The following is a 144,179-nucleotide window of genomic DNA, read 5'->3' on the forward strand; positions in this document are numbered from 1 at the left end:
ATATTCATCAATATTCATAAAATATTTTCTTTTTTTCTCATTGTATGTAGCCCTCACATATTTACAGAGACTGTTAGAAGGGCTTTTACCCTGTGGGCAGAATTTCAGTCTTGCAATCAGTCATATGTTGAAATTTTTCTTTCAGAAAACAGGAATTATTTACCTGCAGTTGTGGGGCAAAGCATTTTAAATACAGGGATAAATATTTATGTAAAAAAAATAAAAACCAACAGCTGGCTTAAAAATAGACCTCCCAAATGTATTACAGAGGTGTTTTCCTTGTCATGTCTTTGAAACATGCTTTATAACTATCCACACAGAAATAGCTCCAGGCCCAGGCTAATGGTTATAAGGCTGTGAAGAATATGACATTAATTTTCTCAAGATAATTTAAACCAAGTGCAATTCATATCAAACAACAACATACTTTCCTAGCTAGCACAAACACCTAACGTCAATGGTCTCATTTTCTCACCACAAACCGCTAATTAAAAAAAAAAATAAAAAAAATAATGTAAACCTCCCTTGTTAAGAACAAACAGTTCATTTAAATAGGATTCATAGCTTTCAGGCCCAGTTTTAGATCCTGAAAATTTAATTTCTGTGCGGGAGGAAGAAGTGTGCTTTCTTTCCTTGCCTAAATACAACTTTCCTCGTTTTAAAAAAGCGGCCTCCAAAGTGCAGTGGAACTTCTTCCTGTGGTGTCCCAGGTGACCTACTGTGGTGACAGCGGTAACACGTGCCATGTGTTCCCTTTCCAGGTATTACTGTGGCTGCAGAGCACCAGTGCACAGCTACCTTCTGCAGAGAGCTTCTCTTTCTCCTGTACAGATTGTTTCTGCCACTGAGGGTTACGCGTCTCCTTCCACCGTTGCGTACCTCAGTTGCACCAGTTGAGATGAGCCATGGTGTTCCAGGACACAGCAAACGCTGAGTGGTTTGTTTTGACCCCTGGGTGTGCAATTCTGTGTCAGCCTAATACAGGTGTCAGCGTCCCTCAGCAGCGCCTGTGGTCCTAACTCCGTGTCTCGTACAGGGGGGTGGTCTAGAGCGCTTTCCCAGCTGATTGCAGGAAAACTATTCTGCCCTTTGTGGGCACAGGATTGGAAAGTGAACTGTTGGGAGAAGGCTGCGGATGTCCTTCTGCACTCATACAGGTTGGTCTGTCCCCTCAGAGCAAGGAGAAAGGATGTCAGCCCAAACTCAAGCATATCCCAGGGTATGACCGCCAGGCAGAGAAATCCACTAATCCAGGTCAGAGGCTGCCCTATAGAGGACCCTGCTTTAACTGTGCAGAGAAGATTCAGGCTATGACACAACCACAAGCTAAATAAAACACGTTTTTCCTTTCACTGTCACAATGGTGAAAACTGTTTTTAAAAGCATGTGCTCATTATGAGCCTGAAAAAGAGCCCATTGGGCGTCTTCCTAATTGCTTCAATCGCCTTGGGTGGGGTCTTGGACACTTTGGTTACCTTTTCCTGCCAATGGGGTCAGCCGCTTCCTCTGTGGTGACGTGCGTGCGTGTGGGAGACAGAGACAGCATTGGGAAGGCATTGGCATGTACGTCTTCTCTGCCTCTCCTGGAATTCAGCGATGCCTCAGCAGGCTATTTAGCAAGCCACAGGGAACCACAGAGAGTAGGCACTTGCGGGTACTATAATTAGGAGTAAACTAATGAGAGCATTTGGACAAAGAGGGAGGCAGAGTAAACAAACACAGGTAGACGGTCCAAAGCCACAAACTTGGCACACAGGGCTCGGCTCCCAACACTCTTCTGCTCCTGCCATTCCCCTTACCCCAGGGGCTGATACCAGGGGGAAGCAAGACACTGGGTCACTATAAGAGGAGACTGTGGGACAAGGAGGTAAGGAGAGGTAAGAACAACAGGCAGAGCAACCGTGGCTGCTGGAGAGAATGCAGATCCTCCCCACTTTGCGGCTGCTAGTGGGTCAACACACCAGGGGAAGCAGTCTCTGCTTCAGCATCTGCATGTCCTATCTCCTTTCTGGCAGTCAAACACCAAACATAAAGTTCTTCCCTATTCAGCTATCCATAAAGGCCTAACGGCTCTGTTGCAAATATTATTCTGTGTTTAAAATGGGACTCCTAAAATATGTGCGGGCCCCTTGCCTGAGAGGGTGTTTCAGGACTGAGCCCTAGTTTACTAGGAGCAAATTAGAATAACGTCAGAGCTATTATCTCCCTGGGACACATGCTTGAACCCATTTATCTGCTAAGTTTCTTTCGGCTTTCCAACTAAAGACAGCAGGACATGCACATCCCCAGAGGGAGGGGGTGGAGGGAATAAAAGAGGTTATTGTCACAGAGGCATTAACCTGCAAAATCTGCAAAGCTCCCTTCATCTTTTCCCTTTGCTGTCCAATGTTTTAGAAACTTAGCTCAGCTGTTGGTGTTTTCCATTAGGCTTACTGTCAAAATAAAAATAAAAAAGGAAGATAGTAGCTGGAAGAGAGAGACGGGGAGAAGAGAAGGGATCAGCCATCTTTATTTTATAATTTCAAAAAGGATTATGTTAAATTCCTTTTTTTCTGCTTCCCCAGTTTGCTAACGTTCACATTTAATCTCACTTTGATACTAATCAGCATCTGCTTCAACATAATCTATCTCCTTCCCTTATTCTCCCTTTTGACTAAAATGAGGCATAACTGTTAGATCCAGCTCTTAAAGGTACAGGGTCACATCTTACTTTTTCCTCAGTTATGCTTGCAATGGCCAGAATTATGTGAGGAGGCTGAAGAATGTTTTAGAAGGGAAACGTGCATAATTTTGGAACAGTCCATGCATCTGGTCCTGTTACTTTCCTTTAATGATCAAGAGGTTATACAGGTCACAAAAAGAGGATACCTACTAATGACCTTAATAGTGCTATAGACTCTACATTCAGAGATTACTGGGATGTAGAAGTGCTCTGAAGAGGATTGTGTCTGGACAATTTTCCTACTGTTTTTTTCAAGTGCTGTTTGGTTCCTAAAGAACCTGCTAGCACACATTATGCACAACACTGTTCTTATCACTGTAGTTGTGCCCACCACTGTTTTCAGATAAAATTTGTCGCGCGTGCTTTCCGTATCCAACCAGTCCTGCACCTTTTTGTTAGCACGAGGCATGAGACCTATCCTGAATGGAAACCAGGAGTGGCCAGGAAGACAGACCAGTTAGGGGCCCAGAGTTGTAAGGAGGCTACAGGATTGAATGAAGCCATGTTGGCTGGAGCGGGGGAGCCTGTCCTCATCCCCCAACATGGACCACAGGCTTTCCTTGGTGTCTAGGAGGGATGGGAATGTTCATGGCCCAATAAGCCCTTCCATAAATCAGCTCTTGTGATATTCAGTGGAAACAGCAGGCTGGGAATGTCCAGTATCCTGAGGCTATAAAGCTCCTGAGTCATGTTGTGACTAAGTCCTCAAAACATCGTGCTAAAAGGGATTTTCTGTATTTTTTTCTCATCTCCACCCATGCTCTGCAGTTTGGCTCAAACCTTTGCTTCCATGCTACAACTGCACATGCATTTGTCAGGGTGTTACCTCTTCCACATTTCTTCTTCTGTGCTCTCTTCCTTATACTATCTGCCCTGCAGCACTGCACCAGTGGCGTTGTTCCTTATCTCCCATTACACCTCTGCATGCTCTCCTGACCACCTTATTTCTGCAGGAGAGCACTGTAAGAACATTTCCAGCCTTTGTGGCATTGGTTAATCCCACCATGCCAGTAGTGTTGCATAGCTGTCCTACTGTGGGCTTTTACAAACTGGGGACATAGTACAAACAATGGGATGGGTCCGGAATGGTTTTGCCCAGCTCCCATCACACCTTCCTCTCACCCTGTTGATGGCACCTAGCCTCTGCAGCCTGTAGGCCAGAGGCATTTGTCTTTCCTGCACTCTGGAGAGCAATACTGATGCACCCTCTTGATGCTGAGCTCTTCCAGGCAGATCCACATTATTAGAGACATAAATTCTGCTTGATGAAACCTAATATCTGAAGCCTGGATTAAAGACAGGATGTCACAGCTGTGTGAACACAGATGTATGAAAGAGAGACAGACAGATAGGCATCTTGCTTTGCATTAGGCATTTGCATGTTTCTCCAAAGAGAATATTCATAAAACCTATATCAGTAGATAAAACCTACTGCTGCTTTCTGCGGAGACTGACATAATGTTTTGGCTCCAAGAGAAGCCAAACTGGAAGCATTTCTTCAACTGTTTGCATAATCCTTGAGCTTTGTGAGCTCAACTAAAAGAAGTACTAAATCCAAGCCATTCTTGGTTTAGATTTTAGTACCCAAACCTCACTTAATGAGGTTTATTAAGCCTAGTTCTGTTTATCGTATCTCCTGTTACAGGGGCACAATTAATGCTGAGTGGAAACCGGGCTCCATGCCCTGCAAGTTTTTTCCATTGTCAAAAATGTTCTGTCTATGATAAGACAAATCCAATACCTTTCAGAGAAGGACAAAGAGGTTCGACCTCACTCTCCTTTTTTTCAAAGGGGTTTTACTTTGTGTAAGTAATTAGTTGTTAAGAAGAAGAGTGAGGATGGAGTTAACTAGGGTTATAACATTCTCAAGGGATATGGAGGAGCCAAGTTGGAACCCCTGCCTCAGTTCATATTGGTTTGCTTGATGGAAATGGAGTGCTTACAATGGAGGAGCCTGAAGGACTGTCTCCTCATGTAGTCAATAGACAGATAAGGCTCTTGTCTCAGATGTGGGAGTTACAAGGGCTTGAATCCAAGTTTTCCATACCTTGTAGAAATGCACTGTAAGATTTCATTCATCCATTGAGGACTGGGTGCTCTCTCAAGTTTCACCAACATTTCCCTTTGGGGTTTAGAAAGGTTTCCTCCCAGAATTGGTATACACATTTTCCCCTACCTCAGAAAATTTCAGTTTCCTTTAACTGATGTTTTCCAAGAAGAAGCATACTCATCATACAGTTCCCTACCCCTCTAGATTATATGAATCTCATTTATTTTACTGTTTAGAAAAGGGAGCCAGTACTTTCTCCTTCTCTTCTGCAGTATGGCTGCCAGTACGTGTACATCACTTCTCTCGTTTTAGCCACAGGTGATGTACAAGAAACGGGGTTGGTGTGGCCCCCATTACAGTTTTTGCTGTTGTGTATTACAGAAACAGTTGGGAACAACGGTAATGGTTCAAACTCCACTGAACTGAAGCAACTTAGCAATAGGAAGTTGTTTAGCTTACAGACACAAGCTTGGTCTCTCTCACTGTGGCCAGTACCTATAGTTCAGTGCAGGTTTGGTACAAGTCTGGAACTAATTAGACTGTTCTCTTGGTCTCTTGGCACTTGATAGCACAGCCCAGAATGCGAGGAGCAGCTGATACAGCTCCTGATGAATGACAAGTGCAAACGTCAGAGAGGTAAAGGTCACTGCAGTGCAAACGATTCCACACTGCCGTGCTACACCGGTGTGAATGACAGCTTTCCCTCTTGCTGAGGGAGCTGCTGTAAGCAGTACGCTCTCTCCCTCCATATGCATACACACACAGATGCATATACGCTTATATGTATTTTTCTTCAAGGAAAAAAAGGGAGGCGAGAATTTGCTGGTTTTTCCATTACATTTGCTTTCAAGTTTTTGTGCCAAGCTGAGGAAGGAAGAAAGTGAGAGCGCTTCAGAGAGAAACGAGCCCACACCCTTCTCGGCAATGAGAAAGGTAACGTGGTTGTGTTGTCACCCATGCGCTGTGCCACGCACAATCAAGAAATCTTGGCAGATAACAAGAACACTAAGCTATTAATTTTGGTGGTTTGTGGGTGCTAGGCACAAGAGAGGCAGCCTGCTCTGGAAGGAATCGGAGAAATGTAGCAGGCAGCAGCACCACAAGCTAGATCCCCCCCCCCCCCCCCCCCCGGGGCAACATGCCTGACACAACTGGCGGCTCATTTCTCCTGCCCTCGGATGTGAGCTGCTTCTGAATGCCTCCCTTGTGCTAGGGCTGGTACTGAGCTAAATGTGGGCCTGGTGCCAATGATTACAATTCCCATTAGCTGGAATATACATTAGCTTGAGAGGCTGTGGACCTCTCCAGCGAGGGAATAGCCTGTTGTATGCATCCATTATTTTTCTGGAGGAGAAGGAACTCTGTTGTGCGCCTGTTATCCACCTTCGCAATCTGTATTTGTTTGGTTTGGTTTGGTTTCTTTTTTAGGAAACTGGCACTTTTGAAAACAGTTTTATAAAGGCCCTGGGCCAGTTTCGTCACCACGCTGTAGCGTGTTAGGTTGTCAAGCAACGTGGCACTGGGCGGCTGCAGCCTGCTGGGGATGAGGACATACCCCAGCAACAGGCGGCTCCTCCAGCCTGGCACGATGGCCGAGAAGTTTGCATCCACCTCTGCCCCGCCACGTATGTACGCACAAGGCGAGAGGACACGCTGTGAGCCTGAGCAGAGAGAGAGAGAGGGATCACAGCTGGGAAGAAAGTCTCTTGAAAGCTGTAATGGTTTAAAGCGGCTGTGAGAGGTTCTTTGAACCCAGGGCATGACCCATGGTTTGCGCTCACCTTTACTCCTTTATCCTTGAATGCATCTGCCATCCCGGACAAATTTTAGCTGTAAGCATGAGTTGTTAAATCAACAAGTTGTCTCTCCTCCTGAAGCCTAAGACACAGTCTAGGGCTTTAAGATGCTGTTAACTTTACAGCTGTTTATCAAGAAAAAATCCTGGTTCACAAGTGGGAAGAGTGTGTCTTGAACAATCATCCAACACCTCATGTGTTCAAGGTATTGATTGCTACTTGACTCTGTGCAGCCTAGGAGATTTAATTGCTTCTGACCTCCTTTTCCTCTCCAACCTGTGTGTTATTTTCTGTGCTGTCTGTAAAACTGTGTGTCTCAGCTCTTATCATTATGATCAAGTTGCTGTTTCACAAAAGGGAGACGAGAAAAGGCCTGGAGAAATGAGGAGCTAGTATCTGCTGCCTCTCTTGGGTGTCCTCACAGCCTCCCACCACTTAAACAGGTGTCTTGATTTTTAACTTGGAGAAGCTGGTTATTTTTTCATCCCCTAAGGCTGCTAAACAAATCTGTGTGCTAAATATCTCTGTTGGTTAGGTCATTCGGGGATGAATCAGGATGTGACCTGTTCGAATCAAATAAAGGCAAAATTCCTTTCTCTCATCCTTTGTCTTTGTGGGTCACTACAATCAGAGGCAGAGTATGGTGGATTGATTGGACCAGGGCCTCAACCAAGGTGAAGGCTCTGGTGTGCTTGGTATGGCACAAAGTCTCTGGCCAAAAGATTTTACAATCTAAAGAAATAAGCAGATGAGGAACAAAGGCAGCATTGTCTTCCCTTTTCTGCAGACAGGGAACCAAGGCAGAGAAAAGTCAATGGTTTACTCACAGTTAGCCTTTTGCCTGAAGCCTGCATCGCACAGTCTAAGAAATGGAAGGGTCCCTGAATTCCTCTTAAAGACCTTTGCCACAAAGTTGTTCTCATATTTGAAAATTTTGCCGCTTCAGAAAATGATTAGTTGCTGCTCTGGAGGTCTGACAGCCAAGCATACCGGTAGCATGGAAAAGTAACTCTTGCATCTGTGAAGATCTGCACATTCTCCATTGATCTGAGGTTTCAGGCACACATCGGGCCTCTCATTTTTTGAGGAAGTTTTGACTCCCTGCATCCTGCTTACCCGCAGACTGGTTTAAGAGGCTTCTTTGGGCAACTGGAAAATAGCAATATTTAATTTTCCAGCAAAAAAGCAATTGCTTTGTGATTTCTCAATGTAAAAAAGCTTGATGGGGTGGGGAATGCTCATTTTGCAGAGGATAACGTTCAGTCTGCAAAGGAGGGTGTCTTAAGATTCAGACTTTGCTTTGCAGGTCACCTGTTGCACCTCTCATTGCTTTGCCCACATGGCTGCTCGCTGAGAAAGGAAGAGCTGGACCACTCTTCTGCTGCCATCTGGAGGGAACGTGCTGAGTAGTCCTCTCATCTCACTCCTGTTTTAAATCACCCACACACCCCTGAAGAGCCCGTCAGTGCTACACTGAAATAAACACGTGCAAACGTCAGTGTGCTAACCAGCAGAAGCAGGAGGCAGAAGAAGTTTTCAGAGCAGGAGCAACTGGGATCTAAGTTTCACATTGTGTTTCCCATTGACTCAAGTTTTATCTCAGGCCTTTTAAAAAAGAGCCCAGCTCTGTTCAGTTCCTGTGCCTGGATGCTGGTGCCATAACTTCATCTGCAACTGGCGCTCATTCTTAATCCCACCCCTCTTCTGTCATCCTCTTTGTACGATCCAGCCTCATCCCACTCCTGTCTGACTCTTTACGTAATGCCACTGCATTACACCCCACCTCTAATGCTATCACCACATAATCCATCTTTACTGTGTCTCTAATCTCTTAGTTTTATAATTATCAGCCGCAGCCTTTGCCTCCCTCTTCACCCCAGGGCAATTTCCTTCCACAGTTTCAACAAACTGATGAATCTAGGGTTACACTCTAAACTAAAACATAAAATCTGTAGAAAGCTATGATCTGGCTGTTCTAGGTAACAATTTGTGATAATGAGCTTATGTTTATTATTTGGTCTTTCTCTCTGCTCCAGAGATGGCATCAGTTATTCTTGGGTTTGCATTGTCAAGCTCTGGTTTTGTTTTGTTTTGGATTTAACATTTCATGGCTGTATTTACTGGAGATTTTTTTTCTGCTGTCCTGAGGATTTAATCATAAAAATCCCCCCGTGATTGTTCACTGCTGTCATTGTTGACTTTCTAGACTGAAAGGCAGGAAATTCTCAGCATAGCTGACCTTCCTTTATGATATTAGCAGTGATTTGTGGCAGAAAATTCTTGCCTGCTTCATTTCAGACCTCATCCTACAGTAGCACTGTTAACAGCATTTTCTGTTGCTTAACTGCAAGTCATGGCCTTGGTGTTTGCATTGGCTTCGTGCCACTGGAGCTTACACTGGCGGCCAACAGGTTGCAAAAACGCCGAACTGATGGAACCTTTGAAAAGTTTAATTTTCCAAAAGGGTTATGCTGCCTTACCGGGCAAGGACTGCATGTTGTAAGCTGGTATAAATCAGCACAGATTCTCTAAGGTAGGTGTAGCTTTAGTGATTTACATCAGCAACTGCCCTAGAAGCCACAAGGACAATTAACAGCCTGTATTTTATAAAGTGCAGCAAGAGAAGAAGTCAGACTCCCACCTGACTGCTGACTACTGTATCTCCACGCTCTTTCCTCTGTGGGCTGGTGTGAGCAGCACCGCCCTGACTGATGCTTGAGGAACCGAACAAAAAAAACCAAACCCTTGCATATTGTCTTGAAAATCTGGGGAAAAAAAGGTGACAGCCTTCGTGTATCCTTATGTAGTGCAACACGCATTCGACCTACGCAGCCTTACTAGCACATTAGTTTTATGAAGTCTTGATTTAAGAGACACCCTGGCTCAATATTGCTGGGCCGAGCTGTGAGCGTGCTTTACTTCTCTCTGAGCTGTATTCACGGCCCCGGTTTCGGTATCTAGGCTCTCTGTACAGTGCCTGGGGAGAAAGCCTGATGTCTGAGAATGATTCACATAATCCAGGCTGAAACACGGAGACTATCTGAACTAGGCAAGAGGAAATACCAAGGAGAAAGGGGCACATTAAATTTTGTGTCTCTTTGGAGCTTAAAACTAGTGGGAGTTATTCGTCTCTGCTCAGGTTTTCATTATAAACATGAATCCTCTCCTGATTTTTTATATTTATTATAGGAGCGGGATCACTTCTTAGTTAATTAGTTAGTGTACTCGACTAAGATCCAAGAACCTGGATTTAACTACCTCTTCTTCCTTAGGTGACTTGAATTTTCTTTTTTTATTTGAGCCTGGTGACTAATGAAGTATCAATGGAATGTATCCTGCTTCCAAATAAAAAAGATGGGTAGGGAGTAAGACCTGCATCTCATGTGTGAGTGCTGTGATCATGGCAAAAGAGTAATCCTCATTTTCCTTCTCTCTGCCACAACAAATATTTAATTACCTCCTGCAGATAGTAACCAATTCAGCAACAGAGTTGAAAAACTCCATCACAGAAGATCCTGTAATTCAGGTCTTAGAGTCGTCTTTTATGGTGTGTATTCACATCTCCTCAGGTAGAGAAAGGATCTGAGCCCCGACCCTCCATAAAGCAGGAGAATTCTCAAAAAATCAAGTCACAGAGTAAAATATGTGCTCCATCTGCTTCCTGATTATGTGGAAAAAAACTGAAATGTGCAACAGGGGACTTGAGAAGGGGCATTTGCAGTCATATGTTTTTGTAAGCATTAAAGCAAGTCTCAATATTTTGTTTGAAATATGAAATCGGATGTGAGTGGCTCAATGTTTTCAAGGTAGATACTGTGATAGAAGCATTTAAGGAACCTCACAGGAGAAGCTTAGGCACACAAGGAATTCGGATATCTGCAAAGCTGCATGCGCAGAATTTAAATTTTGGTTATTTAAATGTAGATCTGTAAAGTATCAGCTCAGCATCTAAGTGCTTTTGTAATGTGAACTCTGGCAGCTAGATCGAGGTAACAAGGGAGCTCTGAGGCAGAAGGACGACTAAAAGATGCCTCAAAGTCCCTTGCAACTTCCAACTCCATTACACTGTGTGGCTATGAAAGGCTCATCCTGTCTGCTGTTGCTTCGAGGCTTGGTGAGATTCTGTCATCCCAACTGCTGCTGCAGGAAGCTGCAACCTCAGCTGAGGGGGCAGCAAGAGTCATTATGGATAATAAGGTTCAAATGCCAGTAGTCCAGTTTCGAAATAACTTCTTTTCTTCTTCTAGGAGCTTGTGTAGAGCTATTTTTTTTTCTCTCTTTGTGCTCCTAGTTGTGAGTGTATTGCTTGGCCTCTCGTGGAAGCTACTTTCTCTTTTTTGGTGATGGGACTGGTGCTGTATAAGCTGCTGCAGCGCCAGATTGGGGCCTTATATTTTGGGCAGAGGAATGGATCAGCTCTGGGTTTCTAGCCCCGGCTGTACCATCAGTTCATTTGCTGAGTGAGTCACTTGGTGTCTATGTCTCCATTTATCCATCTCTATGGTGGGAAGGAGACCAATTACTGTGTCATGCATCAATGTCGTTCCACTGTGCTGGCATAGTAGCAGGCAGATGCTGCGTGGCCTACGGAGCAGGGCAGAGCTCTGGCTGCAGAACCGAGTTTCTGGTTCAGAGGAATTTCCTCCCCACACACACTTTGCTTTCAAATTGAACCAGGGCAAATCTAAAAAAACATCTGTCTTTTTGATAGAAGATTTGCAAGGGACTCTCACAGCGACTGAGGCGTCAGGGCAGACTGAAACCCCGCCTTGGGTTTGGCAGAAGGTCATCAATGCCAAAGCTGAACTGACATCATGAGCTGGTATTCTCCAGTGAAAAAGAGATTGTTTTTCTTGGAAGACCCACAGACTGCTGATCTAGAATCACCCGTTGCCTCGTTTCCCCTTCTATTCCCTTTTTAGATTATGAGTTATTTCCCACAATGAGCTACTTAAAAGGACATAGAGGCACCTCACCTGAAGCACCGGTCGCTCCACAGCATCCCCTGGGCAATACAGGGTTTCTACACTCCCAGCCTGCTGCAGTTGTCCTTTCACCATGACAGCATCTGTGGTGGGAAGGAAGGACAGCTTTGGAGTACCACTACCAGCTCTCTGCTCTCACCGTGCACGGGCTGCAGAAAGGCAGCTGGCAGCTTCCCTGTTTGATCTTCACCCACTTCTTTCCTCCCTGTCCTGTTTCCAGGTTTCTTAAAAAGACTGTGTGGGAGTAGCAGCGTGTACAGACGCTCACTGGCAGCATCAGGATGGAGGAATCAAGTGGAAAAGCTGCTTCCTTGGTATCTAATCACATCGCCGAGAGTTGCATAAATGTCCATTTTCAGCTCGAACAGCCTGCCAGGGGCAGCAGTCAGTCACACCTTTCCTGTGCCTGAAAGGTCTTGCAGATACTGGGAGCGCTGGAGGAGCTGCAGCTCCAACACCTAAATTTATGAGAATTGGCAAAACATAACCGTGACAGTGTCTAGCGCTACACCGATTTAGGACCTGAATATCAACCAGCCGGCAGACCAGCCCTCAGCCTCCCGGCTTCAGCAGCATGATACCCTCTCCTACCAGACGCCTCTTCAGGATGAATTCTTCACCATAAAGCTCCTCTGCTTGATACTTCCAAAGCAATCCAGGAGCATTTAATATTTATAAATAGTGAGAATTTCTATCCTGCTTCAGCATTCATTATAGCTGCAGTGATTCAAACCTCCAGCACAGGCAGAAACTGCCTTGAGCTGAAACTGAGCAACTATCTAATAAAATATAGTCATGAGATGAATAGAAGCTGTATAGTTGAAGTGCCCTGAGCATGTTTGAAAGATTTATTTCCTGGCTTCATCTGGAGGGCTTTTTAATAAGGAGGATATGACTTTCTGTGTATATGCATCCATATGGGAGAGAAATAGATCTCCATTTTTAAGGGGGAAAAGGGGTATTCACACTTCTTGAGGAGATGCCAGAGGGAAAGCATTATTTATATTGCACGGACCTGTTATATTTACAGCTGCATTTCCTGTAAGAAAACAGATGTGAGTGCATCATTCACAGCCTTAAAGTCAAATATGCCCTACAGTTGTGGTACACATAGAGAGGCAGTCAAAACTGGAACTTCTGAAGACTGCACTGGGGGGCCTTCAACTGCAGATGGGGAGAGTTTGTATTTGAGCTCAGATAAGGAAAAGGCTGATAGAGAGGATTCTGTAGCCAGACTCAGATCAAGGAGAAATAAATAATAAAAAAAAATCACATATAATGTAGCTTCGAAGCAACATCTCCAGGGTCTGGAAAAGGAGAGATCAGTAATCATTTCATGCTCTCCTACCCCTTTGACCTGTATGCCAGCCTTACCACGCATCTCTTGGGCCTCTCTCAGCTGCTGCTCCTCTGTTGTTTGCTCCAGAGGCTGGAGGTGGAGAGGAAGATTAGGAAAGGAAGTTGCTGGCAGTCTTCTCCTTTCCCTTTCTAGGCTGGATATATAAAGCAGTGACAATGAACGAGCAGATGAAGTGTCCTGTTGTGGCAGCCAGGAGGCAGAGCCACCCTGCAGGGAACTTTCTGCAAAATGGTTCCAATTCTGGTTTAAAGGGAGATGGAGCCTGTCTGGCATCCTTCATCCTCTCTTATCAGCTGCCATTTCTTTAGATGTAAACAATGAAATGATACAGCAGCTCAGAAGAGCTTCCACCACTGAAAATGTGTTCCGTTGTTACAGGATTTTGAGTTTTCTCATAATTTTCTTTCATTTCTCAAGCCTGGAAATGCACATCCTAAGTGCTGCTTCTCCCTTGTCTACCTCACTTTGAAACATCTTGTTCACAGGCCCTGCTGACATTAAGATTGTTGTGCCAGGGTAGCTAGGCTGATGTAATTAAGTTAATGAAGCCATCTCTACCCACTGTGTTTGCTTGCTAGAGGGCTTTCACTAAGGTGGTTTACTAAATTAAAGTGTACTTCCTCAAGCCATACCTACTGGTTGAAGTCTCTCCAGTAGGACTTATACCACAATGTTTTTTCATCAGCGGTTGACAGATCGTTACTCCCTTACTATGGTGCAACTTACATCTTGTTGATGCAAATCATCTTGATGCACAATGTCTCAGAATTGGCCATGCTGTTGACTGGATCCACCTCCTCCAGAGAGCAACTCATCCTGTCCTAAGTGACTTAATCTGAGCTAAGTAGGAATAATCATCCTCTTGTGGCATCTCTTTCTCTCCCCCTCTCTAGGGAATGTAAAACTAGTTTACTCCAGCTCCATAATTTCCAGAGAGATACATATGAGTGAGCTCACTCCTAGTTTTAACTTTGCATTCAGACCCATCCCATATATGTTATGGTAACAAGAAGAATATATAGTTAGCCACCCTCTGCTTGAATTATATCTTTTATTATCTTCTTGGCATGTAAAATAATGTCTTACATTCATGCGTTGCTCATATGGGAGTAACCTGAGGCAGCCTGAGCATAGGAAAATCTGTACATGTAGGAAAAGAAGTGGAGTTGCCTTAAGCAAGACAACCTTATTTGACCCTCCTCCTTCCTTTACAGCTGGTATTACTTGAAGCTGGGACAGAAAAGAATGAGGGGACTGTGGCTAAGGCCAGACTTTGGCACGAGGCAGGCAGGAGCTGAACAGGTTTTCTCCATGCCTTCCTGCCAGTGCCCATTAATCCTGAGTCACAGTGCCCTCTGTCATTCAAGCTCTTGGTCCTTTCCCTTAATTATTCTATTTATACCATCTGAGCTGGAGTCTCCTTTCTTATACGCCAGTTTTACACCAGTGTGAATTCATGGGTGTCTGTGGATTTGTTCCTGGCTATGAAAGAAGAAAATCAGAAAGATCATTTCTAGGCACCAGATGGAGTATGTCTTATCCCTTGATTCTGCTAAACATTCCTTGTGTTCCTATTTTTCATCAGTCTGTTCCAACACACAACAACCTGCTGCTATTCCAGTGCTGTATTCCCACAAAGCACGCCCCAGTGGTCCCCAGCCCTGTCCTGATGCTGCTGTTGAAGCTGTGCCCGGGACAGTACATACCTGCAGCTTCCTCCGTTCTAGCTTGATCTGGGATAAACGCTTCCAGTGTTGTCTTCCCTGGGGCCAATGTCAGTAAGGAGATGCCTATCCGTAGCCTTTTTGTACAGCATCACCTCTCCACTCTCAGCCTGGCTATTGTAGATTGTCCTTAGGATTGCTTAGTGTTCCCCGTAGTACCGTTGAGGAGAGCCAGTTAAGGATTTGGACCTTCCTGTTCTCCGCACTGGCCAAATGGAGGAAAAGGCAGGACTTGCCTTGCAGAACTGAAGCCTGAGCGCGGCATTATATGTTCTTAATAAAGGAGTGATTATATGAATCACAGTAGCAAAATGTTCTTGCAGAGCACATGCTCCACTCCCTGACTTAAGCATCCAAGGGCAGCTGTACATCATTCCAGAGGAGGCTTTCGCCTTAGACATGGGTTAGCGTATAGCCCACCGCATTTCAGAGGAGTAGCAACAGAGCTAGGATTCAAGAGTGTCCTTTAATGAAGTTGCTTGTGGCTGTCTATTGGACAAAAATAAATTCCAATTGGCCCATATAACAAATGAAACTCAACTACAAAAATGTAATGATATTTATTCGCACAGCTGCCAGCAAACTCACATGCACCATGAGTCATTCCAGATGTGGATAAAAACAAAGTCTGTCTGTGAAAGTAAGTTTCCTGATCCCGAGGAGACTTGGTTTGGGAGAGGAGCTGCACACTGACTTCAGCTGTACTCAGAAGAACAGACAGGTTCTCCTTCTAAGGGGGAGGGGGAGAGGAAAAGCCATTTATTTATTCCTGAAAAGAAAGGAGGTAGGAAATTGAAAAGCTAATATACCAGCTAGACATATTCTAAAGAGAAGGATGCTTTGGAAGACTTTGCTGCTGCTGCTGTTCTATTACAGTGCTCATGCCACTGTGACCCACAGATGGAGCAGAGGTAAGATTTAAACATGAAAAACTTTTTAAGAGAAAACTTTGAGTTTGTAGATTTGGTGTGAAATTATGTTCCATTATACATATATGTACATATATATACAATTTGTCCCTCCCAACTCTGGAATCCTTTTTCTGCATTAAACAGGAGTTCAGCTAAATAATTATATAGACTAATAGAAAAATACACAAATTACATGAAGGTAAAATTATATATGTATTCTATTATAATACAAATAGATATTAAAAATATCCCGAGAAACAAAACTACATTCTTTTCTCACTTTTTCCTTTCTCCCTCCTTCTCTTTTTTCTCCCACATTAACAAAAATTACAGACCATGAAACCTTAAAGCAAAATCCTTTGCGGTCACAGGTGGCGTATCCTTCTGCTCCACCAAGCAGATACCCGGTAATAGTAAACACAACGAAGCCTGGGTTTTGTAAGGTGCCTAGGAAATGCCTACGGAGCCTACCCTGACAGCCTCGCACGTACAGCATAGAGAAAGCTACCTGCGACGTTATCAGGCTTCAGCTGCCAATATAACAATATATAGTTGTGACATATTTGCAATCAAGTGTGCGACGGTAACATATGAAATGGTTCGGGACTATTGGATTGCATAGGAGATGCTTGCTTAAAAGCTAGTGATGATGTCCTTTCCCTTTTTCGTTCTATTCTCTCCTCCGGTATTTGGCACGAGTTCGGTAGCTGCTGGAAGTGGAGAAAGGAAACACCTCCCAAAAGATTGCTTTGGTTCTGATATTGAAATTCACAGATACTTAAAGGAACCGGAGCCTGTTAAAAAATCAAGCATTCAGCTGCCCCCCTCCCCACCCCAATCTTCCGTGTCTTCCTCATTACAGCTGGATCCTCTCTAGTCTGTTATTTGGGTTTTGTTTTGGTTTTGTAAGGGAGGCAATAGCTGAATGAAGCAATGAAGAGCTATGCAATTCTGCTAAGGCTGTATGAATGCTTAATTGTTCCTTACAGTTAATGGGGGCTCACGTACAAGGCATTGACCTGGGACTCAGAGTGGCAGGTTCTTTCCCCAGCTTTTCCTTCAGCCTCTTGGATAATACTGGATGAGTCATTATGCCTGCCTGACCTTACTTTTCTCTTACTGTATAACAGAGGTAGTGACACCAATTGTATCATAAAATACCTTAATTCTGTAAGTAAGTGTTTGTCTTTCCAGGGATGACACATAAAAAGGTGAGGAAGTCAGTACTATAGCTGCATATATGAAAAAAAACCAACCCTACTTTTTGGAAGAGTGAGGCCACCTTACCTACGAAATGGGAAAAAGCAAAAAGAAAGGGGTTCATTTCCATGGAATAATCACTGTGTAATTTAAGGATGCTCTTCACTTTTGCTAACACACTAATTTTAATAAAACAACAACAACACAACCTTAAAAAGAATCTGTGTAACTATTAAAGCCCAATTTTAATCACCATGAATATTTAAGGGAAAACAACACAACTCTATTGTGAGTTTTGGGAAAAGTAGATTGTTTTCAAGCTGGAAGCTCTAGAGCTTGTTTTGTTGAGACTTCAGAGGGAAGAGAAGATTCACTTTCATTTGTGATAAGGAGTTCAGTTCTCACAAATATTGTATACAGGCATCTGCTGAGGAGGAAACCAGATTTCTTCTCCACAGCTCCAGTTTTAGAGACATGACTCCTTCAACAATAGCTACATCAGAGAAACCCTGCTCCCCTAAACTATCTATGTGTCAGCCCAACCAGTCCCATCCTAATCTGCAGTATCTAGAGGGCCAAAGCACTGTCCTAATTTTTTAATTGCCTAGAAACCTAAGAGGAAATTTGAGTACTGAGGCACGACACACCCTTCTGCAGACTCAGAGCTCTTCCCTCCCTCCACAAATGACAACTGACTCTTGTCTGGGCTAAAGATCATTTAAGTCTTATCCAAATCCTCATCTGAATTTTGCAATGGAAAAGCAAAGCATCTGGTCTGATGGAAATGAAAGACAGATCTGCATATCATCTCCATGTTGACTAGTAGACCAGATTGTTTACAAAACAGTAGGAAAGAGGGTCGTGTTTTAATTACCAGCAGTTGTTGTTTGCAATAGAAATGACCAATCAATACTGGATAAAAAAAAGGTATAGCTTTTACCGTTTTTTCACTAGGGGGCACTGGGACAGCCTGGGATGCCCGGCCCTTGTAACCACGTATTTAAGCTTTGGCTCAAGAAAAAAATTAGACATGAGGAAAGATGAACATACTTGTGCTGACTGGTGAGTGGGAACTCCAGACTGCCACATCCTTTTTCCCTTTGCTTTTACAAGCATCAATGAATGGGAAACAAAGCAATTCTGGCAGGAAAACTAAGCACTTTTTTTTTTTTTTTTTTTTTTTTTAACTCCCTCAGCCATTTGCATTAAAAATCTCACACACTCCTCAGCCTGCTTAGATCCAGCTGTGGACATTGGTCCAGAAGTCACAGGCAAATCTTGGTCCCTAGGATGGACATCTTCAGAGTAACAACGAAAAGGTCCTGACTGGTGATGAAACAATTTACTTGTCATCATCTCAGGCTTCCATTAGCCTCTCATAGGCTCAGCTGAATGGTATTTCTCTCTCAGATTTTGTGAAGCACCTGTCTAGGGAGAAAAGGTAATGTTAAGTCTTGCCTGAGTGATATTCCCTATGCGATGGTAGAGGTGAGGTCATAATAATTTCTGAAGGTCCCAAATAAGAATTCCAGATCTTAAAAGATGTTTTTGCTGGAGAAACCAAGGAACAAACCCTGTTTTTGACAGAAAAAATAAAAAAAATACCAAACATGCAGCTGTGGTAACCAGAGACGGTGTCACTGCTTGCCATTCAGTTGCTTTCATCAAACCGCCCTAACAAGTGCCAATACATTGGAGATCAGAAGTTAGCTTCAGATCTGCATTATAAGAATTGCCTGTTCCCTGAGGAGAAATCTTATTAGCATGTTTCATCTCAGGTGGCTGTAGTTTATTTGCTGTAAGGGCTTCCTGATTCAAATGTATGGCACACAAACAGTAGCATCTTTGCTACGCGGTTGCTCAGGGAGTGAAGATGCAGTACGATTTCTTGTGGTTGTGGCTTCTTGGACAATGGGGAAGCAGCTGCAGTGGTAAGTTCGCCCCTCAGTGGAGGCTGGAAAAGATGTTGAAAGACACAAAATAAGAAGGTAAAACTCTTTCACCCATCAGTGAGAAAAGGATGTGTTAGCTATGTTAGCATCACTGAGGTTTCATGCTTTTGGGGAATGGCTGTGCTGTGCCTTCCAGACGTCAAAAGCAGTGTTACAGTCGCATCTGGATCTGTCTGGTCCATATGCATTATTTTGTACCCAGTCTCTAGTGCTCGATGAAAGTCAAATGGTTGTTCCATAACAGCAGGGGAACAGTTTGTTCTCCTTAGAGGCTTTCTGCAGAAGGAATCACTTGGAAGAACAGCAGGCCCATCCTCCTTGATTTCCCCACGACAGTGCAAACTCATACTATTTGCCCTAGTGTTGCGGCAACTGAGTTGGTGAGTTTGATGGAGCAGCTGCTACACGAACAGCTTTTGCAGCCTGCTTCTGCTTGTGGGCTTAGCTGCAGCAGGCTGGCAGCTCTCCAGTGCCAGGAGAGGGAGAACTACCTAGAAGAGGAAGAGAGACTGCCTATTGCTAGAAAGCCAGCCAGTCCTTTTATAAGGAAGCAGCTTTAACTTATTCTATACCCTGCGATCATTTGCTGCATATCAGGTTGCTGGAGATCTTGCCGTGTGGGCAAAGGGTGAGTGCCTTGGAGATTAGGACGTGCACTGCATCCCAACACCTTTCAACCTTATTTGCCTCTCTTCCCCCCATCTCATATTGCACCCTTACAGCCAGATGCTACCTTCTCGAGCAACTTGTGGGATTCCACCGCTGACAGTAACATTTGTTTGACCTTCCTGGCTTAGACAGCACAAGCAAAGGGAATGTGGCCTGAACACAGCATGTCATTACAACACAAATGGTCAAACACATATACACATATACGCCCAGCAGGCCTTGAGTATACCAGGTTATGGTCTTGGCTTATTTAGAGGGTAGATTTAGAATAGATATTAGGAAGACTTTTTTCACTCTGAGGGTGGTGAGGCACTGGAACAGGTTGCCCAGAGAAGCTGTGGATGCCCCATCCCTGCAGGGGTTCAAGGCCAGGCTGGATGGGGCTTTGGGCAACATGATCTAGTGGGAGGTGTCCCTGCCCATGGCAGGGGGGTGGAGCTAGGTGATCTTTACGGTCCCTTCCAACCTAAACCATTCTATGATTCTATGATTTAGGACGCGCTAAGGATTCCAAAGGTCTGGTCCAAGGGTAGAAAGAAATTACACCAGCTGGACCAGCTACAAGAATTTTTTAAAATGCAACATCTATTTAACTTCCTTTAATTTCCTTAAAGCCATTGTTATCCAGTTCTTAAAATATGTAGTACACATAAAACAATGAAAGATATGAAATGTTATGAAACAGAGCCAAGTCTGTCTAAGCAGGGCTGTGTGAAGAATGTTTCTTCTTATGGAGAAAATGCAGTATTTCCCTTTTCTCTGGCTCCCGTGTGACCACTTGGAAAATTGCCTCAACTGTCCCAATTTACCTGCTTGTTGGACCCTTTCCAGTGACCTCACTGGAGCTGCAGAAGGCTTGATCGATCTGCTGCAGAGTTTTTTCCCAACTAGCCTGAGTCTCTTCCATAAGTCTGTACCATTTCTTGGGAAAGCATGTTTGTAGGCTGGAGTCTCCTGGTCTGGGGGTTTATTTGCCTCATGCAAATTATTGCTGCAGCAAATATTGCAACTGTACCTGTAAAGAGAGGGAGACACTGTCTGAACGGCAGTCTGGGATTGAATCAGAGGAATTAGCTTTGCAGCTGGATGACCTGAAGAAGAAAATTCATGTATCTATGTTTTTACTTCCTGAATTCCTTAGCAAAAAGCTGTATAAGAGATAAATATAAATGTACGTCATAGATCTAAAAATAGATCCTTATAAAACAAATTGTCCTACACTGTAAGTAGTAAGAAGAAGGCATTAGGAGAATATTTTCTGCCCTTTAAGAAATTAGAAGAAAGCAAAGACAAAAACATGTTTTCAAGCAGGTCTGGAAAATATTTGAGAATTAATGAACTAAGGAGGCAACTAGGATATCTGCATGGTGCAATGGTGTGTGGAGCAGAGATCACAGACCCAGGGCAGAGGCAAGCTGCCTGCCTTGCACGTCACAGGACAGTGCAGGGACTCTATCTGGTGTCCCAGCAGGGTGATAGCCACGGGCATGGCGTGCGCCCGAGGGAATGAGCTCTGCCTTTCAACGGGGATCACCTGGTTGGACCCAGTGCCACACTAATATGGTCATACTGCTTCTGGCTCTGACATCTCCACCCTACGCTTTGCTGCGCAGCACAGACATGGCCCTCCCGTTCCTTGTGGCACATCCCTCGGGCATCAGCTGTGGTGGCAGTCTGAAACTATTAAACAAAGTTCCATTGCAGGAAGAGCAGGGAGAGGACTGGAGAAGGGGCTGGAAAGGGATTAGTTATTAGTACCCAGGAAAGCTGCTCAGTGTTCCAAAAGGTGTCTAGAATATAATAGTCTCTGAATGGATTTAACCTGCAGAGAATAAATAACCAATAGGGTAGGGCTGCAACTGTAATCAAAATCCTTTCTAACATGTCCTGATTCCCCAAATGCTCCTTTAGGGGAAGACTTAATTAATTTAACCTGCATGGAGGATGATCCCTGAATCAGAATTCACAGTGGATACCTGAAACTGAAAGACATACAAAGGATCCTTAAAAAAATCGAAGTTTATAATCTCTTCTAGGGTGATGATGCTAACCTGTGACGAGATCGGAGGGAGGATAAATTATAGAAGCTTCCACATTTTAGTTTGGATCACAGATAGATATTGTACCATGTAAAAGCAGTCATGCTGTTAGCAAGGAAGGATCTAAGTCATTCCGAGGCTCTTTTCACCACGGGAAGCAGCCAAAAAGTGGCTAAAGCTTGCAGCTCATACAGTCATAAACTGGTTCACAGATTCAAAAGCTAAAAAGGGAAAGGAGCTAGACAACTTTGAGGAAATCTGGGTAAGCAACAAGAGGAAGACACATGAGGTAAAGCTGTTTTCTCTTTGACATGTGTTAGACTAAGCGACAACTATGAGCTGAAAGTGGCGCCAGTGGAATCTTCTCAGTGATCCCAGTTCCATCCCAGTACTGAGGACTGACAAGTCAGTAAGATATTTTCTGCCACTTTGGTCACTTTTTTAGGATTCCTGCATGCCGTAGTGTCCCATCGGTTTGCCTCAGTCCCAGGCATAGAACTGTCATGGGATCCGGATCAGCACAAGGGTCCTCATGCCCCAACCAAAGTCCTGCTCAGAAGCACGTCCTGCTGTTCAAATCCCTCCTTACACTTTCACATGGAAATAGCTCCCTTCACCTTACCATTAACAATCGCCTCACTTCTCGTAATGCATGCTGTTGAGCCCAAGTTCCCTTCCATAGTTGAACCAGCTCTGTTACAAATGAAATATCTCCTGTACACATGCAAAGGCTGCAGAGCATTCTGTGAGTCCCCTCCTGACTATTTTGTGCTCAGCAGCTGGGCCCAGAGACCGTGCTGGTACCTGGCATTATGCAAACACACAGGGTAAAAAAAAAATCTTTCCTTCTCCAAAGAACTTTCAGTTTAATTAAGGAGAGGAAACATTAGCATCCCTTTTCATTGTGACGCATGGAGTAATTAAATCACTTGCCCCAGATCTCTTCAGGATGACTGTGTGCATCTAGTCCTGTATGTTGTTAATAGTAGTGATTTTTTTTTAATTCTGTTTCTGAGGCATAAAGCGCTTTTCTTGTTTTCTTGGGGTAGATCATGGCAAATTCTGCAGGAGCGTAACGACTTCTCACGCGGAAAGAAATCCTGTCAGAAGCACTGAATAGTACAATGTCATTGAAAGGAAAGTCAGGAGGTCTTAATGAATATCATCAGGCTGCAGAGGTTCTGATTGCTCAACGAGTGACAGGCAAGATGTAAATTGCTGAGGTAAAGCACTGAGTGGTGGAGCAATTAACTTTGCACGCAGTGCCTGTGCTCGGGTTCAAGGCAGGGCAGGACCCGTAGAGCTGGCCTGGGGCGCCGGAGAGGAACACTGGTGCTTGCCCGCATGCACAGCCTGCACCCACCTTGAACCGGGGCTCTGGAAAATCACTTGCTCTCCCTCCGCACCCCGGTGGCTCTGCTGAAGGGAGCAGAGTCCATCCAAGATGCAGAGAAGCCAGCTGAGTACGTGGACCCGGCTGCAGCAAAACAGGGAGGTGCACGATTGTCTTGGTTTGAAGTGGGCAAACCAGTCGCCTCCTTGCCTTAACTGTAAAAGCACCAAAATACGCAAACCAGCACCGCTGAAGTCAACGGGAGTTTTGCTACTCTCAGGAGTGTGGCCACAATCTCGTTCATTATGTGGAATTTGGTTTCCTGTAGTAACCCTGACTGTTAAAATCTTCCACCCCAAATGCGTTATTGTGGTATTTGTCGGTTAAAGTGTTTTCAGCAAAATGGCACTGGTATGGGTGAAGCTCATGCAGGCCAGCTGCATGGATAGCTGATGGTGGGATGCAGAGGAGGAAACGTACCAAAGCATCACAAAAATGAAAGAAAGCAACTTGAGGATAAGCTGCAAATAACACTTGTAGGGAAACACATAGACAAAAGTCCCCAAGGGGACAGTCATCTATGAAGTTTTCTCTCCCACTGGAAGGAAAGAAAGCAGAGGAAGGCATCCTGTATGCCTCTGTTGTCCCTGTGTCTCTCATTACCCTGAAATCCTGTTTTATTTGGCTATTGCTATGGCAGCTTTATGATATATCTCCCACAGCATACTCGCTAACATAGAGACATTAAACTAGCCTGAGTCTGCACCACAATTCAGAGGGCTCCTTTGCCTACTCGGTGGCTAACTCTTAGCATGTAACTCTTTTTATCCCCCTCCGAGGTGCTCCAGGCTGCAGCAATAACCTGGCTCCTCTTGTCTCGCTATCGCAGCGCTTGTGGCAAGGCGAGCTCAGTGCTGGGCTTGAGACTAAGAAGAACGCGAGGAGGAGGGGAGCAGAATTAAATAAGTTCCACTATTCCCAGTTTCCACAAACATTCCTTTCCTCTGGTGAAAGCATATGTGGGGCCTTTCCTGGCCCAGTTTGCCGGTTAGATTTGGCAGCTCCCCAGTTCCCCTGAGATCGGCACGCATACCACTCGTCCTCTGGAAATTCCTCCCCAGCCACAGGGAAACAGGTCACCAGCCAGGAGCCGGGCTCCAAACTCTCTGAGTCTCTCGCCGCTCAGGAGGAGCCAGGTGGGTAGCTGAAAAAAAGTCGCTGAGAAAGGGAAAAATAAGTTGTTCAAAGCTCAGAGGTTATTTTGGAGGAAATGGGACATTGGAAGGGCAATGCTGTGCTGTAGTCTTGTGTTGGACTCCCAAATGCCTAAGGTCTTCTGCAGTGCCTGGATCACCCCCCACCCCTTGGCAAGGCACCTAACATTTTGGTTAGGTCTTGCCTAATTCTGAAGAGAGTAAACTGCACCAGGCTGGATGTGGATATCTGCTGCGAGCCAGAACACCAGGATTTCATCATCTCCATCTATTTGGCATGTGGTGGCATGCCCCAAAGAGATCCAATGCTTCTAATATCTTCTCTGTCTTGGAAAGAGGACAGACTTTCCAGTCTGGCCGGCCTTATTTGAACCAGAGAGAGGGAGATAAGACAGGCAAAGGCAAAGGCAAAAGGCAGAGATGCTGAGAAAGAATACAGAAAAAAATGGAGGTAAAAATGTCAAATGGAAGGAAGTAGTATGAATGAGAGGAAAAGAGGAAGAGAAAAGAAAAGCATGGAGAAAATGTGATAAATGTGGATAGGAAAGTTTAAAGCACCCATACACTTAAGATTAGGGTAGCATTCACCCCCTTGTCAGCGTGGTATGCATCTCCATTCGGACCCGCCCTTCAGAAGTTGTCCATCTCTCACAGCTGGTCTTCATCTTATCCGTCTGCTTCTCAGGCTTATGGCATGGTTGCATTTCTCTGGAGCTGGCACTGCCTTTTTCTCATGTAAGCAGGATTCATGCTTGCTTCTGGTCCTCACCAGCCTCTCCGCACACCAGGATATTGAGATACATTAGTCTGGGCAGTTCACCACCAGTCACAGTATAAAAGTTAAAGTTACTGCTACTGAATCAGCAATATGTCAAAGTCTCTGCACATCTCTGGGTTTTTTGTTTTTTTTTTTTTGTCTCCCTTTGAGCTTTCTAAATAATGTAGGTATGAAAAAAAAAAACTCTTTGCCCAAGAAACAGCCTGTTTCATTCCATGAAAGCTGCAAGAAATTTGCCATTTTACAGGACTACGGAGCTACAGCATTTCCCATTAACACCAGTCAAGCTTTCCGTTAACACCAGTCATAGTAATGGTGCCACAGCTGCACAAGTCCCTGTTTCCCCCTATCAGTCCCTGGAAGAATGGCTCAAGTTCTGCATGCTCTCAGTTTCCTCCCGGGTTTTCATAATACTTACAGCCATGACATTACTTTTTTTTTGTGTATGCCTTGCTCTGAAGAAACCCAAAGTAATTGTTTATTGAATTTATTTATTAAACACAGATTTTATGTCTGAGGTAACTGTTTGTGTCTGAAGCCCCCTCCTGAAATACAAGACATTTAAGGCTTGCCTCATCTTTATTTACTGCAATTGTTCATGGCTTGGCATTGAACAAACTCCATTTCCAGTTAAACGCTACTTGTAGACATCCTAATATAGTACAGCATGTGTTAAGTGAAACCATTCATTTGTCATAGTCGCAGCAACTTCTGGTTTTCTGGATTGCCAAGCCAATTTGGCAGAGAGTTGTGGAAGGTAATATGTCTAATGATAAAAATTTATATACTGCTTGTTCTGTTGCTTTCTACCACCAGGCTTTTTAATAAACAGAGCTCAAAGGGGCTGACCTAGCTTGACTTGTACTTAGCAAATCTAAACCTCGGTTGGGTCCTCGCAATGATACAAGGATAGAAAAGCGTCCAAAGATTTTTTCACACTGGGGTGTCCCATAACAGGAATCAGATACAATCAACAAAAATCAGATACAGTCAGACCCAGTTAGGCTCAAGTGGCAAAGGGCAGCACGTGACTGCCATGTTGGGCTCTCCAGCGGAAGAATAATGAAGATGTGGCCCTGTTTCCACACAGCATGCCTGGGAGAAGGCAGGGTGAAACGAAGGAGCAGCAGGGCGTCTGAGCTTAGCTTGGAGGATCCCAGTTTTGATGAATGGACTACAAATACCAGGTGTCCTCTGTCAACCAGCAAGAACAGCCAAAACCAGCTTTCTGGCCTAGGCTTAGGGTTTTTGCTGCGTTATCTAACTGTCCTGCCTTCCCGTATCAAGTCCCTTTCTCTCACGGTGCCCCATCTCTCCCTAAAACCAGCCCTGCGGCACAGAGGGAAGACAGCAGCCACTTGGCTGAGGTCTGCGCAATGCTGCATGCTGTGGATGGAGGGAATCCTCCAGGAACGCAGAGAGCTGAGAGGGGGATTTAGATGTTTAGCAATGGGACTGAGAAAGATGAAGCAGTCACAATCTGGCAATCACACAGATCGGGGACTTGTCTTGCCATGGCGCTGTATTTCTCATGTTCACAGCAGGAAAATACCGTGGGCTCCAGCTGATGAAGAGCTCTGACTTTAAAGAGTCTGCCTGGTAAATAGCTAAGTGTTAGGGATACCATAAGAAATTGTATTTCCCTAGAAAGACACTCTTTTTCTAGCCAGAAACTGTATTTAGGGAGCAGGCTGTTGGACACTTGCTGGGAATTTCTGGATACCCTTCAAACCCTGAATGACTAACTGCATGTGCCACAGACCATCAATCCAGCACGCGTCTGGTTATGTCAGCCCTAATCTCTGTGCATGCTGCTCACAGCCAGCGTGGTCCAGCTGAGGTGAACTCCAAAGCTGAACAACATGTGATATATATCCTCCAAAGGAACACATGGGGACTCTTAGGCAAAATATCACCATTGAGGCAGAGAGCTCAGTTTCTACTTGCACAATTTTGTCAGTGAGGTAAACGTAACCAACTCATCACGTCTTAAATACTCTATACTATTCCCTCCTTTCTATTTACGTGATCAAAGGTGGAAGTGTGTATCATGTCCGGCTGGATTTTTAGACCCATCTGTGGTGTCCCCCAGGAGCTTTTCACTCCTGGTTGAATTCATGCTGCCAAACAAGACTTAAACTGTCAAAGTAGCAAATGTATCTCCCCTGACGCCTCTGTATACGAATACTGCTGAACCCTCAGCATCCCCTGAATGTCTGCCTGCTGAGGTGGAAAAAAGTTTTAGTCCTTCTCACTGCAATTCAGCTGGGAGCAGCTACTTCAACGTATTGAGGTTTACTTACCTGTTTTCAAAACCCAGTGCATTTCCTTCTGGGTGTTTTTGTCGACAAAGTAGTGCATGCATTATTTAAACAAAGTTATAAATCACCTTCTACTTGTCTCTGGAGCGCTCAGGCCAGTCGTTTTCTGTAACCCAGTCCAATGGGTAACAGCTGCTGATCCAGTGTGTCTGAGGAGCTAAGCCATGACAAGCTAGTTTGCATTCTGCCTCAACTTTAATATCTGCACACTGCTCAGAGGTGAAAACAGAACTTAAAGATTACTGGTGTTAGCATTTAAAAGTATAAATAGGGGGGCAAGTAGTCCCTGCCTTATTTTTTGGCCATGCTAAATGTCAATCTACCCCTATAAATGATTATTTTGTAGAATTAGTGGGCTCCAGCGTCTCAGACAATGATTACCTCTGACCAGTAATAAAATTCCCCTAATATGACAACAGGCAGTCATAGGAAAATGACGTAAGATGAATGTCAATCACACATTCATGATCAGATGAACTCTATAAGCTTACTTGGGACATCATCATCACCACCAAGCTGAGGAAGAACTGTCATGCAGAATTATCATATAATGAAGCCTAGTTTTTGCAAGGAGTGCTTCTCCAGGCACAAGACAACAGATGTCAGTTTGACCAAAATATTTTTCATTAGTAGCCTGTAATGACAACCCAAGCAGTGTATACATGCTGGCAAAAAACTTTTCTAAGTAAGCACATTTTGTTATGCAAGCTTCAGAGTGTTCAAATTAGTAAGAAGAAAGCCCAAATCCAGGAAGACAGGTTGAAGTTTACAATGTGAGTATCACGGCAGCTTATCTAAATTGCTTCTCCACAGTAATAATGTCTTCTGTACCAGTCCCCACGCACAGACGAGTTAAATCAAAGAATAAACTCCCAGCTGGTTTCAGTCAGCAACACACTAGAGATTTTTACTGGAAACCAAGTCTTCCTCCCTTTCTCCAAATTTATTCTTCCTAAGTTTAGATCATGAGGTCATTAACATTTTTTCCTTAAACATTTACTTAGACTATTTTCCTGTAAGCCAAAATCTGTTTTACAAGTTCAGCTTAAATGATTCCAGGAGAAAAGAATGTATGGTAAGGAAGAATAGCACTGAATCAGATACACGGGAGAAACTGGCAGGGTCCTCTTGGGCTGGGAGCCATGGAGAGATGGCATCCACAGGGGCAGGAACTGCAGCAGTGAAAGACATTGAGTTTTGAATTTCCATCAATTTCAGGAGCAACTGTCAGCATTTTGTGCCTCAGAAAACAAGACATTTGGGTTATTTTGTTGGCTGTAAGATTTCCGTAAGCCTGAATCTAACGTTCTCTTCTCTCCAATCCCAAGTGTGCCTTTCACAGCACAGGGCTCTCTGTGACCTGGCTGCCCGCAGAGCAGCATCACAGGGCTGGTGGTGCCAGCTCAGGTCATCTGAGGACCTTGTCCATGGTGCCCAGCTGCCTTCAGCAATTTGCAATGCTCACGGTTCTGGCAGGGCTTTCTGTTTTTAATGGTGAATCCAGTTGTACGTCAATCTCAGCTTTATTTCAGCAGATTGTGAAACCTGAAAGATCTAGGAATAGTCAGATTTTGAGAGAGCAATGAAATAACAAGGAACGGTGGAAAAATGACAGCTTTGTAAAATGGAAATTCCATATGTGTGCTTGTGAAGTGGTGAAGGCAGCTATAAAAATAACCCATTTTGCATTCATCCTTCAGATTTCTTTGCTTTGTTTCTGGCAATTTCACAAAGATTGTCTTAGCCCACCATTGCATCTGCACACGTTGAAATCCACCGATTAGATTTTGTGGATGATCACATTTGAGTTCCATCATTTTTTTTTTATATTCTTTTAATGCAGATGCAGAAATTAACATAATGGGGCCCAGACATTCATACAGGTGTGAACTTGGCAGGACGGATTCCTTCTCATAGTGACCCTCACTCACCACTGCAGGAGAGACATGCGGTTCCCCTGCCTCTTTCCCAGGGATACAGCACAGCTTTTCACCCTTCGCGTTCTGCTCAGGTGGCAAAACAGCTGTACCAGTTAAGTTCAGAAACATACCTGAATCCATCATCAGCTTGAGTTATCTTTATCATCATTACTAGAAAACATACAATAATTTGAAAAGGCATTGTCTCCGGAAACAACTAATTTCCTCAGAAAAAGGACCAGTATCCCCCTACTTCTTGTTTATTGTGCAAGGCTGATTTATACACTTTATCCATCCAGCACATATTCATGTCATTAAGAAAACCAGTAGCAGGTGCACTGACATTTGGAGCTCAATGAACAGCTGGACAGGCAGCTGGGGTTTTCCTGGTTTTGAAGAACAAGTGAAATCCCAGAGCAGAGGAAGCAGAAAATAGAGATTTATGTATTCTCCTCCTAAGAATTTATTTCAGCTCAGATGGGTATTTGAAGGAAAGGGGAAGACAATTCTGGTTATTTCTAATCCGAGGGAGAAGAAATGGTCAATATAATGTTTATTGCTCCTTAGTTTTAAGCTGCAATATTGATACTGAGTTTGAGGAATAGCTTGTTTCGTATGTGTGCTATTATATGTGGGTGAGCAGTTCATACACAAATAATATAATAAATAACTTGTTATCAGTTCAATAACAGTTTCTAGATCCACCATCAAACATTCAAATTTACTTGCTAGTTGAAACTGTTCACATATCATTTAAGTGAATAATTCCGGGGTTCAGGGTGTTTTTCTCCACCTCAACTAACAGCTCCATGATTTCAGTGGAAGAGTTCCCATAGGATAATTCAGCACAGGACAATTCAATCAGCAATAGCAAGAAACTTTCATTATTTTTCTTAATCTGCAGGTCATATGGCTATAGATTTTAAAGTCAGAATGCCCATGTATTTTTTCAGTTTGGCCACCTCCACAGAAATTCACGTAGTGTCCCTTTCAACAGATCCAATGCATTGTGTTTCATTAATGCTTATTTTCTGAAAAGGAAGTCAGTTTGAACTGGAAGACATCATGAGATGGAAATCTGCTGATTCTTTTGGTAGCATGTAGTAGGGCATTGCCATTCTCCCAGATAAAACAGCAAGGTAATTTCAAAGAGAGCTCCTAAATCTACATAGTATTGGTTGTGTAGACAAAGCACATGATATTGTTCCTACTCTCTGAATAGACATTTTATGGAACTAGTCAGTGACAACCATTAATACCTGGACTGAAGAATCCGAGCTGTCAATTGTGATAACGAAATAAAATTCATACTGCTCCCTGCCAGGTCTGTGGTTCAAACTGGAACTTTGATTCCTTTCTCACCATCCAGTGATTTTAGATATTCTTTGTGCCAGTTGAATTTACCCTGTTAAAAGTTCTGAGGGAAGTAAGCATAGAAGGGAAAGAAGTGTTTGGCAGCTAGTGGTCCTGCACCTGATCCTCACCTCTAGCAGGAGCAGTGACTACGCTAGTTGGGGTGGCCATCCACAGAAAAGGGCCCATGAGCTTGGTGGTTAGATCAAGGATGTGTAGGCATGAGGAAGGGCTTCTGCTTTTCCTAACTAGGGCTGACATCCATCCTTATGTCATCTGAAAACTGGAATCATCACCAAATCTCCTAAGAGCAGTTGGACCACACTTGCACTGGGAGTTTCTCACATGTAGGAGGGCTGATGGCATAGCAACTGTGATGGGGAGTGAGATAGCTAAAATCTACCACTCCTATTTTGCTTTGCTTTTTCCCTTCATTCATGACCGGACAGATCCCCAGCTTGGCTCACTGGTTGGCCACACAAAGTGGTGTCATCACAAAGGGAGGGAGGGAGAGCCTGACTCGGGGGCAGTTGCACCGGACTGCCCCTTGCAGCTGCAGCTGTGATTAGGTCAGCCTCAGCAAAACCCTAGCTACTCAGTCGCCTTTGCCTGCCAGGAAACCAAGGAAGCCCGAGTGAAAAAGAAAGTACAACAAAATGCATAAAGGCCATTCTTAAGTACTGGACACCTCTCCTCTGTGCTCACTCTCAGCTCTGTGTAAATACGTACCAGGGATGTGGTGCAGGGCTTGAGCCCACGGCTTTGGGCTCTGTGATCCTAATATAAAAAGGGCAGCGAACTGAAGAGAGAGATTTAGTTTTGAAGGGCTTTGCTTTCAGAGCAGCAATAGCATGATGCATAGAGCTCTTGGAGCTGCCGCAGCAACGTTTTTTCCAGTGATGCAGAGCTCTGATTTCCATTGCTCTCACTCCATTCTTCAAAAGGAGAGTCATCCACTTCACGCTGCTCCTAGGGTCCTTCCCCATGGCTCAGCACACCAAAACACCAATAGCCAGCTGCATTTCTCCCCTCCCTCATTCCTTCCCTTTTCTGCTTCTTCCTGGGAGAAATGGAAGTGGATCGGATCATCATTATATCCCTTCACTTGTTCATTTGAAAAAAAATATTTTCAAATGTGTTTAATTGAGATTGTTTTGTGTTTTCCCCTTGCATAAGTGCTGCAACACAGGTAGGGAAGGAGAGATGACCTTGCAATGAAGACAGGGATATAAAGCACTGGTTCATTTCCCAACTCTGCCTGAAATTTCCTGTGTTACCAAAATTGCTTATTGTCTCTGTGTTAAACCTGTGGAACAGGGTTGCATTTCCTTTCTTTATTGCTGCCCTTCACTCATATAGTGTTCACCATAGCCTATCCCCAGTTCTTGGTAATACGGAAGCAAACTGAAGGATAACAATATATTTCACTCACTTCTTCTTTCCTTCAGTTTCTCTGCACGCCTTTTTCTCTCTCCACACCTTCTGTAGAGACTTTACTCCAGCAAGTCAAAGGTCTCTCTTAGCTGACTGAATCTTTTTTTGTGTGCATAAATAATTCCAGATGGGGACCCTCTCCTTATGACCAAGGGAAGAGTAAATAACAGCATACATTGCTCCAGGCTGGGAACAGGTGTAAATGTGGCATAATAGAAATTCCATCTAAGGGAATAAATTTTCAGACCATTTTAGTTGGTTGATGCTAGTCACATCTTTGAAAGCATTTTACTTAAATCATAAAAGAAAAAAAAAATCCTCTGCCTCTCACAAACACAGACTCAGATGCACCATTTCCTTCTCCAGCAATATCCATTTCTGTAAACATAAGGGTTTTTTGGTCCTTCTAATACACCTTTACGTTTCTTACTCATGCCAAGTAGATAGAAAGGCTATTACCACTCTAGTTTTTATATAGAAATTTTGTTGCACATTAATCTAATCTAACGCAATTCAGGACATTTATGAAGCACAGAAGTATAGGTTTGAGACCTGGTTACCAGGGATCTGGAGAAGGCTGGGGTGCTCAATGACTTTTTTGCCTCTGTCTTTACTGGCAAGTGCTCTAGCCACACCGCATAAGTCACAGAAGGCAAAGGCAGGGACTGGCAGAATGAAGAACTGCCCACTGAAGGAGAAGATCAGGTTTGAGACCATCTAAGGAACTTGAAGGTGCACAAATCTATGGGACCTGATGAGATGCATCCATGGGTCCTGAGGGAACTGGCGGCTGAAGTTGCTAAGCCACTATATCATATTTGAGAAGTTGTGGCAGTCTGGTGAAGTTTCCACTGACTGGAAAAGGGGAAACATAGCCTCCATTTTTAAAAAGGGAAAAAAGTAAGACCTGGGGAACTAAAGGCCAGTCAGTCTCACCTCTGTACCCAGCAAGATCGTGGAGCAGTTACCCCTGGAAACTCTGCTAAGGCACATGCAAAATAAGGAGGTGATCAGTGACAGTTAACATGGCTTCAGTAAAGTCAAACCACGTCCGGCAAATTTGGTGCCCTTCTATGATAGGGTTAGAGTGTTGGTGGATAAGGGAAGAGTAACAGACATACTCTGCCTGGACTTGTGCAAAGCGTTAGACACTGTCCCGCACAACATCCTTGCCTCTAAATTGGAGAGACGTGGATTTGATGCATGGACCCCCTGATGGACAAGGAATTGGCTGGATGGCTGCACTCAAAGAGTTGTGGTCACTGGCTCGATTTTCAAGTGGAGACCACTGACGAGTGGTGTTCCTTAGGGGTCGGTATTTGGACTGGAACTGTTCGACATCTTTGTCAGTGACATGGATAGTGGGATTGCGTACACCCTCAGCAAGTTTGCTGATGACACGAAGCTGTGTGGAGCAGTCAACACACTGGAGGGAAGGGATGCCATTCAGAGGGACCTGGACAGGCTAAAGAGGTGGGCCCATGCAAACCTCATGAAGTTCAACAAGGCCAAGTGCAAGCTCCTTGGGTGATCTGAAGCACAAATACAGGCTGGGTGGAGAATGGATTGAGAGCAGCCCTATGGAGAAGCACTTGGAGCTGTTGTTTGATGGGAAGCTCAACATAAGCCGTCAATGTACACTCACAGCCCAGAAACCCAGCTGTATCCTGGGCTGCATCAGAAGTGTGGCCAGCAGGTCAGGAAAGGTTATTCTCCCCCTCTATTTCGCTCTCGTGAGACCCCGCTTAGAGTGCTGCGTCCAGTTCTGGAGTCCCCAATGTAAGAAGGACATGGAGCTGTTGGATCAAGTCCAGAGGAGGGCCACAAAGATGATGAGAGGGCTTCTCCTATGAAGACAGGCCGAGAGAATTGGGGTTATTCATCCTGAAGCAGAGAAAGCTTTGGGGAGACTTTATAGAAGCCTACAGGTACCTAAAAGGGGCCTACAGGAAAGATGGGGAGGGACTCTTTGTTGGAGAGTGTAGTGATAGGATGAGGGGTAATGGTTTTAAACTGATAGAGCGTAGTTTTAGAATAGATATTATGAGATATATTGGATGGGACTTTGAGTAACCTGGTCTAGTGGAAGGTGTCCCTGCCTATGGCAGGGGTGTTGGAACTAGATGTTCTTTAAGGTCCCTTTCAAACTAAACAATTCTAAGATTCTATGATCCTGTGATTCTATGATTCCATTTGTTTTACAACTAAGGAAGAAGCAAATATCTATTTTCACTTTTAGCCAACAGGCAGGAATAAAGACAGAGCATTGCAGCTATCAATTTTAGTCTTAGGAGCTAAGAGAGCAAGGATATGGAGCTGAAAGTAAAAAGAGGCAAACTCTCTTGGTAGCTGCTTTTAAAAATGCGCTAGTTCATGTTGGTTTGTAATTAAAATGTCTTCTTCTCACTGCTGTGTTCTCCTAAGGGGCACTGGGATTTAATATCCCAATAATGGAGATTTAAATGTATTAAAGTTGGAATGCACAAGATTTTGCATTGCCCATGTTGTCATGGGAGCTACTTATGTGAGTAACTGCAATTCCAGATACAAGTTTCAGAAGCTAGCCTATAGCACTGCAGTGTTTTCCCCTTGTCTTTCTAGGTTTTTGTGTGTTTCCCTTATTTTATTCCTCTTATTCTTTCTCCAGGTTCCTGCTCTTTCCATTTCTCCTGTGCTAGGGCAGAGTGTTCAATCATTTCTAATATAGCAGTTTTGATACAGAAAAGCAAAAAGTCAGGAAGCATAGAGGAGCTATGCCTGAGTGCACTCCATTACAGGGCTGGCCAGACAAAGCTCAGGTTCTGCCCCAGCAGTGATTGCAAGCCCAGGGCAGTATAAATACCCTGCAGGTGGTGAACACGCATCCTTCTGGGGATGAGGTAAGTGCAGGACAAGAAGTGAATAAGGATGGGATTACTATTCATGAAACCTGTTCATCGCTTATTAACACTGCACTTTTTGTGATTTATATTACTACTTTCACTGCCCACCACACACTTCTCATAAGTCAACACCACTTCACCGTGGATGAAGCAATGCTCCTGGTACCAAGATCTGCTGCAGGCACAAAGCAGGTAGTTTCTCAGAGCACCAAATATTTAGCGACTTTGATTGACTGCAGGTTGGTAAGGACAGGTCTTTCACAGTTAGCCTGAGGCAGTAAATTGGGGATAGTGAATTGTTACTCTAGCAGTGGAGCGACTCAGCATAAGGACCCATCAAAGACAACTGACAGAAATAAAACTCTTTATGTATAAAATATACTTCTGGTCTGATTGTAAATCCTCATAAGCAAGGTGATCAAAGAAGAACATGAAACAAAAAGCCTTTATCAAGGGTATGCAAATTTTGACACTCATGTCCTCTTCTTTTCCACAGTGCATGGTCAAAGAGAAATGTAGAGTCTGAGTTCAAAATGATGCTTCCCATACACTGTTAAAGTAAATCCTGTTGTAAGCATTTCAGGTATTTGCCCTAGGATCCAAAGCAACAATGACTTATAGGAACAGCCCATCAGTCTCTGCAACAAAGTAGGTTCAGCCAGCCTAAATCACTCATAATATTTGCATGCCATTATAATGGCTGCTGTGTCTGCCTATAGAATCACCTTGTGGGCAGTGCTGAGTTCATTTGCTTTGGCAAATTCATCAAATTCATTTGCTTGAATTCATCTTGAAGAAGTATCTTCATCTTTCAGAGAAGACAGTGATAGTGAGAAAAATATGTTACCAGGTTATCAACAAAGGTCTTCTCTTGATAGGAGCCTCTGGGTGTGCTGGGATCCATTTAGTGCAAATTCCAGGCAGGTTGGAGAAAAATGTCATGACACATGGAAAATTTCCAGTGTACTACCAGAACCAGCGTATGCTCCAGACTGACTAACAGCAAGCTTAAAAGAGTTATGCACCTGGCCCAGGAGATGGCCTTGTTGACTGTTGGAGGAGCTGACATTAAAAAAAAAGAAGGCTGGAGATGCCCACGGATTTTTTTAAATTGCTTTTCTAGCCATGTGATGTTTAGACTAGGGAAAAACTCACACCACTGGAGTATAATTCAAACACTCTGTTTCTCTGGGCTTGTTATAGGACAGAAAAAAATAACAATAGCCAATGAATTTATAAAAAAATGATTTACATAATTTACCATGCTTTCACGAACCTATAAAGTTTTACATTTTCCTTTCATTTAGGGGGCAGTATGCATATTTGTTTTCATGCACAAATGCAACCACAGCACTGAACAACTGACCAATACTTTTTTCCTGCTTTACCAGTAAGATAAAGCCAAACAGGGAGAAATCGCTGTCATCATAATTTGGGATGCATTAACTTCTTTCTTTTGAGGTCTAGGAGTCTTGACTCGAAAAGCTTTGAGCAGGAAAGGGCAACTTTTGCTGTGAGGGATCAAGCTGGATGTACTGCTGATCTTGTAGCAGTTTCTCGCTACTAAGGGGAGAGAGTTGGTGGCTGTGAGCTTGCAGTAAAAAGACGGTTGCAGTGGTTTGAGAGGATATGGTTTTGCAGAGCCCTATTAATCCCTGTTACAACTGCTGGCGAACACATAAAGGAGTTTCAGAGATCGCTTTTCCTTTTTAGGTCCATCACTGAACAGGAACTGCTGCTGCCTGTGCAACCATTTCCCGCCTTACACTCCCAGAAATAGGGGCCTGGTCCCAGGAAGCCAGTGATGCCCAAAGAAATTATTTTCCTGAGTTTCTTTAGAGTCAGGCCCTAGTAATCTAAGACAGGAGGATGCAACTGGCAGCCTGCTGACTGAATTTGGCTTACAGGACAACTCCTGCTGGGCCACTGCTTTTTCCCTACGCTGACAGGCGACTCTGCTTTGCTTTGCCAGCAGGGAGACAGGAGTTTTGGCCTACAAGTCCTTCTTGTTCCTCTGCTCCTCTTGTCCTTCATGAAGGGGGTCCCACTGAAGCAATGAGATAGCTCTTTTTCATGCCCCTGGAGTCAATCAAAATAAATCCTACTGAGTCATGACCCCAGTTAAACTGTGTTCATGTCCTGGAGCCCCGGGAAGCTGTACGTGCTTTGGAGTGATGGGCCTGATTCGTGCTCTTGGCTTCATATCTTCATTGGAGAAGAAAAGGGCATCGACGATGCACAAATAATTGAGCACTCCTGCAGCTACGCTCTGTACTTTATGAGCAAACACATCACAGGCAGCAATTGGGAAATCATGAGCAGGAGTGTGGACTGGAAGGCAAACCCGAACATCTGTACCCTCACCAGTGAAACGGCATGGAAAACCTGGGAAAGGATCACAAGTGTTTATCATGTGGCTAATGAGGTCCTCCAGAAAATTCTGGCACAATTCTTAAAAAAGATGAAAGCATCTTTGAAATAAATCTATTGTCAGCCTCAGATGTGATGTTACATTTAAAGCGCAAAGAAAGTTCTAAGCTGTAATGAGCTAAATAGTTAGAAGCAGGCCAACCAGTTGCATCTTTTGTTTAAAACTCAGAGTAGTCCTTAAGGAGAAGCAAAGTTGAGTCAACAGAGCCATAGGAGACTGCACAGACTCCTGCAGTGAGCGGTGCAGAGAACAGGGACTCCTGCACCACATTTTAGCCACTCTTAGGACTAGACTTGGCTGCCCACCATCTTCAGGCACAAGCAGTAGGGCACTCCAGGGCACAGGATGAGGCTGTTCGGGGTCAGGCAGGTGGGCTGGGAGCAGGTGGCTCGGCTCAGGCACACTTCTCCCATCTGCCTCCAGCCCTGAGGTCTCAGTGGGCAGCGAGGGAGGTCAGATCAGGGAGCACTCCTAAGGCCCCTCTGAAGAAGGGATTTGGAAGAGGATGAGTCTGGTAGTACACAGATATATAACAGATTTTTTTTTTCAGTAAGGATAATCAAAACCTTATTTTTCATACTTCACCTCAGCTTTTTGTCGTGTGACTGTTCAGGCCTTAGGACAGAAGCACCCACATCTCCATTGGAGATGTCTTGACACATTTGTAAGTAAAAACAATAAATCAATAGGAGTCTCTCCACTGACTTCAGAGATCACTGGATTGGGCTTTCTCTGTCAATACCGATTAGGGATCTTTGCTCCTCATTCACAGCCACTGCCATTGAAATGAATTGGCTGCAACATTACCATAAAACAATGCACATTGCTCTGCATCTTCCCACAAAATCATTGCTTGATAGTTTTACAGACAACTCCCTTGGGGAAGAAAATAGTAATGAGATGGTAAGTCACAGTAATGCTCCTCTGCTGTTCTTTGATACTGTCCAGCTAACACGTGTCAGAGATGGAAGTAAATGCAGGAAAAAATAAAGTCAGCAGAAAATTTTCAAGTGGAATTTGCAATCACTAAATGTAGAAACTGGGTGTAAATCTCTATCTCATCTTTTGTGCTTAACTTACATGTTTAAGTCAGTGTAATGAAAATCAGAGAGTGCTCACTCCAAATGCTCACACAGTCTTGGAGGAGCTCATGAATTCAGGGAGAGGACTCTCTCTGATAAAAAAGAACGAAGGGTAATTGTAGTAGGCAATTCCCTTCTGAGAGGGACAGAGGGCCCGATATGCAGAGCTGACCCTCACCACAGGGAAGTGTGTAGTCTACCCGGAGCCCGGATCAGGGACATCACCAGGGTACTTCCCACCCTGGTGCACCCGACAGACTACTATCCACTGCTGGTATTCCAGATGGATGGGCAGGAAGCTGCATCCCGTAGCCTGAGGGGAATGAAGCAAGATTTCAAGGCCTTGGGGCGGATGGTGAAGGACTCTGGGGCCCAAGTTATTTTCTCTTCTTTCCTTCCATCTTCACGTGATGATGTGGGATGGAATGGAAAAATTAAGTCAATAAATGATTGGCTTCAGGACTGGTGCTACAGGCAGGGCTTTGGTTTCTTTGATAACAGCTGGTTTTATAGGACACCGGTCTGGACAGTGACATGTGGGAAAGGTTTATCTCACAGGGGCAAAAGGATGCTGGGGCAGGAGCTAGCAGGGCTCATTTGGAGGGCTTTAAACTAGATTCGAAGGGGGGTGGGGTTGTTACTGAGCTTGCATTGGTGGGGCAGCACTCCAGAATTGATAAAGGCCAGGAGGCCTCCCACACCCATAGGGTGAAATCGGTGTGCTCAGCTCGCTCCCTGAAATGCCTGTACACCAATGCACGCAGCATGGGGAATAAGCAGGAAGAGTTAGAAACTCTTGTTCGGTCAGGAGATTATGATCTGGTGGCAATTACAGAGACATGGTGGGACAGCTCACATGACTGGAATGTGGTCATGGGTGGCTATGTCCTTTTCAGGAAAGACAGGCCAGCCAGGCGAGGTGGTGGAGTTGCCCTTTACGTGAGAAAGCAACTACAATGTACCGAGTACTGTCCACGTGCAGTTGAGGAGCAAGTTGAGAGTCTGTGGGTGAGGATTAAGGGACAGGCTGGCAGGGGTGACACTGTTGTGGGTGTCTATTACAGGCCACCAGATCAGGGGGAGGAAGTTGATGAGGCCTTCTATGGGCAGCTGAGAGTGGCCTCACAGTCACAGGCCCTGGTTGTCGTGGGGGATTTTAACTTTCCGGATGTTTGCTGGAAGGACTACACAGCCAGCCAGCCTCAGTCTAGGAGGTTCCTCCAATGCATTGATGACAACTTTCTGATGCAAATGGTGGAGGAGCCGACTAGGAGAGGTGCACTGCTGGATCTCGTCCTCACTAACAAGGAGGGTCTGGTGCAAGGAGTAAAGGTTGAAGGCTGCCTTGGCTGCAGCGACCATGAGATGGTGGAGTTCATGATCTCGGCTGGTGGAAGCAGAATAGCAAGCAGAATTGCAACCCTGGACTTCAGCAGGGCAAACTTTGGCCTTTTCAAACAATTACTAGGGGAAATCCCGTGGACAAAGCTGTTTGAAGGTAAAGGTGCCCAGGATAGCTGGTCAGCATTCAGGGACTGCTTCTACCAAGCTCAAGATCAGAGCATCCCGACACGTAGGAAGTCAAGGAAGGGAGCCAGGAGACCTGTGTGGCTAAACAGGGAACTGCTTGGCAAGCTCAAGTGGAAGAAGAGAGTTTATAGATCATGGAAGGAGGGGCTGACCACTTGGGAGGAGTACAGGGCTGCTGTCAGGGGATGTAGAGAGGCAACTAGGAAAGCTAAGGCCTCCTTAGAGTTAAACCTGGCAAGAGGGGTCAAAGACAACAGGAAGAGCTTTTTCAAATACATGGCAGATAAAACTAACACCAGAGGCAATGTAGGCCCACTACTGAATGGGGTGGGTGCCCTGGTGACAGAAGATACAGAGAAGGCAGAACTATTGAATGCCTTCTTTGTCTCTGTCTACTCTGTCGGGGGCTGTCCTGAGGAGTCCTGTTCTGCTGAGACCCCAGATGAAGATGAAGTCAAATCAATGGATGGGTTTGCCTTAGTTGATGAGGACTGGGTCAGAGACCAGTTAAGCAACCTGGACATCCATAAATCCATGGGTCCAGATGGGATGCACCCGCGGGTGCTGAAGGAGCTGTCTGAAGTCATTGCTGGACCACTCTCCACCATCTTTACCAAGTCTTGGGAAACGGGCGAGGTGCCTGAGGACTGGAGGAAAGCAAATGTCACTCCAGTCTTCAAAAAGGGCAAGAAGGAGGACCCGGGTAACTATAGACCGGTCAGCCTCACCTCCATCCCTGGGAAACTGATGGAGCAGCTTATCCTTGGTGCCCTCTCAAGGCATATCAAGGATAAGAGGGTTATTAGGGGCAGTCAGCATGGCTTTTCCAAGGGGAAGTCATGCTTGACCAACCTCATAGCCTTTTATGAGGAAATAACGAGGTGGATGGATGATGGCAGAGCGGTGGATGTGGTCTACCTTGACTTCAGTAAAGCATTTGACACGGTCTCCCACAGCATCCTCATGGCTAAACTGAGGAAGTGTGGACTGGATGACCGGATAATTAGGTGGACTGCGAATTGGCTGAAGGAGAGAAGCCAGAGAGTCGTAGTCAATGGGGCAGAGTCCAGTTGGAGGCCGGTAACCAGCGGAGTGCCTCAAGGGTCGGTACTGGGGCCCATATTATTCAATATATTCATTAATGATTTAGATGAGGGAATTGAGTGTACTATCAGCAAGTTTGCTGATGACACTAAGCTAGGATGAGTGGCTGACACGCCAGAGGGCTGTGCTGCCATCCAGAGAGACTTGGACAGGCTGGAGATTTGGGCAGGGAATAACTTAATGAAATACAACAAGGGAAAGTGTAGGGTCCTACATCTGGGCAGAAACAACCCCAGGTTCCAGTATAGGATGGGGAGCTACCTGTTAGAGAGCAGTGTAGAGGAAAGGGACCTGGGGGTCCTGGTGGACAGCAGGATGACCATGAGCCAGCACTGTGCCCTTGTGGCCAAGAAGGCCAATGGCATCCTGGGCTGTATTAGAAGGGGGGTGGTTAGCAGATCGAGAGAGGTCCTCCTTCCCCTCTACTCTGCCCTGGTGAGACCGCATCTGGAATATTGTGTCCAGTTCTGGGCCCCTCAGTTCAAGAAGGACAGAGAGCTGCTGGAGAGAGTCCAGCGTAGGGCAACTAAGGTGATTAAGGGAGTGGAGCATCTCCCTTATGAGGAAAGACTGAGGGAGCTGGGTCTCTTTAGTTTGGAGAAGAGGAGACTGAGGGGTGATCTTATTAGCGTTTATAAATATATAAAGGGGGAATGTCATGAGGATGGAGCCAGGCTCTTCTCAGTAGCAACCAATGATAGGACAAGGGGTAATGGATTCAAGCTGGAACACAAGAGGTTCCACTTAAATTTGAGAAGAAACTTCTTCTCAGTGAGGGTGACAGAGCACTGGAACAGGCTGCCCAGGGAGGTTGTGGAGTCTCCTTCTCTGGAGACATTCAAAACTCGCCTGGACACCTTCCTGTGCAACCTCGTCTAGGTGTTCCTGCTCCGACAGGGGGATTGGACTAGATGATCTTTTGAGGTCCCTTCCAATCCCTAGCATACTGTGATACTGTGATACTGTGGAGGAAGTAATGATGGAAGAATTTGACTACTGTGCAGGAAGAGAGAGATAGGGAAGGACTGAAATAAAATGTGGATCAGGAAAATCAGATCACCATGACAAATACAAATGAGCTCTGAAAGAGTTTCTGAGTAGAGTCTCTAAGACCTGTAACAAAGTTTGATATGTTTTGGGAACAAGATAATGAGATCAGGGAATCAGTGCTAGCCTGGTCCCTACAGAGCATGACACACTTCTGATACGCATACAAAGTCGTTTCTCACAATATAGCAGCTCAGGCTCTTGTCCCTTTGAATCTCCTAATCTAATCCCTGTCATCCTGGGAAGAGCTGGCTAGAAAAACCCAGCTGCTTTCTGAAATGTTACCTGTGATTCAACAAGTGGGTCAGTACTAAATCAATAATACCGCATTCATTTCTGTGCAAGCCCTTCACTGAGGCTTTTCTGGGTGAGTGGTGATGGGCTGAATCTGATGACTCCTAACTCAGCTCCTTGGTAGGAATCTGCACTTGGCCTGAAAGCTAAAAGCAATCAGTGTGATGACAATAAGCATGGCAGCAAGATGCCATAGACACCTTTTCCATGGCTCAGGGAATATTTGAGATGCAAACTATCTGCATATGTAGAGGTACTCTGCACTATGAGGCTGTTTCCACTGAAAGGGCATCTAAAAGAGATAAAAATGAATTGTCATCATTATGGACTGGATTTCTGCCAGCTGCTTAGTAATTAGAATTTTAATTGCCCGGTAATAAAAGTTTTAATTACTCAGCAATTAGTGCTTGAAGTTTCAAGTGCTTCACATGCGCTCAACTGCATTCTTTAATTGCCAAGAGCAGAAGATGAAATAGCCCCAGTGTGTTTCAGCAAAGCTCGGAGCAAGAGGGGTGAACATCAGTGAGGGAGCAGCAGCAGAAAATGGGTATAGCTCCAGTTACCTGTGGTCATCCAGGCAAACACTCTTGCAGAGCAGAACCTGCAGGCAGCATGTGACCAACCTCACCACCTCGGCTGGGCCAGAAAAGATGCTCGGGTGGTAAAGGCATCACGCTGGGGAAAGGCCACTGCAGAGACTAAGTCCTTTTCAACACCTCTGTTCTTTTACTTGGTGCATTCATCCCTTCAGGCTTTTAGTCACATACCCTGCAAGTACTATTTGGTTATTTTAACAAATTTTAATCTAAACTCACATGGGTCGAATAGGAAGCACCTAGCTCTGTAGGTGGCTTACCAAAATGCTTGAAACTCATCCCTGCAGAATGCATTTACAGTTAGTAGTATCCACGTGCAGTATGTTTATTGCAATTCAACAAACTATTTTACCTATATTATATTCCCTAGCTAATTCAAGGCCAAAACACCCTTTGCTATGTCAAGCATGAATTACTTCATACCTGGTCTTATCCCAATTAATTTTCCTTATGCTAGATAGTAAGGGTTCTAATTAACACAATCTCTGAGGGCCTGGTTTCTTTCTCCTTGCGTTACTTGAACTTAAATATCATTAACAAGCGAAACTTTAACAAAGTCAACAGTTGGCAATGGCCCAGGAAACAGGACTGAATTTAGGTTACAGAGTCTATGCCAGGTCATTATTCTTTTTTTCCTTTTTTTCCTGGTTTCCAAATTTATCTATTGGTAAACAAGTCCCAGGCTTGGACTCTGTGTTAGACACTGTATAGATACAGGACAAACAGCTAACCTCCATCCCTAATAGATTATGGTCACAGCAGTCCGTGCCGCCCATTTTATTTACAGCGAGAAGTCATACTGTGCAGTAAAACTTTGCAACAGGCAGTTCTTCGGTTGAATCTAGTATTGAAAAGTGCTTTCTCTTTTCAGTGTTTGCCACCCTATGGAACCTCTCTTTTCCCATTATTATTTTCCAGCTATGCTTTTCCCAGCTGCTCAGCGATTCAGGAGGTCCTCAGCTGCCTTCCTTAGCCCAGTGCTACAAAACTCGCTGGAAGATGTGGTCCTGCTTTATGAGGTTCGGTATATGGGAGCAGACGGTACCTTAAGCACTAAGCAAGACTGGGGTTACTATCCACACTGGGGCTATCCACTACCTGTCTTTTACTTATCCCAGCAGTAAATCCATTGCTGACTATGTAATAGCTCACCAGATGGGAGGGAACGGGCATATATATGACAAACTCGGCTCTTTCAGCACTCAAGCAGACAGCAGTTGCTTGCAGTACCTCAAACGTGGGTTCTAGCTCATTGACAGGCAAAGCGAAAACCAGTGGCGTTCCACTGAAAGCAACTTTCTTCCAGAACAGTTACGTATTAACAACACAACGCGTTTATATGCTTTGGTCTAAGACTCAGTCCCAAATTATTTGCTCAAATCATTAAAGCCACCAGTATCAGTCATTGCAAAGTAATCCCAAGGGTATGACTGTTTCACTTCAAAATTTTTCAGGTCCCCTCTTTCACGGGAGTGGAGACTGCAGATGTAATGCACAGTCTGGAACAATGTCAAATGGTCAGCTAAGGGAAAGTGGCCCACCTAAACAAGGTGCATGGCTCAAATCTATCTCTCCCACAGCTTGAGAAACTGGGATTGGATGTCCAAACAGGGTAGATGGGCTGGGAAGCCACTGCTGTGCTCTCTTGTACAGAGCCAGGCCACCACTGCTATCCCTGGCAGGATAAACGGCCTTTCCCAGCTGTGCTGCTGTCTCCACCTCTCTAATCCCCACGTGGCACCAGCAGCAACCCATACTTGTTTTGGATAACAGAAGACAACCTGCTTTTTGCTTTGCCTCTCTCCTTTCCCCATAGCCTGTCTCTCATTTTCCCAGGTAGGTAACACGGGAGTCCAATGTTCACATAGAGACTTTCTGGTCTGCCCCACCTCCACCCAGCGCAATGAGAGTTTTGTCTCCATTTGACCTAAAGTAAAGACCCAAGAACATGTTGTTAATTGACATTTACTCTGCCTAGAGTCTCTTGAAGAAGATAAATAGCTTTCTGTGTTCTGATTTTGTGCCAGTTTCTTTTAGCTGAGCTTGCCATTGACAAACATCAGAGGATCTCCATCAAAGATGAGGAGCTCGCTTCACTGAGGAAGGCTGCTGAGTTTGACACCATCTGCAATGAGATTATCCCCAAGAGCATCACAGAGATCCGCAGGCTGAGTAGCAGGCTGTCTTCCTACCCAAGGGTCCTCAAGAAAGAAGACTTTGAAAGGACAGTGCTGACCATGGTCTACACGGCCTACAGGGCTGCTCAGTCCCAGGGGCACCAAAAAGACGCTTGGGCTGAATCCTTTGTCAGTCTTTACAAAGCCCTGAAGCACGACTTGATGTTCCCATACAACAAAGAGCCATCATAGTGGGACATTTGACGCAACGGCAACTCAGCCACCTTTTCTGGTTGATAAGGGACACATGTAGCACGTCCTCCACTTTATTCTTTAAAGAGTTTAATAGCCTGCTTCATGAAAGATTATTTGTTTTCTAGCTCCCTCTTGTGGAATCCACTTCACAGTTCCGTGTTAAATGGGGAAAAGTGTTATCTTCAGTCCTGGGAATCTGATTTTTTTGGCTGGCTTGGAGGCACATTCTGTGACAGAAAAAGAAGGGAGTCTGGTGTACACCCCAGACAGAGGTGCCCTTGTTTCATCCTGTGGGTTTCCTATAAGCAATATATAAGTATACTATGTTTATGCTCACATACCTATGAGTATGTGCTGCAGAATGCTGCCTTCCTAGCTGGGAAACCAAATTCATATTTTGGCTGGCCAGTAAAAAAACATAAATAATAAAGAGATGCAAAGGGCCTCTGTAAAAGGAAGAGGTTTCATAACTGTCAGCCTTCAGAAATTATGCCAAATAGTATTCATTCCAACTATTCTTGTAAATAAGCACTGTCTGATTCACTTCATTTAGCTGAGCCAGTTTTTAATTGCAATAACATTTGCAGAAGACAAAGGGCATTGTGAACACCAGCAGTAAACAATGCCTCTGAACATATTCCCCGCTTACCAAAAGCCACCCTCCCAAACAGCCTGCAATGATTCTTTCATTATTTTAACTTGACTTTGCTTCTGCTCCTTGTTTTTTTGAAGGAAACGTGGATTTGTCTGCAGCGGAGTCAAAGGCAAGACAAAGGCCCTGTTTAATTTAACGATGACACTTTTTTCCTGGTTCTATCACTTGAACATAGGTCATCTAAACCCATGCTTCAGAATCCCCCTGAGGCAAAGGAGGAAGGTGCATGAAAACATACCTGGTGCTGAATTTAGCAGTGTGGCTTATTTTTGATGGTAAATTATATATTCACTTGTGTATATGTGTTTGTATGTTCATGTGTGTGTGCAAATAAGTGCTGAGTACATGGAAGAATTCTAAATTGTTCAGTCAGGGAATAATTGCATCTGGCCACTTAGCCCTTCACGAATCCAGTGGTGGGAATTATGAATTTGGGAGCAGTGCAAAAGCAGTACTAGTTTACAGCATTTTTTTTCCAGTGGAAATAGTGCAACTGATTGCTATAAAGAGGCGAAAAATCATAGACAGAAAATGAACAGAAAAAGGAGATATATCTTGTCAAACAGATGACTAGCAATGACAAATCCAAAATCTTCTAAATCAAATCCCCTAATTTTTGTGAACAAGTTACATGAACTCTGTTTCTCTATTGATATTAGGGGTACTTCTACTTCCAGAGCATAGGAAAAGAGCTGAACATTTACTTCGTCTTTTCATACCAGCACTCTCTATCTCTCTGTTTGCATGTCTTTAGGAGACAGGCCCAAATCACAAATCCCTGAGGCTCTAAAAGAGAATTGAGGATTCCAGCCCCAGTTCTGAATCATCTTTAATTGCTTTTGCATCACTTGAGCAAAAGGAATGAACTCTTCTGTGCCCCTTAACAGGGATACTCCAAGGACTGGAGCTGAAAAAATCCATCCAGCACCAACTTGTTGGCAGCAAACAGCAAATCATGCAAGCAGTCAGAGCACACTGGGTTTTGCAATCACCCGTGGGAATGTGGAACCACAGCAGCCTTAGGGGCAGGCTGTGGCATAAGCAGCTGGAGAAAGGGCTTATAAAAGACAGAGTCAGTCCTGTTTCTTTCAGCAGTTTCCGTACGTGTATGCATGAGTGTGCCTGTTTGCATTTTGATGTGCGTGTGTGTAGGTGCACTTTTATACCTGAAGATGGTTGTTGGCCGTCTTCAAAACCTGGCTGGCGTACGGCAAAGGAAACTGAAAAACTCAACCACAAAGCTCTGAACCACAAGTATCTCCGTCTCCTCTACTTGCACACACAGCTCCGCGCCCGCAAAGCAGCCTCGCGTTAACAGTCCACCCACCGTTTAAGCCTTCAGCATAAACACTGACAACCTGTTTGTGTTTTCTTCCCACACCATGCTTTATAAACACATGGAGGGGAAATGCCATGGAGCGCACTCCTGCCTTTCCAGCTCTGCTGCTTCTTGGCTCCCTGAAGCACCACTTGCCGGAAGAGCCTGGAACCAAGGCAACTCATAAATCCCTTACAGCCAGTGACTCCAAGTTCGCAAAGATAACAAGAAAGAGCACCACAGCAAGTATTAATCAGTTGCAGTCACCATCCAGAGAAATACCTCCCAGCCACCCTCCTCACCCCACAACAGGACTGTCCAGCAGTCAGAATTTACTCATCAGCAAGGATCCCATGGAAAAGCATTACAGATAGTTTTGAATATCCGATCATTCCCTATGGCATAGATACCTTTCTATACCTTAAAAGTCGGTAATTGAAACCTTTACGTCCCCAAAAGAAAATCAAGTCTTTTTGAGTTTCTTTCCCTCCTCCCATTACTGTGTGTAGTGTAGGAAAAGAGATTTATTCCTTGGGAATGTGCTCGGACTGCCCAGGTTTATTTAACAGAGACTGTCAATGTCATAATAAAAATATTCTACATAAAACTAATTGCAGTGTATTGATTTCAGCAGCAGAAGATTTACTATTTAGCAACTCGCAGCATGGGTAATTCGCTGCCTCACTCTGCAAAACTCTTCTTGGGAGCAACAGTACAGGAGAGAAGGGGGAACAGCCCTTCCCTCTAACAGGCAGGAGGAGGTAATAAATAGGAACGAGAGTGCCTCCTTTTTCCAGAGTTCAAGGGGGAAGGAGCACTCTGCATTAGGGCAACTCTTTGGGCTTAGGGCAGCTTCCCTCCTTCAGTATCACTTAAGATGCGGGCGTAGGTTGCCTGCTCCTAAAGGAGGGGGAGAGGAAAGACCGTTAGCTCTCCCTAGCTCAGTTTGCATCTCATTACTTCAGACTGAGTCATGTTTGTAGACAGTTCTTCTCTCATGGGGTAAAGAGCTATTGCCTCTAAATGGCACCTTTTATCCACCCTTTGACCTTACGGATCACTAAAGAGAAAAAAAAAACACCTGATTTTCTTTTCATTTAAAATAAAACTTTTTTTTTTTTTTAGCATTTTAGACATTATTTTAGTTTCTCTGACACAACTGACAAAACAGATATAAATTCACTGGCTCTATTGGACAAATCTTCACATTAAGTACATTTTTGCTTCCAGAACTAATTGCTAAACTAGCCCAAAGGGTCTCAAGATGCTATTTTTTGATGGAAGTTTCAAGGTATAGAAACTTTACACAGTCTTAGATACAACTATTAATTTCAGGAAGAATTCATGCTGCACATCAAATTCCTCTGCGCAGCTGCCTTTGCCAGTTCTTCAGGACTCAGTGTCCCACAAGCATCCCAGTTCAGTCCGAGAAGTTTAGTTTGTGTCTGGCTAACAGAGTGTGGGGAGATGACAGACAAGCAAGGCTTGGGGGCATGGAAAACCCTAAATGTGTAGCTTCCTATGAGATACAGACCAAATGGATGTCTATCTACAGGTCGTGCATGCAACCAGCCAACAGATTTAGTCCTAAATTTCCAGTGCTTTCTGCCCCACTAAGAGCATTAATAATGGCAGAGTTGTAGAAACGTTTCTCCCTTAGAAGACTAGAGTGAAAGCCTAAAAATTCCCAATTTGAGTCTGAATCCTACTGTTACTGAAGCCACATGAAGCAGTACTGAGATCAGCCCATGCCTTATGAATCAGTGATATTCATAGATCAGGATGGAAGAAACACAAAAGACAAAAGATACTGTCTAGAAAACAATTATTTATCATCAGTACTGGGACCCTGAAACAATAACAGACTGTTCAGCAACTAAAAGAGGTCTCTTTGTCCATTTGTGTGCATGTCAGAAAGAGGAGGCTGCTGATTTTCTCAAATGTTGTGACTGGGGTTTGGATAATGGGTGGAGCAACTACTACCCACCACAGTCCTCATTGGTGAATTAGAGTTGCATGAAGCTTTTTAACAAGTTTTTATCTTGAGACCAAGTATAATCTGTGTTGGAATTGCCGCCTTGTGAATTCCAAGCTCAGGGCAAAAGTAGGGTAAAGGTAGATACAAAGTAGAAGCTGAAACTATAGCGAAGAGGCAAAATCTGGAGGAGCTGCGAACGGTTTAATTTTTTAAAAAAGAATACCTGCAAGTTTGTTTCGATGGACTGAACAAGAGATTTTTGGTTTTAATAATTTTCCATCAGAAAAGAAACCTGTATTTGAGACATTCAGACTATCAAACAGGAGGAAACCTGAAATACATCTCTCCCGGTTAGTGAAATCAGGAATTACATTGCTAGATGATGGAAGAAAGAAACCTTCCAAAACATGGGGATAAGAATGCAACACAGCTACACCTGTGATCCTGAATTAAAAAGAAAAATTGTCGATAGATCACTATGCTCCAGCTTGCAAACCTCTGTATGTTATGGTGTGATAATAATTTGGATGTGCTGGTGAGTCCTACTTAAGCTGAATGTCTTTTTAATTGAAAAAACATTAAGGTTTCTTTTCAAAACAACAGATTGAAGAGTAAACAAATTAAGAAAGCTATTTTAGGTGACTGGGTGGGGATAGGAAATGAGGCAGTGAGAGACCTTTCAGGGAAATCCTAGCACAGGTGAAGGAAAACGAGGAGTGGAAGTCGGAGTATCTGAGGAACTGGAGAAGCAACCCAAGGAGAAGAAAGCCACCAGAAAGTAAAGGAGTATGGCAATGATGAAGGAGATTGTCCAATCCAGAAATCTCTTGCTCGTTGTTCTCATTCCACTTCTGCTGCTTCCTCTGCCACTTTTATACCCCAGCAGTGTAAGTACATTTTCATTTTCTTTTTAACAAAGCCTCTGAGTGCTGTAGGTAGTCAGACTGGATCAAAGTCTGCAGTGTTCAAAGACCTAAATAAGCATTGCTCTTAGAAAAATCAAGGACTCAAATTTGAAGGACTGGGAAGATCACTGAGAAGTCATCACAGTAACAACCAGAGCTACCTTGAGTCATGTCACAAGCAGAGCTGAAGAACCAGGTGAAGCTAGTAAAGCACTACTTCAAAGCAGAAATATTGTATCTCTTCTTTTTTCTGCAATGATGTGTGTGTAAGGGGGAACAAAACAAAGATATCCAATAAAACTTTCTTTAAGGAGAGGCCTTTAAAAGGAATACTTTTAGTATCTTTAGTTTTTAATGATCAGTATGCATGGAGGGACTTTCAATTTAGTCCGGGTTTATAGGACAGCAATTCAAGCAAGGCAGGAGCTGAGGCTCAGCGACAGCCATGTAGGACCGTATATGGCATCCATTATTCTAAAACAGGTGTAGGCACCTCTACTTTGCCTGCATTGCAGCTCCGGCAGCGGCTGATAAAAGATGGCTCTGAGACATACGGGACAATACAAAGAAGGGAATAGCCTGTGCTTGGCATGCAGACCGGGGAATGGGAGTGAATGCAGCTGCATTCCTGATGCTGTTTTGGAGCTACTGAGTACCCTTGGCCATGTGGTTAACTCCCCTCTATGCATGTCTCTCCAGTTGTAAACCATAAAATAACAATGTTTTCCTACCTCATAGAGATGGTGATGTTTAACCTATCAAAATTTGCAATGTATTAAAAATTCTGCAGCTGGTGCTTCCATAGCGCTAAACGTAAATCTGGCCAAATGGTGCAGCAATTCCCAGTCCTTCCTCTACCCTGCTATAGATTAATTATTCCTTCTAGTACCGGAGGATTTATGAACACAACTACTAATTTATCAAATAGAAATGCAAAGGATTAGAAATTGTATAGCAGTTTTCAAAAATAAAACTCTAGTATTTTGTTTGGAAAGGAAAACAGGATTCATAGAAAGGGAATGTTCCTCCACCACTGAACCATATGTTACACAGGAGTTTTCCTGCTCTGAACTTCAATGTATGTCTCGGCTGTCCTCTTATAGTAGTTTTCCATCTCTTCTCTCTCTGGAGGTAGTGAGTGACAAACAATCATGCTCTTCTTCAGAGAACAGCAAGGCTCACCATTTCAGAGGGGTGTGTTTTTTAAAAGGGTTTCATCTCTCCCAATGTCGCTGGAAGGGCGACACAAGAACAGATATGCCCTGACATGCCCATATGGCACTTTAACAACAGCATGCTCTATGTCCCTTGACAACCTCTCCTAGGTTATGTGAGAGTCACTGCACTAAAATTTGTCACTCGTGTTTGTTCCCTGCTGTATTCAGAGGCGCGGGATGCAATAAGGAAACTCTGATAACCCAGGGAACCGTAATAGCATCATATGGGTGCTGAAACAGATGTTCACTGACAGTATAGCTGCAAGAACTGCTATTACACAGAACAAACTCTGTGCTATTACTCTGTACTTCATGGTGTGGCTTTACTGCAGCGATATGAAAAGCCATCAGATGATACTTTACATCTACTTTATTTATAGGTGAATGACCGCAGATGGTAAAGTATAGCCGTGAATCTGACCCAGGGTTGGACAAAAGTTTATAATGCTATTAAGAAAACATCTACACCAAATAAACTCAGTTGACAATACACTATTCAAAGTGGTTTAGTGTAGTATTTACTTTGTTACAACCCATTGACTATGATTACTTCTTAAACCTGAAGTCTAAATTTGTCACCTGCTGACTTATTTATATTTTCATTTATCAGACAATTGTATTAGTTTTCTGTCTTTTTTACAGAGATCAGAATTACCAGGCGGTTTACATTTGCATTTCTGCAGGGAATCTTGATGATATCAGCACAACTCTGGAAATGTCAAAGGAGCGTTATGTGTGTAGTGGCAAGAGCGATCAAAGGGCTCAGAACTGTTTGTAGATACAGCTTATGGGAAAAATGCCCACAGTTTCTTTTCTATTATTTTACGAAAATAAACAGTTTGGTAAAAATAACCCCCAGAAAATTTGCTTGGATTCTTCTTCCCTTTCCAAAGTTTATACTTGAACTATGACTTGTACAGCAGGTTTGGGACATGCATAGGTGCCTTTCAGGTCATGACACACACAGAAAAAACATTGCGTGCTTTACAAACTGTGGGTCTTTTTCATTCTGTCCTTATTTCCCTCATTACTAACAGTGGCATGGGAGCATTTTTGTCTCTTTTTTGTTTTTTTTTTTTATTTTTAATCTTTATCTCCCTGTTTTCTTAAAGCCACCAGTGATACCATAAAACATGCCACATGAATTCAGCCAGGCAGGGCCTGCTATGACTGCTGATCCTGTGGCCACACTGAACCCAATGAAGGACATGTGGATGACTCCTCAAAAGTCAGTAAGAGTTGCTGTAAGCTGTGAGAGCTGCAGCACCAGATGATGTTGACACCTTGACATGCCAAGTCAGCAGAATGGACCCTAAAGCACAGAACAGGCTCTGAACAGTGACGGATGGCACCTTTGTTTTTATTTACACAAGCTGAAGGGAAGGAATTATAGCATGATCCTATCAGCTCAAGGATGGTAGTCCAGAGGCCAGACTACCTCTTCTTTGCACAGCTTAACAACATACCTGCAGGAAAGATATGCAGTGCACATCCTTAAGTGGGGAAATGTCCAACACAGAATTTGTTCTTTTTAATCATTCTGCGATCCTCAGATGTTTTAGTTACAAAAATTTTATGCATGACCCTTATTGTGGAATTTTTAGCCATGGCTTCCTTTCAGCATCTCTTTTCTTTTCCCCTAAGGGACTGACTGAAGATAGGTGATAGTCCTTACAACCTTCACATGTTTTCCCATTCCATGCTTCAAGCCCTGAGGTGGGTTTAACAGTAATTTTCAGCTGTACAAGAAATGAGAAGGGTGAAACAGTTAAAATAATACAGCTGCTACTTCAGCCCAGTACTTAGTAGCTCTGGTAACCGTTAATTAAATATATAAATTCAGTTCAATTAAATAGAAGAGATTAATACGTTTCTCTTGGAAACAAGCTGGTTTAAAGAACTGAGAAAATAAATAAAGTTGCTAGACAAGCTGATTAAGTTTTTAGTAGAGATTATCAAACTTGGCTTTCCTAGTACTTGCTACTTGGTTTTACACCATTTAAAAACGTGCTTTATTTTAGTTTTTTCTGTAAACTGATTACAGCCTAGTGTATAGGAAACACAAAGACTCAGGGCCCATCCCAGCTAGGTTTTCATAGAGATGCAACTTGCTTTTGCCCTATTCTATTTCCACTGTCAGTCTACTTTGTTGCTACACACAGAGGAGCAATAGAAAATAACAACCTATGCTCAAAGACATTAAAGAGAAGTATATTTTTGGAGTGAGAAAATAGTTTGGAATCAGGTTAGGATTAAATTAATGTTATGTGTTTTGGCAAAACATATGACTTGTTTCTTACATCTGCATTGCTTTAAAATAAAAATCAATGATTTTCATTAAAAGGCATTTTCATTATTCTCCTCAGACAACTGCTGGTTATCATACAGGGCCCATGCAAACTCGTAGTTTGTTAACAGAAACTAATGAGTTAAAAAATAAAAAAAAAAGTGTCAAATAGTCACTAGGTCACAAAAATGACCCTATGCTCTGCTCTCTGTGGAATATTAACCATGAAGTACAATGTAGTTAAGGGTGACTGAGCAGCATGTTGGCTAATGTTTAAGAGCCAATCCATCAGCAACATGACTCTCATCTAAAATAGTTTTGTCTTCCTAGTAGAGATTGCTAAAAATCTCTAATGCCTGTCATTTCACTTTTTAAATTTCCATTTTTAAGTCAAAATTGTTTGTTTGTTTTGTTTTACTGAGTGATCACTTGAAGCTGTTACAAACTGAACACCAGTCTTTGGAGTTTACATAGGAAGTTCGATCTAACCATGAGGAGGAACTTCTTTACTTTGAGGGTGGCAGAACACTGGAACAGGCTGACCACAGAGGTGGTGGAGTCTCTGACTCTGGAGACATTCAAAACCCACCTGGACACCACCCTGTGCAACCTGCTGTAGGTGAACCTGCTCTGGCAGGGCGGTTGGACTAGATGATCTCCAGAGGTCCCTTCCAAACCTGACCATTCTGTGATTCCGTGAACCAGTATAGCAATACCATTTCATACAATGCCTGTTTCATAATCCATTAATATTAAAAGCCCACCTCTGATCTCATCCATTCTAAGCCAACCTTCTCTAGCCTCTCTTACCTCTCTTATAATATTTTATTGGGAGCAATGAAGCTATAACTGCAATATAACCTTTTATTGTAATATTTTGCTGAAGGACCTGATCACAGAGGACTAGTGAAACCTGTACTGGAGAGCTAAAAACCTAAACCACCCTTCTACAATAGTTAAGGAAGAGAAACAAATATGCACATTTCTTTGTGGTTCAGCGTACTTGTCCATCCATAAAGGATGATAAATTTCTCCAATAGCCTTTCAGATACTCTTTATAGTCTCCAAAGTAATTGGAGTGTGTCTGATTCCAGGAAATTATTTTTCCTGGTAACCTTATTTCAGGCGTTTTGGTGGCCCTGCTTATTTGAATCAGAACTGTTTAATGTTACACTTTTCTGAAATAGGAGTCAGAGCAAAGTCTGGCAGTTAATTTAAACCCAAGCTTCCGAGTAAGCTTGGCTGCAATTTGTGAGCAAGTAGAGGAAATGGCACGTAGTGATCTTTCTTAACTTTTTCTCTGGGCTGTGTTCTGTCTGTTATTACTATAAGCTGTACTAAAAAAGAGGAACAGCTGATTTGTTAGGGGTAATGTAAAAAGGACATGTATAAACATGAATTTAAATACAAGCTATTGATTCATTCCATTGAAACCACATTCCTGTATAGTCTGACTTTAGACTTTATCACCTTATTCACAAAACTGATTGTAAAAAAATGAAGAGTAATACACACTCGTTGATTTGCACAAGGATCTGCAGGAATTGGTTGTGTGACTTCTTGAAAGCCGCTTAAATTGTGAGTCATCCAGTCAGGAAACAAAAGTAGTTAAATTATATTTAACACACTCAAATATCATTTGTTAACAGTGAATTTTCTAAACAATAGCCATTGTGAGCTGTGAGTCCACACAGCTCGATAAGTTCATACAGAACATTCAGTGAATAATGAAGAGCGGGTAGATTTATAGCTGGTGTAAATCAGTGCAGACCTACTAGCTGCCATAGAACTGCCGGTTGGACCCAGTACAAGAGCTGGCTTCAAATTTGAGAAAAGGAAAGGGAAAAAAAAATCCTGAAGACAATTTCTGTAATTATTTGCAGCAAATATCCCCAGGTTTCTAAGCATGACAAACTAAGCCCAAGGACAACTCCACTGAATGCCATAGATAAAGACATACCTACCTAAAAAAAAAAAAAAAAAAAATGGACCAGAAGACTTCTGTGGACTAGCTGTGTTCTCCTGTAAAAATATTCCTCAAATAGCACCTTTCTCCATCACATACCAGCTCTCCATGAACGCTTAGCATGATGTTGACATGGCTTTCTCTACCAGAACCTTGGACAGCAGCAAATTTTTGTGATTAATTCTATTAACCCCGTTGCCTCTGAGCCCTTCGGGTCTGTGGTCTTCTCCCAAGGGCCTGTAGAAATCACCTGAGAAAATAAAATCAACTGAAGCAAAATGTAGGTTTGCACGCTGTTTAAAAAAAGGAATCTTTCAGAGCGCTTCCCAATAGAGCCGCAATGTGTCTTTATCCTTGCTATGGCAAATGTGAAGGTTTTCATCTGTTTCTGAAAACTATAGGTTCTTGTTCTTGTGCAATATTGGAGAGAGAGCTGTGTAGAAATATCAGCTCCACAGGCCACTGAAGAGTCATGGTTGAATGTTTGGTAAATATTGGGTTACAAAATTCAAACAAATTGGTAAACGCACTTGGAACCATTATTTTGGTGATGAAAACATTTATCCCAATGTGTTGCCCTAGCTTATGTGCAAAACCTTTCATTAGCATCATCTTCTGGAACTGGCCTTTTTGATGATAGCTTAGATTCAGGCCCAATCAGCTGCACCTTAAGAGGTTATGCAGTCCTCATGGAATTTTTTAAGTCCGGGAACCCCCAGTCTGCCGAGTCCTATGAACATGTTCACAAAGGCTTCCACAGCAGGTGGTGTGGCAGTAACATGTAACCTCCATGCTTTCTCCCTACAGGAAGCCTCATGTGCCTATGTGCTGATTGTGACGGCTGTGTACTGGGTCTCTGAAGCAGTACCTCTTGGTGCAGCAGCCTTAGTTCCTGCTTTCCTATACCCACTTTTTGGAGTCATGAAGTCCAGTGAGGTCAGACCAGTATGCTCTTTTTTATCATTTAATCTTCTTACTCTCAGTTAACTATTTGAATTGAACTAATCTTAGCGGACTAGCAAGACTAAGAAGTGTGGGAGGAAGAAGTGTACATCCTGTAGTGTGCAACCTGGGCCAACCAGCTCATATGCTAAATATGAGGCCACATATTCCAATAAGAGTTACCATTTACTGTATAAGACTAGATAATTTTGTTATCCAGGTGAATTTCTACTCCTTTTTACAAGCTGTAACCTTAGTGCCACCTTGTAGCCAGGAGTTCTAAGGTGAAGAAGTATCTGTACAAGAAAATCTTTGATCAGTTCTGAATTTGCTTACTTGAGTTTTTGGTGAATGTTATTTTCTTTCATGATATACCAAGAATTTATTTTATTTCATATGCAGCTTCTTTTTTCTTGCTTTTTTTCTCTCTCTTTTTTGGGGGTGGGAGGGCATCGCACTTGATTTATAAGGACTAGAAGTACAGGTAAGAACACAGAAGAATATATAGCAACTATAAAACTGTTGAATTTCTAACATAGTCTGGCACTGGGTATGCCCATAAATGGATGGAGTTAAGCATGAACGAAGAGTTTTATGACCTGCCTTATTCCTCCCAATGGTGTAACAACTATGTAATATAATCAGGTATATTTCCATACCAATACAGTTAAATATTTTCAGGATTATTTTTTTCCTAACATAAAGGTAAAGTAGTTAGGCATTTTCATTACAAAATTCTGCAGCATATTGAAGAAGGAAAATTTAAGGGCAGGCTGACAGATATTCAATGTAGTATCAAATTAAATGACAGTGGGGCTACTGCAGAGAATGTATCATTTGCTTTAGGAACAGAAATAAACCCCCATATTTTCAAATAAACAACTCCGATGCTGCTGCAGTTTTTCCAGTCTGCTGTTCTGGAGTGCCACAGAAACCCAGGGCTCTTGCTTAGCAGTTTAAGCTACAAATAACTCACAGGGGCTTAAGAACATGAGCCAGTGTGTCGCGTATGTGTACGTGTGTATTAATAAGAATATTAGTATTCACTTGTTTGTCCAAAATGACTGTGAAAGGAATAAAGGAAAACAACAGATCCTTTGTGCTGCTGGCTTGATGGATTCCTTTCATTCAGTTCAAGATCTTTTTTTAACAAGGTAGCAGGAAAATAAAGAAAGTTAACGAGAAAGAAACCAGGGGAAGAAAGCCAAAAAAGTGATATTTAAAAGTTCTGGCACACAACTGTGATGGCCAAGTCTATTTAGGTCACCATGGGGATTTGTTAAATAAATATAATTAAATAATTAACTTGCTTCAGCTTTCAAAAAATAACGTTAGTGTCATTCTTGCACTTCTATGGAGGACCGCCAGTATAACTGAGGACAATGGAAAAAACGCTGCTGCTACCGATTTTAATTGTTTTAAAATGCTGGTGCCTGCCATTTTGTTAGAAGAAGAGCTTTAAACTGAAGAAACTGTGTTTTTGGAAAAATACGCCAGCAACAGCTTGGGGAGGATTGCATCAGAACAAAATGAAAAATTTAGCTAGACTCCAAGCATCTGTTTATAACTTTTATTTTCTCCTATTTTGTTTGCTTTCACATAAGAGAGGGAGAGAGAGAGAGAGAATGTATTGCTTTGCTTTGTTTGTTATTTTTGCAGTCACTTCACAGAACTTCTTCTCATATCTTAGCAAGCCACCCATTCGAGAATGTTGCTTTGGAGGACCAGGAGTGGTCTCTGATTTTTTTCTTGAGCAACTTGATGACTTCTGCTCATCCCATTAAACTTAAAGTTCTCTTTTTTGAAACTTTGCCCTATTTTCGTGATACAATGGAGATGGATTTCCATTGTGAAAAGTTCTGGCACAGGGTTTGTGGATCATCACAGCAATATCCCAACCTTTCTTTATTGTGTGCAGAGAGCACGTCCCAAAAGACTTTTCCTGAAGCTGTAAGTTCTAGGGATACCACATTTCGCCCAGCAGTTGAACAAGACATAAGAAATACAAACAAGATAGACAACGACATCTCCAGAATGAAAAAGCAGATGAAGCATATGAATTAGCTGACTTCAGCGCAGAGGTTTGTCTGTGGCTGTTTCAGCATGGCCCCAGCTGAGTATCATTAACTGCAGGCAGTGAACATCCTGCTCAAAGAATCTCTCTTCATCTCTTCAAAGCTGAGAAACCGACTAACAAGAGGGTATAGAAACATGTTATTTGTAAACACAACATGAAAGAGATTAAAGAGAACATTTTGACTTATGAATACTTCATGTTTTCCAGCTCCCTATCATTCTTTCTCTAGGGGGAAAAAATCCACAATACCATATTTCTCATTCAGCATGCTCTCTGTGTAGGGTAGTAACTTTTTTTTTTTAACTGACTGTTTCCCCCTTGCCCTTAATGCAGGTGGCTGCCGAATATTTCAAGAACACAACTTTGCTCCTCATGGGTGTGATTTGTGTGGCAGCTTCTGTAGAAAAGTGGAATCTCCACAAGCGAATCGCCCTGCGTATGGTCATGATGGCTGGAGCAAAACCAGGCATGTGAGTGAACCTTTGACTTCGGGGTAGTCTGAGGCTGACAGCAGCAGCTTTAAAGAGCAAATAACTCCGACTTTCCCATCCAGGGGCAAAAGCTAGCTTGGTTTGAGGCTCTTTTTCCTACCCACCTTTCCTTTCAGAGTTGAAAGCTTACAAGTTTTCTCATCCTCTTTCTGTCACCTCCTGCTCCTTGGCTTGTTGTCCCTTTGCTTTCTCTTTTCTTTTACTGATGCTGATTTTAGTCGCTCTGTTCCTTCCTCTCCTGTTGTTTGGCAAACACGAAAGGATGTTTAAATACTGGATATGCTGGAATTTGCTGTTTCTCACATCACTTGCTGGTCTCCGGATGGGGCAGCAAACAGCTTCCAATGATGCATTGTCTTATGACAGCTCTCAGCACAAGGCAGCATTTTATCTGTGCACAGCATGGTATTTTGGCACCCACAAAAAGAAAAAGTCCCCACGTAGTTATCAGTTGACTAATGAAAATGTTAGGCAAGGAGACCTTTAATATTTCTGAAAGTGCCTCAAGAAGGTTTCCCTGTGTTGTATTCCAGGTTGCTTCTTTGCTTTATGTGTTGCACCACGGTGCTCTCCATGTGGCTTTCCAACACATCCACCACAGCCATGGTGATGCCAATCGTGGAGGCAGTGCTCCAGGAGCTAGTGAATGCTGAGGAGGAGCATGAGGTCATCAGTACTGCAGGCAGCACCATTATTGAAGAAAACGAGCCAATAGGTATTTGTCAATATTGGCCATTCTTTTCTCATTTGTTTATCAACGACTAGACTCATTGATATACATTATTCAAATTCTGTTGAGGTCAGAGCTGTCTGACTTGTACTGCTAAAGACACTAGTCACGGAATCACGGAATTTTCAGAGCTGGAAGGGACCTCTAGAGATCATCTAGTCCAACTCCCCTGCTAAAGCAGGATTGCCCAGAGCACATCCCTCAGGACTGCATCCAGGCGGGTCTTGAAAATCTCCAGAGAAGGGGACTCCACAACCTCCCTGGGCAGCCTGTTCCAGTGCTCTGTCACCCGCACCGTAAAGAAGTTTTTCCATGTATTTGAACGGAACTTCCTGTGTTCTAACTTGTGCCCATTACCCCTCGTCCTGTCACTTGAAACCATTGAAAAGAGTCTGGCTCCATCCTCCTTCAACCCACCCTTTAGATACTTATAAGCAATAATAAGGTCTCCCCTCAGCCTTCTCTTCTCCAGGCTAAAGAGTCCCAGCTCTCTCAGCCTCTCCTCATAAGGGAGATGCTCCAAGCCCTTAATCATCTTAGTTGCTCTTCGCTGGACTCGCTCCAGCAGTTCCCTGTCCCTCTTGAACTGGGGAGCCCAAAACTGGACACAGTATTCCAGTTGCGGCCTCACCAGTGCAGAGTAGAGGGGGAGAATGACCTCCCTCGACCTACTGGCCACACTCTTCCCTATGCAGCCCAGGATTCCATTGGCCTTTTTGGCAACAAGAACACATTGCTGGGCTGTGGATAATTTACTGTCTACCACGACCTCCAGATCCTTCTCCTCAGAGCTACTTCCCAGCAGGTCCGCCCCTAACCTATACTGGTGCTTTGCATTCTTCCTCCTCAGGTGCAGGACCTTGCACTTGCTTTTGTTGAACCTCATTAGGTTCTTCTCTGCCCAGCTCACGCTGGATGGCAGCACAGCCCTCTGGGGTGTCAGCCACCCCACCCAGTTTGGAATCATCAGCAAACTTGCTGAGGATACACTCTGTCCCCTCATCCAGGTCATTAATGAATATATTAAACAAAGTTGGACCGAGTATTGACCCCTGGGGGACACCACTGGTTACAGGCCTCCAACTAGACTCTGTGCCGCTGATCACAACCCTCTGAGTTCTGTCCCGCAGCCAACTCTCAATCTGTACTCTTTCTTTTTGTACTCTTGTATTTCTTTCAGAAAATGAAAGAAAGTTTCAAGATGTGATGGGACAACTGAAGTTGGGAAACTATTTATATTGAATTAGGGCGTGTACTGGAGTTTGTGTGTCATAAACTCTTAGGTCATAGGGTTTTACAGGACCGGAAGGAAATCTCTGAGAAGAAAGCCAAAGAAATGTAGAAGAGGCCCAAAAGTGTGCTCTGTGGCAATCCCACACTTGTCCATTCTACCCCTGCCCTTTCAGAGCAGGTGCTGTAAAAAAAATTTATAAGAGGGCTAAGGTTCGTTTTGTTCATTCCTTCCCGGAAAGAAAGGATTTGGGAAGAAAAGAATCTCTCTTTTCTGTCAATTTACAGATTCCAGGCTGTAAATGATGCCATCTAACCTTGCCTGTTACACATAGGAGTGATAGTCTTTTAATTGCCAGAGGCACATGGTCAGGACAATATGACACAATAAAATGCTGCATAAAGGTCACCTGAGAGGGTTCGGACAAGTTTTGTTTGCAGTGGCTTCTCCACATTCAGTGGTGTGGCCCAGGGACTCAGCTAAGTTCTTACCCCAAGGGCTGCTTTCTCTTCCTTTGTTGCAGGTCTCAGCGAAAAGCACGGCCAGCCTTCACTGGAGCTTATCTTCATCAATGAGGAGTAAGAATGAACCCTGTACATCACGACTGGAGATTTGAGCCTTACACAGGTTGCATTGAAATGAACCTAGGAGTAGAGCCAGGAAGGGCAAGCAGAAGCTTACAAGTGAATGTTTCAGATGTGATTGACAAGGAAGGTTTATATGAGAAATGGGATTAATGTAATGGTCTGGATCTCGCTAAAGCTTCTCAGGATTCATGTATTTTCTAAGAATATGGCCTTTTTACAGAGAAGAAAAATGTTTCTCAGGGTTTGAAAGATCTTCTTTTGAAGTCTGTGCTTGCGCTGTATAAGAGAGTGCTGTCCACAGATTTTTATTTCTGTTCCCCTGAAGGAACGGTGATGGAGAGGATCCAAGCACAGTATGTTGTGCCCACTGGACATATCCAGAGGGAAAACACTTACAGAGGATTCCTAAGGAAAGCCTGAACTGTCAAGAACACTCAAGAGAGAGGAGAGATGAGGGGTGGGGGAGTAGGTAGAAGACCAACAAAACACACCCCTTCTCTCCCCCTAAAAACTGTAAAACATTTCTTTTAACATAGACAAAGTTCTTAAATAGTTTAAAACTCTAACAGTTTCACCCAGGTCTCTATTTGGGGAAAAAAAATCTAGTAAGGTGAAAAGGGTAAATCAAAGAAAGAACTAATTTCTTTTGTAAAATTATCAAATTAACCATCATTTTAAGATACTCAGGAGAATATACAAAGTCATCGTCCTAAAACTGTGTTATAGGCTAAATCCTGAGGAGCATCTTATTACAAGGTGTGCGAATAAATTGCATAAGCCCTTCCCAAGCTCCTTCTCTTTTGTTCACAGTTGTTCAAAATAAGAGAGTAACAAGTTCTTGTTACACCTTCAAAAATTTACTCTAAAATGTTCATTATAATTCCAACAGCATATGTTGATGACTTTAAGTTAACTTGCTAAAACTAAATAGTTTTCTCATTAGTCTCGAGACTAATGGGTTCTCCAATATTCCCTCTGTTGTTATCTCTTTTTATCCCAGCCATATTTTCTGTGCAGTATAGAATAAAATTTTCAATTTGGCATTATGCCATTAATCCCTTTAAGCCCTATTGAAGAGTATGTGTGGGATATTTCATAACAGATCTTTTATTAAAACAGTAGTACTTCAAAAAAAGCTTGAAATTTTATGGGAAAAGTAGCACATCATCTGGAATTAAATCTGTTTTCAATGTCAAAGTAAAATTTCAGTTGATTGTTTGCATGGTGTGCATGCCACACAGGACAGATTTTAGTAATGGCTTTAATGTGGTACAGGTAGGTGCTCAGAAACAGCATTGGAGAGGTTGGCGGAGGAAGAACTTGAGTAGAACAAGACAGCAGTAGCACTGGATTGCCCGGTGATTCACTCCTCTGTGAATGGAGTCCATTTCTAGAATGGTGTATATACTACCTAGAATACATAATTTTTCTTTCATGGAGGTGGAACCCCATTGTTATACAGCTAGGGATAGAGCTGTGAAACATAATGACAACTCTTATGTGTCTGGTCAAAATACCACGTAATAGGTACTAATAAATGGTAGTCTTCACCATTTCAGTAGGCACTAGTTCTCCTGCCGATGTTGCCTCTCTTACCCATGATGTGTGCCTTTTGAAGGAGCTGGGTGAAGATTTTTAAAGTATATTTTCCTTTTTTTGTTTTTAGTGCTACTACTACTGACTTCAGCTCCTTGATGCACTCAAAGGTACTGTTGTAGGTAGTATCTTCTGAGCTACACTGTCTTCTAATGCAAGAACCATCAGAGCAGAGTCCACACAGCTCTGCAACAAACTGCTGTTTCCTTTATTTCAAACAGTAGTGGTTGTTGGCAGAGACTACATATTGCAGAATGTCCTGCTTTGTACCTAACCTGTCAACCCAAATCAAGTTGGGGAACATTAGCTCTGTAGTGTTTGTTGTGTTTATTGCTAGCGATCCTGAGATGAAGTCAGAGAACTAACAATTCCATATGGTTTCTAGCAAATTCAGATATGATCTTTTACTGTCCAGGTATGGCCAGCTTCTGCAACTGAGACACCTCAGTTACTAGAACAACCTGCACATACCACAGTCATAACCTCTAGCAAGGGATCTGTTAGATTCTTCTACATGGCAGACAGAGAATACCTAAACTTATTATAATCTGACTTTTAAGATCACTTTAAAATAGAATCAGGTTGTTTGGTTTATTGTAAACCTTTTTGTCTTTTTTCCAGTGTAAAGTTTACAGCTGAAAATTTAGTGGGTGTTTTTTAGGGTTTGGTTTGGGGTTTGGTAAAGCCATGTTCTCTACAAAGCATCATCAATTCTAATCTAAGTGCCTCTAGGAACAGAAGAAAGGTTAATCCAAAGGCATTTGCATCCCTACAGAGTATGAATGGTGTGCACATGATAGCCAATCCTATTGGAACGACGAAGTCTAAGAGCAATGGGCAGCACCTACCTCAGGTAAGGAGATGTTAGACCCAGGGGTGAGGGAAAAGACAAGCGTGAACATCACCTGCTCCCCACTGTCTCATACTTGTTCCTTGTAAGCTGCATTACATGGAATTGTTCTCTGTCATTTTACAGCAGTCATGGGTTGGCCCTTTGCTACTTCTTACTCCCATTTAGATGTCCCAGCACAGGTATTTTCAGAAGACCCTCCCCCAATGGCTACTACAATTCATTTAGCTTTACATTCAGTAATGGGATCACAAATTTCCCTTCTTATTTGGCTGTTCTACCCACTTTATTTTTGCAAAGCCTCCTTGGAAAATGGCCCAACTCAAAAATAACAATCCCTGACAAAAAAAATATCCTACTCAGAACTAAACCAGCAGCAGACACGGGCCATTTAACTCTTCAACCAGATTGTTAGGTAGTCTTAGTATCCACCTCCTTTTTGTCTTGCCAAATATCCACCCTCAAAATCCTCCATCAAATCAGTCCATTCCAGTATTTCTACTTCTCTTAAGTGGATCCAAGAAGTGATTGCTGTTTGGACTATAATTACGTAAGCTGATGTCCAGGAAAGATTATGCTAAAATCAACACAAAAATTTGCACTCACAGTTCAAAAGAATCTGAGTGTATGTTTCCAAAGAAGGCTAATGCGCTGTTCCTGATACTTTATTTGCTCTAATACCCATTTCCCATATACATTCAGTGGTTATTTTGTAACAAATATACCCACTTCACTTTTAACCTACGAGGATTTTAGCCAGGGTTCCCTCATGATGATGATGAACCTATAGCATAACTGATTTTACTACATAAACCCAAATCCAAATTAAGAAATATAACCAATCTATCTGAGCCACTTGCTGCCTTTTTCCTGATCCTAAATTACAGCCTTGAGGTGCACATGAAGTGCCTTGAAGTACTGTATCTTTTTTTTCCACTGCAAGAACTTGATTTATGAACATGAAGACTTTCTTGTAACTGCTAAGAAAGCTTCTTTTGGAGTAGTATTCTCCTGAAACTTTTTCTTTCATATTCCCATTGCCCTGCCTTTTTCATGCCATTTCTGAGACCCCTAGCACATCCATTTGCACAGTATAAGTGCAAAAAGTCCACCAGGCATTTGTCTGCTGGCTGCTCATAAGCCTCAAGGATTATGGATTCCTACTGCCGCAGTGCTGGCATCCCACCCCTGCAGACCACAAAGGCTTTCGGTATCCCACTGAGATTCCAGTCAGAACTGGAGCTGGCCCAAACCATAGCCAGAAGTCTGATTACTGTTTGTCCTACATTTCTGACACAGACCAGGCAATTTCAGGCTCCTGGACAGGTTTCAAGTTCTGATCCCAGTTAATCTCTGTGAAAAAAACCTGCCCCCTCTTACGCAAACCTGTTGTTTCTCTGGGACCAGCATCACCACGGCATTAGAGCAAGCTGGGCTGCAGTTCTGATCACCTGCTTTCTTTGGTGAATGTATCCCCTCACAGGCTCAGATACTGGTCCTGCCTCCTAAGCCCTCAGAACTGGGCCTGAGCACTAAGTATCGGTATCAGACCAGACATGACCACATGGTCTGTAAATGCCTCTCACTGAGTATCTCCTACGCGGCAACCATTGGAGGACTGACAACCATCATAGGGACCTCCACTAGCCTCATATTCTTAGAGCACTTCAACAAGTAAGTGACACTGTGGTTGTGTGAGAATGGTGGTGGGTCATTGTCATCTCTGTGGCTTTCCATTTTTTTGTTACTTACTACCGCAAGGAACCCTTGTAAGATGATATCTCTGAAGGCAATTTTATTTTCTCCTTCACTCTAATGTTCTTACGATGGTAAATGGTTGAAAGGGGGAGCTTAAGTTAATACATATCCATGTCTTTCTCCCATGCAAAATAAAAATTCCTCAGTGTGTGGTAATATTTAAGTTTCTTCAACACCTTCTTTTGATTTTACAAAGTGATTATCATGAAGGCAGCAAGCACCCTGGAAATGTAAACACTAAAGCCATGAAGATATAGCAAAGACCACAAAGATAAATACAAAAGAGGAAATGTCATAAAATTAGCGTCAAGTTGTTCTATGGGTTCTTAGAAAGTGAGTTCTTGTGGTGAACCTAGGGGCATCCCTAGTGGTACTTGGGTTGCTCAAGTGCTAAAATAAACAAACTTAGAAATGTGGCCTTACACCTTTGCTTCAGAGAAGATGGGAAGCAGCTCTCTGATCAGCTAAGTATTTCATTTATCATATATGCCCAGGGCTCTCAAAGACATGAACGTTACCGCTGTCAGAAGACTGGTGGTGCTTCTCATGCACAGACATGCATCCAAGGTCAAACCTGATTCTGATCATCTAGTGCTGACATGGTAGCCTTCATTTCTCTCTCTGAAATGGTGGTTGCAAAGAAAACTAATTTTGGTAGCCATCCTTAACCCAAGGATTTGGCTTTTACAGAATTACTAAAGATCTTGCTGTTACGACAGTTCCATCAAATGCACGAATCAGATGTCTTTGTCAGAACCCAGCAGACTACAGTCATTATTTGTGTGGTTCACAATAAGACATACAAAGAGATTCTGGGTGAAATCATTCTTAAGTCTGCTGACACTAAAAAGAGCTGTAACAAAAACCACAGGTAGGGCCAGTATTTCACTCCTGGTAACTCTAAGGGTTTTTGAAGCTGGCTAGACAATCCAGACCATCTGAACTATTTGGTCTTAAAGGTGTGAAGTGCCCATCTGTTGGTCAGGTGTGGTCAATAACTGATGTTCTTTGGCAATTGGTTTCACTACGCACATGTAATGCAGCTGTTGCAAATACATACTGATGCAATTTTTCTATCATGCCATGACAAATATATAAACATATATGCGTGTGTGCATCTATGCATATTGGAGGTGCCTGTCCTTTTACTGTTCTAACTTCCCACGCATCCTTTTTTTCCTTTACAGCCACTACCCAAATGCTGAAGTGGTGAATTTTGGAACCTGGTTTTTGTTCAGTTTCCCCATCTCCCTCATCATGTTGGTCCTGACTTGGTTCTGGATGCATTGGCTGTTCTTGGGTTGCAAGTGAGTGCAGTTGTTCAAGATGCACGGATTACAAAAGCAGGGCATCTGTGGCCCCTCTAGAACATGTCTCATAAAGATGTTTCCAGTTGCAAATGACAAAAACTAAGGCACGACTGCCTTCTTCATGCCAGAACAATTACCGGAGGAAATCTTATTGCTTAGCTGCTCTGCATAGACAGCAGCGTACAATATTGCTGCTTGAGAGTGAAGTGCCTAGGTATTGCTGATGGAAATCCTTAGGATGCATTCAACTGATTTTTTGACTCTCACGACCATGAGGAACTCATTGTGGACCAAAAACATTGTTAAAAGTCCTTTTGGAAAAGTACAGCTTAAAAGATGAATAGAAAAATAGCTGCAAGTGAACAAGTCACTTTTCAGATCTGCCCTCAGCTCAATGAAATTAATGTAAGACCAGTTAAAATTAAATGTAAACAGACTCCATATATATATATCTCTTTAAAGTGGAAAGGACTCACAGCCTAAAAGATGAATACCTTTTGATACCAGTAAGTCCAATAGCCTCAAAATAAGAACAGGGCTCAGTCTCCTAGTTTATTTGTACCATGCATTCTCTTTGCAGATGCACTCAGCAAAGTTAATGAAAATTGACTAAATGTGTGCATTTAAAGTGGATTAGTTAATCTGCATTAAATTGTGGTGCAGACACATTTACTTAGAATTAAAGAGGCCTTAATTTGATTTAGTTTACTCTTAAAAGTAAACTGAACTGACATCACGAAGTTATTTCACCTAAGACAACGAATAAAATGATAATGACTTCTGCTTGCTGCTGACCTTGACTAAATTTGAAAGCGTAATTTAGAGGTTAATAGCTCCATGTCCTCTCAGTCAGTCTCCTGAGCCTTTTAGTTCCAAATTAAAAGGCTAAAATAAGTCCTTTTATTTTTTTTTTAATCTTGTGAGGAAACAGGCCCTAACAAGACCCTCAATTACTTTCTCTTTTTTAAAAAAAAAAAAAAATAATTGAAATTCCACATTGCATCCAAGACCTCATGCTGATTAATGTTGTTCTAAATACCAGAGACTGAAGCATTATAGACTTTTTGAGAAGTACTGGTTGATTCCAGGCCTCCTTAATCTCTGATTCCCGTTCACTGTGGTTCATTAAAGAACATATTAGGTTAGGAGCTTGGCTACAATACTCTGCCTTCACATCTTCATAAACCTAGAAACACTTATAACATGCTGAAACAGCTGCCTGTGCATAAATGTTTACTGAATTCCCATAAGGTTCATGCTCTTTTCCCAGGAAACCCAGTGTCATCAATCTGGTTTTACTTGGCCCGGTTGGAACAATACGTCAGAGTTGCTTTTTAGGCTCTAGACTAGGTCAAAGGGGGAGGATAAAGGACTCGCCAAATTATTTTTGCCAGCAAAGCAGAGCTAAGGTTAAAATCGTTACTATAGAACTGGCCATTAAAAAGCATATAGCTCTTCTCTTCCAGCAGCTGCATTACTGCTGGTGAATTTTACCAGAATCTAACAGCCTAGTTTGCAAGCAAATTTAAATATTTATAGATGTAGGGCAGTGCTAAAAAGAAGCGCCACACAAATGCCTATTTACAAGTGATACGAGAAGCCTGTTATAAGACTTTTAGTTAAGCAGAGAGGGCCTGCCTGCATCTTGAGCTACACAAATTCCTATGATATTCTGGACGTAACCAGACACATGGAGGGAGATCGTAGTACATGGTTTGGCCAGTGCTACGGCATGGATCTCTAGCAGGGTACTGAATGAGATACTAAAATAACAGGAACTATGAAAGCAGGCCATCGTGCACCCGTGATGCTTCAGTCACGGAAGTCCTTGCTGCTTGCAGCCTATTTTAGACAGGCTTTAGCTGCAGAGGTTTCTCAACCCACCCCGCACGCCTCTGGTCTGTGGTTGAAAGCACAGCAAAGTAATGCTACTGGAAGAAAAGAAAAGGGAAAGGCTAAAGCGAGCTTGCAAGTATCTTAATTTCAATTAGGAACGTCCAGGCCTTGTTACAGTATGAAGGCAATCTGAATAAACCGAGGACTTCCCTTAATTTTCATATAAATGTAGAGCAGGTTTAAATATATTCAGCTATGAAATGTGCCTGTGCTTGTATGTCCCTGGCAGAAGTACCGGCATTTTTCGCCAGGACAAAACACTAAGCTCATTGCCTTGGCCTCTGAGGCAGAGGCGCTTTGGTGCTACGCTGATTGCGCCTGGTTTAGAAACAGCTAGTACCAGTAGAAGCAGACCGGTCATGAAAGGTGATTGGGATCCTCAGCACAGCTTTAGCCCTTTACTTATAGTGAATCCTGAATATTCAAGTCAAAACTGGGCTCAAAAGCCAGACTGGGCCCCATACGTGTTGGATACCCCTGATCCGACTGGAAAGCGTACAGTTCCCCCATTAAAAAAATCTGTTGATAGCTGGCCTCTGTCAGTCTTTCCTAGTGATGATCGAAGTTTGCCATAGCCTTTGGAGGTTTCTGGCACCAGAAAAATTCGGCCACCACCAGCTGTTGGAGGAAGCCTACACAAAGGGAGCCCAGCCACAGCTCAGAATGGCTCAGTGGTACCAGTCAGTAATCGTCTGAGCACCCTGAGGACCTTCCTACTATGTCTAGGATTAATTCTCAGAAGATCTGGAAACATGCAATAATTTCCCTTCCCATTGCTACCACTGCCCCAGTCACATCCTCTCCCAACAGCCTCTGGCAACTGGAATTTTCAGTTTGCCTCATTGCTATTATTATGATTTTTTTTTTTCATTTGATGCCCTTGTCTAATTTTACTGTGCTATCTACCTCAGTTTTAAAGAGACCTGTTCTGTGAGCAAGAAGAAGAAGACCAAACGGGAAGAAATGTCAGAGAGAAGAATTCAGGAAGAATATAAGAAACTGGGAAATGTTAGGTAAAGCGGACCTGCCTTCCTCGGGAATTTGCGTCTCTTGGCAGAACCATCCTTTCATCTTGCTCTCCATGTTGCCTTTGGCTCATGTAGATTATTCTTAAACTGTCAGCTCTTTCTCCTCCTTTCCAGGATAGGAGAAGAACTAAATGCAAAAATGAACTAAAATGGAAGACTTTGTTAGAAGCATGCATTTATTTAGTCATTTATTTATTTCTAAAGAAAAAGGAAATAAAAGGAAGGATTCAGGTTTATAGGAGGGTCCAAAGGTCATCTCAGTCAAGGTTTGTCTGTGCCTTTGAACTAAACTATTAAAGAACCCCCCTCCCTTCCCAATTCATGCACATACTTATTTTGGTGGATAGAAGTTCACTGTTAGCAAAGGCTTTGCAGCAATCTCCCATGTCGTGAGATGTCCAGCCCTCTCAGTTGCCTATCATCTTTATTTATGGTGGCAAGAAATCTCTCTTGAAAAGATGATTTTGCAAGATTTTCAATTTTCAAAAGGGATGATACTTCTATAAAACCCATTCTTCCCAAAACATTTTTGTGCTGTTCAACTGAAATTTTGACAGATAAACTTGCTGACTATGAGCAACTCTGAATCTAGGCTATTGTTCAGACTTGCCTAAATATGAAACCATACATACTTTAAATCTATCCTAAATTAAAACTCAGTGTCCTTGAGTCACCTTTAACCTTATATTTATTCCACGTGCTTAAAATATTTGTGCTAATCTACATTGTCATTTCCTCTTATGCTTTCTAGACTTTTAAAAAATGCAATAGAAAGCGTTTACAGCGGAATAGTAACATTAGCTTTACCTTGTTACCACACTTAATCAGATAATAACGCAAATACAAAACAAGCATTGATAAATATTTTCCTTCAGGTCTTGGTCATGAATGACTGAATTGCAAATACAGACTGATATTTTTAGCTTATTTTTTACTGGGTTTTAGATGGCTCTCAGCTGGGAGCCAAATGCAGAATTCTTTAATTCCAACTAATCTTTCTTTCTATTTTCCGTATGTTTTCTGCCTGTTTCGTTGAAACCAATTTCTACTTTCTTACTTCTTCTGGAATTCACTCTCAGGTTTTCAGGCAGACCTTGGATTGAATTCCTAGTTTGTTTGTTGTTTGTTTGTTTGTTTGTTTATTTCTAGCTATCCTGAGATGGTGACTGGATTTTTCTTCATTCTGATGACCTTGCTTTGGTTTACTCGTGAGCCTGGCTTTGTACCAGGATGGTCATCTTTTTTTGAGAAGTAAGTGAAATTCCCTAAAAAACTGCAGAGGAATATGGCCTTGCATCTTCTGACTTTCTGCAATAATTTTTGGCTGTAAAACATCATCAGCCACTTTTGCCAAGGTGGTGAAAAATGAAGTCTATATTAAAAAAATAGGATCTTTGCTTTTTAAACTACTTCTGTTCACATGGCAGCAAATTGTATTCTCTCTCAGTAATGAGAGTGAATTAACTAAAGAAAGTAAAATAAACAGATTTCAAATATAAAAAAATACGAGGGTCAGATCCTGAATTTAAAACATTTTAGTGCATTCATAGAGAAGCCACCACTGGAATAGATTGCAATTATAATTCAAATTAAAAATTGGCAAGTTTTTTTTATTTTATTTTGCAAGAATAATTTTTAACAAAAAGTTTATTTTTGTGAAGATAAATTTTATCAAGAAAATGTCAATTAAACATTACACAGAATGGTGATTGAAGCAAATAATTTTTCTTTTAGTTTAAATAATGTTGAAACAAATTATATTAAAAGTAATGTAACACAGAATGCATATCAAAGAATAAGTCGTCTGAACTTAAATTTTCTTTAAGTTTCTGCTGCATATAATTATTTTATTTTTTCATCCTAATTTTGAAAGAAAAACAATTTCTAATACTGGAATTTCCCGAGGATCTCTGGAGTTCAGCACTCCTCAAAATACTTTTTCAGACTGAATTTTAAACATTTAATTTAAAATCGATCAACAGTTCATTTCTAAAGGATCGCTTGGGTTCAACTTTCTCCAGAAAGTGTTTACTGTTTCTTGCTTCTAGTAAACACACTATTTTTCTGTACCTCTGAGTTCACAGATTTGTAAACCAAAAGGGATTTCTTATTTTTCACTGGATTGTTAAAAATTGTTGAGCAGTGATTGAAGTTGGCTATTGGAGTCAGTTTAATAAATGGAAAAAAAATCAAATCTGTATCCTTGATATGCAGCCATATTTTTCTAGTGGACTGTAAGTAAGATTTCAGATGTGGAAATACAACTTCACTTACAACAATCTGCTTGGAGCCATGTACTTTGTTTGGAAATGTTTCTGTTAGTGTGTTTTTATGATAACCTCACTGTTCCCTTCCTAGGAAAGGTTACAGGACTGATGCCACCGTCTCTGTATTTCTTGGTTTTCTCCTTTTCCTCATCCCAGCAAAAAAGCCATGTTTTCGAAAAAGGGAAAAAGGTAAGGAGGATGCAGCAAGAAAGAGATCTGGCACATTTTCTAGTGCTCTTAATGATACTTCTCTGTTCTTTGTAAAACTTTCCAAGTAAAGATGTTTATTGTGAAAGGTCAGGGTTCAGTTTCTTCCCTAATACCAGCCTTTACTACATTAAACCCTTGGGTTTTTGTTGCTTTAGTTCATAGTGTCTCCTCCAGAAGATTACAAACAGATCTTGTATCTGAGGCCACCATCTTTCCCACGTTTATAGAGTTATCAAAATTTAGGATTGAGTTTTCAGAAAGGTTGAGATGAAGTTTCATATAGAGAACTTTAATGCAGATGTTTGCAAAATTGACTGAAGATAAGCCCTAGCAAATAATGTGGTCATTACTTATACAGTAGAAAACATTGATCAAGCAAACATAAAAGAGGTCAGTAAATGTCAGACAAAGCTCTAATTTTGGGCAATGCTTGTCTCACAATCCTCTTGATAATAATAACGATTGTTATTTCACGCTCCTGTTTGGGTAGCACTCAGAGGTATTGATTAGTTTGCTGCGACAGGCTTTCAGCAGTCATCTATGAAAATAGAGTCTGCACAGAGTGTTACGTAGAGATTACAAATGTACACAGATATGCTTATTTTTTACACTGACATATATGGAGCATTTAGGAAAAATGAGTAACTCTACTTCAAGAAATTACTGTAGACAGTAAATTATCCATGGCCCAGCAATGTGCCCTTGTCGCCAAAAAGGCCAATGGAATCCTGGGCTGCATAAGGAAGAGTGTGGCCAGTAGGTTGAGGGAGGTCATTCTCCCCCTCTACTCTGCCCTGGTGAGGCCACAACTGGAATACTGTGTCCAATTTTGGGCTCCCCAGTTCAAGAGGGACAGGGAACTGCTGGAGCGAGTCCAGCGAAGGGCAACTAAGATGATTAAGGGCTTGGAGCATCTCCCTTATGAGGAGAGGCTGAGAGAGCTGGGACTCTTTAGCCTGGAGAAGAGAAGGCTGAGGGGAGACCTTATTATGGCATACAAGTATCTAAAGGGTGGGCTGAAGGAGGATGGAGCCAGGCTCTTTTCGATGGTTTCAAGTAACAGGACGAGGGGCAATGGGCACAAGTTGGAACACAGGAAGTTCCGTTCAAATACACGGAAACAGTTCTTTACGGTGAGGGTGACAGAGCACTGGCACAGGCTGCCCAGGGAGGTTGTGGAGTCCCCTTCCCTGGAGATTTTCAAGACCCGCCTGGATGCAGTCCTGAGGGATGTGCTCTAGGCAATCCTGCTTTAGCAGGGGAGTTGGACTAGATGATCTCTAGAGGTCCCTTCCAACTCTGTGATTCTGTGATTCTGTGTGATTCTGTGAAAATACTCAGGCATCTAAAAAAATAATGTCCTCAGATAAAACCTAGGGACACAAATGCTCTTTATCATGCTTCATGGCCTATGGAGAGAGAAAATGCCCTTTGAGAAAATAATCCCATTGTAACTCCATCTTTGAAGTCTACTGATAATTTGCACACAACAGAGTACACAGTCCCTCAAAAAGCTATAGAGTGAAACACAGGGGTTTATAACTATTCACATCAACAGAGCGGCCAAGGGGAAGTCAGGACATTTGGAACTAATATGCTGTATTTTCTGAGGCTGAGCTAACCAGAGAAATAGGCTACATGTTTTCTTCACCTCTCTCACAGATAGTTCTCAAGATAACTCCCATGGATATTACATTAATCCTGCTAGTGTGAAAAATCTGAAGATCTTTGCAAAAAAGCCAATGTAATACTGATCACATATTTGCTTTATTTTGATACAGGAGATGGTGAAAAGTCAACAGACATTAACACATTGGATCCCATCATTACCTGGAAGGACTTCCAGAAGACCATGCCTTGGGAGATTGTAGTGTTGGTCGGAGGAGGTTATGCCTTAGCAGCTGGATGCAAGGTACTGGTTTAGATTTATTCTCCTTCCTAAAAAAGATTATAAAGCTGGACTTTTATCCTTTTGTATGCTCGTCAGTTTGGACTTACAACGTGGATACTGTCAAGTTGGTATATAACTTAGTCCCTGCTCCTTGCACTCAGTGGACAGCTATTTGGCTCAAGTCAATTGTGTAAGCATCTGCACTTCTGATGCTTTAGAACACCTAGATATTCCTTCAAGGCTGGCAGACGCAACACAGGATCTGAGGGAGACCTCACACTTTCTCAGCTAACAGCTAACCATACAGAGGGGGAACTTCTCAGCTGCCACTGGAATCTTCTCTTTCGGCAACTGAGCCAAGCTCCTAGTGCTGACTGGACAAATCATACTCTAGGCTCTACTGACTGTATCTGCACTCAGTATAATTCATGAATGCACATCTAGCTCTCCTACAGACTCCTACATGTAGACAACGAAATTTGTGTATTTTAATCTCAAAATGAATTCTACCCAGACTGTGCAATCCTTCATCACCAATTCGCAATACTCCGGGTCACATGCTGAAGAAAGAGGGATCAGCCTTGGTGCCCTTTACTGTTATTAACTGCCAAATGTATCTCTTTGTTACTATGGTCAACTATTTATTAGGCACTGCAGTGAAATCCAGTTTACTGAACGAAAGGAGATGCAGAAAGCATTGACCTAAACTCTGTTTATTTGCCGGCGGGATTCTCTAATGCAAACTGCCCCAAAGAGAAGAATCTGTTTTAAAAACATACTAATTATTTAGTCATTCTTGTGCTTCTGTCCTTTCCCCAGACCTCTGGCCTCTCTACATGGATTGGACGCCAAATGCTTTCCCTGAGCAGCCTTCCCTACTGGGCTGTAACTCTGCTGGCCTGCATTTTGGTGTCCCTGGTAACAGAGTTTGTTAGTAATCCAGCAACCATAACCATCTTTCTGCCTATTTTATGCAGCATGGTGAGTAAAAACAATGACATTTTCAGTCTGTTGTTTCCTGACAGGCTTGTGGGAATGTGTCAGGACGTCAGGGTACTGGCACTCTGATCACACGAAACCCAGCCTCAGTTCCCAAGCTACTGTTCCGCAGTCTCGGGTTCAGAAAAAAACATAAACTCAGGCAGCCAAAAGCATATTTTAGCACCAAGAAATTTATTCAATACCTCTCAGACAAAATGAAAACATGGCTCCTGTGCTGGGGGATTCACAGTCTAAGCACAAGAAAAGGTGATGATGCAAACAAGAAGACAGGTGAAAGCTTGAGATACTCTTATCAATGTTTTTTTAAATGTGCTGTTCATTAGCTAGTAGTCACCCACTCACTACTTGTAAGAAAAGACTGTAGTAGTGAATTTTATAGCAGATTTAAATGTGTTCAAGGGGGTGATCTGGTGAGCATACTATCATCCAGCATGGAAAGTAGAGAAGTTTGTAAGGGACGGAAAAAAACTCAGGAGACTGGTGACAAAGGCAGAGGAAAGAGATACAGATTTCATTCTATATTGGAATAGCAGTTACAGAAAACTATCTTATTTCTTTTCTTTTATGTTACGTGAAGCTTTTCTTACTAAGACTGCAAGTCATTAATCATGTTTCCCTATTATAACAATTTTATGGGATTGTCCCAAAGCACATTTTGTGAACAGCTTGAGGTAATATGAAGATATGGTCAGATGAAAATAAGTAATTATGTTAGAATGGTTTATGAGTTCAGATTTACCTCTGGTCCTTGCAGAAAGAGACTCTCCTAAAGAGAAATTTAGAGCAGTAATCTACTATAAGTAGCCTGAACTACCATCTTAAGTCAGTCTCTCTTTTTTGACTGTAAAAGTAACTCGGAGACACTTCCCTCTCCAAAATGACGTTAGCTTTATGAATACCTCTCCATTTCCCTCTGACATAAAATTAGGCCATAGCAATGTAAACGAAAATGCAAAATTTCACCACCAATGAAGGCTGCAGTGGAAGAACAATTCTTTAGACCACCGTAAAGAATATTTCATCATCACAGCCTTCTCATCATGGACCACGAATAACTAGTTTTCTTAACCACCATTCAGGAGGACTTTACATAATGGTCTCAGTATCTTCAGCAACTGAAAGAATTACGTTCTTCATGTCAACCTGTTGTAACTTCTCTTGGATGAAGACTGAAGTGGCAGTCAGTGTTAAGATCCAGAAGAAACAACACAATGACACAGAGAACAACTGGGAGAAAGAGCAAAGGTGGCCTAATAGTAGTCATCTCTACCCTCCCTCAATGTGAAATGTCTCAAGAGAAATCCCCGGTCAGCACTACTCTAAAAAAAAAAAAAAATACAACCAAACCCAAAAATACTTCCACACTTCAGTTTAGAAACCAGGGACGTGAGATTCCAGTCTTGTTCAACACATTCATCAATGACCTGGATGACAGGACAGAGTGTACCCTCAGCAAGTTTGCTGACAACACAAAACTGGGAGGAGTGGCTGACACACCAGAAGGCAGCGAGACCTGGACAGGCTAGAGAGTTGGGTGGAGAGGAACCTCATGATGTTCAACAAGGTCAAGTATAGGGTCCTGCATCTAGGGAGGAATAACCCCATGCACTGGTACAGGATAGGGCTTGACATGCTGGAAAAAAGCTCTGCAGAGAGGGACCTGGGAGTCCTGGTGGACAAGTTGACCATGAGCCAGCAGCGTGCACTTGTGGCCAAGAAGGCCAATTGTATCCTGGGGTGCACTAAAAAGAATGTGGTCAGCAGGTCAAAGAAGGTTATCCTGTCCCTCTAATCTACCATGCTTGAGGCCACATGTGGAGTACTGTGTCCAGTTCTGGGCTCCCCAGTTCAAGAAAGACAAGAAACTACTGGAGAGATTCCAGCAGAAGGGTATGAAAACGATCAAGGGACTGAAGCACCTCTGTTATGAGGAAAGGCTGAGAGACCTGGGTCTGTTTAGCCTGGAGAAGAGAAGACTGAGACGGGATCTCATCAATGCTTATAAAAATCAATGCTTATAAATATCTAAAGGGCAGGTGTCAAGAGGATGGGGACAGACTCTTTTCAGTGGTGTCCAGCGACAGGACAAGAGGCAATGGGCACAAACTGGAACACAGGAAATTCCATCTCAACCTAAGGAAAAACTTCTTTACTTTGAGGGTGGCAGAGCACTGGAAGAGGCTGCCCAGAGATGTTGTGGAATCTCCTTCTCTGGAGATATTCAAAACCCACCTGGATGCATTCCTGTCCAACCTGCTGTAGGTGAACCTGCTCAGGCAGGGGGGTTGGACTAGATGATCTCCAAAGGTCCCTTCCAACCCCTGCCATTCTGTGATTCGCAGAATCTTACCTTCACATGAAGCAGAGAGGGTACTTTTATCCTAATTGTGAGCGGTGGCTTTTATTGGTTAAGTGAAACACCTCTCTCCCTCTCTCCTTCCAGTCAGAAACCCTGCTTATAAACCCTTTATACACCCTGATTCCTGTCACCATGTGTATCTCATTTGCGGTGATGCTACCAGTGGGTAATCCTCCAAATGCCATTGTCTTCAGTTACGGGCACTGCCAGATTAAAGATATGGTGAGTCTTGAGATCGGGTATATACTCCCATGCTTCATGCAGCTTCAACACCTTGTCCCCACACCCAGCAAACCAATAATAATAATGATGTTATTGGTGCTAATATAGAGTCATATTGATCTGCACTGCTGTTACGTGACCGAGCTGTTAAGTTAAGAACATCCACACATCTGCTGTAGGATATGCACATTTCTCATGTTTATTTTTTATGAATGTAATGGTCTAAACAGGTATCAAAGAACAGGAGTACACAATCATTTGCATTGACCTGTTGAGACAAGCATGGGAGAGCATGAGAAATTAGATTTATCACATAGCTCCCCGGTAAGTCATATAGTAATCACCCTGATATGTGTGGTGTAACACCCTGCTCTGACTATGTGATTGAGAAGTTCAAGTGACAAACTGAGCAGTTTGCCAGTGAGCTGCATCAACCTCTGACTATCATTCCTGAATACTCTCACAACGTATACTCTAATACATAAAACTCATTGTGCCTTTCTTGGCTCTAGAAATCAGTATACATAATTTATCATTATATATATGTCAGTATACATACATACACACAGCCTACTGCCTTCTATTTTCCACGTTAACTGTTTTTGATCAACTTGTCATTGATTGTGCTCTGATGCATTTTGCTTTTGTAGGTGAAAGCTGGCTTGGGTGTAAACCTAATTGGCCTGGCTGTTGTCATGGTGGCAATCAACACTTGGGGAATTAGACTCTTCCAGCTGAATACTTTTCCAGAATGGGCAGTGGTCGGCAATGTCACTAGCCAAACATAATCTCCAATGAAACGAAAAAAAAAAAAGAAAAAAGTGCAAGACCAAAGCGAGTTGGGACAAAATATTAAACCTACACTGCACATATGAAAGAAAGGAGAAAAACTTATGTATACATAGAACCAGGATCCATAGCAAAACCATGAAGAAAATCCACAGGGAGGTCTTCTGCGTAAGCTTTTCCATTCTGAAAAAAAGCGTGAGTTAAAAGGTGAGATTAGCTTTGCTCTATTGTTGCTTTTCCTGTGACACCATAAGTCTGAAAACACCTCTCCCCCAAATTCTCTGTCTACGGCTTTTTCACACCCTAGAACAACTATGTAGGGCTTGTAAATGAGGGGATATAGGACTCCAGTCACAGAAGACAAGTACACATACACTGGTGTACTCAGTAGTAGGATATTCAGTTCTACCATTGACTCCTAGAATGAATGAAGGATGTCTTATTCCCAATCCCAGAGTTTTATAAACCTATGTCTTTTAAAGGCAAACTATTATTCTTCTTTTGAGGTGACTCATCATTGTGTTGGAAAAAAAACACTTTCCCACCTAACCATACAGCCTGGACAGAAATACAGCTACCAGCTACCCACTACAGCACTTCAAAAGGGTAATAGAAACCACCAAACACATAGGAAGAAGTCTCCTGTGAAGGAGAATGTGTTTTTTTTCCAAAGCACTAGTATAAATTTTCCAGTATTGCAGTACTTGCAATCTCTGCTTTGGAAGGAAGAGCTTCAGAAACAGATACAAAGTTCTGTTCAATGCCTTCTTTCCTTACCATTGTACTGCAGTGGGAGCTTTTTCAGCAGGGGAAGCTGGGACCAGCAGAAGCTTACCAGGCCAACAGACCCATTGCTCTCCTCTCTCTTTGGCTGCTGTTTAGATAGTTACGCAGTTACAATTCCCCTGAGAGAGAAAGTATAATCTCATCCAAGATGGCACTCAGTGCTGCTCCATGAGTAAGAAGGGAGAGGGCTGAAGCGGAGTGGTGCTGGTGTATCTCCTCATCGTGTGCATTCACTTGAACATCACCCCCACCTGCTCTCTAGCAGCCCAGAGAACAGGAATTTCAAATGTAGGAAACTGTGACACGGAGTGGATAACTACCAAAACAAAAGGCCAATCTCTTTATCATCTGCAACGTGAATGCCCTGCTTTTCTGACTGGATCCCTGTGATATTCAGCAAACCTTCTCTTGTATTATGTCCTGTTTTTAATCATTTCTTTAATGTCAATGCATTTAAGCTGTACATTAGGACGACTGGATCTCATGTAATCACACTCTTTATATATATATTTTAATGAATTTTTATGCTTTCCACTTATAATCTGGGCTCTCTAGGTGTTAGTGTGAATGTCTATTCTGCAAAAATAAATTGTTAATAAAATAAATTATTCACTACTGCATATTCTGGTCCTCAGTGAGACTATAAATAGAATCTATTTCACCTCATAATCTACCAAGCCCTTAGGGAAAGTAATGTTGAGACAGCGGGAGGCTTTTGATTACTGCTTTGTCAAAACAAAGAGATCCCACACACTTGTCTTGGAGATAAACAGATAAGGTCACAGGTTGGCAGAGGGAGAGCAAAATGGGAAAAAAATCACAAAAGCACGTCTCAGCCCTTGTACCAAAAGCAGGAGGCTGCATCCTTTAGTGAAACAATTCATATTCATAGTTGTTCCTGGAAATTTGGTTTTCAAAAACAAAGTGTTTCTGTGAATCAATGGCTCAGTGCATCCCCATGCCCTCCTAATCCATGAAAGAGGACCTCAGCTTCACTTTTTCCACAATTCTCACCTCCCCAACTCCCTGTGTTCCCCCTATCCTGTGCTTGCTGCTCTTCTGCACCCCAGCATACAAACCTCACGCCTGCCTCTGGGATCCAGATCCACCACACCACTCCGGCTGCCCTCCCTGGGTATGTTCCCGCTCCCCAGCAAGCTGCTGCTGCTGGGCACAGATCCCAACATGGTGCGCAAAGCAGAGGTGTCCCAGCTCCCTCCCGGCACAAGCTGCAGTCCCCCAGCAACCTACACCCAGCACCAAAGCCACTGAAGCAAGAGAGGGAAGCTGCAACGCCTGTCCACCACCACGGTCAACTTTCTCCAGCAACAAGCACTTCAGTGGGTGGGGGTGTCTGCAGTACCAAGGGTCCTGTCCCCACACACAACAAGGACATCTCTTTGTTCACAGTCCTCAAAGTTAGTTTCAATCATTCTCCCCCTGCCAAGAAACTCTTTTTCTGGCTTGCTGTCTTCCCAAAGCTTTAGCCGCTCTGCACCTTTTACTGTGCACTCATCTTCTAATCCTTTTCACTTCATGCTTCATCCACCACCATCTTCAAATCGCTAAGCTGCTCGCCAACAAATCACTCCCCACCCTCCTAATACTTATTTCTTAGCTCGGGTCAGGTCCTATCAGGCCTTGCTATCCCACACCTTTCCCAGGGGATACGAACACAGGATATTATTTGCAAGAGAGACGAGCAGCTGGCATGGCAATCAGCTTCAGTGAGATCAAGGATTACTCACAAATCAAATAAGGTGGCCACCAATAGCACCAGGTAAATGGAAATTGTTTGGTGCTGTGCTGCACATCTCAAGCAGTATTTCTTCAGAAATATTTCCGTAAGTACTCCTCTGGCATAGTTTGTATCTCATGAGATTGATGCAGACAAATCTGGAGTGAACTCGGGCAAGCAGTTTCTCCAGCAGTCTTCTCTTCTGTTTCAGTGCTCTCCGGACACAGCTGCTGGCACTTGTCCCTGCCATGTCCCACCAGGAAGGCAATGTGCTGTACTGGCCCTTTTTCCATATCGGATCAGTCAGTGCATGCACCACAGCCCGATTCTGCCCTTAGATATACATGTAGGGTATCTTCATTTCACTGAAGACATAAGAAAGTGCATGGGAAAGTATTTAGTGGCAGAATCTGAATATCACAAGGACATGAGCAGCAGAGGAACTACAAGCTTAGGGTTGGGAAGCTGCACGGCTCATAGAGTGACAGCAACGGGTGCCGATTGCTCCTTTTTTTAAAAAAAAAAAAAAAGAAAATAAATGTCAAGGAGAGAGAAAAGTGGGAAATTTTCACCGGTAATTTACAGCATACTGTCATGCAACTTCAGATTTGGCTCTACCAATAACCAAAGCTGAAGTCTTTTCTTCAGAGGGGAGAGAAGCCTGATTTCAAATGAAGTGATTTCCAGATGCTTTAAACATTCAGCACATATATCAAGTCCTAAACCCAAAAGTTCTACTTTCAGCCCAGAATTTAAGATTCCTCTCCAAAAAGTATAATCACATTAACTAGTAGCAGCATATTATTTTATCTTACAGTTTTATATTACCTTTTTTATTACTTTTTACTAGAAGCCCATTAAGGCTACATATATATTTTTTCACAGTGATATAAAACCTGAAGAATTTCACTGAAGTACACAGCTGATTTATACTGAGCAATTCTTCATTCTGTAGCTGATAGAGTAATATTTTATTTCCCAGAAAAAAGACAGGGCATGATAGCTGTACTTAATACTTGTACAGGGGTTGTTAAATTCTCTCTGGTTTGCAGAAAATTTGAGTAACAAAATTTAAAATAGGCCCCCCCCCTTTTTTTTTTTTTTTTTTTTTTTTTTTTTTCCATGCACTGATTAGTATCTTACTCCTTGGGTTGCACCTTTGGACCCAAAGGTGGAGTTGACAGAGAAGGCCTCTAATCAGCGTGATAAAAGGTTGCAGAATCCCTGTTTCCACACAGAAAAGCAACAGAAACTCCAGCGTTTGGGTTCACAGAATAGGAAAGTTACTAGTGTGGTTATGGTTTGAGTCAGTGATTTATAGGAATGGGATATTTAGGTACTTTCTAGAGAAAGACTAAAGCCAGAATGGATTTTGGTGGGAACATCTATTCTGAAGGTAACTTATGAAATTTGTTTTATTTTTCAAGAAAGTAAAATTGACCATCTCTGATTAATGTATGTTTGAGGTGAAAAAGCAAATAACCTCCACAGTATTTTATCTCAGTACAAATACAATAAAAATAACCTTAGCTCAGGACTTTGTAAAGTAAATGTTAGCATATATCACCGAGATGCAACAAATAGAACTAAGTATCTCTTTCTTGTCCCTCTGAGGCAAAAATAAAAAGAGCTGTACAGGTAATTTCTCAATGTAGTTTACCAGTAACATATACAATCTGATATGCACCATCACTTCCTAATATTCAAAAGAATTCTGTATCACATACAGCAGATATTGATTTTTACATACAAACATCAATTCACAATCATGTTTCTGCAAACACATATATAACCTATGCTTATGAAATCAACTCCTTATTAATTCTGAAAATTCCAATTTCATCCTTTGCAACATTTCAATTTCAGCAGTAATCTAAGGGCCATCTATAATCTGGGCCAACAGCAGTCTGGGCCCTTCAAAGCACATTTCCAGATGTTCGACATGTATAACCAATCTCTCCAAGAAAGCACACATAGAGGAGTTGTAACAGCTGTTGGTACACACAGCTGCCAGTACCACAGGCAAAGGAGAACCACAGAGGAGAACCACAGTGGAAAAATTCTGCTTTCACAAAAGCAATAATTTTTTTGAGTGATACCACAACTCCCCGCAGTATCACCACTGAGAAATGTCCTGTGCCACCAGATCACCACTGCATTACTTTACCCATCAGAAATCACTGTGAAGAGCCATACCATACATTAACAGGAATCATGTATCTTTACCTGAATTCGTAATAAAAGTTTCTGATGTAGATGACGCTACCTAATGTAAAAACATGACAAAAAAGAGTTGCCTTCATTAAACTTTCCCCCTCCTTGAGTACTTCCTCTGCAGTATAACCCATTTTTACAGAAGACAGCTGGAGGTACTAGTGATTTAATTGACTTGGACAGGGTTAGGAAAGCCAATGCCAGGGTCCTGAGTGCCTTAACGGCCCTGACTAGCCTCACCTGGGAGGCCTATAGAGGCCCCTCTTGTTACAAAATCAGGAGCCAAGGGCCTCCATAGGCACACCAGCTGCGAAAGGAAATGTGAAGAAATGCTGAGGGAGCTGGCCAATGTCATTATGAGGCCACACTCCAGTGTCTTTGAAAGTTTATGGTGACCCAGTGAGGCCCCTGAGGACTGGAAGAAAGCAAATGTCACTCCTATCTTCAAGAAGGAAGATTTTGGGAACTACAGGCTGGTCAGTCACACATCAATCCTTGGGAAGATGATGGAGCAAATCCTCCTGGAAGCTGTTTCCAAACATATGAAGGACAAGAACGTGATTGGGAGTAATCAGCATGAATTAATGAAGGGCAAATGATGCCTGACCAGCCTGGCTCTTGTACAACAAAATGACAACTCTTTTTTGTCATGTTTTTGTGGAGTCTCCTTCTCTGGAGATTTTCAAGACCCGCCTGGATGCAGTCCTGAGTAATGTGCTCTAGGCAATCCTGCTTTAGCAGGGGAGTTGGACTAGATGATCTCTAGAGGTCCCTTCCAACTCTGAAAAGTATGTGATTCCGTGACTAGCTTGGTGGATGAGGGGAGAGTAACGAATGTTGTTTGGAAAGGCTTTTGACATGGCTTTCCACAACAACCTCACAGACAAATTGGGAAAGCATAGACTAGATAAGTGAACGGTAAGGTGGATCAAAAACTGGCTGAACTGTTGGGCTTAAAGGGTTGTGGTCAGCACCACAAAGTCCAGCTGAAGGCCAGTCTCTAGTGGTGCACCCCCAGGGAAAATAAATACAAGGGCCAATATTGAATTATTGACCACTGGCACACTTATAAATGGCCTGGACAACAGAACAGAGTGCACCCTCAGCAAGTTTGTTGGCAATATGTAATTGGGAGTGGTTGATACAAAAGATGTCTCTACTGTCATTCAAAAGGACCTTCAGAAGCCAGAGAAATGGACCAACATGTATTTCATGACATGCAACAAAGGGAGATGCAAAGTCCTGTATTCAGGGAGGAATAATCCCACACACCAGTACAAGCTGGAGCCAAGTAGCTGCAAAGTAGCTTTGTAGAAAATGATCTGTGGGTCCTGGTAGACAAGTTGAACATGAGTCAGCAATGTGCTTTTGAAGCAAAGAAAGCCAACAGCACCCTGAGCTGCATTAGGCAAAGCATCCTCCACAGGTTGAGGGAGAAGGTGATCCTTCCCCTCTTCTTAGCCCTGGTAAAACACACTTGAACTACTATGTCCAGTTCTGGGCTCCCAGTACAAAAGGGGCATGCGCGTACTGGAGCAAGTCCTATCCAATGGCCACAAAGATCAAGGGATGGAGCATGCATCATGAGACAAGGAGTCGTGGTTCTGTGACATAAAAATGGCACCACTGAGCATTCACAGTAGTGAAGTTCTGTGACTAAATTCACCGGTGAGGGTGACAGAGCACTGGAACAGGCTGCCCAGGGAGGTTGTGGAGTCCCCTTCCCTGGAGATTTTCAAGACCCGCCTGGATGCAGTCCTGAGTAATGTGCTCTAGGCAATCCTGCTTTAGCAGGGGAGTTGGACTAGATGATCTCTAGAGGTCCCTTCCAACTCTGATAATTCTGTGATTCTGTGATTCTTTATTTGAGCTCTGGTGCCTAGCAAGCTAATAATTAGCTTTGCTATCTGGCATTTCGTATATTTTAAGTACTAACTCTTTACTGTTTTCCATGGATGATGGTCAAGAGCATTAGGGCAGCATTTTCCATCACAAGACAACAGTTTAAATCCACAGTAAATATTTTAGAAGTCTGTTAGTAGCTCGTATATTCCTTTCCTCCCCTTTTGCCTCTAACCTTCAGCTCATAGGACGTGTCTCAAAAGAATCAATACATGAAAATGGATACAACTGCACTTATCCTGAGACCTTTTACCAAAGGAAGACTGCATATTTTAGCTGGCAATTCTAGCTATCCACACAGGCATTTTGAATGCACAGAAATTCACAGTACCCATGTTAAGTGGAAACCTGCTCCTAGGTATCTTGAAAGTGCATCCATCCTTTGCAATCTGCTATGACACCACTGCATCCAAAGCTGTCTGAGCATCAGATGCAGGATCTGCGTCAAGCAGTCATCATCCGAGTGTACTTTCTGCCCTCTGAAATACAAGGTTAACCTTTAGTATCATCTAGGATAGCCTCAGGCTGAATCAGTTAGGTAAAACATTATACAGTAGTTGCAAATTTGACAAGAACTGTGTTGTAATGTTATCCAGTTCTCCAGCTTACTATGTGGGATAAAAAAGACAGTTTGAGCTAAAATGGAAAGTGTTTCAAACAGTGAGAAACACTTAAGTCCTGTCTTTAACATTAATGAGGATACATTGTTTTATGGCACTACAGCTGTAGCTGGTTCACTTCGTAATCTGATAGGAAAAAAAACCCTAACATCTACTTGGAATTCTCAGCTGAAAGTTTCAGCTCCAAATTACATTTTTGTAGTAACACAGGCTTGTTTGGCAACAAATACAGAGATTTTGAACATTATTTCCCTTCTCGTCTCTGTGTAAAGAAAGAAAAGAACATAAAGCGTGTTTGAGGAAAGGAATAATCCAATTTTAAAGCACTAACATAATTCTATATGACAAGCAAAGACACACAAACAGGTTAGAGCCAGTATTCTTCAACACTCTGCTCAAGAATAGGACAACAAAGGGAAGCTGGGGGAAACTAAGTTCATCACATTCATGAAAGCATTAAAACAGCTGTGCAGTGCTGTCTCACTCTATGGAAAAGTTTCTGTCTGTGGAAGACAGTTCCTTCAGTGTGGCCTGAAGTCTGTGAAAGCCAAACTTCTATTTCAGTAATAGCTAAACATGGCTGTACTTTATTTGCGAACTCCCTTCACTAAGCACATCCTTGGTATCTTGCCACCACAAGGTTTCTGGTAACTAATGTTAAGTGGTAAAAATAATTTGTCCCTATTTGAGTTTTTTGAGTGTTTACTATAGGGTGACTTGGTAGCATAACTACTAAGATTGTCTACTTGACATGGCTTTTAAACTTGCGAAAGACGAAAACTTTTAAGGAAGGATGGGAAATTGCAGGTGAAATATTTCTCATATATATGTATATATTTATATTCTTTAAGAAGGAGAATCTTTAGATGAGAAATACTTTACTCATTTGCAGGACTGCACTGTGGAAGTACTTTGCCATCACCAAACTTTGGAAAAGGAAGCAAAAGTCTGGCACATGGTATTCCGTAAATATGTCTTTGCTGATTCAGTGAACATTCCTGAGCTTGGAATCCATCCAGATGTATCCAAATTAAAGGCTTTGGGGTAGAGGGTGAAAATTACAATGGGCACACGGGGAGTCCTGTACTTATAAACTTACACTATCTCAAACAGTGCAGTCCGCTAAGTCTACAGAGCAAAACAGTGCCCAAAACCTGGGATACTTTCCCTCTGAATGTCTCTAGGGCTATCTAACGGACTAAATACCCATTAGAGATCAAAGCACATCTTTTGGTTTAGCCTCTTCTGAAAGGAATCCAGTCCATGTGCTTTACAGTTTGCCTGTGACGAGAATGAAAACACGCTAAAAAGGACAATTCACTTTGAAGGCGAAATCTTTATCCTAACTAAACCACTGAAGAAGCAGCACTCTAGGTGTGCTTTATCAAGAGCCTGAAGGAGTGGAGGAGCTCATTCCCTGTGCTTGTTCCACCTACTCGTCTGTAGCAGTCCATCAGCAGGCACTCTTAATAAAAGCAAGGAGAATCTTTCTGGTACTTTTCTTTGTCCTTCATGTCCTGCAAAAGACTGTCAAGGGGAACTCAGTGATTTAAGCCACTTTACTGAGTTGATAGGACTCTTACATTTTACAGAAAAAAAATTAAATAAATTTTATTTGATAGATTGCTGAATTAATAAAACTTACATCTATTAAAATTACCGCAGTATTTTCTTCAGAATTTACAACAGAATTTGTGCAAAACTATGGTTTCCAAATGCAGAATTTGCTTTCCATTTAAACAGAAGAGGACAGTACTACAATATGATGTGTATTTTCTCACTCCCTGGGGTTTTCAGTGGCAACAATGGGTGAAGACAGTATACCAGACAGACAAGGGGGACAGCAGATAAATGGTTCTAATCCTAAGAAAATACATGGTAGACAACCGAACCAAATGCAAAGGCAATGGGCTGAAAACCATGCACAGGAATGAGGAAGTATTCGGAATACCACAGAATCACAGAATGGTAGAGGTTGGAAGGGACCTTCAAAGATTACCTCGTCCAACCTCCCTGCAAAAGCAGTTTCACCTACAGCAGGTTGTACAGGAACGCATCCAGGTGGGTTCTGAGTATCTCCAGAGAAGGAGACTCCACAACATCTCTAGGCAGCCCGTTCCAGTGCTCTGCCACCCTCAAAGTAAAGAAGTTTTTCCTCATGTTCAGACGGAATTTCCTGTGTTCCTGTTTGTGCCCGTTGCCTTTTGTCCTGTTGCTGGGCACCACTGAAAAGAATCTGGCCTCATTCTCTTGACACCTGCCCTTTCCCGTCTCAGTCTTCTCTTCTCCAGGCTAAACAGACCCAGGTCTCTCAGCCTTTCCTCATAACAGAGGTGCTCCAGTCCCTTGATCATCTTCGTAGCCCTCATCTGGACTGTCTCCAGTAGTTCCTTGTCTTTCTTGAACGGGGAAGCCTAGAAATGGACACAGTACTCCACATGTGGCCTCAGCAGGGTAGAGTAGAGGGGGAGGATGACCTCCCTTGACCTGCTGGCCACTCTCTTTGATAGACATATTTGTTAGAAATACTGAGCTCCGGTCCTTGCTCCACACCAAGAAGCCGTAATAAAGCATACTTAGAACAATTACACAAACTGCAACATAAATACATAAAGTGAATGGTTTGGATTTACAGTGTAACTGCTGACCTCCACGTGCCCAGATTACCCCTTATGGAACCTAACGCCTCTCTCCCATCCTCCCAGAGATATCCTCAGGCAACCAAGCAGAATAGAAAGAAAAGGAAGAGACAATAATAGAAGAAACAATACATTTGAAATGTAGGTTAAAGTTGATGGCCTTTTACACTTTTTGAAATCAGCAATGTTTGTGCAGAGTCTGCACTGCTGGAAGTGATCATTTAACAGAATGGAAAAACCAGGAGCTGCCCCCTTGCCCCCAGGTTCATAGTTTGACAAATGAACTTTCCCGTCTCCAATAATGGAATGCAGATCTTAAGGACAGTGACGTACCACTGCTCACAACAAATGACAAGAAAGTTACTTCTTGATGCATTTAATTTCTTTTGCAGTGTTCTAAGGGTATTACAAAGTATAAGGTACGCATAGTAACAGGTCTAACAGGACTCCAGTTGGATCAGGTAAAAATGGGTTACAAAATATTAGGAAAAGCAATAAACGAAAAATACAAACGATCTTATCCAGTCACATATCAGCTGCAAATCCAAATTCTTAAACCCTTGAAAAATCAGTCCCTGGAAGAGTTCATGGCTGCTCTTTCAAAAGCGGGACATTCCAGTTCTAGGAGACCAAAAGTGGAAATACCTCCCATGCCAACCCTTTACTTGATCTTTGTTGCCTGAAAGGTAAATTGCATCCTTGATGCATGCACAAAGGTGACCTGGGTAACATTGCTCTCTTAGGACTTGTCACTGGGAGGTTTCTTCTTAGCTTCCACATCCTTCTTAAAATCTTCAAGTTTCTTTGCAATGTTAGGAATCTTTAAAGACAAAACCAGAAAACAAACAAACCCCCAAAAAATTAACAAAAAAAAATGATCTACATTAGCCTCAGCAGGAAAGACAATACCATAAACACAGCAAGAAGTTCTATGACATTCAAACTGATTTCTAAAAGATGCTTGCTTGCAGGATCTGTTACCTTGCACAGCAAACAAATAGCAGATGGAAACACCTCACTTGAGGCTTCAGGAAATATTTTAGATTGTTAAGACTCAAAGTCACTCAGTGGTGACGGGAACAGGAGGGAGGAAAAAAAAAAAAAAAAAAAAAATCACTTTACAGGAAATTTAGTAAGACCGGTCTGGCTTCCTCACTGAAAGAATACAAACTGCCAAAGAATAAGCTGACTTAAACACTGATGCACAGATTTTAATAATGACTTTGGGAGGGGAAATTAGATTGCACTATACTGGACAAAAACCAAGAGAAAAGAGATGTTCAAGAGAAGCAAATATGTTCAGGAAATTTATGAAGAAATACTTCTCCTGGTCCACCTTGTGGGAACCAAAATTCCCCACTGGGGAATTCTACTGCAGTGCAAATTGGCAACCTTTTGCAGTTTCACACTTGAATGAAAATTCAATTTACCGCTTGTAAACTTCAAAACATCAGCTTTGTCTTGCAAATAAAAGCATTTTGATAAAGCAATCCAACAGTAAATTTTGACAACTTAAAAAAAAAAATAAAAGCAACTTTTAAGGGCAGGGTATAGATTTTCGTATGATTCTAGCTAAAACTGGGAATTGACAACATAGGATTTTACAAGCTAACTGATTAAAATGAAACTAAAGCAAAGTTCCCACCGGTAGTTGTGAAAAAAGTCATGGGCTTTTACTTCATATGTAACCTGACCACAAAGCAGAAGGAAAGTTAATCTGAACAGACTGCAGTTCCCTAATTGGATGATTTAAGGCTAATAGTACAGATAATATCGTGCGTTTCTCTCTTAGCTTCCCTTTCAAAGTTAAGTTCTGTTAGAGCAAACAAAATGAAAAGCCCAGCCTGTAACACACCTGACATTTAAGCTAAACCAAGGGAATTCCACTGTTGTCAGCAGAACCCTCCACGTACTTATAACTAAGCACATGTGTGAACAGCTGTGGAATTAGGACCTCATTATAACAAGTTTATCATTATAACAAGTTTATCTTAAATGTCATCTAAAACAAATCGTCTTCAAGACCAGCAATAAAATTACCACGTTCATCCTGCAAGCCAGTGTTATGTACTCAGGGACCCGTGTCCTGCAAATCAAAAGCGTAAGTCCCCCTCTTGTGGCAATACTTTATTAGTGCTGCCAGAAAAACACTGACGATACATACTGATACATCCAAATATGTTCTTGTGACTACATTTTCATAACACTGGAAAACATATATTGGGAACTAAAAACAGCCTTTTATTCATACTCTTACTGGATTGACTGGACAGGAAGCATCATAAAAGTTTGCGCATGAGCAAGGAGTAAAAAATAGGAATTCTGCAAGCAAGTTGACTTTAATACTGAAGATGAAAGGAAAGCAAAACATAAACGTCATCGGAAATTTGAGCCTCAATAATTTGTTGTGTTGTTTGTTTTTTTTTTAAACTAGTCTAATATAGATTGCATAAGAAAGGAAAAAATATATGTTACATTTTGTTGACTCCTCCAGCCTGTAAACAGCTAAGTGGCACTGCTCTTACAAGGGATTCTGCTGCCTCTGCAGAAATTAAAAAGCTTGTATTGAAGACTCAGATCTAAATCTTCTTCTTCTTCTTCTTCTACTCTATCTCTCCCAGTGAAAAATCTCCATTCACTGTGAGAACTAAGACAAAGTTCACTTTCATTCTTTTCTCACTGTGAGAAAAGAAGGAAAGAAAGACTGCAGGCTAACATATTGTTTGAAGTAGGAGTAGGTGCTGAATTTTCAAAAAAAGCTGGCAAAACTTATTTTCATTACTGGTACCGAAGATAGACATTTCAGATTCTCTGAAGGACTTTTAAATAACTAATAGGTGTACTGAGTGGAGAACACTGTAAGCAGACAGAGTATCAGAGTCAGGAAAACAGTATTTTCGTGCCAGTAAAATCCACGAGCAGCTGCTAAATCCTTTCTGTTTCTCCTGTCTCTACCTATATAGATGCCTGTTTACCATCCCTGTGCTCTAGGGCCACAACACCAGTTAAGGCTCTAAGCATTAATCTTACCACAGAGATGATGTCAAAGAGGTAGATGTTTTGGTTTTACTTACTTTCTAGTTCATCTGTAACTAAAGTCAGTACAATCTGCATTCTGTTTAATTAAAATAAGCCATCAAAATAAAGACAGATTCAGTTCTGATTGAGGGAAAACAGCCTTATATTTTAGTCCAGAATAGATTTAACTCTGAGAATACAAAGATACTCACATCATAGTTCTGAGCCAGATACATTCCAACCACATTACCAAGAGTAAAACCAAGCTAAAAAGGAAGAAAGGGAGAAAAGAACAGTTAACATCCTTCCATCAAAAGTATATTGGTTAAAATATAAAAAAAAAAAAAAAAAAAAAGAATATTGCCAGTCACATAAAGACTAAAGAGTTTCAGGTCCACTTCTACTTAATTTCTCACCTTTCTTCCAGAGAGATGCTATTTTACCCATCTTCTTCACCAGGAAAACCTTGCCACCATTTCCAAAATACAGCACAGTTGTGTTTTCAATACACATCTCCATGACTATTTGGATCAGGCTATGATCACAGAATCACAAAATGGTCAAGGTTGGACGGGACCTCCAGAGATCATCTAGTCCCACCCACCTGCCAGAGCAGGGTCACCTACAGCAGGTTGCACAGGACAGCATCCAGGTGGGTTTTGAATGTCTCCAGTGTGGGAGACTCCACAACCTCTCTGGGCACCCTGTTCCAGTGCTCTGCCACCCTCAAAGTAAAGAAGTCCCTCCTCATGTTTAGATGGAACTTCCTATGCTCAAGTTTGTGCCCGTTACCTCTTGCCCTGTCACTGGGCACCACTGAAAAAAGCCTGTTCCCATCCCCCTGGCACTCTCCCTTTAAGTATTTATAAGTATTGATAAGATCCCCCTTCAGTCTTTTTTCTCTAGACCAAAAAGACCCAAGTCCCCCAGCCTTTCCTCATAAGAAAGATGCTCCAATCCCCTAATCATTTTAGTAGCTCTTTGCTGGACTCTCTCCAGCACTTCCCTGTCCTTCTTGAACTGGGGAGCCCAGAACTGGACACAATACTCCAGACGTGGCCTCACCAGGGCAGAGTAGAGGGGGAGGACAACCTCCCTCGACCTGCTGGCCACACTCTTCTTGATGCACCCCAGGATGCCATTGGCCTTCTTGGCCGCAAGGGCACATTGCTAGCTCATGGTCATCCTGTTGTCCACCAGGACTCCCAGGTTCCTTTCCACAGAGCTGCTCTCCAGGAGGTCAGCCCCCAACCTGTACTGATGCATGGGGTTATTCCTCCTCAGATGCAGTACCCTACACTTGCCTTTGTTGAATTTCACAAGGTTTCTCTCTGCTCAATTCTCCAGCCAGTCCAGGTCACGCTGAATGGCGACACAGCCTTCTGGTATGTCAGCTGCTCCTCCCAGTTTTGTGTCATCAGCAAACTTGCTGATGGTACGCTCTATCCAGGTCATCAACGAATATATTGAATAGGACTGGACCCTGTACTGACCCCTGGGGAACAACCATCTTTGTAAAACTCTTTTCACACACACAATGACGGTAACTCCTATAAAAATGGGGGAGTGAGCAGTAGGGACCTACACTTCACAGAGCTCTTGGTGCATGCCTGGAAAGCCTAAAACAACACCCCACTAAAATGGTCCTCAGTGCTGGAAAGGGACACACTATACAAAGACAAAACACAGTAATATACAGTTAAAAAAAAAAAAAAAAAAAAGGTTCACAAGCTTGAAAGTCAGAACAGAGGCTCTAATTGCAAAAAGATTCCAGTCTTGCCTTAAAATGCATAAGGGTTGAGCTCCTCCATCAACTTAAACTAATGTAAACCTGCTACTTCTCTTCTGTAACAGCTAACAACTGCGCACCTTCCAGACCCATTCAACCCCAAGGGATTAGTTTTCAGCTAAATCCACCCTGATCTAGGGTCTCCTCTAAGGCAGGAAAGCACTGTTGGTTAGAAGTAGGGTACAACCTCTTCTGACAACTGTGCAAACTTGTAGTTCCTGAGGGGTGTCTGTGAAAATGCACCCAGGAAGGAGAGCGAGACCAAAAGAGGAGCACAGTTCCTGGCCCAGAACCTGTTTGCCAGCTGAGGAAAATCCTCAAGCATAACAACACTTTTGGAGTGAAAGAAATTCCTCTCTTCAAAGGCAGGTGATGAGATTTTCATTCAGCAACTCCCCAAGATCCTAGATTTTATCTGTATTGTTACATTTTATAATCGGTACGCCCTATACTATGAAGGCTCATTTAGCTAATTTGGAAGGAGACACTACTAATATTGTGCCATCAATCATTGTCAGTAGACAAATCACATTATGACAGCTGAGGCCAGTTCTATTTAAGAAATTTGTTATTGCTTATGGTCACTGCTGTCAAAATAAGACTATTTTAAGAAACATAAAACCACTGTCCACAATAACAATTTTGCCATCACATACTGACTAGACATCTTTTCCATGCCCAAAGCAGGACACAGTACAGCTCATCTTTTCAGTGATTCAGACTCCATAAGCATCACTAGTGAAAAGCTAGCTATAGAAAACTAAAATTGGTTGAAAACTGCTAAATGAACCATGACTGCAAGTTGCTTCGGTATTTTCTTAAACAGATTTTTGGTCTTACTACTTCTTAAACAGATTACTGGTCTTTTTAAGAAACTTAGCTTTAACAATTTAAGACAAATTAGAGTTCTTTTTGCGTGTATTGACTGCACTGGTTATCATTTGCTCTTGTTAGTTTCAATTATCAGTTAAAGAAGTACCCTGAGAGATATTAACAAATATTTCACTGATGTAAACCAGACTTGTGATTCCTTTCAATGCAGAGCATCATCCTAGCAAAGGAGAATTTCCTATATCTTTAGCACCATCCGAGAACTCACATGAAAACATAAATCCTGTCCTTGTTTATTAGCAGTTTTCTAGACTTCACCCCGGAACATTTCCAAAGATGGGACACCTATCATATTCTGCTGTGTGATAAGACTTATTCAGTACAGATAGTACTGGTAACAGTACTCCCTTAAAGTGTACTCCTTTATTGAAAGGTCTAGCACTGCATTCAAGAGCAATCCACCCAGTTACATTTACTTTTATAGTTGACAATTCAAGCAGAGGGAAACATTTCACTATTTAGACTCCAATTATGTGGCTAGCAAAACATACAGCCAATTGAAATGTGCATGTTAACTAAGGACAACAGAGCTGGTGAGAGTTCAGGGTCTTCCAATTTCTAGCCATCATATCAAGTCGCATTTTAAACAAATGTTTATCTTATGCTTAAGTCTGGATAGCAAAAATACATGGTTTGAAAGATTACCCTTTTATCTCCCTGTTACAGTCTTAACAAGGGACAGCAAGAGTCAAATACCCAATCTACACCCAAAAAGGGAAGAAACCCCAAATTATTATATCTTTTTTCTGACTTTCAGGGGCTAATCAAGAAGTCATAATTAATAAGAGATTTTAATCTAGCAACTGAAATGAAAAAACACTAGCAGCAAGCAGTAGAGTTGATAAACACAGAAACTTTGAGACAGGCTAAGAGCATTTACTGAGTGTTTTCAGTGGAGTGCAGAGACTACACGAGACAGCTACAGAAACGACTGAGGCTTTCATACTTGTGGCATTTTATTTTGAAGCTGAGATAAGAAACAGGCCTTATTTATTCATTTCACAAAAACACGCGAGACAGCTTACAATATGCCATCTCTTCTTGCTCTGTATCAACACTTGGTATGAAAATTATTAGCCAGCTAAATTACTCTTCCCCCAGTAAACGATGAAAGAATATCACTTATTGTTTGTAGTTACAGGGACATATCTGAACACAGCTAAAACCCTACAGTATCCCTCACATCACCAGGATGAAAAACAGAGGACTGCTTTTATGCTTGGCTACAGCATAAGCCAGCATCATTTTTTTGGTCAGGTAATTTATTTCCAAGCCTGACAGTAAGAATACCAGCACCCATTAAGTATTTAATGAAGAGCAGCCAGGCACCTAACTTCAGACACCCAGAGAGTTTGGGGGAACACACAAAAAGGAATATTAAAACGAGAAAAGTACAAAAACGATAAGTCTAGCAATTCTGCTGTTGTTAAGGGGATTTAACGAAAGGCAGTAACGAAACATGACCCCCTTGCCTTAACTTCCACCTATAAAAATCCCCATCTCCGGTGACAAGTTTTTAAAGACGAGGAAAACGGCAAGGTCCGAAGCCCCCGGCTCCCACCGGCGGAGGGAGGTACCACAACGCTCACAACAAAGCAGTCGGAGCAGCAGGAGGGCATCACCGTCAGCGAGCCAAACCTGCGGAACCTCCAAGGCAAATTAAAGGCACAACCCGGGGACGGGGGGAACACCCCAAACAACCCACACCACGGCAGCAACTTCATTTTCAGAGCCGTTTTAAGGCGCACCATCCTGCGAGGCGACTCCAAAGGCCCGCGGCGGGCTTGAGGGAGCTGTGGGGAAGGGGCACGGCCTGAATGAAGCCGCACCCAGCGGGATGCTGCGAAGCCGGAGAGCCCAAACTGGGCGCAGTCGCCCCGTTTCAGCAGCTTCACGGTCGGGGGAAGGGGGGTGGAGGGGAGTCACGCCACGGGGCGGCAGAACGCAGCGTGGGGCTGAGGGGAGAGGCCGCCACCAGCTCCTCAGGCAGGAGAAGGCCGCCCGCCCGCCGGGCCTCTCCGGAGCCGCCCGCGGGGCGCGGGGGCGGGCGGTGACCGCACACAGCGACTTTCCACCCTTCGCCGAGGAGAGGCCCCGCCACCGCCCCCGCCCGCCTCGCTCCGCCCCGCCGCGCCGCGAAATGGCGGCGGTGCCGCCGCCCCGCGGAGCCTTACCAAGAACTGCAGCATGGCGTCCACCTGCCTGCTCTTCTCTGCCTGCCTGCCGGGGAAGTCAGGCGGCTGGAGGAGGCTCCTCTTCCGGGTGCCGGCCCGCCCTCACCGCCGCCCCCGCGGGGAGGGGTGCGCCCAGCACCGCCCGCCCGCCCGCGCCTGTTGGGCGGCCCCGCGGCCTGTGCCCGCCGGGCCCCGGGCCTGGCGACAACCTGGAGGGCCGCGCTTGGGGCGGCCGCTCCCGCCCGCTTTTTGGGATAAGGAACCGCGCTGAGGGGGCGGCGGGCCATGTTTTAAGTCCTCCCTTCCTCTGCACAGGGAGGCCTCCGGTGCTTGCCAGCCATTGAGCCGGCTGCTTCTGAGGGGTCTGCACGGGGAGTGCCGGGGTGTTAAATGAGAGTTGGAGCTTTTACAGAACGGGTAATTTCAAGCTGGGACCTTCAAGGAAGGATCAGGGGAAGCAGACAGCTAGATGTGGGCAAAATCATGTATGGTTTGGGTGTCCCCTGCCTCAGTGCTTGGGAAATCTTGGCCTCTGATGCTGGAGAAGGCTGAAGGAAACGTTTTCCTTCTCCCCCTCTTCCTCACTCAGCACTTGCTAGATCACATTTAGGGTACCCATGTCCCGGTTGGGATCCCCAGTGCAGGAAAGACTTGGACAAACTGGAGGAAGCTCAGCAGAGGGCCCCGGAGCTGATGAGGGCTGCAGACCTCCCTGCGAGGAGAGGCTGAAGGAGCGTGACTTGTTCAGCCATGCAGTGGGGGACCTAACAGCAACCCCCCAGGGCCTACCAGGGGGTACTAGTCAGGTAGAGCCAGGCTGTTCATAGTTGTGCACGATGAGAGGATGGGAGACAGCAGAGACGAGATGAAATGAGAGGTCTGGACTGGATTTAAGGGTGGAGTGTTTTGTCACTTACGGGAGGCACTCTCTTTGCTTTGAGGGTGGGAGAGCATTGGAACAGGGTGCCCAGAGAGGTTGTGGAGTCTCCCACTCTGGAGACATTCAGAACCCACCTGGACACCGACCTGTGCAACCTGCTGTAGGTGACCCTGATCTGGCAGGTGGGTGGGACTAGGTGATTTCCAGAGGTCCCTTCCAACCCTGACCATTCAGTGATTCATTCTCTGATTCTGAGTTGGCCCAGAGAGATTGTGCCATCTCCAGCTTTGGAGGTTTCCAAGACCCAGCTGGGTTAACCCTGAGCAACCCGTTCTAAGCTCAGAGCTGACCCTGCTCTGAGTAGGAGGTTGGATTAGGGACATTTTGAGTCCCCCTCCCACCTGAATTATCCTATGATCCTACAAGAGCTTTCAAGAAACCTCTGTTCCCTTTTTAATTTTTTTTTTAATAGCACAATTAGAAAATTAAGAGTAGGTGTCCTTTATTAAACACTTTTAATAGCTACACTTAATTGAGAATTGGGCAGTAAATATCAGTCAGGGAGATGCCTTTTGCTGACAGTCAGCGGAAGATTGAAGACGTTGTAGTGTACTATAAATCTCTTTTTCACATACCATTTCAGAATAAACCAAAACAAACCATGTGGCTATTGTGGAACTGTTAGGCAACTCTACCCTGAAACCAAGTTATCTCAAACTAAGCCTCCATTCCCAGAAAGCTCAGATGCTCCAGCAGCAAACCTGTAGCTTCCTGCCTTTCTGCAGCAGGTACCTTGGCGAGGCAAAGGAGTATCTTCTACCCATTTTAGGAAGGGAAGCACAAAAAGATACTAAGTAACTTTGGGTTTGGTCCTGGTGATTCTGGAGGGAAGAGCTGGACTTGAGACAAATTTATCTTGCATTTCAGGCTGTCCCAAAGCTGCTGTACTGTGCTTCCCTCCCTGGGCCAGAGCTGTCATCTGGAAATGGCACACAGAGGTTTGGGTGGATGTGGCACAAGAGCAAGTGTTGGGATTCCTCGCCTTCTGGAGTGGCGCTCCCAGGAGTCTTGAAAATGAGCTTGGTTCCAAAACCAGGAACAAATCACCTGGTAATACCTATTTTCCTAATGCTGAGGCCTTCCACACGTGTGCAGGATCAGAGCATTGAGGTAATGTTAGACTCCAGCCTGAGCACGTGTCAGAAATCAGAAGGAGGAAACAAGGCTTTTAGTAATAATAATGCCTCCACAGTATCACCACAGGGAGATATGGCTTTTCCTGTTTTCTGCTCATTGAAAATGTTGTTATTATGCTTGGACTATAATGAGTACAACATCTGTTAGACAGTCTTGACTCAATAATACTGCACGCAGTTGTTTTCCTACATGCCATGAATTTCCTCTGTGACATTTAATGGGCAGCCAAAAATATTTTTTTCCTTTAAAGTAAATCCATTCCATTTACATCAGCCAACGCTGAATCATTTTGAGTTAGAGACTGTAGAGGGTGAGTATGGTGGATGGCATTTGTTATTGGAAGGAAGAGCTCATTCTGACAGCTATAAATGCAGCTATCGTGCATTTATAGCTGGGAAAAAAAAACAAAAACAAAAAAAAAAAAAAAAAAAACAAAACCAAAACAAACGACCCTTCTGCAGTTCTGAAGAGAAGGATCTGGGGGTCCTGGTAGATAGTAAATTATCCATGAATGAGCAATGTGTCCTTGTTACCAAAAAGGCCAATGGAATCCTGGGCTGCATAGGGAAGAGCGTGGCCAGTAGGTCGAGGGAGGTCATCCTCCCCCTCTACTCTGCACTGGTGAGGCCACAGCTGGAATACTGTATCCAGTTCTGGGCTCCCCAGCTCAAGAGAGAGGGAACTACTGGAGAGAGTCCAGTGTAGGGTAACTAAGATGATTAAGGGATTGGAGCATCTCCCTTATAAGGAGAGGCTGAGAGAGCTGGGACTCTTTAGCCTGGAGAAGGCTGAGGGGAGACCTTATTATTGCTTATAAGTATCTAAAGGGTGGGTTGAAGGAGGATGGAGCCAGACTCTTTTCAGTGGTTCCCAGTGACAGGACGAGGGGCAATGGGCACAAGTTGGAACATAGGAAGTTCCGTTCAAATACATGGAAAAACTTCTTTACGGTGAGGGTGACAGAGCACTGGCACAGGCTGCCCAGGGAGGTTGTGGAGTCCCTTTCTCTGGAGAATTTCAAGACCCGCCTGGATGCAGTCCTGAGTAATGTGCTCTAGGCAATCCTGCTTTAGCAGGGGAGTTGGACTAGATGATCTCTAGAGGTCCTTTCCAACTCTGAAAATTCCGTGATTCCATGATTCTTTTTCTGAGCTCCCCCAAGTATGCCTTCAACTCAGACCAGAGAGTCTTATAGGAAGGCAGCATTTACTCCAGCCTGGGCATTGGCTATAACTTGGTTGGAGTGCATTTATTTGACCTTGAAGAAGAGAAGAAATCAGGAAGAGGCAACACAAGTGGTGTCTCCAACACCACTGATGCTATTCTGGGCAATCTTCAGGGGGTGGAAGGAGTCCATTGTGCTACATGACACCAGTTTCGTTTTGCCTGCTTGGGGATGGGTCAGTTACATGGCCTGCTTTTCATTTGCTTTGCTTTTTTCATTCCCTCCTTGTCCTGCCAGATGATGATACAAGTCATAATCCTCAGACCAGGGGCTCAAGGCTGTCTGGGTCTTCTTTCAGGTAGCTCTGGCAGCTTCTTCTCTTGTAGCTACCAGTTGTTGCCACAGAGATTTGTAACAGCATGTGGAGAATAAAGATGGGGTGAGGAGCAGCAGCCCAAAGAGGAGTGCATTGAGCTTGCGTGATACCGAGCTGGCTGCACTCAGCTGACTACCCCAGGAAAACCTGGGCTCAGTGAGACTGACAACTGACTTATGGCATCTTTGCTTTAGCACCTTCCACCTTGCTGTCACACACACATGTTGTAGGAAATGGAGTATTTTGTGTGGGAAAACAACATGTCCGAATCCAGAAATGTGAGTACCTCCAGTGTAAAGAAGAATGTAAAAGTCATGGAGCAGCAGTGAGATCTCAGGAGCTGCTGCATGCATTCGGTCAAAACCAAAGCTGAAATGCTGAATATCAAGTACAGTGAGTTCGTCAGTCACCTGCAGATGAGTCATACAGATAGTCTGATAATTTTGAACAATAAGTATGTGCAGGCAAGTTGTAAAGGCCACAGTAATACCCATACTTAAAAGGAACAACGTCTTTGAAAACAGGTTGTCCCTTGTAAACAAGAATCTTGAAGAGTAAGCTACTTAAAATGAGTAAGGTTGGAAAACTCATCTTTCTAACTGACATAGGGACAAAAAAGGTGTATTTTTTAATACATTTGGTGAAGACTTTCTCAATGTTATCTACTTTACTCAGGTCCTCTACAAGTATAGTCAAGCCCGTGAGGTATGCAGGAAGTTTGTTTGTCAGGAACTACTGGCTATTCTACATTATTCTCAATTGCTAAATCATATTGGAAAATGCATTCGTGTTGATTTAATATTGTTTTTAACATGCACGCGCAGGTACATATATACACTCCACTCTATGGAAAGTGAAAATCCCTATCTTAGAGGATAATATTTAATTTACGCGCTTTTTTCTGGTAAGTCTGCTAGTGTATGAACGTACCAGGACAAGACAGTTCTGTGTGTTAGGCCCAGTAGAAAAAGAAGGGTGTTATGCCACTGTATGATCAGAAATGCTAACAAAGAAGATCTTACGTTCTTATGCCTACATAAATCTATGGGCTGGGATGGAATCCACCCCAGGGTGTTAAGATAACTGGCTGACATTGTTGCAGGGCCACTGTCTATAATATTTGAAAAGTCATGGAGATCAGGGGATATTGATGATGACTAGAAGAGGGCAAATGTCATACCTATTTACAAGAAGGGCCCAAAAGAGGGCCCAGGAAACTACAGACCCATTAGACTTGCTTCAATCCCTGGGAAAGTAATGGAACAAGTCCTCCTAGAAACTATTACAAACCAAATGGAGCAGGTGATTGGGAAAAGCCAGCACAGATTTACCAAAGACAAATCATGCCTGACAAACCTGATCACCTTCTACAACAAAATAGCATTTTCTATCAACATGGAGAGAGCAGTGAATATTGTTTACCTGACTTCAGCAAAGCATTTGACACTGTTTCCCACAGCCTTCTGGACAAACTGGCAAGATACAAAATGGATGGGTGGTCTGTGAGATGCGTAGGAAATTGGCTCACAGGCCTCATTCGGAGGGTGGTGATCAATGGTTTTTGCAGGAAAGATTGAAGCAGTTAGGTCTTCTCTCCCTGGAGAAGAGAAGCCTCAGGGAGTACCTCATCACAGTATTCCAGCACTTTATAGGCAACTACAAAGAGGATGGAGGTTTTCTCTTCACATGGAGCCACATGGAAAAGACAAGACACAGTGGGTACAAGTTGCACTGGGAGAGGTTTCATCTCAGTGTATGAAAAATTTTTTACAGCGAGAACAATCAATGACAGGAACAACCTTCCCAGGGACATGGTAGAGTCCCCATCACCAGAGGTTTTCAAGATGCGATGGGACAGGGTAGTAGATAATCTCATCTAGGTTCCCTTTCACACAAAATATTGGACCAGGTGATCTTTTGAGGTCCCTTCCAACCTGGGCTGTTCTATGATTCTATGGTGCTAAAATTCATTTGTGTCCCAGGACTGACTAGATTTATGTCCCAGATCTAACTGATATCAAGAGGAAAAATATTAAGTCGTTCGCCATAGAAGCCCTTTCTCAGATCTGAATATGATTTAAGTCACAGGATATAAACATTGATTTAAAAAAAATATTATTCTTGTAACTTCACATTAGCTAATATACGACTTTGAATGTAAGCCCTCAGGATGCATAAGTTTAAGTGTCCTTTTAATACCACTTGTCATTTCCAATGTATAGTCAAAAGGAGAGTGGAGGTCAGAATTCCTTGGGCTAGAAATTCTGTAAAATAAACACCAGATGGAGCCAGAAAACCGTATATTGACATTTCTGGTTACGTTTTATTATAATTAATCCTTAGATATTGTTTTCAATTCTGCCCATTTTCTTTTCCTTGCCTTAGTAAAATATCTTTTATATAATCTGTGATGTGGTTGAACAGTTTCTGAGGAGCTGTAATTATCCATGACGTTTTTTGTCTTGCCATGGAGACATGCACCGTTTTAGTATGCAATAGATACAGAACGTATTAGACACATAATATGTATAGAACAATATGAAAAAAGAAATCAGAATTGCAGGGCAATCAGCTTATCAAAAACTTAGCAGAATTTACCGCCTTTAAATATAGCAACCTGAAAAAAACTAAATAACCTTTCAGTTTGCATGTCCTCAAATCTTTTCCAGTGGAGGTGCAGTTTATTGTTAATTTAAACCTGTTGAAAACTTCTTTTTCAAAGTAGCTTCCACTCCCTCCTCTCTCCTCTTAGATGCTGTAACCCAAAGATCCTCTGGAGTTCTCCGATTGATAGGCTGGTATATTTTTCACAGAAAACCAAAAGGCATTACTAACTCACCATGTGAGTCTGAAGTTATTTAAGACCAAGTTTTCAAATGTAGTTACTGACTAGAAGAGATAGTTGTTTTATGGTGATTCATATTGACCCTTTTAAAGTCTAATTTTTACACAGAGCATGACGAGATTCAAAGATAATCCTTGACACCATAAAACACAGACAATTGGCCTAGTTAAATAGAGAAAAAAAAAAGTAAAATAAAAGTGTCAAACCATTTACTTTATACTAGAGCCACAGCTGGAACAGGGAGACTCAGAGTCTGACTGATGTCTCAGTCAGACATCGCCTGGCCCAAGGGTCTCTAGAGTGAACTCCAGAACTTTCCGTTATCCTAAAAGCTCTCTTTTCCAGAAAAAAAAAAGGGAAACTTTAGAGCATGAGGTGCGTGAGCCCCAGGAGAAACAGAAGAGAGAACCTACAGAAGGTCTCTGAGCAGCAGGGCTTAAGGGCAGCGTGACACTCAATTTGGAATTGGGGGGTCCATCACAGTCCTGGTGTGACACAATGCAGGAGCCTGGCCTAGCTTCATTAAAGATTATTTCCGCATTTTCCAATAAAATGAGAAATTTGTCCTTATTCTCTTGGCATTGTCTGATGTTGGATGTTCTAATTCAACCTATGACCCTAAAAATCTAAGACTTGCTCCTCTTTAGAGTAACCCCACAAGTTGCTTGGCACAAAGGGGCGGAGCCAGAGGGACTTGAGAAATAGCTAGAACGCCCAAAATACCAGCTGAATTTTCTTTATGTGCAAAGTAATAATAATGAGATGCTTCTAAAACCAACCAACCACATCAATTTCAAAGTGCTTTGAGTGAAAAAAAAAGAGAGAATTCACCCTCACTTTTTTTTTTCTTGTACATGCCTGAAAATGCATTTCCTGACCCGTTCAGCCATTCATTCCACCCTAGCATTGCAACTTAATTCTGCATTTCCACAAAAGGATGTCTGCAAGCTCAATCTATGAGTTTATCATATATCTTGGAATTACATTACCCAGTGATATACACAGGCTACAGATGGTTCTAACCTACCTGCTTAATATCTGACTACACATCTCAGTGGCTCTGGTTTCCCCCATGTAAATGGCTCTACTTTATCCTTTTCTCGTCGTTCCTTCAATATGTATGTATAGGCAACTTATATTTTAACTTGGAGTCACTTAGCTTTCAACTGTTTCACCGTGAGGTCAGTCAGGCAGTGGAGCATGTTACTTGGAGAGGCTATGCCATCTCCATCCTTCAGGTTTTTCAAGGCTCAACTACTTAAAGCCCTGAGCAACCTGGTCTAAGCTCAGAGCTGCTCCTTGAAAGTGGAGGTTGGACTAGAGACCTTCTGAGGTCACTTCCCACTTGAATTTTCCTAACCTATGATTTTACTATACTTTCTCTTTATACCCACACATTCATTTCTTCCTTTTAATGGAGGAAACAGATCTTTCAGTCTTACCGAGCCTTGCATCCAAAAATCATGAAATAACTGTCTACCATGCCAGGCAAAGTAGAAGTCTGTCCAATATAAGTTCCAGTGTATAAAGAAAAACCTCAGACCCAAAAGACTGATAATTTTATGTTTAGACAGGGTAAAGAAGTATCTTGAATGCAAATGAGTCATGGTTTTAAGTTTTTACCCTGCAGCTACAAAATCTAGAAAAGTTCTCTAAACCTCCCTCAGCCAACTGAGATGTTGCCATGAGCGCATGCCCCTGGGACAAGGCATTCAAGAACACTGAAGGCTGAGTCAAGGAAAAAATTATTGAGACACGATACTTTTCCGCTTTAGCTGCTGGGCTATCGCCTGACAAGGGCAGTAGTGTGGGAAGGACCTTGATTCTCCTGTGGTTCACAGAGAGGCATAATTGCATGAGCAGATAATAGACATGTAATTAATTCCTCTCTGTGCCAGACCTGCAGAGGGCATGAGTGCCAGTCATGGAGATTTAGCTGGCATTTTCAAGCCATAGCTGTGTACACCGCTGTGGGAACTCTTGGTTCAGGTCCTCATGTTCTGGTTTAGAGACAATCGTCTCAATCACATTGGATGGGAGACACTGGGAAAATAGCCCCGTCACTCATAGGATGACAGCAATCACCAGCACACCAATTTTCCGAAATCGCTTTTCAGAACAGGGCTAGAGCTTTTTAAGAATTCAAGTCCTATCAAATGTGCAGGAAAATGAGCAAAGAGAAAGGTGTTATTTATAGCTAAGCTTGCTTGCTGCTGTTAGGGCCCTGCGTGCACTAGCCAGCTCTGCAGTCTCTACTGCCACCCCCGGCGTTGTGAGACAGAGCCAGGAGAAACCTCACTGAGGACCTCCTTGCCTTGGCTCAGAGGCTGTACGGGCACTCCAGTCCTCAGTTCTGTCCAAAGCAAGGCTGCAGCTGTCCTGGTCACCATCACAGCCTGGCTGCCTGGTGAGCCAGATCTCTGCCCCCCACCCCCCTTAGGGCCTGCTGGACCACCATCCTCAGTGCCTGGCAACTGAAAGAGGGGAGATTTAGGTTAGATATTAGGAAGAAATACTGTGAGGGTGGTGAGACACTGGTCCAGGTTGCCCAGAGAAGCTGTGGCTGCCCCATCCCTGGAGGTGTTCAAGGCCAGGTTAGATGGGGCTTTGAGCAACCTGGTCTGGTGGGAGGTGTCCCAGCCCATGGCAGGGGGATTGGAACTAGATGATCTTTAAGGTCCCTTCCAACTCCAACCATTCTGACTCTATGACTCCTCCCTGCAGCCGCTGGGCAGCCCACCCTGCTGCTCCTGGAGCAGTACTTTGTTCTAACTAGCTTGAGTGTGATTACTTGTTCCTGAGAGAAAGAAAATAAAGAAAAGAACTTGCCTGAGCAACCTTTGCAGAAGAAAAGTCAGTGCCTTCAAAGCACCTATAAAAAGAAGACATATGTGATGTAATTAAAAGAATATAATTAGAATGTGTCTGGCAGAATACCTGAGTAATGACTTGAGATTTAAGTATAGCTACATCTTCTGGGTGTAAGTGGGGAGAGTGTTTATAGCATTGGATGAGTGTTGTTCTCTCCGGTGAATACTCCTCAGTGTGACATTCTTTGTCACAGCTGGTCCTTTGGCAGAAAAGCAACCTCAAAGGAAGGTGGACTCAAGAACTCACTATTCTCTTCAGTGCAGAGGGGCTGGATGCTTTTTAATGCAATGTTAAACGATACTGTAATTTGGCATAAGTCTGTGCTGGGACTGGAAAGGGCAGTCCTTGTCCTCTCCCCCTTGGGGCAGCTGAAAAACAGGTCCTGCTTAAAAAACAACCTTTGCCTTGCTTAAGTTAGTTCTTCACATAACTAAGAAGTGCCAGCAAGAAACAGGCATCTGTAACAAGCAACTGTCCTAGGAAAGCCTGTACCAACCTTTTAGTGATAATGGGGGTTCATTTAATATCACCCTAGGTTCTGAAGTTCTTAAGCATGCTTTCTGCTGCTAAGGTGTTACTGATTATTAAAACAATAAAACATCAGAGTGATATTAGCTGGTAGCTGAAGATACGTAAGCCTTCCTTCACCCATGTTCGAGAGTCATCCAGAGCTTCTGGAACTAAGTTTGTGATACTGTATGGAAGTAAAACCCATGTAAATGAAACATCATACTGGAATTTCAGTGTGATGATCAGTAGGTGGTGCTCTTTTCCCGAGTAAGAATTTAAGAAATATTTTCAAATTATCACAAATATTATCATCCTCTTTCAATCTTTTTATCCCACAGTTAGATAATATTTATTAAAAATTAAGTTTCAAACACTTTTTTTTCATCCAAAAGTCACTTCAGATTTCCACCGTATTTCATAATGGAGAGAGACGCTGGTTTAACTGACCCACTTCATTAAACTTGGTGGAATAATCTAATTATGGTGTGCACTTTACCAAGCAGTTCTTCAAAAAGGATGAGATTATCTGTCCAGATTTTAATTAGCTCTCCTCTTTCTATCATAAGGCTGTTTGTTCTGTTTTTTATGAAAACAAACAAACAAACAAAACCAAACCCCAAACAAAAAAACTTGTATTGTTTGGAGTTATTTTCTTAGGCATAATTTCTTCAGTTTATTAAAGTAACCCGAATGAATGTAGAGATCAACTGTAGGGTCAGAATATTTTACCAGCTGTTCTCCTTCCAGTAAGAATGTCAAAAAGAAGAGATTTTTTAAAAGTGCTCTCAAAGTAAATCAAAAACTCTTTCCTTGGAAAGGCTTCCAGGTTTGCATAGGGAGAAGTTCAGGTCACTTCATGGGACGAGCCATAGAAGTCTTTGCTTTTGCAGGACTGTGGCTCTAAATATTCAATTAATCTCTGATGCAAGAAAATCAACAGTGATGTTTTCTGCTGAGCCCTGTTTGTATTTCTTTTTGGTCTTCAATGGAAATGAAAAACCTGCACAAATCACGCAGAACTGAGAAACTCCCTCACTTGATTACAGTTATTTGATACTCTCTTTCTTTCTGTCTGTCTTTGATGAGTGTCATAGTCACTGCTGGCAAGCAATCACAGTTCAAATGCTTCCAGTTACCAAGTTACCAAGAAATTTTGTGCTGGCTCTTCCCAAATTTCCATCACTGAACAAGGCAACCCATTCAACCAAATCTGGGAAGCACAAGTTCTAGGAATGCTCTTTGGCAGCCCTGCCCCTGCCTGTTGCACCTGGGAGCCACAGAGACCTGCTGCTGGGGAATTGTAGCCCCACAGCATCACAAGCCTTCTCCTGGCTTTGGGGTTTGGGCAAAGTATTTTAAAGGAGCCCAAGGAGGATCTAGAGTTTGAATTGCTAGTAAAATTCAAAAGACTTCAGGTGCCTTTCTGAGGTTCTGGTCTTAACCATAGAAAGATTTTGGTATTTAGTATAATGGCTAATCTCATTCTCATCGCTATAGTGTCTGAGAAAGCCAGCATCTGAGGCTAGGAAAAGGAAGGAAAGTAAAAACCACTTCAAGGGATTCTTAAATCTCTGTAAGAAATATTTTTTTCCCCGTAGATTTTAATGTTTGATTGATAATCATTATTTTTATCCCATGGGATCTTCAGAAGCATCCTAACTATGAGGACATCTTGACCTCTTTTCCATAATTGTCCAGTGTATGCCAGGTCTCATGTGACACCTATCCTTACAGAATGGAATATTTACAAGAATTTAATAAAAATGAAACAAAAAGTCTGGAACTCATACTATGTACAAAACTTGTCCTGCAATGATTTTTTTAATCCTTTGAATGATTCGTCTGTTTAGGCCAACGTGATGTCACGGGGAGTGTACAAATCACTGTGCTTTCAGACAGCTAAAGTCAAGGATATTGTAGGATATGAGACTCTAGCTTAAGCAAAAATATTCCGTTTTCTTCCATATTGATTAATGTAAGATCAGCTTCGTGCTCTATACTTGTCTGCAATATGTCATTCAGAACAGGCAATTTAGTTCTGTTTCAGTATCTGAATGCTCCCGCTTTCATAGACCCATTTAGATGTGAAGAATGAGATCCTTCGCTTCAATAGCATAATTTTTTTAAGATGGACTTATAGATAAGTCTCTGTTACGCTTGGGAACATTGCGGCTGCACGGGTTGTAAACTCTGTGGATGAGAAAATGCAATAGACTCAAAGGCCTAACTCCAAATTATGAAAAGTGTTGGAGTGTTGGGCATTTAGGGCCAAATTTACAGTGGGACTAATGTTATGCCTTGCCTTCTGAAAGGTTACTGTAGTAATGAACTGAGATGATCCTGTTGACCCTAACTTCTCGGAACAGCAAGGCAAGCTCATGCTTTCCGTGAACAGATACTGTTAGTCACACTGTCATATATGTAGACTATTAAAATAACACACCATGTTCACGTATAAGTGTCATGTAAGCTTTATATAATACTGTGTATATTTTAACATGGTGTAAAAATCTAAATGAAACCAAATAACAGGCTCTGATGATTCTGAATGGGAAGAATTTTCACTCCCAAGGAAGCAATTTAGATATACTTTTTTTTTTTTTGTTTCAAATTGAAGCATCTGTTACTGTTGATATTTAATTTCTGAATGGAAGAGGAATGAGTAAGCTCAGGGATGAATTGCTGTGTGTATTTGATTCTGTGTTCTTGTGGGAGGTTACACAGAAGTGTCTTAAGAGATCTGTGAAGTGCTATTGGATTGTATGATGTGTACTAGTTCTTGCAAGTCCTTATCATAATGTTCCCAACCTCTGCAAACTATCGTAGGCCAAAAGTAGCATATATTTTCTGAACAAATTATTCTTATTTATCACAGGACAGAAAAATAGGGATACACAGGTGCTCCAGCTTCACCTAGAACACTTCATAGCAGTCATGGTCTTCAACAACACATACAGACAGATGCTCTTAGCCTGATCCTGCGTGGCAGTTCTTACGTATGGGTGCTTAGTATCTAAATGGCTATTTTGGCCTGGCTTTTTTTTGCTAATTTTGTACTGCTTGTTTCAGGAGATCATGGTAGGTCCTGCTGTTTTCCGGGCAGAGCTCCCTTCAGAATTCTGTTTACAAGCGCTTTTTTGATGTTTTATTCCATAAAAGGAAAAGTTCTTCTTCAGATACAAAGATCTGTGCTTCTCGAGAGGCTTCTTAATATATTGATAGTAGTTGCGAGTTCTTTTCACATTAATTCATGTCTTGCTACTTAGGTCAAAGCAAAGAGGTTCTGGCAACATCCATTTTAGAGTGAATATTAATAAACAATGTGATAGTTAATGAGCATGAGGATACAGACTTGAATCACAGGTATCGAATGCATGCTCCCGTTGCCTTAGTAACCATTCGTTCCCCACTGAGGATTTAACTTAACCCAATATTCAATGTAAATTTAACCCTCAACTATTCAGCTATTTCCCTATTACAGTAACTGGAAACATTTCCTAGAGCCTGAATAAAATTGCTGGAAGAAATGGTAGCTAATTTTTAACGTGATAGCAGATCTCTGGCTCGGTTCACTGTTCACCTGTTAGTTACCCTAAGGACAGGACACTTTCCCCTACCCTTTTTGTCTAAGAAACCTACACATAAGGGTCAAAAGCCTCATTAAAAATCACTTTATGTCTGAGGATGAGTTTCTGTAGAAGCCCACGCGTAAACAAATATTGTTCTAAGGTTACTGATGCCTGTTTAGCAAAGTGGTTAGCAAAAAAGAAAGATAACATTCTTTTCCCCTCCCTGTCCCTTATTTGCATCAGATAGCTGCTTGCACATATAATCCACTTAATCATACTGAAGAAGGATGGCTATATATATACCTCTTTCACTTTCTAGCATCTTTCTTCAGTGTAACCTTCAGCAAACACACCAGCTATCTGCAGAAGAACAGAAAACTGCAGGTAACTACTGGCAAAAAGCAAAGACAGTCTTAGTGTTACAGTGAGAAAGTAACTCATGGATCTCCTTCTCCTTTCTGACATTTCCATATGGTGACTGTGGAACCAAGAACACTTTTCAGTTTATGCAACAACCCCTCCTCTCATTCTCCTCTCAGCTGGGTTTCCAGGGAGAGAAAATCCCAGCATGTTGGCCAAAAGGGGTCATGCCAGGTCTGGGAGGTTGGGAGCCCAGCAGCCCAAGGCTGTGGTAGACACCACAGAGCACACCGGTCTCTCAGCACAGGCACAGCCTAAGATAAGTTAATGGTCCCTCTGTCCTCTCTCCGTACACAGGATGCCCAGGCAATTATCCCTGCAGCTCATTCCAAAAGCTAGCTGTAATTATTACGGTTCACATCTGCTGAAGCGTGAAGAGAATTAAGTCAAAGCTTAAAGCAAGCAAGAAAGAAAGAACCAAAATGTTAAGCTTCAGTTGGAGCTCCTTCTGTACTTAGGGAATTTTTCACAGTACACTGTAAGTTATATCTTAAAGATATAAAGGGAGAAAGGGAATTAAACTGCTTCCCCTTCATGTCTTCTTGAGCTAGCCCCTAAAAGACCTGATATCAGATGAGGTCAACAGAAGCCATATCTACACTAAAAATTCGTGCTGGCATTGCTCAGGGATATGAGAAAGTGTGATCCCAGAGTGACAGACCAGTGCTAGCAGGGAAACCTTGGTAAGAAGCAGTTATAGATAGGAAAGCCACACTTCAATGTGTCGCAGGTTGCACTGTATAAAGTGCATCTGCTGGAGCTGTAATACCAATCACAGCAGTTTGTGTTAGTATATCCCAGAGTCAGTAAAGCCTCACTAGACACTGTCCTCTTATTTAGATTTTCCCAGATGCGTATCTTTTTTTCCTTTCAGAATCTTGTTTTGGTGTTTCAAGAGTTTCATTTTCCTTCGGTCTAAAACACTCAGAAGAGCACAGCTGTGGAGTGCCACATGCTCCTGTTAAGGCTGTTGATGTGCAGCAACATATAAAACAAGTTCATTTTGAATGGTCTATTGAGTTGATGGCCTGGACCCCAGGCAGGAATGCTTAAACACAGTCTCCAGAGAGCCTTAAGACTTCTTTATAGGGGGAAGGGTGACTGTTGAGAAAAACAGTATTTAAGCATGAAATGAAAACTTCCACAATTATGCAGGAGCAGAATTGCACAAAGGGAAGCAGCACAGTTGAAAAGGCCTCTTTAATCCTAGTACTCCCTAATTTTTCAGTGTAATATAGAATTATTTTGCATGCAGTATATTATTTATGATGTGAATGTCTCAGGAGAAGCTGTGCTGGTTTGGGCTGGGTTAGAGGTAATTTTCTTCATAGTAGCTACTATAGGGTTATGCTTTGCCTTTGTGCTGGGAACCGTGTTGATAATTCAGGGTTGTTTTAGTTATTGCTAAGCAGTGCTTACACAGCTGCTCCTCACACCACCCTGCCAGCATGTAGGCTGGGGGGTGCACAAAAAGTTGGGAGGAGACACATCTGGGACAGCTGACCCCAAATGACCAAAAGGTCTATACCATATGATGTCAAGTTCAGCAATAAACTAGGGGGAAGACTGGCCAGGGGGCCACTGCTCGGGGACTGGGTGGGCATTGGTCAGCTGGTGGTGAGTAATTGTTTCCACTTGTCTTTCATGGGTTTTGTTTCTCTCTCTGTTATTTTCCTTTTCATTACATTTTTTATTGCTATTATTAATATTAATATTTCAATTATTAAACTGTTCTTATCTCAACCCACAAGTTTTCTCACTTTTACCCTTCCAATTCTCTTCCCCCCATCCTGCTGTGGTGGGAGTGAGCAAGCGGCTATGTGGCGCTCAGTTACTGGCTAAGGTTAAACTACAACACAAGATAATTGATTTTCAAAGTTCCATTCCACCTCAAATAAAAAGGCCCATAGAAACACACACAAAAAAAGAAGTAAATTATGCAAATAAGTCTTATTTGTAGAAACTATTTTGTTGCTGTTGTTCATAAATAATCTTTGACTTTCATTCCAATTAGGCATTTTTTCTCCCATCGTTATCTCCATTCCCTCTACCCAAGGATCTCAGACAGTTTTCCCTGACCTTTCTACCTCAGCGTTTCAGTCTCCTTTACTCCTTGGAGTTAAAGCCTAAAGCTTAGAAACCCTTAGAAGAGCCTTTGCTGCAAAACCCACACTAGGCAAAATAAGCACATTCTTCCTTGGTATTTGAATATGTTTCTTCAAAGGAAGGCAGTAAACTAGACACAACAGGCAAGATGCCACTGCAATGCTTTCTTTGCACAGATGACAGTAATGGCTATGATGTTCTTTGTTCTTTTTGTGGTCCTTAATTTCTTTCTTCGAGCAGACCCATGTAACATTACACTTAATGTGGAAGCAGAAAAACCCATTCTGAGGAACCCACATAGTTGCAGGCGTGAGCTCTGCAGTCTACCAAAGCTCTTCAAGACATGGTTAAGTCTAAGACGTGAGCTTAAGAGCTTGTTGTGGTCAGGGCACTCTTCCCAGTAGCCTGTGAGTTTACAGGGAGAGAGGAGCATCAAGATCTGAATGTTTGGCTTTAGAAGCAGGGCTGTCACGCTGTGGAAGTGTCATGGATCAGGGTGCTGAAGGACGTTCAACTCCTTGTACAGCCAGGAACAGCTTAGGTAGCAAGGGGGCTGAAAGCGCCCTATGTGTTATCTTAGCCTTGTATTTGCACCCTCTCCTTTGCAATAGTGTCACCATCCATTTGGTCCTGCAGTGGACTGGTTCAAAAGTTACACCAGGCAAAATCAAATCAGGCTTTCCTTCCAGGGCGAGTTTTCACTTGGTTTCATTCACTGAACCATTTGGTTTCGTTCCCTGAACCAGGTCATAGGATCAGAAAGGTGGGAGGGTGCAGCATGCAGCAGGAAGAGAGACATGGTGCTACATTAGGATGGCTTAAAACTGTTGTGGAACTGCACTGTTAGGTACAGTTGCTCTCACCCTTAGCAGAAAACCAGTCTATGTCCTGTTTCTTTCATTCTCTGGTGGAACAGTGGGATGGAGAGAGTGCAAAAGCTACAAAATCAGCCTGATGAGTTCCTGCACAGCCCCGCAATTGCGAGGTGTAACTGATTACTGGATATAAAAAGCTCTTCATTTCTTGGAAAATTTGAGTATTGAAAATAAGGTCCCTTTCATGCATGTGTTCTCATCTCACTCTGCTTTTCATATCTTGCAACAAAGAGAATTTAACGCTGTTGTTAGGTTGTTAGTAGCAGAATTTCAAAATGGTTTTGTGTCTGCAGACTGCACATCTGTTGGCTGTCGGGTATTATTCAGATTCCTTTTTGCTTTGAGAGAGATGTATGGCAACATTAAAAAAGGTACCAAATAACCATCCTGCAATAAAGCTTTTGTTGAGCGTGAAAATCATGAGGCCCGACAGGCAGGTAGCTGTTCGGGGCCTGCTCGAGTGGGAGTGTGAAAAGGAACGGGTGAATAGGCTCTTAGATCCAGAGGGAGAGTTTCTCTTCTCTCTTCTTCTTTCCCCTTGTATTTCTGAGCCTCAGAGGAAAAAACCACTAACAGCGTGAAAGTTAGCAGTATTGGAAATGTGGAGAAAGCAATGCTGAAGGGTACAAATGCAGCTGACACGAATACATTGAAAACTGCCATTATAGATCCCCGAGTTCTTTGGGGCAATGAAACATTTCTGTGCTCTCTGCGCGAGTGTTGTGACCTGATAAGACTTCTAAATTGTAACACAATGCCAATGGAAAGGAAAGATAAGTGCAGTGAGAAGCAGCGTGCTGACTAGGAGGTAAAAACACTGCCACTGACACAGGCTTTTCTTTTGAAATCAAGCTCATGACTTATTTTCACTAGCTCACACCAGTGAGAAATAGCTGTAAATGATTTTCAGTCCATTAACATGAAGTATTTTTCATCAGCAGATGTCAGTACACTTCATGACAAAGACAGTATGATTGCCAACGTTTTGCAAATGGGGAAACTGAGGCATGGAGAAGTAACGGAGTTTGATTCAAAGTCACTCATCTCTCTGACAGTACCACGGTGAATACAAACCAGGAAGCCAACATTTTCTGCAATCTTATCTTATTTAAAGTGTGTGTGTGTATTTCTACATATAGATGCACACACATGTATACACAAAGATACAAACCAGCAGATATTCTAGAAATATTTGGAAGTATTATTCCATACTATTGCATACTAGCAATCACCTTGTCAGGAAGTCATTGAGCACAACTTACCAAAGAAGGTTCAGAATAATCTTTAATCACTTTCACCTTTGTAATCCATTAAAAGACACATCTCTGTTGTGCCTTCCATCTAATTTTTTTTCAAGAGACCCTACTGATCTGACATTTATTGATCTGAGCTTGTCTTCCAAATTGCTAATTTGTTTATATGCTCCTAAATGGCTCTAACGGGGTTTCTGCCAGGATTCTGGTAGAATATGAAATAGGCTTTTTTTGATAAACGAACATGCAACTTGTATAGTTTTTATATTAATATTTGATTACTGCTCATCATGCTTTTAGAAAATACTCTAATACAGTAAAGGACAACACCAGCCTGTGGGTACAATGGCTACTTTTGTAAATGCTGTAACTTACCCTTTCAGTGAATCCATTTAAGTAAGCTGAAGTTAGCCTGCCTAAAATTGTCCCAAGGGAACAATGTGATCTATTTTTTTATTTTTTAAAAGGTATATTTCCGTTATCGCGGACCCTGAAAATTAAAGTCATATTGGCTATTATAAAGAAATAATAACTTAGTAATTATCAAATGCAAGTCATCGAGCTACTTTTTACCTTCACGGTGATCCCATCTGTTCCAGTCATACAGGAATACATTCAAGTATGAAATGGCCGGTGGGGAGGTAGCAAGGATGATACAATGGGACCGAGTGTTTTGTGCCAGCACGGTAAACTTCCTTGTTAATTTGGTGAGTAACAAATCAGATTTGTTTTCTTTCTCCTGTTACACTTGTCAGGTACTTAATTTGTTGCGATGCTGTTCTGATCCTCTGTTATTTTAAGAGGCAGAGCTGGTTAGAAATTTGGTAGCAGTATTTCCACTTGAAATCACTTTTTTATCCACTTTCTTTGGGTAGTTGTTTATGATTTCATTAGAAATGGCAGTGTAATTATTCCATACTGCTGTGGGAGTCAGTCGCAGCATAACTTCTCAGGAACTTCTTTCCTACTGAGGAGATCACTGTTAATCTTCAAGGGACTTTTCTAGCTGACATGTTACAAAGTCGTGCACTGAAGTGAAATGCTCAGAGGATAAATTTGATCTTAACATCTACCGGGGATATTGCAAAGTCAGATCATCAGAAACTCTCATTTCTAAGCCCACCATTGGGCTATCAGAGGCAGATCGAGGACTTTCAGACAAGGCTGAAAGTCTCCTGTAGGCTCCTGGCGGTGGAGGTGTTGGAGGTGGCAACAATCCCCTTCCTTTTGTAGGTGATTACTAAGTGAGTCTGGGGGAGGATATGGATGCAGGCCTGGCAGTAAGAGGCTGAGCCCACTTGAAGCTACGCAGTTTGCCCACCTTGGCAGCCTGTTTTCCTTGGGCATCTGCTAAATCCCAACTCAGTTCATTGCAGTTTGGATGTCTGTAGTCCCAAGACAAAATCCACCGCTTCATTTCCATTCTGAAGCCGTAACTTTTGCACACTCGCTGGCTGGCTGGCTGCAATCCATTTCAATAGCCTCAGTACCATCTAGTGGCCAACACAAAAGAGTTTGCATCTACGTGTCATGTTTTTAACTCAGAGAACCCAGGAGAAAAGATCTAGCTCCAGAGAGAGAGATGAGTGTATTACCAGCAATGTAAATGGACCAGAATTTCCTCTCTCATCCATGCCATCTTTGGATCTGATTGATCGCCTCTCCGTTTTATCTCTTTGTAACACGCTGTAATGTTACTCCCTGGCCTATATTTTTGGTGCTTCAAAAGCAAAAAGGAGAGATGGCAAACTTGTTAACCATATAAGTGAAATTCTCCTCTTACTAGGAGAGCAGCAAGCTAGTCAAGAAAGTACTTGAGCAGCTAAAACACCAAGGAACAAGATTTTCTTCTCTTTGATGCATAGCGTAAGAGCTGCACTTCTGAGAATTGGAGAACGAAGTCTCTGTGCAGAACCTGAGCACAGTAGGAAAAAATCACAGTTTCCTGTATCCTAAAGCACTGGCTTTGTTAAATTAAATCACACAGTATAAGTTGGTATATAAGAGATATTTATGGCATTTACAAAATTGTATTTATAAAATTATTTAAATACTTTCTGTCCCACTCTGGTGTTGTAGTGATTGATTATGAACTAGAAAATTAATTCTATAACTCTCTCAGCATGAAGAGAAATGTGAAGATGAGGATACATCCATGAAGTTTTTTATTTAACGCTGAGACCTGGGTCTGTTTAGCCTGGAGAAAAGAAGACTGAGAGAGGATCTTATCAATGCTTATAAATATCTAAAGGGCAGGTGTCAAGAGGATGGGGCCAGACAATTTTTCAGTGGTGCCCAGTGACAGGACAAGGGCCAACAGGCACAAACTGAAACACGGGAAATTACATCTGAAAGTGAGGAAAAACTTCTTTACTTTGAGGGTGGCAGAGCACTGGAACAGGCTGCCCAGAGAGGCTGTGGAGACTCCTTCTCTGGAGATATTCAAAACCCGCCTGGATGCATTCCTGTCCAACCTGCTGTAGGTGAACCTGCTTTGGCAGGGGGGTTGGACTAGATGATCTCCACAAGTCCTTTCCAACCCCTGCCATTCTGTGATTCTGTGGTTTGCTGGTAAATTAGAATGCCCCCAGGAACTGTAATAATGCAAAGGACATCCCAGGCTCAGAAAAACAGAGCGCATAAAGGTATCACCTCCTGTGTAGGCAGTAATATATGTTTATCAAGCCTTTGGATGTGACAGACTGATGTTTTAACAGATTTTGCTATGGTCAAAATTTATCTAGACAATGTTTTGTCTGACAAAAATCATTTGTTCTTATGGATAATCTCAGTATTTACTGAGGCGCCTGAGTGTCCAACTGACTGTACATGTGCTTTACCTCCCACCAATAATGGTTCATCTATAAAGCACGGACTGCCAGCAAATGGATAAAAACAACGAGAGCCAGGAGCCTTGACCACAGAAGACTTCTCCTCATTACAACAAACTGGCTGAAGCCCCTGACAATTTCATTCATTACAAGTCTCGCCAGTGCAGTGAGACCTTGACTTTATTCTATCAACCTTTGTTGATCCACTCAAAACAGGAGCTGTGGAGTAGAAGGTGTCTTGCACTTTTCATTTAGAGTTGTTTTTCTTTCATGTTTTTCCTCCAGGTTTTCTCTTAAGACAAAGTTAAAAGGCACATTTCAATCAACCAGGTTGATGTTGTCAAGCTCATGCCCTGAATTCCCATGGGGGGCGGGGAAGAACAACAAAACTTTCTACTGAAAAGTGAAAAACAAAACTCTGCTCCAATTATGTTAATCAGGAATCTATCTGGAGGATGGGAGTAAAGAGCTGAGTAGAATTAATGGAGGAGAAAAAAACAATTTAATTATTTATATTTGAGTCAATGCATCTGACATCTTGCACTCCAGGGGCCTCACTGTCAATAAAAATATACCACCAAATACTATTAAAGAAACCGTACAGCAGCATTTCCTCTTTCACAGGAGGCAGAAAATACATTAAATTATACAGTTATAGAAAATAGGGCTGAAAGGGACCTCAGTTAATCATCAGGATCATGTTGGCACCTCATGCCTAAAATACACCTGGCAGACATCTGGAAAACCTCTAGCAGTGGACATCCCGCAGCTTCTTTGGACTATCTGCTCACTGTCCTTAGTATCAGTCCCTTGTGAGAAAGCACAGGCTTTTACCAGAAGCCCTGTTCTCATCTACCAGAAACCAGCCTTTTACAGTGCAGCTGGAAGCTACTGTAGACCACTGGAGTTAGTCCTGTCAGTCTCTCTCTTTCCTTTATATGTAATATTACTTTAGTCATATATGCCTGCTGACAGCTCTTACTAAGCAGGGCCTAAGAATAAGATATTTTCTCAGATTCTAGGTTTAGATTCTGCCCATTCACAAGTGTGAGTGCAAAATGGAGGAACAGAAAATGAAGCTGAGAGAGGAGCAAATACACCACCTGTAAGATATTATTGTAGCCTTGCTTTGGCTGCATAAGCTCTGCTGCAGGACTAATGAGAAGTGATGGCAAGTGGCATGAGGGTAAATATAGTTGATCAAGTGTGATAGGCCATGAAGCTTTCATGCCCTATCAATCAGAAATGTGGTTAAATACCTGTTTTCCCCTCCTCCTCAGTACAGCAGTTGCCACCCCATGCCCTTACCACCATGAGGACAGGGATAGGAGTAGGACTGTCCTAGGTGTAGATGGCTTCAGTTGTGCTCTGAGCAATTTCTTTTCAAACACAATCAGAAATACTTGGAACTGTGGGGTTCAGGGGCTTTTGGTTTTGTCTTTTTTTTTTTTTTTTTTTTTAATTCAGTTTTCCATTACCTGTGGAGTACCCTGTCAAGTAGCAGCACGTACTTTGGACTCGATGATCTTAAAGGTCTTTTCCAACCTTAACAATTCTATCCTTCATATCATATTGTTTCCTCCATTTCCTCTGGTACCTGGAGCTTCGTAGCTGTGCGCTGCAGAAATCCAGACGTTCTCCTTTTGATGCTTTGCTTCACGTCATCTTGAAACAAATCTTTATTGAAATTGAATATCTAGCAGCCTCTGCTAGTTGAGCGCGATTTTCACAAACAATGGAAATACTTCTGTAATTGTGTTCTTGGCTCTTGAAAATGTTTCTGCCGTGTATTTTTAGCACAAATTTACTTTTATGCAAAAACAGTTTAAAATATTTTGCTGCTGAATTAAGATAATGATACGGTAGATTTTTAGCAGAAAATGAACTTATTTCTAATTTAAATGTTGTAGGCTTTTGTGGGAACTGATCTCTTTTCATGATGTTTGGAAGACCTACCATTTTATGTAACTGAATATTCAGCCACAACTGGTAAAATAATTAAGGATTCCGTTTCTGCGTAGTGTGCAGCAGGAAACAAGCGACTCCAACCAGTTTGTTTGCTTGACTGAGTAGACAGTTTTAAAAATGACATTGGCCTCTATGAGCACAGAATCACATCCAGATCCAGTGCCCTTCCAGACGCAATCTCTTCTCAGCAAACATGCCCCGTGCTGGAGACCCATCTCCTATCAAAATCACCAGGCAAGTCACAGTACATCCCTAGCATCGTGATAAGGACTCTCTTTTGTTCTCTTTGTTTACGCGAAAAATTTCCATGAGAGCAGAAGTGGTTTGTTTGCGAGTGCTTTCTGCTTCGCGCAGTAGGTGGGTTTGCTGCGGGAGGGGATGGGATTAAGGCTGCTGTGAGCGCTGCTCTGGGCTGGATGAGAGCGATGGTTTTGGCTGTGCCCTTGTGCACCAGCCTCCTCACTTCTGCCCCCCACCCTTCACAGGCCAGCCGCAGCCAGTTTTATTTTCTAGCGAGGCTCATTGCCCAGGATGGTGACACCAACACCGTATAAATAAGGCAATAAGGTAGAATCAGCAGGCCGAGGGATGGAGAATGTCCTCCCCTCCCTTTAAAGAGCATCCACCGCTCTCAACTCGTCCTCAGTCAGCAGGAAAATATCTCCCCTCCTGTTTCAATCTACTTTTAAACACACTGCATCAGTCAGGGGGAGTTTGGCCTCTTTAAGGCACAGAGGACGGGCAGACAAATGCCCGTTCCCGAATCAATCTTTCTCTGTCGGAGGGTGCAGGATGCAATCTGAGGCAAACCGGAGAGGCAGGAGGATGATTTTAGACAGCAGGCTCGCTGGGGTAATATATTTATCTATTTATCATTTTAGGCTTTGTTTATAAAGAAGCATGCTGGCTATATCTGTAAATAGTTTAAATACTTCAGTTGGTGGTAGGCGTGGGAAGGGGATCCAAACAGGGATTCTGGGCATTTTCCTTGCTGCTCCTTCTGACATGTCAGTTCAGAGCAGTTGGTAACATAGCGACAGGCTGCAGCACTTCATTATCATCACAATCTGCTACCTTTTTAATATAGTATCTGACATTTCAGGCAGACAGAGAGCTTCGTCCTTAAGCTGGCAGGAACTTGGTGCCTTGCACTTGAGAACATCGCCGTGCTGGGTATATGGCCCAGGCGGGGCACACGCTGTCTGTGTTTATCCAGATATGTCAAAGCATGGCATTCAGATGAAAGGCAAAAATACATAAATACAAGTGGAAAATTGCAAACAAGAACCAAGCCATCCTTTGCGGTCTGGCAAAAACACTTCCTTGTTACGCAGTTTCCAGCAAGGGATCATGGAAGGGGAGAAAATCCAAAGCTCGCCTGAACTTTGGTAGCAGGGCTGAGGTACCCACTCCGGCAGGCGCGGGTATTGCCTGTGCCATGAGGTGGCAGGGGAGGTGATGACACCGAAAGTCATCGAGAGGTGCGGCTACAGGGACAGAAGGCTCTGACTGTGCGAACAAAGCAGGAGGCACAGGCAGAAGTGTACTTTTGGGATTGCGGTACGGGAAAAAAGAGCTTGGGAAATTCCAATTTAAAGGAAGTATCTGCACGCCTAAGTCTTGTCCTTAAGTATATTGTATGCATTTTTATATAGATATATTTCAGGCCTGTCTTCTTTGCGTGGCTTTGTGTGGCTCATCTTTTCCATTCTGTTTTGCTCTGCCTACTTGAACAACCTGGTCTAGAGGGAGGTGTCCCTGCCTATGGCAGGGGGGTTGGAATTCGATGATCTTCAAGGTCCCTTCCAAACTAAACCCTTCTATGATTCTATGATACTTGCCCTTATTGGGAACCAGCAATCAGAAAACCTAACTAAATGGCAGAAATGGGAAAGTGAAATATTATCTGTTGCTTGTTTGAATCTCTGCACCTCAAGATCTCTAAGTGTTATCAAAACTTTAATAAAATCAGACCTGGAACGTAGAAGTTTCGAATATTAATTTTCCAGATGGGTAAGATGAGGCACGAACAGTTACTGGCCATGTACAGGCTTTGCTACCTCTACTGGGTAGCAGTGTGTCTCCCAGGAAGCCCATGGAATTTGTGTATTATGTGGACAAGATGCCATTCCACGTGCACAAAAGTCATAGGATTTGGCTCCAAATAAGTAACCTACTTTCTCGATCAAAAAGGTCTGATTTTGTTGGCTTTTGCTTTCCCACTTTAACACCGCTGACAAGCCTGATGTTCCCTGTTACAGTCAGCTGAGATTTCGGTCTGGGGTACCAGCATGACTGAGAAGAGCAGTCTAGCTTTTCCTGTGTTCAATGCCGATCAGCAGAAGGGCTGCAGTGTTTACCCCAGAAGTAGCTGCACAAGAGGAATGTGTGAAATCCTCATCGTTTGCGGTGCCCTCTGTGCTATCCAGCTTGAAAGGCTAGATAGGCTTTTGTTAATATTTCAGCAAAAATTGTATCTTAAAAGAAACAAATCTTTGATCAAAGCCTAAAATCACCTTATTTGATCTAAGCTGACTTAACAGAAGTAGAATAAGAGGATGATTTTCAGTACTCTCTGATTTTTCTTGGCTTGAATATTTTTCCTCAATAATTCAGGTACTACAACATCCATAATCGTTCTTTTTTCAAGGCTAGACTGTTTGCTTTAATGCTAGGTTTAAAATGCCGCATAAGGTAACTCTAGGGGTTCTGTGAACTGAATTGTTGGCAACATTTTTCTCCTTTATAATTCACTTAAACCACAGGCTAATTGTGAGAATAAAAGCCTGTAGCCTTGAAGTTATACTGATACATGATGTTTATAGCCGTGAAAAGAGAAAGGTAAAATCTTTTTCTTATCAAGGAGAAACAAGCATATGAAACATAATCCTTATCTGATTTGTGTGCAGTATTCCACAACAGTGATTTAGGGGAAACTTTTCAAAAGTGCCCTAGTAATTTAGGAACATTTGTCTTAATTTTTAAGAACCTCCAGGTCCTGTGAGTGTGTAATTTTCACTGCAAGTCAGTGAGACTTGGATTCCTAAGTCATAAAGGCTTTTTGAAAAACAATTATTAATTCTCATGAGCCTGTTTTCCCCTCTAAATCTCTCAGTTGAAATTAATGTTTTTTTAAATGTATTAAACTTCCTTAATACCAATTCAAGTTTCCCTCAATCAGTCTTTCGAACTACTGAGTGGCTGTATGTGGGAAATATGTAGGATTCTATGTTATACAAAAATACATTGGATTAATTGGAGCTTTGATTACCTTTAAAAAAAAAAAACAACACAGTAGAATCATTATTTGCTGTTAAAAAAGGTCTGTCCGGTGCAGAAAAACTAACCTCTCTGTGTATATCTCCACTACTGCACAAGACTGTGTCTATCTTCAAATGTGCCCATACATGTAAGCCGGTTGTGCGTCGTGTGCCGTGCTGCAAGGCTGTGCAGCTAAGTCTTACACAAATCAGAGGGGGGTTTAGTCAAATCTTTGTACAATACAGAGTTATTCTATAGGTTTGCCAGCACCATTGAGAACTCACATAAATGCTTCAAAATAGCCCGGGAGAGTGAGGCAGGGAGCTAATCCCCCCTCCCTCCTCCATCCAGTCTCATTTCTGGAGCGGAAGAAAAGTTGGGTTCTGGAGGCAGGATACCTGGCTAAGGAATCAATCATCTTTTCAAAGCCTAGACCAAGGGCTTCATGAGGAGATGTTCTATCCCCAAACAAAACTTTTTTGTAGTCCAACAAGATGTCTGATCACCACTTTAAAGCGTTGCTATTTTCGAAACACAATTTAAGCAATAGCTGCGGTAATGGGAATTGACCTTATTCACTGTCCCTAGGAAATACCCATCACTGCAGGTATGTAGATGTTTGGGTTGCCAGCATCCTGACTGATCACTGGAGTACATTAAAGCATGTGATATAGGCCAAGGCCAAGCAATACTCTGAAGGTTAAGGCTTGCTTTTAACATAGCACTATAGTTTTACTGGCTTGGGAAACAGTTTTATCACATCTGGTTGCTAAACAGGGTCATCATGCGTCACATGGGAAAGACCGAATATGCTCACCGGGGTCCCTTTTTGTGAATGACAGAGTAACAAGACACTAAGAAAGGCTGCTGACCATTCATCAATTGATTGAACATACCTCTTGCCCAGTGGAGGGCTAGCATGAACCAATGGACAGCACTTGTACTCTAAGAAGAATGTATCTGGGAATCATCCTAATACTGTTTCCAGATGTGTAGAACATGCTTTTCATAGTGATTAGAAGTCAGCAGTGGGTTGGTGGTCTGATAAAGCTAGCAGTCAGCTAGGAAACGTGCAGGAGATACCAGACAGCAGGCAAATGAAGAGCCACCGAATTTATAGCTCACAGTCACGGGATCTGCAAGACAGCTTGAGTCTGCTGTGCAAAACCAGGCTCCTACCATTTGTTACATTGCATAACAGAAGTTGGTTGTCAAATATCGTCAAAGGATATGAAACAAACACTCAGTGCTTAAAAAGCTGAGTAGCTTCAGTGCTAAGGCTGTTTTCCACAGTTTTGCTTGTTTGATACGAGGTGAAAGAGATTCTTCACCGTTATAGCACTAGACTGCGCAGTACTTTGTTGAGACCACACTAGACTTTGCATTTCGTTTTGTAACAGCTGTTTCCCTGACAGTAAGTGCTTGCTGAGGCAATCTGGGTTTAAAAATAGTGCCAATCCTAATGGAGGAGAAGAATGGGATCTGAATGAAGAATTTGTTTTAATACATTATATTGATGTCTCAACTAAAGAGAGATTTCTGACACTACTTCTCCTGTAGTTCTGTAAAACAGTACTTCCATTTTATTAACAATGACTGAAAGAAAGAAGCAATTACCTGCATTATGTTCTAAGGCAGCAGTTTCTCCTTCTGAAGTCCTTATAATGAATCGCTGCCCTCTCTTCCTCTCCCAAACCAATTTGTTCATAATCACTACCTTTTAAAAAGAACATGTTTGAAGATTCCAATTTTCAACTTCCAGGCCAGGTCTTTAAAGTAGGGAGCCAAAACACATAAGCACAGCCTCAAAAGTTCTCCAGTTTTGTTTTGTTATTTTTTCTTTTTTACAAAAATAAGAGCTAAAATAACAGAATAGGCCAATGCTCGGTGGAGCTCTAAAACTTTGCAAAAAGAACCAGAAGTTTTCCATCAGGAAACTGCCTAATTGTGAAACATTATACAGCTTCATAAAAAAAGAACATCTGCCTAACTCCAAGTACTGATAATTTGTATTCTATAGGGGAAAAGAAAAGACCTGTGCATCTCATAATTCGTTATCTGAGAAAATACAGCCTGTCAGTTAAAGGAAAGGAAACTGCTGTAGGTCATTTTGGGTACGTCGCTGAGTCTATCATTGATTCACAGCACAACACTGAGCAAGGAACTTGATCTCTTTGCAGACCATTTTATATAACTATTTAAAAGATGAAATGAAATCTACCTCACAAGGGTTTTATATGCCTTGTTGTTTATAAGTACCAGGACAGGTACTTACAGGACCAAATGCTAGAGGGATTTCAAGGTATAATTAGTATCCTAGGAGTACTAGAGGATTTAATGCTTAGGTGATACTTAAGCAATTAACTCTGTAGGCTATTTCAAAGTGCCTAAATCCCCAAATTTCAGTCTATCATCAAACACTGCTGAGTAGTCCCAAGCTATGGTCGCACATAAAATAGATAAAGATAAAGAAAGATAAAGATAAAGATAAGATAAAGATAAAGATAAAGATAAAGATAAAGATAAAGATAAAGATAAAGATAAAGATAAAGATAAAGATAAAGGTAAAGATAAGATAAAAGATAAAGACAAAACCTGCAAACTCTCTTGTTTGGTTCTTCAAGCTATGTAGTGAGCAGTAAGCAAATGCCCTATCATCCAAATTAGAAGTGATGAATCTGTTTTTCTACTTGACTGTATTGCTAAGATATTCCTTAATTTGTTTCAGGATGTTGCTATCAGGAATCTTGGATGTAAAGCAGGCATTTTGACAGTATATCTGAATTAACTTGCTGTGAAAAAAGGTGATATTTTAAATTTTTTCTATTATATGTAACAAATCGTGTTATACTGACATCTATTCATCATTGCTTCTAATTAGTGACCTAAGTAAAGCCAATGGATAAACTAAATACTCTCCTTTTCGGGTAAACTGAAGGAGCAATTAAACATTTGGGTAGCCAGGGATAGACGGAGCCTCACTCTAATGGGAAGCGCTGAGCGGTTCTACCATATGACTCAAGAGAGCACATGCCAGAGCAGCTGTCACTAATGGGTCCAGGGAGCCCAAACCCATCCAGCCTCGTGTAAATTTGCATTTGGTGGTTCAGCTGGTGTGGTGGAGGCCACTGCCAGAAGCACTGGGAAGCATAAGGCTGAGCAGAAGGTGAACAGTATAGCTGACTGGGTTCTGGGGGGGGCTGGCTGCCAGGACTGGCACCAGGGTACAAAGAGATTGTGGAAGGTTGTGTGCCTGTTTGTGCGTGGCAAAAATAAGAGCAGCAAGTGTTAGCAACGCTTTGAGAAAAAGCCAAGAGCCCTTATTTCATTTTGCAAACCCGGTTTTCTTTCTAAACGAACACCTTTTTTCCAGCTTGCTTTCTGGAAAATTTGACTTCAGGCACGTTATAGGAGGCAAGTAATAAACTCAGTTTTAAGCAGTTTCTCCTGTCAGTACTTGCATCTCAAAGTTTTAAAGCTCTGCAGCTGTATCTTGATACAAGAATTTCTTGCCCTTCCTGGGAAGATTTATTTAAACAAAAATTCATTGCATAGAGATTATGCTAATGTTTACATGAGTAATAGAGAAGCTGAGCATTTATACTTTTTTTTTTTTCCCTTTGCAGCTTAGGAACTTAGTGATGAATTAAATCTTCTAGATAAAATAAAGCATATCGCAGTATATTCAAAACACTGTGAAGAACACATGCAGGATTGTCATGAAAATTTTTGCTTTTCAAAAGTACAAAATTTGTACTCACTTCAAATTTAGATTGTCTGCAAAATTCAGGCCATCTCTTAAAATGTTTCCACTACAAAGGTTGTAATACTGATTTTCAAATGAAATTAGTATGTGGAGCAAGCATGATACTTGAATCACCATTGAGACTTGTACAGCTGTTCCCTCTTAGAGCTCTGACTGAGACTGCTAAGGGCAGAGGATTTGTGCCGGTCTTCAGTGAGAGAAACACAGTTGTATACTGGAATCCTGTAATACAAAAAAAAGAGAAAAATATGTCTTGACTTTTTCAAGGAAGTTGCCCCAGGCATGAACTCTTGTGTAATGCTCCAAAATACTAGAAGATGAATGAAACCAACAGGCCAGTCCATGTTACTGCATGTCTTAGGCTTCCTTTGTGTTCCTGTGGCCTCTTTTCTCCCTTTCTTATGTGTATCAATTTTTTTCTTGGAATGTCATTGTTAGTATTTTATGCTAAAGTTTATGTTCTACAAAATAAACCTGTTCCAATCTATGTTTGGTTCTGTTCTGTTAGAACAATAATTTATGTTCCCATGTTATTTAACAGTCACCTGGTCTTGCAGCATCACTTGTGTTTGTTGCCCTCAGATATCTAACTGTTGTCCTCCAGAAAGATGCAAATCTAATTTCTCTTCCCTTTTGTTAAAGATTCTGCAGTCCCTCTATCACATGGATCACCTCTGGTACTTCTTATGCATAAGGCTACTGGAAGTATCTTTCTTTATTGAAGTTGGGTTTTTTTCCCTTTTTTCATTTTTCCCTCCTTCAGGGTCAACAGTGAGAAATCTGTATATGATATCATTGTACTGCCAGTACCGATGTAGAAGTTTTAAGTCTTCAGAACCCCACTATTTGTTTTATATTTAGGGCAGTCAGCAACTGTGAGTTTGGATGAATATTCAAGAACCAAGTTCATCTGCATACATTAACAATAAAGCCAATATTAGACAAAATAAGTAAACGGAGAAAAGGTACAAAATCAAAGTGCTTTAAACTAGTTACAGACCTTGCAGCTTCATCAGGTAAGGTACTGATGGGTACAATCTCCTTGCTGAAATGAAATTGTTGGACCCATGTAAAAAAGGAAAATAATTGTACTGCATCTCATACAGGGGCAACTATAGGAGGGAGCTTCTTTGACCACAAAATGAAAAGGCAACAGAAGGGAACCTAATTCCAACAGGTGTCCTTCAAAGGGACACTTGAAAAGGGATCTGAATCTGTCAGCAGGGCCAGTCGCCTGCAGCTTAGTTTGCAAAACTTTTTCAGATGTATCATTAAATGTGAGAGCTATTATTTGAAAATAGATTTGTCAGATATAGTAGAAAGAGTCAGAGCACAGCAGTGTCACCAGAAGAATGGCTGGTGATACTTCTGAACTCCCTGTCATCCTAACTGCACCTTCTTGATCACATCATGCTCAGGTCCCACACTGTCCAACGGCACAGAATAAGGGGTGGAGATTGTACTGGGTTTTGCTGGGATAGAGTTAATTTTCTTTATAGCAGCTCATGTGATGCTGCGTTTTGGATTTGTGGCCAAAACAGTGTTGATAACACACGTATGTTTTAGCTATTCCTATGCAATGGTTACACAGAGTCAAGACCTTCTCTGTTTCTCATGCCGCCCCACCAATGAATGGGTTGGAGGTGGGCAAGAAACTGGAAGGTGACACTTCTGGGGCAGCTGACCCAAACTGACCAAAAGGATATCCCATGCCAAATCACATCACACTCAGCAATAAAGATGGAGAAAGAAAGAGGGGACATTCAGGTTATCGTATTTGTCTTCCAAGTAACCGTTATGGGTGATGAAGTCCTACTTTCCTGGAAATGGCTAAACACCTGCCATGGTGGGTGGATGGGAAGTAGTGAATAAATTCCTTATTTTGCTTTGTTTGCATGTGCCACTTTGCTTCACTTGTTAAATGGTCTTTATCCCAACTCACGAGTTTTATCACTTTTGGTCTTCCTATTCTGTCCCTCATCCCACTGGGTGGAGGGTGTGAGTGAGCGACTGTGTGGTGCTGGGCTGCCCACCGGGGTTAAACCACCACAGGCTTCTTTTACTATTGTGATCAGTTTCTAAGCCAAAGGAGCAGTTTTATAAATGACATCCCCCCCCCCTCATTTCTCATGAAGTATCCTAGATAAGGGGTAGTTCATCAGCTAGTAGAATGTTTTGCCATGTTAACAGCACGACCGGTGTTTTGCAGTGATTACAGAACAGCCATCAGTCTCTGCAGCTGGCATTTCCAGTCTTCATCGTAGATGGCTTCTCTCGGCTAAGCAGGCAGCTTTGTATTGAGTGCTAGTCTCAGGAGGTGATCTATCAGCCTTGGAAAGGTGGCTGTGACCTCATATGCTGTGATTTGCATCAACCTGAGAGAATGAGTACATTGGGAAGGAAATGCAGGTCTTTTGTCGCACAGGCTGTTTGTATGCATCTGCTCTGTAAATCCTGTGGAAAATGAGAATATGACCTGTGAATTTCTGAGAACACGCGTTTGAAGAGTTTTGTATAATTTGAAGGAAAAGATGCATGTAGTTATTTTCTGGTCTTGAAATGGGGAAAAAAACCAGCACAATGAAATAGTTGTCACCAAATGATCTAAAATGTCAAGTGCTTTGATTTCTATCAATTTAGGCTGCTTACAAATGCAAGAGAAGTTAATTCCAAATATACCTCTCTGAAATGCGATCAGTATAGCAGATTCAAGAGCCTTACAGTGGCAACTTAATTCTGTCAACTGCATAGCTGTGGTAGCAGAAGACAAAGCAGAAATGGCACTGTGCATAACTGCACAATTTAAAACCTGATGGATTTTCAGTCCCTAGTGCTGCTACTATGAATGCTATATCAGCAGTGGGTGGAAGATGCAAAAGCCTACCTTGCTGAAGCAGGGTAGAGTCATTAGCATGATCCAACTTCCTGAGATAAACCTAGAGCCCATATTCCTGAGCAGAGGTCTCCTATTCCCTTGGTCGGGACAACTACCAGCAGTTGCCAAGAAAGCTTCAGGGTTGTTGGAGGTGCTTTTCAGAAACTTTTCCTTTTGGGGAGGATCAAGATGGAATGTGTGATCGAACTGAAGGGGAGAGATCATAGAATCATAGAATTGCTGAGGTTGGAAGGGACCTTTAAGATCATCAAGTCCAACCATTAACCTACCCTGACAAAACCACTTCTAAACCATGTCCTCAAGTACCACATCTACCCTTTCTTTAAACACCTCCAGGGATGGTGAATCCACCACCTCCCTGGGCAGCCTATTCCAATGCTTAATAACCCTTTCAGTGAAAAAGTGTTTCCTAATATCCAATCTAAACCTTCCCTGACATAACTTGAACCCATTTCCTCTCATCCTATCAATCTGATCTGTAGGATCTGTAGGATCTGTAGGATCTGTAGGATGGAATTCCAATAATGCCAGGGGACTCACTGGAAATGTGGCAGGTCTAGTTTCAAACCCCAAGGAGCTTGTGTATCTCTTGCAAATGCTCTTGCTTGCTTGTTTGTCATAGAATCCTTGTAAAGGCCCTGGTTTTACCATGAGGCATTGTAGGTCATACTGCTGTGATCACTCAAAGTTTCTTTGGTTAGGGTAACCATTTTCCTCATAAAGCTACGCATAAATATATTTTATAAATTGAGTAAAGTGCTTACAAATTTTTTAGGAATATGAAATGCTATGCTGGCATTTTATTAGATATGGATTACATGATGTTGAAAGCTGAGAAAAGAGCGAAATTTCATCAGGCCCTCGAGGGTTTGTTTCTCACTTGACTTTGATCTCTGGTCTCATTTTTTGTGGATGAATATCAATATGAAAGGTAGAAGAAATTAAACCAAGAAAGGAAAGATTCAGCAGCAAGAAGTAAGTGGAAGACCATGACCATGTTGGACAGGAGCCATGTAGTGTCTGCTGTGATAAGTTTGAGGAGTGAGGAGGAACCTTTTCACCCCCGCTATTCAGGTCTGTTCCTTCTAATGCTGCTGTGCCCAACTGAAGTTGTTTCAGTGACTACCACTGCTTGACTAATTCATACCTTCCCCAAGAATATCATCTACAAAACCCACTTTCCATGAAAAAGCTAGGAAAATTAGTAACAAACATGACTGTCAGCGTGATGGAGAGTTTTCCATGCTCTCTTTAAGGATTCAGTTCTAATCCAGGAGTTTTAGAAGGTGACATTTTAGGCAAATGTCACTCAGCAGTTCATATTTCATGCAGTATTTAATATCTCCACTCAAAGGTTAAACCTACTGTTTAAAACAAACTATATTTCCCAATGTGTTGCAGTGCTGGGAATGGTGTAGAGTTGTACTATTTCAGGGGTGGCAATTGCCCCCAGGGAAGCTACTTTCCCTTCAAAGAAACTTTGCCTCCCCAACCTCCTTACTTTTTCTATGAAGAGATTTCTTCCAAGAGGCCAGTGTACCCCCTTCAACATATTGCCAGACAATGGTTGATGGTTCAGAAGAAAAATAAGTATTTGTATTCCCTCTATTGCCCAAATGAGGAAATGCAAAAAAGAACATAAAGTGGCACATGACACATAGGCTTTGTATCAGAAGACAGAGAATGTTAAGCCAATTCTTAAGAGAGATTTCCGAAAAATACTGCTCAGTAAATCTGATTTCTGCAGTAGGAAAAGCGATAGACATTATAATAAAACAGGAATAGTTTCCTATGTATAACTACAAAACATTGGGGAAAAATCGACATGTTTGTCATGCAGCAGAGATCTGTTAGAACCTTTGGAGCAGTCAAAAAGCAAGGGATAAAAGGGCCCTGCTAAATACAGCATTATTGAATTTCGATTCAATTATTGAATTTCCGAAAAGCTACTGCAAAGGTAAATAAATGGTTTACCATTGATATTTTCACTCAAGAATCTTTTCTAGAGCTTTTGCTATTTCACATATTCATAAACAATCTGAAAGAAGGGGAAATAAATGAGGTGATAAAATTTGCCGCTGACACAAAATTAGTCATCATAGTAAAAATTAAATCTGCCTAAAATTTTGCTGGCCAATCTATGATACTGAGTTGCAGATACATGAAATAAGAAATGAAATTCAGTGTTAACAAATGCAAGGTAATATGCATGCATAGAAAAAACCAAATATGTAAATACCTACATAAGGAAAAAAAATTGTGATCAAACAGAATGCTTGGAAAATATCATAGTGCCATGGTGTAAAATGTTAGCATTCCATATACTGAATACTTAATGTAGTTACTCGAGAAGGATATAGCAGGCATAAAAAAGGTGCGAAGAACGACAACACGTATGATGAAACATGAAGAGAGGCTAAAAAGATTAGGACTTTTCAGCTTGGAGATAAACAGCTGAAGGGAGATACAAGACTCAAAGCAGAAGAGCTAGGTGTGCTGCTCCCATCTGTTTCCAAACTTAAACACAAGGAAGTTATTTTTCGAAAGGTGCATTGGCAATTTTGGAACTTATTTCTCTAGAACATCATGGAAAAAAATGTAGTAGTACGTTCAAAAGTTAGAGAAATTAATCTAAATCCTGTAACTACTCATTTCCCAAACAAGGCAAATATCCAGGAAGAACTACTCTCTCCTTGCTTTGATGCCGTCTTCCCTACATTCAGAGACAGAAAGCTGGGAGAGAAGAGCTGGGTCTGGCTCGTGTTCCTATCCCCACCCACCCCTGAATCCTGAGGAGACTATAGAAATTCTGCAGTGTTTCAGGTTAGGGACGGTAATTCAGGACAGTCTCCCTGTGTCCCATGTGAGAGATATAGGATGAATCTCAGTTCTGTCCTATTAGTGCATGACAGTGCAAAGAATGTCTTAATGGAAAGCGGGTAAGATCTTGCTGGAAGCTGCAGACTTCTTGTTCACCACAGCAGGACACCATAAAAAACACGCCTTGAAAAAAACCACCCCAAACCAACCCCCACCAAAGTTATTTCTTGTGTTATAACAAAAAGAAGAATTTTTTTTTTTTGTCAGTGTTGCATTACAGACACAGTGGTACTTGGTATCGATGAGGAGTTTATCAATGACAAGAACAGGGAATTGTGGGGAAATAAAAGTTTATTTCTCAGTTAAACTACTCATTATTTATGAAAACAGTCCCCTGGTTAAGAAGCCAGAACACCTCTTCCAAAAAATTCCTATCAAGAAAACCTTTGTTTCACAGCCTAACACCTTTGGAGGCTCACAAGGCTCACCCCAAATCTCATTTCTCTTTGTCACCTTTGTGCCCTTGATCCTATCATGCTCCAGCTAGTCATAATTAAATCTGTCAGTCAGGCAAATATCCTGATATGTTCCGAGTGAGAGAAAAGGTAGCAGACACCGTGCTGAGGTGTTGCTAATGTGGGAACCATAGACAAGAAGTTCAAGCGGTGAATTTGTGACAAGAAGAGGAAAAAAAGATGCCAAACTGCCTTCTACATTATTAGTTTGAATTGGTGTCAATACAGCATTGCCATTGTTGGTGCCAACTAAAATTGTTGCTAAGCATCTCAAGGACTGCATCAGGAATAAAATTAAATTTAAACACATGGGGGTAGGGGTGATGAGGATGGGGCGGGCAGGAAAGGCTTAAAAAAGCCTGCCTTGCTGCTTCCCGTGGCCTTTTTCTGCACAGAAAGAGATGACAGCCTTCACTTGTTTCATTCTGGCATCTTTTCATTAGTGCTAAATTTGCTCTCTAAAATCAGGCAATAGCACCGGGAATGTTGTCTTTGATTAGAGCAATTTTAAAGCTGATCTCATTCTTAAGTACCTTGCTGAGTCAGTGCCCAAGTTTTCTGCTCCTATTCTTGGCCTTCAGAATATGTAGAATTACATTGTTATTTTAATAAACCAAACAGATCTCTCGGGGAAGTGTGTATTTCTAGACTTGAGCTTTCTCTCTTTCCCTTCAAAAAAACAAAAACAAAAACAAAGCAAACAACTGTGTGTTACAAATCTATCTAGATTACTTAGTTTCCTTCTAAACAGTTGAGTAGATTTTAAGCCATAAGCATTATCTATTCTGACTTACCACTTCATCTGACTCACTGAATTTCATCCAGTCATTCCTGTTTTGAACCTAATAGCCTGTAAATGAACTAGAACTTTTCTCCTGGGTAGACATGCAATCAAGGAAAACATTGATTTTAAATTTATAGCATATTATTTTCAGAAAGTGTTTTCTCTGTACATCTCCATTTAAAAATCTGACAACAAAGCATCTCAAAACAGTCTCAGGATATCACAGTGTCTGGAGAAAGAAATGTCTGCAAAATACTCATCTGACAATAAGGAGTGACGCAGAATATTGCATTAGTGAAAAAAACTTCCAACTTTATATTCGGTTCTTGCTCCAAAATCCCTGGATCATTTCTAAGGGAAGCAAACTTACTATCTCATTCAGGTTTACTTTAAATCTCAAAATTGTGTCTTATTTGCAAGTGATATGAGAACGTTGTTGTGTTGATACCTTTAGCTTCATGAAGAAAAACGTTTCGAACTGTATTTCGTGGCGTGCAAGGGACAGCTTTCTCATGTGATTCACTAGACTTATTTTTGTGGAGGAATAGAAAGATTCAAGCCCAGGAACGGAACTGAAATGGAACTTCTCCATTCATTTCTAACAGGGTCCTACTTCAGAAATGTTTGTGTTAAAGTACAGAAGACCTACAGTGCTGGAGTCACGCAAAAAGGGCAGTCTTTGTAGGACCAAATTGTTTTTTGTCATTGAAAAGCACATTGCACCAGTCAGGGGGAATTCACAAAGATTGTGGAAAGCTCTTCTGTTACTGGGATGCTGTCGGTGAGGTTAGGTTACCCTAACTGCTAACAGACCTAATGCACTGAAATTACTTCTGGGCATCAGCCAAATATAAAGTCTCCTTTAAATCTCGTCACACCCTACACACAGACAGGTGACGTAGTGAAAAACAGGGGCTGCTGTTCTCTCTCCATACTGGTGTGGGCTTCTTCCGAGTGAGGTGATTCTGCCGTGCAATCTCTGACTGTTTGTGGATCTATATTTTGTCCGTTGCACGTTCAAAGTGATCGTATCAGACCTCAGCACCCACCCTATGGCATGCCTCTTGCTGTGAGTTGAATGAAAGCCCAGTAGAGTTAAATTGCTAAGTATCTTTTTTGTCACAGAATTCACAAGGGTGTGTTTGCTCTTCTGGCCAGCTCTAACACAGGCAGAGGTAGCTTGAAGGCAGAACTCGAAAGGCTCCTGGGCGTGGAGGGGACAAGAAAGAGGAAACAAGAGGTGCTGAGGTGAGGTGTGAAACCTGTTATCGGAGATGGGGATGTTTCAACCCCAGAGGTGTTAAAATCAAAGATGTAAAAGTGTACTGTTTACAGTGTGAAAGCCCACACACAGGTGAGCACAGTGTATTTCAAAACTGTTTAAAGGAAGTCTGCGCAGTGTCAGCTTCTTCTCTGTCTAGGCTCTAGAGGAATCTTAGCAAAGGTCTCCGTTTCATGCCAGAAATGTTAAGAAGCTTGTCCTGGTGGCTCAGCTCTACAGGAGAGCATTCTTTATTGGTGTAGCTCCCAGTGTTGTACAGCTGCTTCCTGCTAGTCTGGCGAGAAATGTCAGACCACGTAAAGATCTGAGAACAAAATAGCAGCAGACAACTTTTCTCTCATCTGATTTTTCAATAGAGGCGTTACTACATTTTAATATTTCCATCCGTATTGCCCGCACTCAAAGCAGACAGTATGCAATTTCATCCCAAAGGACATCCTCTCTGTTGTCTATTCTACTGCAGTAAACTGAAGGACACACAATATGTTTTACATTTTATACCTGAAGTAGCATTTTCTGTTGTCTTCCACAACTCAGCCTACGAACTTTCAAAGGTTCATCCAAACAAGGTGACTTTTTTTTTTTGTCTCCCACCTCTATCTCCCTCTGCCATCTTTTTCCTTTCTGAGCAAAAATATAAATAAAACAAATGCTCTTATAATGAAAAGAGTCTGAAGGTTAAATAAGTTCCTCAGAGTTTAGCTGCCATCTTTCTGAAGGGCTTCTGATGGTCAAATAAGATTTGGCTTTATTCCTCTCAATTCCTTTAAGTACATAAAGATAGAAATAATGCGGAAAATAATTTTATTTTCTTTTCAATTTCATGGGTTTTTCAAAGACAACCAGCAAGACAGATTAATTCACATATTTCCCCCCACTGGGCGGAAGAACACCTTTGTAGGTATCATTTCATTTATATTTCCCCTATTTCTCCATAGAGTACACACTTGCATGTTAGAATCTTTTTTCCTATCTGTGAACTGTATATCAAGTTTAAGACTTTTAGACCCAGATAAGGGCAATGACGAATATGTCAGAAATACAGAAGGTTGCAAATATGTGGAAGAAGGGTTGCCAAATTTCCTTTTTTGTCATACTGTAGGGAATAATACAAAATGAAAGACTCTAGCGAAGTCTTTTAGTTGACAAGGCTGATTTTTTTTTTCTCTGTTGGTTTCTGTTCCCATCTAACCAGTCAGAGGTTAGCATAGAAAGCAGAAGCTGATAGTGATTTTCCAAAGTAGGGTTACATGAATGGCTAAGCCCACTCCCTTGAAATGGAAAAAGCAAACTGCAAATTAAAAAGTTCTTTTCAGTATCGTTGTTTTAACTCTCCCTGGATCATTTTGTTCAGTGCTTTATGATCATGTGCTCAGCAGCTTAAAAGATGGAATTTATTAGGTAATACACACAACAAAAAACTGCACTTACCAAGCTATTAGTCTAAGCATTCATACGCTCACAACCCCTAATAAGAAGCCCTCTGAGTGTTCGCAGGCCAGGCAGTGGTCAAGGAGGGGGCAAAGGGTCAGCCTCCGCTGCTCTGTGGAAGAGACTGGTGCTCGATATTGAGGTTTTGCTGTCTTATGACTCCCTGATTCTTCTTTTAGGGTTTTATGCACCAAGTCTCCATGTTGGTGTTTTTCCTCTTCGATCCTCAAGCTGCTATGATTTTGCAGTTTTAGCCTCTTTATCTTGCATGACTCTGTGCACTTCCTGCCATCTTTTTTTCACAATAAACCGATTTGCTCTGACATTTATCCCCAGGTTTTGCAGCCGGGCTGCATTGGAGCTGAGCCTTGGGCCACAGAGAGCTGCATCCCTCAGCAGGACGAGGGTTACAGTTAACAATGTCTTTTTATTGTCTATGTTTATGTACATTTAAACAGAGGTGAGCACAGTGGTTGATCCCACTCTGAGCTATTGTTTCAAGGGACCTGTAGATGCAAGAAGATATTACGTTGGCTTATATGTGGTTCAAATTGTCAACCAGCTTGAGTCCTTCCTCCTCATCGCATTCAATTTTGTCTGTAGCTTCGGAGCACATGAGTTTTCCATTGAAACAGTGGGAGTACAAGTGATAACTGTGTGCACATCCTCATTTTCCTTTTGTTGCCTCAGGGGTTTAGCTTCCTGCCCTACAGGGAATTTTGGATAACTGATTGTCAAGACAGCTCGCAGCAGGATCAAGGCCTTGCATGAAAAACTATGTTTGCCACAATGAATGCTTTAAACCAAGTCACAAACCCACCAGACAGTAGGTGGTAGTTCAGGATGGTATCAGATGCCAGAACGTTTCCACGGAAAAAGAAGCTGAACCACAATTACTCTGTTCTGTGGAAATCATTAGATTTTTTTTTTTTTTCTTCACACCAGTTGGTTTTCTTCATCTCTTTTTAATTATATTGAAATTATTGATGCAAATCGAAAGACGAACAAAATTAGGAAAACTAGGAGGGAAGAACACTATACAGAAGAAAACATGCCAGTGTCTTCTAAACAGATAAAGGGGTTTGAAGATGCTGAATAGAGCAAAAAGGAGCCCCATGTCGTAAATTATGTTGGCTAGTGGTTTGGAACAGAGAGCACTCTTAATCCTGTGAGAGTGCAATACCTTGCATGATGTACAAGTGCCTCACAGACAGAAATTATTGTCCCCATTTATAATATAAATGACCGTATCTGTGCAACAGGATTCATTACTAGATAATATGTTACCTAGTAATATCTAGAAAAATTAAATTGTGCGACAATAGCGGCACAATAGTTCCCTTGACAATAGAGCTACACAGCTGTTAAACTGAAACTAGTCTCTGCAAGGGCATTTAGAGTCCTGCAAAATGCAACATATCCTGTGCTCACAAACTCACTGGCCTATAGAATTCACTGTTTATTATTTGTGTATATGAGAAATTCATTTTTCTCATCCAAATTGTTGCAGCTTTTCTTACGTGTTCCACTAGAAATCCACTTTGCTTCAAAAATCCTGGGCTTTTGGAGCAGTACAGCTGCCAGAGGATTCACAAACACTCTTAGAGGGATGATGAGCTAATATTGGATTTACTTATTAAAGACAAGAGCGTCTGAGAAGCCACTGTCTTTGGTCACTTCAGACTCTCCTGAGAGCGCCTTGATGGAGCTTTGTGAAGCTGTGCCGACTCTTTCTCATGCTAAGCCCATAAGCCATATTCTATTGGCTGAAGCTTTTCCAATTTGTGAATGTCTTTGGCCATATTAAGAGGAATTTGAGAAGAGCTTATGAAGAATTAGAAATCTTTATTCAGAACCCAGTAGCTTAGCTGCTGGTTATTATTCTGTGCTGCTGGTTTTTCTAATGTCAATTTCAATGATTTTTATTTCGGAAAAATCATCTCAATAATACATTGGGAGCAGGAATAATACATGGAACTTTTTGGAGACTACTGGCTCAATAAATATAATTTCTGTCCAGCCCATCTATTCTGCTAGAATTTTTTATAACTATTAATCTTTCTTTTCTTTCTTTTCTTTTTTCTTTCTTTTTTTTTTTTGTTTTAAAGCAAAGAAAAAATAGGCAAAGGTGAATATTATTTTGCACTGAGGAGAAGCCTTATCTTCCTCTATGAGATTTAAGTATTTGTGCTACTTAGTATTTCCTGAGGTTGGAAATCTACCATGATACCACTATTGGTATTCTAAGTATGTCTCAATTTCATTTGGGTTATACCATTTAGGATGACAACAGTCAAGCCTTTAAAATGCAGTAAGTTCAAGTGAGATCACTCTTTCGTCCATAACCCTCTTCTTTTCACCATACTAAGTGAGTGCCAGTATTTGCACCTCTCCAAAGACAGATTTATTTGGGCTATTTGTTCAGTGAGCTATTTTAAAATAAATGTTATACAAAAGTAGTTATTAAAATAAAATTCAGTACTAAGTGCATGTATTTAAAATAACCTAATTTTCAGACACTATACTTTATCCCAAATTCCTTCCAGTCAAATTTATGCATGGAATTCACCAGCCGTGTGATTTTAAATTACTCCTCTATAGTCACTGGAAAGAGAGAGGTACCTGCAAAACATTGATTCAGTCCACTGAGGCCCTAAGGCTCTGCACAGCTTTGAAAGGAGCTTTTACTAAGCAGAATCTTTGCTTAAAGGTCTAAAATTACATGAGACTAAACCAAGCTTTTGTTGGTCATATAGACTGTCCTAATACTATGCAAACAGATTTTCTAGTTCCAAGATCACTTAAATTAGGTAAGGAGAGGTGGGCTTAGCTTCACCAAAGCTTCCATGGCCAACGCAGCACAGGCATAACAGAAAGAGTTGGCAGAATAACAGTTTTTTTCCTCAGGACTGAAGTTCTACGTTACAGTAGAAAAATCAAAGTCTGTTTCAACAAACACCCCGTGTAGAACTAGAAGTCCAGTCAGGGAGTAAAAAGTCAGGCAGAGGAAAGAGAGTTGCAAAATTTGCGTGGGAGGAGAACTGTTTCATGTGAAATGTGAGGGTAAAAACCGTGAGGTAAATATGTATATACTTAGAGTCATATTGTTATGCTGGGAAGTACTAATGACTGCCATGACTCCTGGACCTAGCGAACGGCTAGAGAACTATTAAATATTGCAAAATTCACATAGAAAGCCTAATCTCTAACTAATTTCTAAGGAAAGTATGGTTAAAACATCCTATAGCTTTTCTATTTCCTTGTGTAATTAGTGCTTTTTAATGTTTTTTTACTCCCAGGACCCTACTGAGAACTACAGTGGAAGTGTGAGGTCTCTGAAGGTATCAGCTGCAGTAACTCGATGCCTTTACAACATTTGTTTCTCTAAAAATATATAGGTATATCTGCTTGATCCACCATTTTTTTCTGCTACAAATGGGCTTTGGGAATCCAGAGATTTTCTCTTGTAGCTTGACAAGTAGAAAGAAGAGAAACATGCTGAAAATTATCCTTTTTTTTTTTTCCTGCCAGACTTCATGTGAAGCAGAGGGGGAGGATGTTGATCTTGTGTCTAAAACCTTTATTTCACAATTACCTTTAAACTTCTCCATCCATGTGCTGGCCCCCTTCTGAACAAGAAACAGAATAATAAAAAGAAGGAATTAACCTAGCTCAGGTTTTCAGTTTGGATCACTATCACAAGCTTTGAACTGGCCCATATGGAAAAGGCCATATGGATTCCTTCTTGTGCCAGTTATACTGTACATAAAAGCTATGGACTTATGTTCAGCCTGCAGCTGTGCACTGCTGGAACATACTGAATCCAAAAACTGGATGTGGATGAAAAAATAGTGCTATCTTTGGCATGGGACAGAATTGCAGGTGTTATTGCCTTTTGTGGGTCATCTCCACTAAACGTTTCTTATGGATAGGTGTCAGCTATTGTGTATGGAAATGCTTTGGTTTTACTCTCCCCTTTCTTTTGATGCTGAATAGCATTAAGCATATTAACATACACTATAAAACATCTGTTGATATTTACTAGATGCAGAAAGCATTTACCAGGATAAGTGTAGATGATTGCTACACCAAGCTGCTCACTGGTGTTTGCAGAAGGTCCTCCGACCTGAATCTCATCCTGTTTTCTGACTACTTCAGTTGCTTCTTTGTGCTCTACCAAGCCATGGCTACGATCCCAGTTTGTATAATGTTCAGAGATAAATTAATGAAGGAGAATATAATCAACATCTCATGAAAGGAAGGAGTAGAAAAGATATGAGTAGGATCAAAAAGGAAGAATCAATCCAATGTTGTCCTAAGCTATATAGCTGAAAACCATTCATCACTGAGCCACTAGAAGATAGTATTGGAAAAGTTGGTACCCACTGTGACAGGGACTCTGGCCGTGGTAAGAGTACTGATGAACCTTGCCAGTGACTTGACTTAAACATCGGATGCAATCCAGAGACCCAGGAGCTGATCATGTCATAGGTGATGAATCACCTGCATTCCTTGGGGAGATGCAAACGTTGGAAGGAACCATTTCCTTGTAGCATTGAAAGATATGTAGAATATATAACTGGTGTTTATTTTGACAGCTTTCATGTCTCCTTTCATGTCCATGCTGAGAAGCTCTCCTATCAGAGGTTTCCGTTTCCTTGGCCAGACACCAGTCAATACAACAGATGCAACAAAGAGTTTGCAAATTATCTGAACTTCTGTGTGAACACACAAACCTTATGACCTATTTTCTGAGTTCTTTTGCTTGCTTCTTAGAATCTCTCCTAACCAGTCCTCTCTCTGTGAAGCATAAATACCTACCAAAATAATAGAATCTCATAAATGAAGAAAAGTGTTCAAATTAAAGGCACTTTTTCTATTGAGTAATCAGACTGGAAAAGCACTTGGTCATTTGCCTAGGTCACATTTTTATTAACACTCCCACAGCTTTTAACCAGCATAAGGTGTTGAATAAAAAGTGTGCTACACAAACAAGGAAAAGGGAATAATCTCTTTTTCCACCTGTTTTCATACTATCGAGTTTGCAGCTTCCTGCACCGCAGGAGCACACTGGTGATTACTGTTCAGCTGGTTGTCCACCAGGCCTCCCAAACCCTTTTCTCCATAGCTTCTTTTCCATAGCTTCTTTTAGCTAGCCAGTCCCCAGTTTGTTGTGTTGTCTGGAGTTATTACAGGCCTAGTGCAGGACTTTGATTTGTCATTGCTGAAATTCATGAGGATCCTGTTGACCCATGTCTTCAGCCTGTGAAGGCCCCTCAGAATGGCCAGCGTATCAACCACCGCCCCCCTCCCCCCCGATTTACTCTTGTTTGCCAGCCCGTTGGGTGGGTATTCGATGCTGCTATTAATTAATGAAGTATTTAAACAGTATCAGTGCCAATATCAACCACCAAGTAGCGCTACTCGTACCCAGCTGCCAGTTGAACTTTGAACGTCTGACCCTTCAGGCCAACAATCCAGCAATTTTCCATTCACCTTATACTCCATCAATCCAAAACATATCCCTTCAACTTAGCAACACAGAATACCATGCTGGGAATCTTGCTGGAGTCAAGGTAAACAACATCTGGTGCTCTCTCCTTGTCCATAGATCAAGTCATCTCATGGAAAACAAATCAGGTTGATCAGTTGTGGTTTCTATTGCTAAATCCATCCTGGCTGTTCCCAGTCACCTTCTTGTCCTTCATGTGCTGGAAATGGTTTCCACAAGGATTTACTCCAATGCCTTCCCAAAAACTGAGGTTAGATTCACCAGCCTGTAGTTCCTCAGATTCTCCTTCTTGCTTTTCCTCTTGCATGTTTTCCTCCCTCGGAGTGAGGATAGGACTAAATTACACACCTTCCCTTTTCCTTTCCACCCCCTTAGAGTTGAATCAGACTCACTCTTCATTCAACAGCCCTGTAACTTATGGTGAAAAAAAAGTTCATTCACGTGAACCTGTGTTCGTAGCAGTTGATCTGTGACATCCTAATGACAGAGAAGGCTAAGGTGATAAACAGCAGAGGGATGGTTTGGGGGCTGTCCTCCGCTTGTGTGTGATAATTCTAGAGAACCCAATTGCAGGTACTATTTTAGGGTCTCAACTGACTTCCTTAGCTGTGGGATTTTTTTTTTCTATTATCACATACATTATTTTTCTGGATATCTTTGGTTCAGATACAGTAAGATCCATCATTTCTTACATGCTTATGAGTGGACGGCCTTAAATTTCCCCAGGTGTCTATATACAAAATTAATTCCATGGTACCCTCCAAGTTTCAAAGCATTAGGCATTTCAGTGAGCACAGTTGGTCCTATTAAACATGTTTGCACACACAGGTGATAATTTCATTCTGTGAAATATCTTGTTACACAAGAGATCAATTAAAGACACTGTGTCTGCTGGAAACTCAATTAGAACTAATCAGTTTTATCCTACTAATTTCAGAAAGGAGTTTACTTGCACTGTCAATGGTAGGACCTGGACATGTCATTTAAATCTCTTACCTTATTAAGAAGAGGTTTAATCTTCCTTTTTCCTTAAGCGTACTTTGAATATTTTGAATATTTTGTTTTGTCACATCCCTCTGGCAGTTCGCAGTCATTCAGTTAGGGATTCAATGATTGTTTCAATTTCAGGTAAACTTTCCAACTTTCTAGCAACTTGCTCTGCAGCAAAGGAAACAGCAACAATGCGAGATATCTTCAGACGTGTCTAAAAGTGATACTTCAGATCATCTTTCAGAACTTCCAAAACCAAGTTTTTGTTAACTGCCCTTTCACGCCATATATGACAGTCTTCACCCAACTAGTTCAGACTGCTCTTTGAGAAGCAGAATCTCTCTTGTAGTTACTGTGAAGAATATTTGATGCTCAAAAAGGAGCTTTAGCAGTTTTTGGTTCTCGGGCTCTTTCCATGGAAATTGCTGCAGATCTAGCCACAGCTGGTTGTGCTGCCCCAATGCTTGCTGAACCTACCAGGGTAGCAGCTACTGCTTCTTTCCCATCCATATGCAGAGGATGTTCCATCAGGTGGTGGCTGCTATGTCTTCCCTTTCTACCATGGGCAGGCTTATCTCCAAGTGTGGCATCACTGCTTTGTCTGAGTCCTCCCAAAACCTCCATTGGGCAGAACTTCTCCTTGTCTCCAGTATTCAGTGAGTGAGCAAATTCCTTTCATCTCTGTGGGCAAGGGGTAAAATGGTGCAGAGTACTTACCTTTATCAAGAAGGTATCCTAATGCAATGTCCCCTTTTTTTCTCTTTATAAAGGATCTCAATCTCTATAGGTCACTGCAGTGTGACGGGGAAGAAGGTCTCCTGTGTTTGTATGCCAGCCCACTCGTGCAGATGGGTTCCTGAAAATAGTCTCTCAGATGCCATAAAAATGGGATATGGCTTTCATTGCAGTCAATGTTTATATAGCTTCCAGCTGATTAGTGGGATTTTTTAAAATGTAACAGATGAAATGAGAACGCAGGAGCAAAGGTGAAGCCAAAAGAAAACAAACAAAATAAAAGACCTTTAAAAGTCCTAGAAATGGCAGCACAATTTGTAATAAACACTTTCTAAGAGAAATGACAAAGCACATGAAAAGGCTTTACACTGTTACTATAAATAAATTAAATATTTCTCTGTGAAGGAAATTACAGGTGTTTTCTATCTAATGTCAGGGCAGGCTATTGAAAATACATTGATGCGTCATTTACATTTTGAGACCATGAAGTGTCAGGATGCTTTTTGTCTATTTCATTCACCTTTGCAAAGAAGGGAAAGAGAGAAATGTTATGTCTGGCATTTTTACAGCTCAAATTATACCTTTTTGCAGTGAAAAATCCAAACTACAAGTTATATTTGACCAAATTGTTTCCTGTGACCTAGTGAGGGTAGGCAGCAAAAAGGTGGACCTCTCACAAACCAGGTTTGTATGTAAAAAGTCCTAGTCAAAACAATAGTCTGTCATTCCTCTTGCAAAAGGCACTCGTGCAAAAAATTAGACACGATTATGTGTCTTCGTGATGAGAAATAAATGATGTCTCCACCTACCTGCTCCTCCTGAACTACACAGTGGATCCTGTAATGACAGTGTACAACCAGACAAATGAGGTGAAAGAAAATTGACCCTTG

General features: G+C 42.2%; 3 protein-coding genes across 3 annotated transcripts; 2 read left to right on the forward strand and 1 right to left on the reverse strand.

Moving 5' to 3' along the window:
• The first annotated feature begins 15,220 nt into the window (after positions 1-15,220).
• Positions 15,221-45,162, forward strand: FAM180A (family with sequence similarity 180 member A). The gene is made up of 3 exons (XM_082479282.1): positions 15,221-15,548; positions 43,645-43,745; positions 44,754-45,162. The coding sequence occupies exons 1-3, from the start codon at positions 15,473-15,475 to the stop codon at positions 45,093-45,095; spliced, it is 519 nt and encodes a 172-aa protein (XP_082335408.1). The 5' UTR covers positions 15,221-15,472; the 3' UTR covers positions 45,096-45,162.
• Positions 45,163-49,822: 4,660 nt separating this feature from the next.
• On the forward strand, positions 49,823-79,102 carry SLC13A4 (solute carrier family 13 member 4). Its single transcript, XM_082480253.1, has 16 exons — positions 49,823-49,936; positions 56,232-56,360; positions 58,777-58,913; positions 59,468-59,649; positions 61,419-61,473; positions 63,149-63,188; positions 63,854-63,931; positions 65,412-65,602; positions 66,874-66,993; positions 69,804-69,905; positions 71,070-71,171; positions 72,279-72,376; positions 74,179-74,309; positions 75,108-75,269; positions 77,734-77,871; positions 78,522-79,102. Exons 1-16 carry the CDS (start codon positions 49,838-49,840, stop codon positions 78,657-78,659), a joined length of 1,902 nt encoding a protein of 633 aa, XP_082336379.1. The 5' UTR covers positions 49,823-49,837; the 3' UTR covers positions 78,660-79,102.
• Positions 79,103-88,319: 9,217 nt separating this feature from the next.
• On the reverse strand, positions 88,320-96,488 carry STMP1 (short transmembrane mitochondrial protein 1). Its single transcript, XM_082487625.1, has 3 exons — positions 96,432-96,488; positions 91,790-91,843; positions 88,320-89,379 (listed from the first exon to the last, which is right to left on the reverse strand). The coding sequence occupies exons 1-3, from the start codon at positions 96,444-96,446 to the stop codon at positions 89,299-89,301; spliced, it is 150 nt and encodes a 49-aa protein (XP_082343751.1). The 5' UTR covers positions 96,447-96,488; the 3' UTR covers positions 88,320-89,298.
• Positions 96,489-144,179: the final 47,691 nt, after the last annotated feature.

Source organism: Vanellus vanellus, assembly GCF_965231255.1.
Source record: "Vanellus vanellus genome assembly, chromosome: 1".
Classification (NCBI taxonomy): Eukaryota; Metazoa; Chordata; class Aves; order Charadriiformes; family Charadriidae; genus Vanellus; species Vanellus vanellus.

Coding starts and splice junctions, on each gene's coding strand:
- STMP1 (XM_082487625.1), bottom strand. Junction 89,380..91,789: donor ATCTGGCTCAGAACTATGAT/GTGAGTATCTTT, acceptor TTGTCTTTAAAG/ATTCCTAACATTGCAAAGAA.
- SLC13A4 (XM_082480253.1), top strand. CDS start 49,838: ATGGCAATGATGAAGGAGATTGTCCAATCCAGAAATCTCTTGCTCGTT. Junction 63,932..65,411: donor ATGGGCAGCACCTACCTCAG/GTAAGGAGATGT, acceptor ATCCCCTCACAG/GCTCAGATACTGGTCCTGCC. Junction 75,270..77,733: donor TGCCTATTTTATGCAGCATG/GTGAGTAAAAAC, acceptor CTCTCCTTCCAG/TCAGAAACCCTGCTTATAAA.
- FAM180A (XM_082479282.1), top strand. CDS start 15,473: ATGCTTTGGAAGACTTTGCTGCTGCTGCTGTTCTATTACAGTGCTCAT. Junction 15,549..43,644: donor GACCCACAGATGGAGCAGAG/GTAAGATTTAAA, acceptor ATTATTTTCCAG/CTATGCTTTTCCCAGCTGCT. Junction 43,746..44,753: donor ATGTGGTCCTGCTTTATGAG/GTTCGGTATATG, acceptor ATTTTGTGCCAG/TTTCTTTTAGCTGAGCTTGC.